The sequence below is a fragment of the Dermacentor andersoni genome, chromosome 7 (assembly GCF_023375885.2).
Source record: "Dermacentor andersoni chromosome 7, qqDerAnde1_hic_scaffold, whole genome shotgun sequence".
In the NCBI taxonomy this organism is placed as follows: Eukaryota; Metazoa; Arthropoda; class Arachnida; order Ixodida; family Ixodidae; genus Dermacentor; species Dermacentor andersoni.
The window spans coordinates 155,413,792-155,557,970 of record NC_092820.1 but is presented as its reverse complement, the minus strand read 5'-3'; the positions used below and the strand labels follow the sequence as shown (position 1 = coordinate 155,557,970).

The following is a 144,179-nucleotide window of genomic DNA, read 5'->3' as shown; positions in this document are numbered from 1 at the left end:
AGTTCCCGCTCAAGTGTTTGTATTATACGACTTGTTGCTGGGCTAGTTAGTGCGTACTTTTTCCGGTTGCAAAGACGCTACATTTAAAGAAACGAGCGGACAGAAGTTACGAGCACGTTCTTTCATTTTGTTTGTTTCTTTATATTTTATCGCATGTTTTCCACCGCAAGGAGTCATGTGTTTGTTCACAAGCGCATTCCAATGTGCGGGGCATATTAGCCATATTAGTTCTTTATCGCACGCCAAACGTGTGGCTTCGATGCCGAATTGCGCCGTGACTGCGCTGAGCATGTTCTGCGCATGCCGCTTATGAATGTGCACTCCCATTTATGAACCTGGGAATTCCACCGGTTAGCTTCATAAGAAACCATATACGTGTTGGTTTTCTTTGATGCTCAGACTTTAACAACTTACAGTGCTGGTGCGGGCTATGTAGATGTCATTAGACTTACCAGAGACTGAGTATACCACACTGTTTCGTACCTTTGCGTAGTTATATGAAATTAAATGTTTTCCTTGGTACTTACTCAGTATTTATCAGAATACGTGCTAATCTAAAAAGCGGTGAGAAAGAGAGAAGAAAGGGCAAATTCAAGGATGTTCGAACGGAAAATCCGATTTGCTACCTGACACTAGGTAATCGGGGAGGGGCAGGGGGATGAGTTAAAGAGATAAGAAAGTAAAGAGAGCGAGAAAGGGAGCAGAGGCTTAAAATCACAGCTGGTCAGATTAGCCGCAGATTATCACAGCACAAGATCACGCGCAGCGTAACGAACACCCTTTCAGGCAACAGCCGCTCGTGCAAATCTGTCTGTTGTCCATAAAAATGCAGCACTGACTACATCGTTCTCAAGTACGATAGCTCATGATATTGGCATTCCAAAAAGGTTTGCATTCACAACGACCTTTTACACAAGCGAACTTGTACAATTACGAGTGATCGTCTTGGTGCAATGTCGCTAGGACAGTCACAAAGAAAGTGTTGAAGGGTCTCCTCACTACCATATATCAAAGCCTACTGTGCAGCAATTACAAGAAGAGTCACCGACAATTTTGATGCGAAAAGCAAAAGATTTCGTAAGGCCACTCCTAGCCGTAGAAGCTAAGGTTAATATAGTCTGGCAGCTGCCATTTGTGAAACGCCTTGGTTGAGCGACATTTTCATATCGATCTGTAAAGGTACTTTGCTCCCTTCCAATATTAACTGCAATGAATATGAGCGCATATGGAAATTGTGAAGATGTACAGTAACTCACCTACTGATTGACTGATTGATTGATTCATGAGGTATAACTATCGCACACAACACTTGTGCTATGAGATACACCACATTGAAGTATTCTAGATAATTTCTGGCGAATTATGGTTCCTTAAAAGCTTCGCTGTATTTTTTCCCAAGGGTGTGCAGCTGCCACAGCACATAATCAAACCTAAAATCTTGGGCATGGCAAAGTAATGCCACAGTCACTTTTTTAACGCGGTCGCTGGTACAAGAAATGGATAGAACGGCATCACTTGATTCATGATGCCGCCTTTCACGACTCTCGTTTGCAATTCTCACATGAAGGCATCGTGGTTGGCACATCTATTGCGGCTGCAAGTTGAGCGTAATTGATTCTTGTTCATATAAGACTGTTCAAATGGTTGAGGAGATTATGAGGAATTGCGAAATTATCCTGCGTGACCTTATCATAAGACTGCACAAGATATGTACTGTCGTCAATTTTCGCGTAAGTAATATTGCAAGCTACATTGAAAAAGCACCAAATCATATTATATTGCCCTGTCTTAAGAATACCTTATCAAATGTTTGCCTTATCTTCTATGTCAGGTGTTATAAAATGTGCGGTTGCGATTCTTCACACAACTGAAATAGTGCTCACACATGGGCTGCGTAGCAATACATACGCTTCATAAATATGCAAGCCATATTAACAAAACACCAAACATTCTAATTAACAGCCAGGCTCATTACCAACGCACAATTTCCGTTCGAAAAAAAGAATTGATCGTCTTTCACGCACTTTGCAACTAAGTTCTGTTCAAAGACACGTGATGCTATTGTTGTGACAGGAATACCATGATTCAAAAGGCATTGACGACACAGACGGATAAGAGACACATTGGGTCTACGAACAAAAGACTCAGAACGCCAGTAATGAACTTGACACAATGGAAAGCGATTGTTCGTGCCCGCGCCGGAGTTCCTTTCAATCGACTTGGCCTGGCGGCTGAAGCGTGCAAGACAGCGCAGACGCACTTCCGGTTGCATTTCTCGTATTTGCTCTCTCCGCTCTCGGACCGGAAGCTGGTTCCCCCAAAAGCGAAAGACGCGGTCGGACGTATTGATTCCTCTCGGGTTCCCCATTGAATTCCATGTGATTATGCTATGTTCGAGGACAGTTGCTCATTCTCCAAAACAGATGTCGGTAACGCTGGAAGGCGACGCTTTCGCGTTGGCTTGCATCTTTACGCCCCCATTCTGGGAGCTCTTTTCCTCCGTAACAATACTTTGCGCCATTTTCTCGCTCGTCTTCTTTTTGTTTCTTTCTTTTCTGTTTTCACGGCTGCAGCGGCTGCATTGTTTCTGGTGTATTATGATACACCATGGCAAGAGTTTACGGCTAGTTTTGTTAGTGCCAAGCGTTTCCTGGTCATTCGGGATGTGGCATTTAAGATCGCACCTTCCAACCTTCAACAGTTTCATTGTGATGCTGAATAATCAGGATCATAACGTGGCCCTGAAACGTAGTCGAGATAGCGAAAAATATCCAAATGGCTCCGGTTAGGAAGAGGGAGGCCACGATGGCGCAAAAGCGGGAGCAGGCCAGACGCTTTTCTTGTCCGCCTTAATACACAGCGCGTGCGCGAGATTTGTACCACAAGCAAGTAACAATGCGTCGGCAGTTGGCGTTTGTGAAGCCAGCATTGACCGCGGATGCTGTATTTGGTGTTCGTTTCAAGAAATGTTGCAGACATGTCTAACGGCTTTCCTTGCATTAAAATTTGCCTTTGCGCTGCACACTGCTTTGCGGCACCAGCTACATGCCTCCTATGGGGACACTTTAGCTTTTAATTCATCAGCACTTCCAAGAGCCATCAGACTATGGAATAATCTACCAGACAGCATCGCCCCTCTGTCTAATCCTGATACATTCCATCACCAACTTATTACACATTTCACTCAAGCCGTCGTTTAGCACGTTTCACATTCATGTTTCAGCTCCATGTTTATTCACGTTTCATGTTCATAGTTCAGTTCATATCTTAAAGTTAAGCATTTTGTTCCCCTTTTTTTTTACATTTGCTATAACACGTTTGATGAATTGCGCACTTATGCATGCGCCATGTACTCTTTATGTTATCGTGTGCTTTCAACTATGTACGATGTTTTTTCTGGTTATTTCTGAATTGCTTAGTCTCCTCTTCTTTACTGTTATTATGTGCACAAATTTCATTTACCATTTATTGTACTTTTTTCTTTTTCATCTGGTTGTTTTTGCACTGTTGGGATTTTTCGCCCCCCTTACGCAATTCCCTACGGGTCTGAAGGGTACGTAAAATAAAATGAAATAAAATAAAAGTGTTTATCACTGTATATATCATGATCATACTAACCAGCACCTGGAATAGCATCTCAGGCGAACAGCCAGGCTAACATCTCCAGGATATCATTAAAGCTTGTTTCTCTGCTCTCTGAAAGAACCGTTAAGCGTCGAATAAAGCGCAAAAGTTTTTATTCATTTCATCCACACTTTGTTAAGAAATTGCAATATAGAACAGTCTGACTATTAAAATTGCGATATCTTAAGAACATTGCCGGCTTGTTTGCACCACAAGCCTCTACTAGCAAAAAAAAAGAAAAAAAAAATACACCAAGATTGCTCTGCCAGACGTACTCTGGCGTCACTACTGCTTCATTTGTTAGAAAGCGCTAGTATAAAATGTGGAAACAAAGAAACGCAATTGCGAAAGCCCCTGACAAGTGCAGTCGCCTGCGAGCACTCGAACTGCAAATATCCTGCGAATGCTTCAGCTGTCTCGTTCGCAGCACCGCGGTGCGAAAGAATGTTCCACGCCGCCGTAAAAAGACCCGGATTGTTTGCACGCTGTTTGCAGTGGAGGGGACTCGGAGAGGCTCCTCCAAGAGCATGACCACCCGACCGTACTGCTGGCGGCGTCGACGGGAGAGGGAGAGATGTCCCTTCACGGATCGCCTCGCAGTTTCATGGTCGCAATTGTCGTCCCCGCATCAGTTGAAAAATGACGTCAATAAGATCGAAATACGACGCCCCAGCGCGCTCAGAAGCAAGAGTGCAGTTAGGGAAAAGGAAATAAAGAAGGGGGTGGGGGGAGGGACTACGAGTAAGTAGGCGAAGGGGAAAGCGCATTGATAGCTCTTTTGAACAAACAGGCTTACTGCCAACTCAATTGCCTGATGTTTTTCGGGGAATGCGAAGCAGAAACAGAAAGCAAGTGAAACCATCGGACATGGCTGTGTCGCGGACTTGCTAGAGAGTAGAAGCTGGACGCAAGAGCAGAAAAAAGAAGAACAACAATAAAACGATAGGAATGCGAATGAGAAATGTGTGGACATAAACCACCCACCCTGGTAGCGCCATTATGCCTCCGTCGTCTTGCCCTCGATTGCAGTCTGTGGAAGGAAATGGTATACACTACCCTCGGCGAACTCCGCAAAAAAAAAAAAAAAAATCCTTTTGCAGAAATTTAGCGTAGCATGCATATGTCGTCCACGCAAGTAATGTGAGATACTCGTCCAGGGTGACTACCCATCGCAAAAATTCAGTAAGACACGTCATAGAAGGTGTGCACGTTCTTCTGAGATTTCTTCAGGTTTTCTGCATAGAGGTAGAAGGAAGGGAGAAGCTAGGGATGTTAACCAAAACAGCGTCTGCTTGGCAACCCTACGCTGAGATATGGAAACAAAAAGATGAGATACAATGGGAGCGGGCGAGGGGGTGTGGGTTGAGCGGCGAAATGAACATGGCAGCGAATGCGTGCAGGTGTGTAAGTGGCGCGAGTACAAATGCTTTCGCACAGGCCAGCCAAGTCCAAGAAGCGCAACATTCTTTCACTGCCTGGTCAGCCGCAGTGCTATGGGGCCGCTGTTCCAGCAGCGCACTGCGCAAGCGGCAGGCGATCGTCTAGTCACCGCAATGCGCTCGAGAGTGAATGTATTTGCGAATTGTGTTGACGAAAGTGGCAAGAATTGTGGCCGACGTTTTCTTTTCAACCACACGCAGCGTCGCTGAGCATTGTCAGCCATTTGAATTAGCCTCGCCTAAGGCTACCCGAAAGCAACTCCTAACCACAGCCGACACAGAAGCCCTGTGTCATACCGGTGATGTCCTGGCGGACGTCGGATTTGCGGCGAAGTGCTTAGGTCGCACACTCCGCTGTTTCCAATATTTTAGGTATTCCACTCTGCAATCTAAGACGTCCTGTGGGCTTCTGGTCATTGCTCAATATTCAAGTAATGTCTAGTATTTCATGGAACAGCCTGTTCAAAAGTCTACGATTTAGAAAATAAAGCAAAAAAAGATCTTGGACTCTTATTTTTTTAGTATGAATAAAAATAATGTCTCTAAGAAAGCACGGCGTTTTCAAGACGTGTATAGTAATCAAAAGAGTGACTAAGTTCATTCTTCTAAGGACCTGTCAAGTGTAAAACATGCATTTAGCGGTAAGTCATGTCGCCCGTATTAGAAAAACAACACTGTCTGTTGTCTCAGAGATCTTGTGCACACTTGAATAGAGTTGCAACGTGGGCTGGTTGATGTGGCATTTTGTAAACGGAAATATTCCGGCGCGAGAACAAAGGCGACAGTAAGGCTCTGCTTATATGCCCTTGTTGTGTACAGTTCTTTCGTTAACCTGTGCTTCCACCCCAAGTGATGCCGTGACTTTACAGCCGAATATTAATCATTTACAAAATAATTTTAGCTTTAACTGCAGATAGTCGTAGACTTGGCGCCGTCTTGCCCGCGCTCACTCTTTCATTGAGAGGGCTCTGACGGTGTTCTTCTTGTGCCGTTAGGTAAATAGTAGCGCCGACTCTCCAACCTAATGATGTACAATCCAGCCAGCTTAATTATTAATATCTGCCTTTATGGCAAAAAGCGTTCCACAATGAAAATTTTTTTCTACAGTTGTGCTTGCCTAGCAAAAATACCGAATGAGGATTGTAGAACGCGCACAATGGATGCTTGAAAACCGAAAAGGGGGCACGCATATACAGTTTTTTTTTTCTAGCAGGTTGTTGGCGATTTGTGTTCAACCAGTACAAACAGCCGATGAATATTCTCTCATGATTAATCAAATTATCCACACATTCGATGCACGTACTGAACGCTTCTTGAGGGGTCGTGTAACTTGCCAGATCAGTAGGCATAATGCACGAGCGGTTGACGACGCAGATATTATTTTTACAGTATCACTTCCAACTACATTGTTGGTTGTAACACAAAACGTAGGCATGCATAATATTCTATTGCTTCATTTAAGAACATAATGAAGTCAGTCGTGGATATAACCTAATTCTTTTTGCTAGATTTAATACTTTTCATATCATTCACCGCTGACTGCAGTGTGATGCTGGGAATAATATAGTGGGGACGCCGCTTAGATCATTAACGAAGTGGGAAAATGAGAGGAATTAGAATAGAGCTATAGCTATATGAGGGCGAAGGTTCTGAATTTTTTAAGTGATGTACTAAAGCCGATGCAGCGGTCACCTGCGTCACTCATTCTGCTTGTCTCATTATCACTAAAGGAAATGCAATATCCTCATATGACATCGTCCTGTGGCGCAATGGAAGAATCGTGTGCATGTCTAAGTTCTTCACTGCGACAAACAAATTAAGCAGTTTCTCTAAGTAACAATTTGTGCATCTCGATATCATTGATCCTGAAGGTTCAGAAACCAACTTCCGACACTTCGAAGCAAGGCTCTTTGCGATGGAAGTTGGTCGTCAGCGCATAGCTCCGTTATGGAACTCCCTCGCACTTTCCCACAAGTTCGGTCGAAACTGATGTCTACCCTTTCAAAACCCCGCTGCCGCTTACTGCGCCCTTGCACGCTGGCGATGCCGTCAACTCACCGCTGCAACCGTTACTGCTCGAAAGAAGTGCTGCATCTGCGCAACATCAGCAACCAGAGCTATAGGAAGCGACCAGGATCATCCCAGGAGGACCCTCAGACCCAAAGCCAGCAAAGCGCCGGCATTCATAGAATCGCGGAAGCGCACGTGAAGCACCATCGAGTGAGGGAGAGCTCCCAACGGAGAGAGCTCAATTACGCGCAACGGAGAAAGGGGCAGCAGACGTTGTGTGGCGGCCTCTGGAGGCGAGTGCTTAATGAGACGAGGTCTCGGAGAACGGCGTCTCAGCGTGTACACCAGTTGAGGCTGCGAACAGTGCGCGGCGATCGACGGTGTGCGGGGAGGAAGTTTCGCGCACTTTACCCAGGAAGAGTCAAGTGCGAGTAGCGTGGTCATCTATCAAGGGCGATGCACCACCACGACCGTTCTCCGATGTGTTGCCGAAACGTCTTTAGACGGAAACGGGAAGCGATCGGAAGCAAAGAAAAAAAACGTGGTTTTCCCCCATTCCTTTGTGCTCGTACTCTTGGCACCGGCAATCTGGTGGCTGACCGGCGATGAGATTAGCAGGCTCGGTGGCGGCAGCTCAAACCACGGGCCTTAACTTAGAACAGTGCGAGCGACAGAAAGAAACGCACGGAGTTCCTACTCACTCCTAATCAAGACATGCCAAAGGAACGCCAACTGCACGGGGTTCACGGTTTTTTTTTTCTTCCGTCCTTCGGATAAGAAAAACCGCACGTCCCGCTAAACCCCCAGTGGACTCATGGAGATAGCCGTTTCTGCATAAATTATCACGTGTTCTCGATTTGATTCAGTCGGGTTTACTTACGAAGTGTACACCGACGACAACGAAGACGATGTCGCGACGATAAGCAAAAACGATGGCAGGCCGACATCCTCACTCACTTTTATACAACACGTAATGCACTGGTTAGGGGCGAGTCTGTGTTATGGCTGCGGTCTCCGTCTTGTACTGCCTCGAGAATGCGATAGCTACACCGCGTAGATTCAACGTCACACAATTGTTTCGCACCACGACCTGCACTATACGGCTATCGCTGTAAAATTTGATGGAAGCATTCCTTTTTTAATTAGATGTTTGTCATTTTATTTTACTATTCGTTTATTTTTTTCTATTCTCACTTTCAGGTGCAGACGTACTCGGCATATCGTTTCAACGAAGAACTTTAAAACTACCCGTGCTTTATATCGTACCTATGCCAACCACCCCGTATAAGTGATAGCTGCGTGCATGTATGTGCCGCTTCTATAGCTTGAGCTTTGCAATGCTGTTTACTGGGCGTCCTCTTCTTCAAGTGTGATCAACTGTCGCGCGTCGCACGCAGTTCATTGTCGATAATCCGCGCCAATTATTTCACCAAGAGTTCTTGTCTTCGATTTTCTATTCTATACACGATTGGTGTTGTCCCGTTATATACCAAGAGAGAGAGAGAAAATGATAAAAGAAAGGTAGGGAGGTTAACCAGGACTGAGCCCGGTTGGCTACCCTACACTGGGGAAAGGGAAAGGGGGACGGAAAGATTAAAAAAAAAAAGGAAAAGAGAAAGCCCACTGGAGATATCAGCCGGTCACTCAGTCTGGATCACAGACGCTGACTCAATCCGGTCGCTTTCAAATATCGCAGCAGCGCTTTTGTGGCCTTTTGTAGCTGTGATATGCGAGGCCATGATCCCAAGATCTTGTTCAAGGTGAACGGCTTTCCATCTAGCTGATGGAGAGCTGTGCAGAGGTCTTGCCTTTCATTTTCATAAGATGGGCAGTAGCACAGTAGGTGTTCGATGGTTTCCTCGACACCGCAGGCATTGCACTCGGCGCTATCAGCCATTCCAATCAGAAATGCATAAGCATTTGTGAATGCGACGCCCAAACGTAAGCGGCACAGCACTGTTTCCTCATTTCGCGGAAGACCTGGTAACAGCCGCAGTTGCATATAGGGATCGAGGGAATGCAAGCGATGGTGAGTGAATTCAGGTGTGCGCCACTTCTCCAATGTCAAAGAGTGCGCTAGCTTGCCCAAGTGTTGGGCTGCGTCGGTCCGCGATAAAGGTATTGAAACAAGGGTTGCTCCCTCGTGAGCTTTTCTAGCAGCTTCGTCAGCGAGGTCGTTGCCGGAGATACCGCAATGACCAGGCAGCCACTGAAACACGACGTCGTGTCCTTTCGCGATCATGTGATGGTGCATTTCTCGTATCTCCGACACGAGTTGTTCACATGACCCGCGACGAAGAGATGCCAGAAGACATTGTAAGGCCGCCTTCGAATCGCAGAATATAGCCCACCTATTAGCCGGTTGGTTATTAATATAATCAACGGCACCTCGGAGGGCAACAAGCTCCGCACTAGTCGATGTTGTCAAGTGCGAAATCTTGTATTGGATGCTTAGTGAATGGGATGGCATAACCACTGCGCTGGTGGAGCTGGTCTGAGTGGAAGAGCCATCCGTATATATATGTACTCGATCAAAGTAGAAGGTGTGCAAACAATCCAGAGCTGCTTGCTTCAAGGCCAAGGTAGGCAGGTCGGTCTTCTTTCTTATCCCTGGAATCGTAAGACGCACTTGAGGTTGTTTTAAACACCACAAAGCTGAGGTTGAACGTGCAGAGGGTGTGAAACCCGATGGTAAGGAGGCACGATGGATGTTGACCTTGTTGGAGAAGGACGCCTGTGGTCGTCGTTCTGGCAGGCACGCAAGAAAGCTTGACTGCATCAGTGAAACATGACGAACATGGGCTCTAAGCGTTTCGGTGCTAATGTAAGTTGTGATCGGATGGTCTTGAGCGATTATAATGGTTCCAGCTGTCGAGGCGCTGCGCGGAAGGCCTAGGCAAACACGTAGTGCCTGTGCCTGCACGCTCTGAAGTTCTCGAAGATTTGACTTGCATGTTTTAGCAAGCACGGGGGAGCTATAGCGTAGGAATCCGATGAACAGTGCTCGATATAACTGTAGCATGGAGCCCACTGACGATCCCCATGTTTTGCCGGCGATGAACTTGAAGACGTGAACAATAGATGTGAGCTTCTTCTTTAAGTGGGCAACATGAGGGCTCCAAGTGAGGTCCCGGTCTACAATGACACCCAAAAACCGGTGATTTCTCTTGTAGGAGATAGGCTGACCATTGATGCATACTGGATAAGGAGTCATCGTTTTTCGCGTAAAAGCGACTAACGCACATTTTTCTGTTGAGATGGTAAGGCCTTGTGTGTGAAGGTAGTCTGATGCCTGTGTTGCTGCTTTCTGTAGTCGTGCGCGAACCTGCAGGCGAGTGACCGCTGATGTCCAGATGCAGATGTCGTCGGCGTAGATTGAAACACTCACTGTTTCCGGTAGGGATTCGGCCAGCCCAAGAAGCGCGAGGTTGAAAAGAATAGGGCTTAGAACACCGCCTTGGGGAACGCCTCGGCATGTGTAGTGGTCGGTAGTCGGACCATCTTCCGTTCGTACGAACAAGGACCTTTGTGTCAAGTAGTTACTGACCCATCGATAGACTCGCCCTCCTAGTTCAATTGTCAGAAGTGCGTCTAGAATGGTTTGATGGCAAACGTTGTCGTAAGCGCCTTTCACGTCAAGAAAGAGCGCTACTGATAATCGCTTCCGAGATTTTTGTTGTTCCACAGATGATACTAGATCGATGACACTGTCAATCGATGAACGACCGCGTCGAAATCCCGCCATAGAGTCAGGGTAAATTTTATGATGTTCAAGGTACCATTCGAGACGCATGAGGATCATACGTTCCATAAGCTTCCCGACGCAGCTGGCAAGAGCTATATGCCACGATACGCAGCAAGAAAAGGGAGGGAAACAAAATAATATATTGCCATCGGTGCAATATATTAGAATTCCACTTGTTGCTGGGTGCATTTCTGCGGTACGTTGGCGAAATTATTCACTGCTGCCCAGACGAGGACCAACGAAGGAACGACACGGACTGGTAAAATGTTCCAGCGCTCTTCAACTCAATTCAATCATATTGAGACATTCAAATTTCAATGCCAATTGAAAGGTTCAACTGACGCAAACATTAAGCTCAATTGATTGCATGCGCAATTTTGTATCTCTCCCTTCGTAATTCTCTTTGTTGTGCTATGTCTTACGATCTGCGGCACCTTTTATCACATTTTCATAACCGTTGCTTCAAGTGTCTCGTAGATTCAGCGCAGGTGGTGTGAGAATATGTTACTTTCAGGAAGGAACAGCTCATGTTTTTTGCTACAGTGGACATTTGCTACCAACTAATTTGCATCGCATCTGTGCCTTATTGCGGACGGAAGAACCAAAGGAAAGCTCGCGGGAAACCCGTGTCCATAAAGAGATAGCCATTTTATTTTCCCATTCCAGTATGTCTTAGTCATACGACCGTTGCATTACTGGCGCCGTTCTCGGGTTCCGCTACGAGCTCTCACTTTCGCTGGTTTATGGCCTGCGCCTCCAAGTGAACACTTGGTTCTGGTAGGCCAAAAACGCCTACGCAGTTATTACCACCTGCGCGTCCTGCTTTACGAGATAAATTTTCCTCCGTCCTTTCGTATTTCGGTGAGTAAAAGGACAAGCGCTTAACGACGTGATCAACTGGCGGTGAAGTCAAATGAGGAGCAGGAGCGACCCATCATTTCTCAATTACGACCGAGGTTCCCATAGCGTTAAAGCCTGGCTGACTACCCCGCTGTAATAACGCCTGCGAAACGCCCCTCGCTTTCCGCTCTCTACGTCACTGCGAGGAACTTGGCCCGTAGCTTGGGTCATACGGATTCCCCGCTAATGCGAATTTCAGCGATTTATGGGCAACGTAAACGCGCGGCTGAGAGAGGGGGATGCGTGGTGTTGTCTCGGTTAAAAGTAAGGAGATGGCAGGAAATATACGACATCGACTCTGCGTTGTGTTGTACCATGGTAAACGAAGAGGCGTTATATGCGTACTATGTCCACGGAATAAAATGCACACTGAAAAAACGGTCGTTAACTCAGAGCGATAATTCCGGTTACCGGGAAGTTCCAAATAGTTCCAAGCATATATATATATATATATATATCAAAATTCTATTTACAGTGGGCTGAGTGTGCACACGTGAAGTTAGCGTGACTCACATTTACGGCTTTGACGACCACGGTTCAGGACTTCTGGGAGCGTTTACGGCACAACTGAAAGCCAGTTGTAATGTCTACGTTGAGTGTATCTGTTTGTTCTTTCGTTGTATTTTATTGTGAGCATAGGTATGGTCGTACTTCGCAACGGCTCATAGATGTATATGTACGTTATGCTGAGGCGGATAATTACTATATTGATCTGATCAAGTGCGTGCGTGTAATATTAAATCCTCTCTTCATTCTTTGATTAAAGGATCTCTTCCTGTATATACCATGAGCACGCAACGTATTCTATGCGTAATAAAAATAAACGCAATTCTGAGTTGCTGGCGGCCTCATGGAGATACCAGCAGCTCTGATTCTCTGGCATGAAGTCAAAAGAAAACTCTAAATGAAGAGTGTATATACAACGTTAACAAAATGGCAGCCCGAAAAGTTAACATGCGATCATTTCGTAATCTTTGGCCTCACTAAACCAGTATTGAATAAATCACGACACTTACGTAAATCCCGACGCGGTTCACGGCTCTTAATCACAACACGGCTATTCGAACATGTGTGAGTTAAGAATTTTGGTCGGTTCTAATCTATTACTTTAAGGCCGAACTAAGATGTCTGCCCTTCAAAGGGACGCTAACGTTTCCGAGTTCCTGACGTGTAAGGGAGAAGAAAGTGACGAAATCGACAAGTACGCAAGGAAATTAAAGACGCGGAAAGAAAATAGAGCCCCAACTTGTTTTCATAAGCAGCCATGCAAAATAAGATCTAATTCGCAGTGGTTCTGAGTAAGGGCTTGCGCCGTTCCATTCATTTATCGCTGCTGTCTTGGTGATATTTTGTGCTTCGGCTTACCAAATTTAAAACCTTATATGGAGGTGCCGAAATGCTCCATTATGCACGCAATCATAAAGTGTAAAGGATGCGTGTAAAGTGTAAATGTAAAGTGTAAAGTGTAACATAAAGTGTAAATGCCGCGCAATTATTGCTGCGAACAAGTGACAAAGCGTTTTTCATCGTTTCTAGTTACGACCAAACAGCCTATTTGTGCCACAGACACTCTGAAGAAGGAATCATAACACCTTTACACACATTGTCTACAGTCTATCCGTGAACGTATTTCTTTTTCTAGCAACTGAAAAACATCCTGGCTTTAAATTTCAGCACTGAACACCAGCTTCAAAGGCATCACGAATCATACGATGACGGGACTTCAAAACTGAGTCACGCACGAGTAAAAAACTACGCAGTTGCCGTTTGTATCATTCCTCGCTGTTTTGCGGCTCGCGAGATGCCAAAAAGCTTTGATCTAGTTACAATTTTGCCAATGACGCAATGAAAAGAGACAGAAAAGAATAAGAAAAGCAAAGCGAACAGACCAATCATCGTTCATGTGGGAAAAGTCACGAAGAAAGAGGAAGCCGGACAGTGGTTATTCAATGAAAGCTCGAAATAGTCGCACAAAGGGAACACCAGGTAACCCTCTCTGATCTGTAACTCCCTCGCGGGGATGGTTCTGCAATGAGAAATGCCCTACGGCGGCAATAATATTGCTCCCTAGAAGCAACGGGCACGCTCCTTTTGTGTGCACACGCCCCTTGTTTGCTCTCGGCTGTTACTCATCCGAGCACGCAGATTCATTGTGCCACGCCGATCGTGGCACAACCCCTTTGTAACGTGCCTGACGAGTGGACCGAACTAGGAATCAGAGACACTGTGGGAGCCCCACAGCCTCCTAAAAGGAAACCGAGAGGGACCGAGGGAGGAAGACTCTACGATAGCATAGCAGGAACGTGCCGAAAGAGACCAGTGAGCACCGGGACGGAAAATGGGTTGCCGAAGATGATAACAGTGAAATGTGAGGGCTTCTCACTAGCGCTGTGTCGTGGTATTGCCGGAATCCTCTTGATCGAGAAGTGTGCCGCGATGTCTTTGGACAATGAAAAGTTTCAACGATTGGTCTGATCAGACATTAATGGCACTATTGTCGTTCGTTAGTTCACCCCTTGAAGCTATTGCGAAATCGACTGGAGAAGATATTAGCATCTTGGCGATTGTAGTTGTAAAGGCAGCACGTTGCTACGCTCGTACAAATGCCGAAAATGACAGACAAGCGCTGAAAGTGTAGTGCTTGTGCTTATAGATTTTTGTGTTCGTTCGTGTGTCTAGACCTGCACGGTCTTATAGAACAACGAATTAAGCAGCTTCTGCAACCAAACCTTGACGAAGGAAATCGTTTATGTTGTAATCAATTTGTTCTAGCAAAACAGGTGAGTTACACACTTAATGAATCCTTGTATGCAGGAAATAGCCTGCTTCTATTTCCGTGCAGGAGTTCGCCAAAGTTGGCTAAGAATAATATTTCCTAAGGCTGCAGAAAAAAAGAGTAGCAATTGAGTGAGCCTAAAGTGCCCAACCTGCCTAGCGAACACGGAAATTCGAAAGGCTAGAAACATATGTCACAGCACCCACCACTACCTGCGCATAAATATTTTGCCGCATCGGGACCACTCATATCAGAAAAAGCGTATGAAATCAGGTACAAATATCACGCAGCTATAAGATTTTGCAGGACAATCCTTCATTGCTTATAGTTTTGTCGCGCTCAACCCTATTCAAGGTCCATGTTTGTTTCAAGAAATGACAAAATGTGAAACTAACTCGATTATTTTCTGCAATAATTAATGCTTTGAGCTTGAACAATGATATCATAAACCACCTCTCACTTTCCTGTATTCGCATGGGCAAAATAACAACCGCCTCACGCCTCCTTTGATGATATAACGTGAAAAACAGGGCTTAACGAAACTGCTCAGCTGACGCGTAGGGTCAACTGCTCACTATCAGCGTCTAGTGCTGTACACTTCACAGGTAATTCGGAGGAAATTTTTCTTTTTATCGTTACTTCTTGAGAAAACCCTCGCTAAATTGTGTAGAGGAACTCAGCTTGGTCAGAGTGGTTGTTATTCATTTCTCACGTGTCATTGGGTTTGATACCTTCTTCGGGCTATGTTCCCAAGCTCGGGCCCTACGAGTTTTAACAATGCGTACTGCGAGCACGAACAAGCGCCAGTCATCGGATGCAAAAGACCTTGTCACACGTATTAGCTAACAATAAATAGGAGGTGTGATTCCGGCTCAAAAACGGAAGCCTAATTTGTTTTTGTACCAAGGCAGACTTTGTACCAAGGCAGTTTTTAGAATTGGTCTGTCAGTACAGAATATCCGAACTGAGCTTTTGAAAGCACGACAGAGTTTACTGCCGATTTATTGCGACAGGATATGTGATATACTGCAACACTAGTCGCCGTGCGGAGTTGCTCGTATAGGTCGAAAACGGTTAAATATCTTGCCCGTAGTACGGGCTTGCACCTTTCGTAGAGGCTCACTACGCACAAGCGCTTCCTTTCGTTGATCTCCGGCTCGCTGAGCAGGCCGGACGTTTGCACGCAGGGCGCAACTCCTTCCGCGATATTATCGCTAAAATCCTTGAGACCGATTTACATAAGACGATCGGCAGCAGAGATCCTTTCGGGTTCCACGAAACAGCTTGATTCGGAGTCACCAAAGACAAAGCAACAAACGAAAGAGCCGCACATGGATTTCGTTTATTTGTACAGTGTTGCCAGCATGAGTAGCAGTATCTGGAGTTGCCAATATCTTTGTGGTATTGTTGAGGTCTGTGTCTGCAGGCGCAGTAAAGGCTCTAAAGGTGTGATTAAACACCAATGTCTTGTTGTCGATGCTGTTGTTATTAAGTAAATATGAATTGTAAATCTTGTTTTTTTGCAGTTCTATTGGGGGAAGCATTAGTCAAGAAATATTTCTTCTTCACTGAAGCCTTATGATGGCTCGCCTTGTGCGAGTACCATCAATATAATTTACAAACGTGAGCTAGACTCTAGAAGTGTGCTTTATTATCGTGCGAGAAGCATAATACGCAAAAATGTTGGACATGATATCTCCCGCAAACAGCTCCTACGTTGCTTTCTACTTCAAAGGCCTCGTGCATTTTTTCCGTTGATTTAAAGAGAAGTTCTGCTGATGAGCGCTGCCATTTGCTTAGCTGCGTGTAAAATATAGGTTCCCCTGTCCCAGAAAACCTACCGTTCGACTGAATGCAGTTTTATCGTTTCTTTCTGCAGACTCGCGTACAAAGAGCTACTACATGCAATCCGTGACAAACCCTTTTTCCATTTGGTTAATACGCTATAAAGAAGAACCACCCCGTGCAGGCTCAGATCTGCATATATATGAAACCAAAACACTTCAGAAGGCAGATGAGGAAGAAGAGACCTAACGCATTCGGAAAAGGAAGGCTTCGTCGCATTCTAAAACAAAGAGCTGTGAAATTACCCCGACTATATTTTGGGGTTTGTTCTTAGGCCTATGCAAGGAGAACGGTTTTGATTTTCGATGTCTTAGGTGAACCACCAGAACAATCTGCGCTCTTCCATTTATGCAGAGCCGCACTCTCGTTCGAGGCGGGGTCCCCGTCAGTCTATTTGCATAGTTGAGAGGTCCGGACCAGTTTCATTCTGAATAGAGCTCAAGCTTAAATTGGTATTAGGAAAACTCCGCGTAAAGAAGAAAAATGCGAGGAGGAACTAAATGCTCGAAGACTTTATAAGTGTTCCCGCTGTTTGCGATCGTTTATTTATTTGTTATATCAAGTGGTAAGAACGGTAGACGTATATGTATATATGCTGCATCTTAACATGTCGGTGCACATTTGCTGTTTATACTATACGAAGAGCTTAACTCTGGAGTTTTTGTTCGAAAGAGCCACGTGACCGGTCAATAAATAGACTATACGGTGGTTCACGAATGACTGTGGAAGAAGTGTAATGAGAAGGCAATATAGAATAGGGAGTGACGGTTGTAATGAAAAGCAAATACGGATGTACTTGGGTCTGGGAGATGGGAGACGTTGATTTCGCAGTGATACTGCCCCCTCCTAGATAGAAGAGAAAAAGAGACTAAGATATTTTCGCGTTCGTTTTATTTGTATCATGGATGCTTATTAGGAACGATTCTCGGAACACCAATAGCATGTGAACCAATCATGACCATCAAGTCAGAAAAGATACTTAAATTTTATCTTCGTCTACAACTTTTCTTGCACAGATTTGTCACTTGCCGTGCTTCGATATAGTGAAAGTAATAATAATATATAAAATGAATAAGGCGAATCAAAAGCAGAATAAATGGTACGGTAAGAAGGGTTCCTTACAAACAAAATTTGAGATCTCTCAGGTAAGGGAGAAAACGTTGAAGGTAGATGGAGGTGAGGGTAAATGGCGTTGAAGGTGCACGCTATACCACACTTGAAAGCATGAAAGAAAAAGAAAACGGAAAGAATAATATATGAATAAACACCTTCAATTGCAAATAACAATAACAAAAAGCCCCAGAAACAAAAAAGAAAGCTTCATCTAAAAGCAATTTTTTTTTCTGTGCCCCTCCCCCCCCAAGAAAAAAAAAAAAACGACCGTATAATAATGTGATCACGCCTGCGTTACATCTGTGCTCTGCGGTCGGAAGACACAAAGCTGCCAGACACGCCATGCCATCTACATCACGGTATGTGTGATAGCATTAGGAGACCGAGCAATTCCCGCGCGACGCGATCAATTTCAAAAAAAAGAAAGAATATGGTTGCAGCGATGGAAAGGTGCTTCTGGGGTTCGGCGCAGACGGTAAATCTCCCACACCATTGCTATTGGTGGTCGGCACGCCAAGGCGGCTCGATGATCGTTCAGGCGCTGTTATGAAAGAGACCACAGCTTTTGAGAAAGATGGCTAAATGCACGGCGTTTGAAGATGAGGTCACACTTTATCGTTAAGTGCCGTGATTTTAGTGTTGTGGCTGCGAGCACCGACCCCACCAACTTCTTTCGCTTACTTTTTTCTGCGTTGCTGTCGTTTGCCGAAAGATGTAAGAAGTCCCGCGAAGTACAATACTACAAAAGAAGAAAAGCTAGCTCTGCGACTCTTGTGAGGCCATGCTGGTGTGTTCCAGATACGCCATTAGCAGCAGTAAGGGTTTGTGTCGCTTAAACTGTTCGCGAGTTGTTTTCAGTGACATTACCACTCACAATTTTTATAGTCCCTTTCTCATTCGAACGGTCCACAGCGCTACGTGTGACAAATGTTGTCGCGAAGAGATTATAAAACGCGTTCAGTATGACTTAGCTCACTACAGTTCACATGGGCGATCGCTAGCGATGTTTCAGCTCGCGTTGGTCATACACCATCGTCAAAACAAGCCATCTTGGACGGCTGATATCCGAAGCTATCGCAGCAGGAAACGATGAAAGCACTGCTGTTCATCTTGTATAGATTTCTAGGATCGGGCAGCATGTCTCTGCTACCTATGGATACTTTCCAATGATATTTCTAGCTTAAGCGCCCCCGTTCCCAAGTGTACACCAGATTATCTTAACGAGAACCATTACCTTACAGCTAATTGATTTTATCGTGCGCACATTTCAACAAAAGCAATCATTGTATTATTGAGAGCACGCTTCTTTCATTTTAATTTCATTTTTCATTTCACTTATTCAAATAAATTCTTCAACAATCTAAATTTTTAGAAGAAAATTAGCTCGCTCGTTCTCCAGCTCTAATTCTCGATGGCGTATGGTATTTTCTACGGATTGAAAATTTACGAGTAATAGGTGATGCATACATGCCAGTGATATTGCAACACCGGCAGGGGAAGTGGCGTCACCTCGTCGTTTCCAAAGAACCACTGGAAGGAAAAGTAATGACAAGTAAACGCAATAAGCCTTTCCGGCTGTTTCTACGCCTTATAAATCGAATTAGCCAAAGCCGTTCCGTCTCATTAAGCAATCCCTGTTGCGAGGGCAAAAAGTGTCGCCTTATGCAGTTTCCGCTCATCCGCTGGTTCAGGTCGCCAACGACGCGTGCTTCGAAGACATTAAACCGTCCCTAATTCCGTGCAGTACTGCAACAAGCCCACCACGTCGAGGCGCCAACTAGGGCGTAGGACAAAGCTGTGCTGAAGTTTCAGAGCACCGACACTGCGTATTGTCTGCAGTGTAGTGTGCAGTGCTCTCTGTGCAACTTATTGGAGTAACGCCGCCAGTTTTGCGGCGTTGTCTGCGTGCCGATTTCGCCTGCAGCAAACGTACGCCTGTTTACAATGCGGTCGTATTTCCTTCTGGGACAGCTAGTTTATGCTTAAGTAAATGCTGCGCAGACTACTCGTCGGTTAATCAGTCTCCCTTATTGTTCGCTGTTCCCGGAGCATTGTTCCTTTTACGAGTGTTCTACTGAATATTGGCGGTGTCCAATAACTAGTGGAGATAACGTCAGCGGTATACTTCTGGCATCCCCATAACTGCAACAGTACGGCGTTTTCGAGTTCGTCTGTTCGTGCTATACACACTAACAAAATTCGCTTTCGCATGCGACGTTTTTCGTCACCCCGTAGATACACTTAGCCGCACAGTGGGTTCCGGCATCATATAGCACTATCATAAAAAAAAAAAAAACTGCCTCAAAGAAGGACTCGCTTCCTTATTGCTTCTCGCTTAAGTTCGTGCTGATAGTGCCACCGCCGCGCAGAGTGTCGTCCACCGTCGAGCCATCAACGTCTCAGCTGGCTCGAAACCCTGCGTTTCACTGCGTTGCATCCTATCTCGAGGAGGCAGCGCACGCTGCAAGGGTTGTTCCCCGCCCGATCAGCGGCGAATCACTGACGAGCTCTGTGCGCTTTCGGGAACCACCGGGAGAGTGAGGCGATGAATAGCTTGCCGTGTGCTGAGCAAGCGCATATACGATACACCCTCCCTTAATGTGCGGTGGACGCTGTGCGTAACAAGAGTTAATGAGGTGAAAGCATCCTGGGCAAGCATCCTCTCCTAACCCTCTGCGGGTCCCGTACACTCGAATAAAGGGGTAAAATGTGCCCCGTGGGCGACCCGAGAAACAACCCTTCATTCGGCCAGCTGCAGTAAAGAAGTATTATGTAACCGGAAAGGAAAAAAAAAAAGGGGGGGGTGAATCACCTTTTGTTGCCGTCCTGCGCGAAGAACGAAAAAAAAAAAAGAAAGAAAAAGAAATGAAGGGGAGGAAGGAGCTTCACTTAGCGCGATGAGAATCACTGTGGACTCCTTGCCAAGATGCAATTACGGGCGGTCTTTCTTTCGCTAAGTGAATCAAAAGGCAATAAGTGATTCTTCCTGAAGAATAAGGGGAAGCCCCCCTTCCTTTACACGCAAATTGCGAGACATCAAGCAATATCAAAATATAATATGCATAAGAGAAAGGAAAGCTAGGCTTCTTGCGGATTATGGGAGAAGTTGGAGCACTAAAAAAAAAAAGACATGGGAAAAATTGATGCTTGGTTTAGAAGTGGATTGGAAGCGCTTGTGCAGTTTTGGGCCATCAAATGACGCGCGTAACGACATCAGACACTTGAAAATTACGTATTCCTTGTCAGCATGGTTTATGAATTATTATTTTTTGAATATAGATTTTCCGTAAAATCAACATTTTTCACTCTGGGGCCAAATGACAGCTACTCAAGACATTTGGAATAGCACGCTAGGAATGTAACACTACAAAAACATAATGAAAATCAGAGTGTGTGAGCATGCTTAAATTCGTAGCGTCAACGTTATGCGCTGACGACGAGCGCAAAAGTTCGCCGAGCGCGCTATACATAACGCCTCTAAGCGACGCCCGACACGATCGCCATCTTCGCTGTTCCTCAGCCGTCGGTCATCACGCGCGCATTCATGGCCTGGCGTGCTCGTGCAGTAGACGCGGCGACTCATCGCTACTCAGTTCGTCACCGATTAGTTTACGCATACCCTTATTTGTCATAGGCGCCTGCATATGACTTCATAAACGCTTGGCTCGCCGATCTAAAGCATGTTACAGGTTAAATGTACCCCTCTGTTTACACAATGTACGACATCCTTAACGCGGCTATAAAAATTGAACCTGACTTCAATTGATTCGTTTCTCCTGAACAATTAGTGCCGGGGCGCGCAAATAAGTAGGGATTCATTCACAATGGCAAAGCCTTTAGCGCAATTCAAAAAGAGAGAGACGTGACAGAGACAAAGGACAGCGCTGCCCTGTCACAATATTGTCCTGTGTCTCTGTTACGTCCTTGTCTTCTTGAAGGCTTTGCCATTATGAGTAAACCGTACAAACTAGCCCGAGAATCAGCCTTGTTGATGTAAGGGTTCTTTTTTCTCCTACATTGTCGGCGCCTGGGACACTCATAAAGCATGCAACACCTTGGTCCGGCCCTTCCGTTTTCGACTCATCGCTTCTTTGAAATCGTCGAGCGCCATCTCGCTACTGTATGAACTCCGCGCCACATATTCAACGTCGATTTGCGCCGACCCCAAATTATATATTTGCGTGCTTCCCGGTGCTTCCACGAAGAAGACGCCGCATGCAAAGAGCCCTTGCCGCGTCCCGTCTCCCATAATGTACAGTATCGCCCTGCGTTTCAAACGCCTTTGTCGGGTCCGTCGGCCGCGCACACAGATTCGATCGATCGATACCACTCAACGACAATGACGTGGAGCAGCGGTTAAACGTGGCTCATCCCCCTCTGGACCTTTCAACCGACGACGGTCGCATTGAATAGGAACGAGGGGCGAGCGAGACGGGCTTTCAGATATTGGACGCAAATTATAGGGGACCCGGAAACCGCGACGGTATACACACGCCGAGGGCTTTGCAAGCCGAAATTTATGCGCAGAGCAAGTGTGCTCCTATTGTAGGTGCAACACCGATTAGGTCGTAACTGCTGATGGTAACGACGATGCTTATGAGTTAGGATCGGTGGGATAATGAAGCGTACCTCATGCACCTCGTGGGTGCAGGAGGCGAGAATCACTGTGACACGTAATTGGGGAGTAATTGATATTTATAAAAGGCACAATAAGCGGGAGTTTCGACGGGGACGATCGAAGGAGAACAAGTCCCCGTGAATAATTGGGCTTATTCTTCGTTCCTGCCTTATAAATATCTGCGAACTTGCCCAACAACGTACATTACTAAGTAACTAATTGCAGGAACGATCATTTGATTTTCTCCTGCGCACTACCTTCCCAATTTTCCTTTTTAGAAAAAGTTCTAGCAATGGCTAAGACTATCGCTAAACAAATTTTTCTGCTGCCTGTCTAAAAGAAAAGGGGTTAGATTTTACTATAACGGTTGTTTTGGCTTAGTTATCACTATGAGAGCTAAACTAAAAAACAGAGTTAATAAATTTATGGAGTGCACACGTCATTCGACTCTCAAAGGTGTGAGTCTCAATAAACACTCCAAGTGCACCAAATTTGCTTCAACCGAGCACTAAAACATTGCCTGCATCCAGCGTTGTATCATTTTTTATTTGCGAGTTCTGCAATGCAGCTCTGCAGTGCAATGTCTGCCAGCACTGCGCTCAACGAGGCCGACGCGGCACGGTCGCAACGCTGTTTATCCCGTTTCATCGATGCGCGCAAACTTTTCCCTTCAGCCATGCGAGTCGAAGACGCGTACTGCAGCGCAAGATCACGAAGGAAGGGAGTGGAGGTAGGAGGCAGTAGATCGCTCACGAAGTGCTTCTCGAAGCAGAAGGGTGATAGCAGTTTTTAAGGCCCTACCGGCGTCGGACGGCCGCTATTGGGGCATCCTGGTGAGCGCGAACCGAAACGTCCCGCCCCCTGAAAGAGTCGACGCAAGCGTTACTATTTTTCTGGTGTTCCTTTCCCTGTTATTTATTTAAAATTCCCAATTCTTACCGAGCAACAAAATGTTAGGCTCGGAACATAAAGGTGAAAGAACATGTACTGAGTGCTCGCGCAGTTTCGTTGTCCTGTAGTGGCAGTTATACTACGCGAGCCTTTTTGTGCTTATAGGCTGAGCAAGGTGGAAGGTGGGACGGTTTCACCTTTATAGTTCCAGAGGAACATGAAAATAAAGAAAAAAAGATTGCCGATCATTTTGTACATGACTGCTACCGATTTGCGAAATCCAATTGCACTTGCTCGTGCACTTAGTACATCTTTTCAGTCCAGAACCAACGGCCTGACTGCTAGTCTGCGCCGAAATTAGATTCTGATAGGCTCTTTCTGTACACCCTACTTTCTTTTAATAAGACACCATCTCTCACACCAGCTTTGTTATTGAAACACATGCTGTAATTCGTGTTCGTTCGGACTTCATCTGTCTGCGTGTTTGCTTGCGTGCGTCTTCGTAGGTGTGTTCGTGTGTTTGTGGCTACGTACTTTTCCTCGTGCGTGCGTGTGTGTATCCGCATGCGTATTTCTGAGCGCGCGCGTATGCTTATGCTTGCGAGCCCGTGTGATCGCGTCTTTGTGTATGAGTGCGCAAGCACGCGCCTTTATCAACCGTTGTCATGAGAATAAACACTTCGGAGTCCTACAGCTTGGCAATGTTATAGTCTACATCTTGAGTTTAGGTAGAATAGAGTAGCATATAGTTCTGATATAAATTTCGCAATCATATCCTTAAGCTGCTCGATGATTATGTGCGTGCGTGCGTGCGTGCGTGTGCGTGCGTGCGCGCGTGCGTGTGCGTGCGTGTGCGTGTGCGTGCGCGCGCGCGCAAATAGAAGCGGCGAGGCCTTTTTCATTAAGAAATTGCAGTAGTGGTTTACCAAACCTATAATCAATGAACCAACACCTACATGCATGGTTGTTCAGGTGTTTTTCTTTTCTTTCGATCTTGCTACGTAACTAAACTTCAATATTCAGCCACTAAGTTCATCTAGTATATTGTCACGTGGTCGTGACGTCAAAGAACACAGTAGCAAAACTGTGTAAGGCAAAAACTAGCTTTTATTGGGCGAACCTGTGCCCACAAAACAGGCTACACTTAAAGCACAACGAGAGCGGCGAACACAGTCGGCGATCGTCGTAAGTCTGATCAGCGGGTCAAGTGCGTCGGCTTTTATACAGCAGTCATCGAATGTGCCAGACTAATCGTTGGGACCCGCATGCCTTCCACAAAGTTCTACAACATTCGAGTCACGCGATGAAATCAGATAACACAAGGTTCGGCGACAACAGACAGCGGATAGAAGCATCGATAACTTTCCAGAAACTTCGGATACATGCAGACGCGTCCCGCGCTGCGCGATAACATTTGTTAGGCGGCGAAACGTGGTCGCCCGTTAAATATAAGTACACGTGTCAATATGCTGTGTTGTGTTGTGTTGGGTTTAATGGCGCATAAGCAAGGCAGGCTATCATGCGCCAAACACAAGGTAAAATTTCTTTTAAAAAGTTGGGTCACCTCAGCGACGATTCCTGTCTGAGCAAGGACTCCGAGGATCCCAACAAACTAAAGACCACAGTCTTCTCAAATATTGAGAAAGTGGATGAGGTGTATCATAATCTGACGCAGTGGGTACGATCATTTATATTTTTTGAAGAATAGCGGCTTCTATTAAAAAGCCAATAACATGTGTAATTTCGACAAGTGCATCTTCGCCTAATATGAATGCTGGGTGAAAAGGAATTTGTTCATTGTAAAAGACAGTATTTTTTCTCAGTGTTTCGAGTTGCACGCATGATAATAAGATGTGGTTTACGGTAAGCTTATTTCCGCATGTTTCAGAGCCATGCTTGTCTTGTCTAATATATGTTTCGTGTTAAGTTTCATATAGCTGGTCTAACATGTTATATGAACACGTTCTTGAATTGGACGCGGTGAAAAGTGATTAGAGTGGCGTCAAATGAAAGGTATTTTCTCCAACGGCCATCGTATTGATCCGTTTATGCACACATTTCCCGTTCGGAAGCGTTTCTATTTCTTTATAATAAAATGTACCGCAGCCAAAAAATTTCAGTGATATTCAATTCGTTAAATTCACATAAGTTGCATATTCTGTTTTACTAAACGTCAGGAGCATACAGCATGGACAAAGCGTAACATCAATACCATCGTCTTGAGCTTCCTGTAGTTCTATCTTGAATCTACACATTAGCCATATATGAGAGTTTGCAACATTACCTAGCCCACTAAAGGTGTTCAGGTGAGCCCAATCGCTTAGAATGAGATAGTCCTGAAGGGGAGCACAGAATGTTTACAATCGCAAAAGCTAAATTTCCACGCAGCCCAATTCCAAAGAACACGTGATAACATGAATATCAATCTGTCATTGATCCAATCCGCATGACAAGCGGTGCGTGCTACAACGCGTCTTTTATATAAACATATCCCTGTATAAGACCTCACATGCGTTGTCGAAACTGTCGTGTTGTTCAAGGCTGTCTGCTTTCCACAGACGCAAAACGCACGGAAACTTATCTTATTAGGACACCGAGCCAATCTGCGACCATTGATAGCACGTGATCCGAAATTTAAACGTGGTAGCTCTTTTCAGAAAGTTGTAGATATCGAGCTAAGTGCTTCTTAATTTGGGCATGGCAGACTGCCCATCTTTTATTCCACTCGGAAAACGGTATCCCAAATGACACCTCCGCCCGAACACCCGTCCACAGGTCACGCGAAGCCGTAAGGTCATCCCGGGGTCCAGCTGCGTCCGCTGTCATGGGCTTTACGCCCACATGTTGTAGTTAGGTGCAGTGGGGCAAAATACACAATGGTCGGTTAGGCAAGCTAAAAGGCAATTTTCAACAAGCTCGTCATGCCGAGAACATACTCAGCCCTTGAACATTACGTGTTGTGGACCAATCCCGTCGCGTGAAACAAAATTCTGGTGGAAACAGACCGATAGCGGCATGGCAATTTTACCAATGCCAGCATTTCTCGGGAAGGCAACGGTAATCTAGCATGTCTTTAGCACATTAATCTCATTGTATCATTTCACATGGGTAATACATGGCCGTATATATTAACATTTTAGTCAATCATTTTCATGCGGACCCTCATGAGAGCGACAATCAACCAACTGATGGCATTCAAAGCCTTATTTTAACAGGATATCAGGTTTACGCTTAGCATTTCCTTTGTGAGCACAGAATCTGACAGAAAGGCCAACAGACTGTCCTGCGGAGATTTCTGCTTTAGCAATACGTGCACGTTTCTAGATACGATCAAACTTTCTTGGGTTCTGACAAAAAAAAAAATGTATGTTCAGTTTTTCGTTTAGAAAATGACATCGGTATGAATGGGAAAAAATAGGGGCCTTAAGTCCACTCCAATATGCTGTCTCCTTTCTTGCACGTTCGCCATACTCAAGATGACGTCGACAAAATGCACGCAACTTTCGAAGCATCGCAAATCGCATCGTAGCTAGCTACGGTTTATTGGGCAGACCCACAGTAAACACGACCCTCGCGACTCCACTGCACAGCCTTTTTTTTTTGTTCTTGTGTATGGTGCAGCGAAATCACCGTGCACGCGACAAACACGCTCTTCTTCTATTAGCACGTGCAGGCGTGCGCCGCGGGGGAGTTGGCTGTCGCTTCGCGATTGTATTTCCTGATTGAATGCGGGCTGAACACGCTTTCTCTCGGCGCGGCTGTTCAGTTTCGCACGAGTGCACAAGCGCATCACAGTACGCAAACCGTATTCCTACAGTCCATATCATCGCGAGCACATTGTACTCACGTCAATAACAGAGTTGCGCTGACCCCACTTGAGACATGTTTACGTATCAGAAGCAAAATATACATTTTTATTTCAATGCACTAGGGTTAGGTCGGAAACTCACCTGCACTTCTCAGGATCGAAGCATAACCTCGAGCGGGCCGGTTTCCGTTTATTGCTTCGTCAGAGGTCCAAGTGGCGCTTCAACCACATTAGCACCCAGATTGCGCGGTCATGAACGGTGTATGTTAACAAATGAGTGGAATATTGAACGTATAAGTACAATATCTTTTTACATTCTAGCTAAAAATAATTATTCGTTGCAGCGGGAAGCACTTGAAGACCTTGATTACAGTTTATGTTGTCCGATGGAGCACTCATGAGCCATGGACGCCGATGAAAAAAGAAACTCTCCCACCGAACACTTCACTTCCAGTTTCAGAGGTTCATCGACCGCAAAAAAACTTTATGCAATGTCCGAAATCGCCTTCGTGCAGAATATCTAACGAAACTTTGGCCGTTGGCAGCTTCTTATCACCACTCTCTATGACTCCATTGGGTGCTGAAATGCACGTGGTGTTTTCCCTGTCTCGGTCGCTCAAAGAAGTTTCCCCACTTTTGTTTGTTGGATCGTTTAATCGCCTAATTTCTCTCGTTCTATCAAATGGGCTCACCTGGGCTTAATAAATTAAGGAGATCCAGCGTCACGTTCGCATAAAAATAATTTCGGTCGCCTCAGCTCTCGAGATTCATTACTACAGAATTTCACGACACCAAAAGAAATATATATATATATATATATATATATATATATATATATATATATATATATATATATATATATATATATATATATATATATATATATATATATAAGAAACAGGAAAATAGGAGCCACGGCTCTTGATCACTGCGGACCCGTTCAGTAAGTTACTTTAATGGAATAGCAATGGGGTGACAATAATGGCGGCCGATAGCGGAAAGAGTGACGTTTAACTAACCTGAAAAATATTCAGCAATGGTTTTACATGGATCATTTGCAATCATGTGCGTGACTCTTCGTTCTCTGCAAGGGTCTCCTTTGCTTGGTTTTTCGTACCGGCACTGCATAAATTGTGACTATATTTTCGTAGCGCATCTATTAATGAACTTTCGAGTGCTTCAGATACAGCGCATGCCGACTCTGTATATTGTGGAGCAGCTTGTAGAAGTTTTGTGAATGAATGTTTATGTCTGATGGCGCAAGGGCCAAGTATGGCCAAAGAGCGCCATGTCTTTGGTAATGTGTTTGCAGTGTAATTATGATTACTGTGAGGTTGGTGTGACGTGGCTGGTACAGGAGTGGCTGGTATAGGAGGTATAGGAGTTTATTTTCGACGATTGGAATGTCCAGTCCTTCGCTGGCCTATTGTGCCAGGTGCACATCAGTCATAATAAACAACAAGACTACTTGTTCGCTGCTTTACACTGGAACGATGGAGCAAAGAGAAAGAGTGCACCTTCAAATGTCCTGCATGCATGTCTGCAGTCATTTAGCAAGATACTGCAGGTTTTTTGTCCGATAGTTCAACACTGCTTTCGTCACTTACGCCCTTCATTGTCACAATCCGCTTCTTAATTCGCTCCAGTCCTCTCGTCACTGACAACCGAATAGCTCAATTCCTTATTCCATCTCAACTCGTTTTGTTTGCCGATGCACATTAACGCTAGCAAGAGTTCAGCATTTAAGCGTAGACTTTTATGCCGGCATAGTTAGTGCTTGTGAAAATAAATTAACAGTAGCACTGACACTAATAGCAATGCGTAGCGTTGCTCTTGAACTGCTCGGAAGTGTGTTGGAACTATACGAGGGCGCGGCATTCTGATGTGATTCAACACGCAAGGCGACTGCTGCTGGGCAAAGGAAACATCACCCTGTCAACTACCACGCGTGTCACAACGCTGGCGTAGTGAGCAGCACCGCCAGCGACATTGTTGACGTCGCATCTCGAAGGTGCACAGGATGAGCCCGACGGGAAGCCGTCGGCGTCAGTAAGCGCCCAGGGAAATATTAAATGATTTTATAGCTCGACGTTTAGTGCCCGTTCCCCTCAGACCATGCGCATGCACAGAACAGGTCAGCAGGAACACCATAATGTGCTTATAGTGTGCGTGCCCGCAGCCATCATGCCAGCAGGCTGCGGAAGGTGTAACGGCCTCGTGGTTTCTCCACTGAGCCGACTCGTAGTACGTTAACATTGCGTCGTCATATTCGGCAGCCAAACAAACTCCGCGTCTCTAGAAATCCAGCATCTGCATAATTGCTATCCCAATAAAACCTACCAAGTTGATTCGAATATCGGCACGTGCACACAGACGACATAAAACGCTGTTTTTCACGCGTCGCAAGTTAGATGCAACCTACATCTTAACATGGATGGACCAGATGTGCGCGATCAATGGCTCGTACATCTTCAGGCACTCTACATTCTGTGCGTGCTACGCAATAGTAAACGTTTATCCAGAATTAGCTTCGCGACCATAATGACAGTCTGCGGCATGCACAAAACGCAGGTGTAGTTAGCTACGTGTTGTCACAGACTTTCCGATGCAAAGTGCATACATATCTTCTTTTTATCGCTCTATAGCTTTCTTAACTCGCAAAACTGACGAAAGTAATCATCCATTACCTATGCCTTGTCCTTACAAGCACCCCCGTCTCGACCCATGATATCTGTTTCAGAGTTAGCGACCCAGGCAATGCACCAGCGCCTGTTCCGCAGTCTGTTTGACAGCCGAACTTAACACGTCGTGACAGCCGACATGTTAGTTTCATCTCCGAGTGCCGCTACGATCCATGACTCATACCAAAACATACATTTCCCCCGAAGCGAGACTCCATCGATGTGTCACGCGGAATTCTTTGAGCCTCACAAGAGACCAGCTCGCCTCTCTAATTAGCGTCACAGGAGCGGAAGTGAACGGGAACGAAACTCTTTGTACTTGATTTGACGAAGACGTAAACACGGAACTAAATCCCCCTCCGCAGATGTTCGGCCCATTCATTCTTCCATCCCTAGCCCTGTTTCATCTACGTACGGAGCACGGTTACCCCGCCTGCGAAATACTAAGTTCCACGTCGCACTTAACGAAGCAGCGATGAATTGCGCTTACATTGATTACGTCAAGCACGCTTGCGATATTCGTCCCCACGTCTGACTCGATAGTCGGGAAGGAAAATGAGTTGCCTGCACATTGGCTTCCCCAATTTTCTCATGCGTCAAGTGAGACGAAGCGCTGTTGTTTCTATTGTCTGATTGAGATTGCTTATATATATATATATATATATATATATATATATATATATATATATGAGATTTTAGTACTTTTGCCTTTTAACGGCGCTTACGAATGTTTCATATAGTTTTATGCTACTTTCTTTGTTTTCCAGTGCTCGGGATGTTTGCACGTAGTATTGACCCACGCGTCACAATAGAGGTGGACCGGGGATGAATGTGCATAAAAGGAGCGCTGATATATTGCACAACATCGCTCTTAAGAGGGATGTTGTGCCTGCAACAAGGACACATCACAAACAGTGGGGAGTCTACATGCAAATCAGTGCGTACGTGTAGTCTCCATAACAAACAGGAGCATTGAATGCCTTAGCTAATACATCAAAAAATATGTTCGAGAGAAGGACTTGACCGACTAGTTTCAAAAGCCTTGTTCGGTTCTTGTCATCTTGGCTACTCGAAAGAAGTGGCGAAGCAGTAACATCCTACATTGTATATAATTATCTGTGTTTTGGTTCTATGTTCAGCAACTGTTCAATTTTGGTTTCATTTCGTTATAATGAAGAGAGGGCAATTGTTTATGCCAAAGGAATTCTCTCCCCATTATGTTTCCCTAATCCCCAGCCTCAGTGGACTGTAGCCAGCCATCACAGTGAAGACCTACAACGTCACAATACTGACGGAACTTAGAACGAGATAACGAAAAGTAAATTAATATATCCCGAAGCACCGAGTCACGTTATTCGGCATTGAGGTGCGCTGACCGAAAAAAAAAAAATCTCACGTTTACAAAATAAGGACGAAGGCGTTTGGCTAACAGAATGAAATAACTGTGACAAAAATATATGAAGTCACCCATTTGCGCACATCTCTGAAAATGCTTTGCTGCTGCTAAGCTTTTAAACGTCCCACGTTCGGCGCCCACCTTGCTACCTTCCTGAATTCCTTCAGTCCATATATTGTGTGATTAATAATTATCACATTACGTGCAATTGTGTACTGGGCTGCTTGTCCTTACGTCCTCCAATTCCGCCATGTTGTCCAATCTATTAAGGGGGTCACCTTGAGCTAATTAGAGAGGTCTGCTCTAGGTCAATCCATGCTGAGAAGATAGCAAATTCGACAATATTGTGGAATTTTTCAATGTGCAGAATGGTAGCCCTTGTCAGGGAGCTGTACGCAAAAACACGCCTGCGACAATGGCTCATGAATTAAGATGCGTTGCGGTCCTGAGTGTTACAAATAGGGAATGGTCAACAAATACTGACACCAAGGACAATATAGGAGAAATTACTTTAGCTTAATAAATGAAATAAAGAAACGATAGATTAATGGAAGTTAAAGTGGATGAAAAAACAACTTGGAAGTTGCAAGTTATTTTTTCATCCACTTTAATTTCCATTAATTTATTGTTTCTTTATTTCATTTTTTAGTCACAAGTAATTTCCCCTATGTTGTTCCTGGTGTCAGTGTTTGTGGCTTCTTATGATAACACTATTAAAAATCGGGCCCCTTAGTTAGCCCGCTTTCTTCTCGTTTAAATAGGGAGTGGGGGTTACAGATAAACGGTTCCATGGACAAGCGCCCGTCACATATCGATATGGCAATATAATGTCTGTGAGCACATAGACAGGAGTGTGGCAGCCCCCCCCCCCTTAGATCCTTTTTTCCGACGCTGTGCCTGACCCTAATTGCGTTTTTCCCAGGCGACGCTTCCAGACTCCATGGCGCAGTCTGATGGATTGCCCGGCTCGGGATCATGACAGCCACCGGCGCCTGCAGCAATAGGACCCTGAGTTCGCACAATTGCTCTGGAAGGAACCACGCCATATCGCTCTCTCGCTGGTGCGAGCGTCGTTTCCCTTGACGGCTTTCTGTTTGGCGAGTGTTAGCAGCCTGTTGCGAGGGCGTTTTGTTGTTGCTCATTTAGAAACTACATGAGCTGGTAACTAAGCCTACGCGATCCCGTAAGTTCTGGTAAAGAGGAGCCAAAGATGAATACGAAATGAGTTTAGACCTGTAAAATATTCTGTAGAAAAGCTATATTCATTTACCTGGAGGGAAAGAGTCGATTCACAGCGGCCAACATGAACGCCATACTCCTTAATTACACTTGAGACCTAAGCGTCATTTCATCAGTGACGCTTAGTCATTTCGTCATTTCACAGATTCAAAGTGCTTCGGCCCAGTTATACAATCAATCTAGGTGGTCCCTTCGGTTTATTTAGGGTATATCGTACACTTGTTATGCCACCAAACACTTGAGTAGGCGCTGTCAAAGCTTATGACGTCAGTATGAGCAAGTGAGAGTACTTCAGGGCGACGTTTTAACTAGTCCTTCATTTTTGTACTTTAGTGCCAGAAAAATTCTCCTCGCAAGTAGAGTGTTACACCTGGCATGTGGACACTCCGAAGTCTTGTGGAAAAGAAGACGCCTACTCGAAAGGCGTGTACGTTGATCGTCACCGTTGGTAGGGGCTACCTCATTCTCGGTGAAGATTCCTTGAGGAAGCGGAGATGCCGATCTCCTATAGATAGTTTGCACAGACGTCATCGCGGCCGCCATTATTAGGTACGAGCAAGTCGAGAAGGAAAGTAATCAAGAAACGTGACAGCATCATGGCACGATGAGCCCGTGTTGCCTCAAACGACAAAGCGATAACAGTGAGAAACCGGTGAAAAACAGTCACCGCCCAAAGCTTAACAATCTGCGCGTGTAAATACGGTACACTGACGTCATCATGGCCGCCATGTTTGGGTACTAGCGCAGTGAGAGCTGCGCCCTTGATGTCACATGAAAATAATCTATACTCAGTTTCAGACATCAGGCGCGACGCTGTGGACGATAGAAATACTTTTTGCAGTCGCTGCGTCCGCGCTTAGAAAGAGTTCGTTGTTCATTATCGCAGTTGGGCGAAACGGTTCTTTGTATAGGCTCAGTATTGAATGAAGAAAATGTTCATTCTTAGAAACAAGCAAACTGTGGTACACGGCTATCGAGTGGTTTTTTTAGATCAATTTGTTTTTAATTGTATTTCTTACCGGGTTATTTTTTTTTGGCCGCCCGTCGCGGCAGGTACACATGTCCGCTCGCGCGAGCGAACGCCGCTTGCGTGCAGCGAAGCATGGATGGAACGCGCGGAGGGATACATTTTCGTCACAGAACTCCTTGCGTAGCTTCCACAGCGTTGCACCTGATGTCTAAAACGGAGTGTATATGAGCCTAAAGCAGCAGCCTCGCGCGGAGATTTTTTCAGCAATGCAAAGCATGACAAAGCTCAATGGTGCCTTAACATTTTTTAGTGCTGGAAAAAGAAGAACCATCTAATGGTTAGCAGTCATACAATTTGACGGGATACGTTATCTCTATATTAATATTTTTGACGTTTTGTAAGTTTCAGCTAGTGCAGAGAAGCAGCGCCGTAATCTTCGCTGCGTTGCCTACTGAAAAAAAAAGTAGACTGAACCGTATCATTTGTAAGTGGCGAAACTCCTTTTGATAAAGCGTCCTTCAGAGTTAGAAAAGGGAGTTACTTGAAAGTACTCTAGTTCGATCGCGTGTCATTCATGCCGTTGAGAGCGTTCCTGGGTGAACTGGTGTCAGGGTCGCATGTTTGCATCGGTTCTATGGCCAGCACATGCGCAGTATCGCCGAAAAACTACTCTCTATGTCATAGAGTTTCTCACTATATTACCTAGAGGGAAATCTGGCGCTGCTGCGCTGTGGTATGCATGGGAATGCCGGTATATTGTGGATTCGGATTGGCATCGTTCTCGTAGAGACAGGACACCTTGAAGACGCGCTTGGCAAGTACCGTTCCGTCTGTCACAATGATTCATTTTCTACTAGAACAGCACATAAAAAGCTGTTTTAGCTTTATTATTACGCGAAAATATGTTTTGTTTAACTATGAGAACTTGTTATTGTGTGTACGACTACATGTTACGTAAGAAGTATCAACGGGCCGCTAAAGTTGGAGGACAGACGACAAGGTTCGCGCTCGCTTTGAAACAGTTGGTCGTCTGTTCTTGCTTTTCTTCGCTTGGTCATGCATCGTGGGTGAGTAAAGATGTAATATGCGTGAATGGAAGCATTTTATGAAGATTTTACTTTGAGAACGCGTTATTTGCGTAGCCATATCCACGTTTTAGACGAAGCCTCTTACAACACCAGCCAACGCGAGCCTCGCAGACACATATACCGTCATTCCCATGACGGCACGGTGCCCCCTTAAGAAACTCCCATAGACGGTGGCGCCAGATTACCCTCTAGGTGTTATAGTCAGAAACTCTATGCTCTATGTACCCGCGAAGTGGAGACCGCGGTCCCGCGAAAAAAAAGTAAGGACAGCTTCAACATTGCCGACACAGTGTACACGTGCACAGGGTCTCGAATTCGTTGAAACGTCTGACGGCGAAAGTTGACGCCCGCGTTGTGTTTTCACCTTCGCGTCGCCTTTGCAGCCTGTGTAAAAGAAGGTGAATGCCGAGTCGAGCGGTCCTGGAGCATGCGGCACGAAACAAGTTACGCTTTTTGTTCTGAGCAGCAGGGAGTGGTGTACGAAGTCATCATCATAACCATCATCATCATCATTAGCCTGATTACGCCCATTGCAGGGCAAAAGCCTCTCCCACACTTCTCCGACTACCCCAGTCATGTGCTTATTGTGGCCATGTTGTCCCTGCAAACTCCTTAATCTCATCCGCGCACCTAACTTTCTGCCACCCCGTGCTACGCTTCCCTTCCCTTGGAATCCAGTCCGTAACCCTTAATGACCATCGGTTATCTTCCCTCCTCATTACATGATGTCCTGCCCATGCCCATCTCTTTTTCTTGAATTCAACTCAGATGTAACACACTCGCGTTTATTCCCTCACCCAATCTGCTCTTTTCTTATCCCTTAACGTTACGCCCATCAGTCTTCTTTCCATAGCTCGTTTACCAAGTACCCCTGTCTAGATATCGGTCGCATATCGGGCAAACAGGGCGGTCGTCAATAGGGACCAGCTCGTACAGTACGCATGCTCCGTCAAGTCCGGTCAACCAGCCTTGCCCTGCAGCTCTTGTGCATGCGGGCCCGTATTCCAACTGGTGGCGCACTTCATTTTCGCACCATAACCTACGCACGCCGGGATATTTTCGAGGCCTACGCTATTTTCTGTTTGTGAGGCAAACGTGTGTTAAGAAGCCACCTGTTTTAACTCTCCCAAAGAGCTCGCCTACTAGCAAAAATAATTTTATCTTTGGGTGTCTTCTTTTCATCCCGCATTTTTTTTTTCATTTTTGTTTATTCAGAAATTGATTTTATTCAGTAGCTTACATTTTAGCAGCGCTCATTTTCTTTCTTTTCCCATTCCATTTTCGTTTAATCTCCGTCAACCTTATCCTTGCTTTTCGTCTCCGTCTTTACTGCCCCTTGCACGTCCTTTGCCTAAATTCTCCTCGGTTTGTAGCTTCACCCGTTTCAGCCGTCCGTCAAGATTCGCAACGGCGCAACGGGCCACTAACATTCCTTCTCTTTCTTCTGTTCCATTTTTTCCGGTTCCTCTGACCAAACCTTCGCTCCCTTTCTGTCGTGCCGTTCTCTCTCTTCTCGGCCTCCATGCCCGCCCTCCTGAGTGTAAATATGTCTGGCGTCGCGCAAAATAAACATTCACCTGTAAGTTAGCGTTATGCTTGTCTCGAATTCTTGTCCCTTCTATATCATATTTCTTATTATAGAAATATGTGCAAACTCGCCTAACAGGCAACATTTCTTCATAATGGCGCGTCTACTCTCATTGCAGATTCTTTCTGCGGGTTCGAATTTACGCCTACTATGCCACTTGGTCTTAAAAATCATCTAGCATGACAAGAAAAAAAAAACGCTAGAAAGAAGTTCCCGGGAAAGATACCTAAGAATATATTGAAGCGGGCAGCATGACCCATTCTACACGGTGCGATCTGTCTTTATACAGAAAAATAATATACGGCGCAGTCATACCTAATGACTTGGATTGTACTAGCAACAAAATTTAGAGCCGCTACAGACGTTCAGCTAGAAACGGCATTGCCGGTAAGTGCCACAGATAATTGCACCATAATGTTATGCAGTATGTTGAAATTCACTACCCGCAGCACCATTTAAAAGATGCACATGTAAGGGCGTATATGATACACCCCCACGCATCTGTGATCCCGCCTACCGAGAATGCACACGGCAAATGCACAATGATGCTTTATTGCGCAGGGCGCGTCAGCCACTTGAAAACAATCTCCGTGTGAACGATTCAACAAAATAGAAACATATAAATCAGGGTAACAGCCTTCGCAATTTAAAGAAGAATATGCAGCACATAGGCAATAAGTATGTGCTGCATAAGAAACAATAAACAGTAAAATTGAACAACAAACAATAAAATCGCCAAAACTTTCCACTTGCAGCTGCCGTCACCGGCAAAAACTTAAAATGATTATTGCCGGGTGTGTAACATATATGCTCACGAATGGCCAGTGCAACTAACGTGAAAACTAATGCTGGTATGCCTTTCTGCTTGACATATACACGCGTCTATAAGAACTGGAAAATGATGCATCAATGCCTATAGCTCTGAAAAGAGGTTAACCAATGTTTTGCGAGGTGCAGCCAATGACAGCACTTTAAGGGTGAATCAGGCCCGGGATAGCCAATTGCCTCGCCTAGCGTTACCATTAACGGGCATTCACCAGGAAGCCAAGACCGCCGCTTCATGTCTGACGCAGTGGCTTTGCTAGAACTGCCATTGCACAGGCAACGGTGGGCCTTGCAGGCCCAACACTTGCCGTTCCAAAACCAACATTGGCCCTATTTGGCCCCATGTCATGTGCTAGCTGCGTACAGGTCAAACATTGCGCTTGTAAATAATCGCTGAAGTGCCTTGCTTGGAGCCCACATTCACACTAAAACATTCGGACACAAAGCAACCACGGCTGCTTCAAAAGGCTTTGAAAGAGCCTGAGTGAAAGGGGCGTCTGAAAAAGTCATTGCCATCAAAAAGGTCCGCCTGGAATTTTAATGGCACTCGAGCAGCTTAATGGCGGCCTCCGAAATTTGCGCTTCAGTGAAGCGTTCGCAGCGCCGAGCCGCTGACGACCACTGTGGAAGCTGCAAGGGCGGCCTCCAGGAAGGCGCTCTCCGCTGTGATGACGTCCGAGGGCAGCGGCACCTTGAGGCGAGTGAGGAGCCTCCTCGCAAACGCTTGGCAGTTCTGCGTCAGGAGATGGTACTCGCCCACACTCGAAAGCGCCGCCACGGCTTCCGCTGCTTCTTGCCTGCTTATGACGAAGCTCCCCAAGACTTTCTGGATAGCAAGAACAAGAAAATGCAATGATTCAATAGAACGTTCGTATTTCTTGTAATAACATACGCTACTGGCGTCATACAGCACGCAACGTTTAGTGAAAGAAAATACTTTCATTATTTCATCCTATGTGATCTAATCCTTCATTACGTCTGAAATACAATTATGTGCGCCTTGATATAATATATGGACCGACACGACGCGCCATTGTATAATAGTACTCGATCTACAGACAATTGCGAATGTCGGCAGAATCGCTTGTACAAACCATAGGGAACGTCGTCGGAGCAGCTGGGCCAACAAGTATGGCAGCATGTCCATCCCCATATAGTTAATACATCAGTAAGCATATCTGTGCGTACCCAACGAGTAATATCGTCCGTCACGTAAAGGAAACCCGTACACGGAGATGTGTATAGAAACACAGAAGAAACGTTGACGGTCGCGAATTTCGAACATATGAACCCACGCTCTGTAGGCCAGTGTCTTAGCTACTGTGCTGAACATTCACACTTGTGGATGGTGAATATATATGAACCGTATCAACGTGTTGTGCAGGTATTAGAAAAACTGGCAGTTCGATCCGAGACGCGAAGTACCGATCGCGATCGCAAGTTAGTAGATAGCGGTACGAAGCTACGATACTCGTTTGATTCGGCGTGTAAGCTTGTAAACATTCACTTACTAACTAAATTAACCATGATAGAATGCGCAAGCGTGACGCAACGAGGACGTAGAAAGAACCTGACACATGGAGACAGCACTGTCTTTGTGTGTCTGCGTTTTTACGAACGTCCGTGTTCTTTCGCACCTACGCATTATATCATGGATATAAAGCTACTAGACCGTCAATGTGTTTCAACTAAATTAACCAGCACGGTGTCATGCGCGCACAGCTAAACAAGAGAACACATCGCTCGATGACAGTGGAACTTGTCTTTGAAAACACTGGAGTTAGGAATTGCGCCAGCCGCCGCGAGGCAATTGACATCCGTCTACATGTAGCTTCACCTCGTACGAAACGTCGGAAGCACATTGCATACGAAGCCATCGGCACTACGCGCACTCTGCAAACATCTCGAGCAGTCGGTCCGCTTGGTGCCGGTATGTCAGAAATGACTGCGAGTATAGTGGAATGAACAAAAAAATATTTTCAAAATGTGTGCCCAGAGAATGAGCTTGATCAATAAGTGTGTTTCGCGTGTATATATTAATGGTAGAGGATGAGTTTCGCGGGCGTTTATTTTGTTTTCCCTGTTCCAGGCTTTTCTTTCTTCTGTATATGAATTCCTCCTAGAGATGTATTTTTGCCCGCTTTACCTTTTGGCACGGCAGCACGTTCTACCTTCGGACCATTTTTTTTAAAGCCTATTACATTTTCTGTAGTTCGAGAGTCGCAAATGTGACTCCAAACCTCATTTTTATTTTTGCGAGCTTCCTCAGGATCGTGTTTCCACCAGGGAATACGCCGTTTAGATCGCGATCTATTCGTTTCAAGCAGACGCGTTCCCATATCCTATATGGTCACCACGTGTATGTGCCAGGCCATGACAACGACGCTGAAGTGACGCGCGGGTAGAAAAAAGGAGACAATGACGGCGCGTTAACTGCTCTTATAATGTGCTTTTATACATCTTCCAACGAGATCAAGCAGTCCTTCAAGAGGATCTTAACCACATCCAACAATGATATGAACACTGGCTCATGATCCTTAAGCCTAGAAATTGGAAGCTCCTTTCCATTACCCTTCGTCACAAGATTCATGCCTTTCAATACAAATCACTAACGAGTCCGTGGTATCCGTATCGTCTTTCAAATAGTTACGCATAAAGTTAATAAATGATCTAACATGCAATGAACGTATTACTAACGTAATATCATCAGCTAAGAAAACATTGATTTCTTAAACGTCATCTTCGCATCGCCCCACATCACGTGAAATTGTTTGCTTACAAGTCACTGATTGAGCCTAAACTAGAATTAGCATCCGTCATATTGAACGCGTATCATCGTAACCTCATAAATGATCTAGGTGGTGCGACGAAATGAGGCAATTTGTAGGTGAGAGTTGGAATTTCAGATCGCAGGCAGAGGCGTTCGTGCTGCACTGGACATAAAATAGATTATGATGATGATGACCTAGAAGCACATCGTGGTACAAGGTTCATACATTCTTATAATTGTAATGACGTCTTTGTTTCAGCTCTCAAAACTAAATCTGCCTTATCGCCTCCCTCAGTTCGCCATCGCACAGCCACCCACCCTATCACTTTACCACGAGTTCTATTGCTCATCACTCAAGAATGCACCTTACACCTTCTGACCGCACCAACCACAACCTTCACGTTTTTCGTCCGCGTGCTCGAATATTTACTTTTCCAGCTTCCTTCTTCCCACGTGAAGCTAAAAAATAGGAACGGTCATTTCCAACATATCGTTGATATCACCTGTGCATCATCAATCGTAGAAAATTTGAATAACCTTTTCTGCATATAAACACATGTAGCTTTGTTGTCCATGATTTTTTAGCTGATTCCATCCCTTGTGTAACACGCCCTTGTGGGGTCTTTAAGGACATAAAATGAAATGAAATGAATTGAAATGCATCCCAATGTATGTATCGTCTATAACGCAAGCGTTTCTCACCATTTCTGAGGCCTCATTGTTGAGTTCCTCCAAGGTCTGGAGTGATGTTGTGGCTACGATGCGGCCGGTGATACGATGCGGCCCTGCTTCAACGACTTCGTAGAGTGCCCCAGGAGGTGCGTAGCGTAAGGCTATGGCCCAGTGCTTGAAGCTGTCCTCCTGGTGGCGAACACTTGATGTTAATTTCGTCAGGGCCGCAGCACCGGCCGCCACCATCTTCTTGTCGAGGTCTGTAGTAATGAGGTACACCTTTGTATGGCCTGCAGCACCTAGAGGTGAGTCGGAAGAGACAAGGAGAAGTAACAAAACTAATTAATATACTGCCTCTAATCTACAGCTACTCTTTTGAGAGGCTGCCCGGTCTCGCCAAGAAGCACTTTTTTGAAATATTGAACGTTAACTAAGAATTAGTGCGAGCAATAAATCTAGTTTTTGAGCTCGCACTTTCCTGACACAAACTCATTGCATCCGAAGGTGCGTTATCAGGCACGGAGAGGAATAGGCGGAACTTTTTGTAATTTATCGTGCTGGCATTGCGAACAACATTAAGATTCTGGTGCCAAAGCTTCACTGAGATATGAAAAACACTGCTGGGGTCTACTAAAAACTGTGTAACCGTCCACCTACATTCGCGGGGGGCGCCATCAGTATTCGCTGTCGTATTGTTAGCTGTTTACAGCTGTTATAGCTGTTAGCGTTCGATACAATTTGTATATATCGCACAGAAAGACTTGTCAAGCACTTTGTTGAGCAAAATGAGCAGGTCGACATAAATTGAAAACTAGGATCTGCTCTTTTGTTCTGCTCACGTGGATAGACGTGTGGAAGCTTTTTAAACACCTTAAACTTGCATCAAACACTTCACAGCAACATACCTCTGATTTTGCAAGTTCAGAAACTCACCAAAGAATGTTTCCGCCTTTTTTTAACGATTTTTGTCTTCAAACACATTTATCATGGCACAGTCTCCCAGGCTTCCTCTTTTGCAGGTCTTAAATTAGTCTGACTAAAAAAATGATCGTTGGCGTGAGTAGAACTACAGAATTTTCCCAGCAAGGCTACTCGCTCTGTCAACGATTCACTCCAGAGTGCTTTCCCTACTCCGGTAATTGGCTTATTGATTTTGCTATTCCCGATAGCGGCCCGAAGTGATAGCTGCTACACAAAGGAATTTTGTCCCCATCTTGTCCGCCTTGCAGTGTCCTGTTCATTTTAACGGTGTTTATTTCTGTACGACATTGCCCTCTCATAAGCTCAATGTGGTTTCACGCTTAATTATAAGTCTCTGGATACTCCATATTACTTACAGTATTAAGCTTCTAATAGTTGGCTTAGTTACTTTCATACTATAAGTGGTTCCCACTTCCCGCCCCAAACTTTTATCGGCGTTTGTAATACCTGCACCCACATGACATCTAGCAGTTCATGGAGATCATGACTGCGGTAGAAAGTGCATTCAGTTAGGTCTGTATGGTATCGGTCTGATGTACTAAATGATCATTATTCTTTTTTAATAATTAGGCCGCTGTTGCTCTATCTTACGTCGCAATATTTCCAAAAGCTTGGTGTGTGGCGGCGCTACAATCGCGGATAAGGGTGTGTGCTGTTAGACAGCGACCATTAACCAGCATCGGTCAAGTTCTTCGAACACCACCCGTCACTCTCTCATGGAAATCATGCTGCACAGGTGCACGCCGAGCACTCTTTCTACAGACAGGCTGGCTATCCCACCCTCGTGTGCCGCACATGGAGCTTTTGTCTCCCCCTACGACTGCTGCAATCTTGATTAACATATGCAAAATGTTTTAGCAGCATGAGTGGGAAGGTAGACGGTTGTGCGCTTTTGACTCGGTGTCAGTATGTAGTATACAGCGGGTTCGATCACTTCTTTCATTGTTTTTCACAATGTCATGCGACAGGCAAAATGTTCAAGAGGCTCGGTAAGCGCTTTTCAAAACAAGAAATAGTGGAAGTTCTCATATTTGATGTGCCTGTAGTGAGTTATCGCGCGGAGTCAACATTTTGTACGCTTGAAAAAACTCGCCATATAATTGGAAATTCCTAATCTTCAGTGATTCTGAAGTTGCAATTAATTTGGTCCAAGCAAGTGTTCAATCTACAGGGTAAAGTGGCCTATGGAAGGGGTACTGTTACTAACACTCCATTTTTCTAAATCCGCGTCAACTTCGGCCAACTCTCGCACCCAACGGCAACATTAACATAGCGGCGATAGAAAACGAGGAGGGGCCAACAGCACTGGCAAATAATTGCAACACCACAGCGTTCCCGGTCTAAGTAGGCGCGTCCAGATAGAGCTACAGGGAACCTTCAACGTCATGGCTGGCTGGCTACAATAAATTACGGTGGCTATAGTTCTTCTGGCGCCGCGTCATCAGATTGGCGACATCGCACGACCGAGTCCAGCCATGCCACTGTCATAGCTGCGATTCGTCTAAGACGAGTCTGACAGGACATAACGCGTACACACGGGCGTACCCCGGATGGAAGGCCTATGGGTATTCTACGTTGACAACCTGCCTAGAGGTTCATCCAGCTGTTAGAGGATGTGGTTCATGCAGCTGTTCACGCTGTCAGAGAATTATGGCTAGCAAAGTAAGTGGCTGAAAGGGTTCTGACAAACCAAACGTCGTCTGCTATCGGATGGCTTTCGGGCTGTTTTATTACGGATGCGCCGAAAATCACCGTCTGCTATCTACTTACCAATGCCTTTTCTATTAAGTGATCACTACTTTTCGGAATCGCGGGCATAACATTATTGAGACAATGCAGTTTTCCTTGAATATTGCTTTTATTGAAGTATAAGAGCTCCCTGGCCGTCTATCGTCTTCATCGAAAATGCCGCTCTCATTTTTTTTTTTTATCAACGTTAGCAGCGACGACAATAGTGGTGTTCTCCTCTGGCAACTTTCTTTCAGCACTTCAGCGATTTCGTCTGAAAACGTTGTTGATGTTACCTGCCATAAGGTTTATTGACATGAGGGATGAAGCTGCTGGCAATTCGAATGAACCTGCTGGTATTTTGAATAATTTTCTGGTGCGCGACCTATTTGCGCTTGCGCTGGGACGGAATACCGAGGCGCTAGAATAAAATATTGATGTGAAGGCATCGAATGGCTAATTGAGTAAAAAGTTGGCGTCTAGCGCCTGTAATAGCGAAAAGGTGCAAAATTGGAATTGGCTGCGACGACACGTCACGAGGGCGCCTGGACGGAGCAGAGCGTACAGAAGGGTACACCTGCTACGGCGCTATTAGCCGTGAGAATTTGGAGTGGCGCCCTCCGCCAGTGACGTCATCGCCAGGACAACGCTCGCTCCGGCTCGCTCGGCTGTCGCGCGCGCTTGTTACCTCGTGTATGGAGGAGGAGGAAAAAACTTTCTCGTGTATGCTTTGCATATGGGTGGTTCGAGCCGAATTTGTTAAAGGATATGTCGGCTTCTTCCTTCTGCCATGCCAAGGCGCGTGAGTGGAGAAAAAATTTAGTGGAGAAAATGCTTATATGTTCCGTGTCTGTCCGTAAATATTTCGTAAAAAGAATGTCTGCCAATTCAACACGCGAGGTTGTGTATAATGCTTCGCTATACACCTAACATTTCCTCAGTACTTATATTCGTAATTGTATATTCGTATTGCATTCAGTATATTCGTAATTGGTGTCAACATGCTATCCATTTTAGAAAGACACTGCCCGCGAAGCTGTCATCATGATTGTTATTATTCTGGCGAGTTGTTCTAGTAAAATGTCGCCACTTTATTAATGGGTAAAAGAAAGTGTTCAGCGCGCATTTCCTATGAAAAAGTTTGCTGGTATTTTCATCACCCTCAGAAACAGTCCTCCATAAAACGAATCGCTTATGGCTGCTAACACGACGGCGCGTCATGTAGAATATTTACATGCTTAATCCACATATAACATAGTAGCAATCACCAGAAAGAAAAGTTTCGTGGTTAAGATCGCGATCCAATCAATCGCAAGCGATGAAATGATTCATGGTGTCTCTCAGTAGCCTTTATCGACTATATGGGATACCCCTCACGCAACGGCAACCGACTGTCGTTATGGCGAGGCACGCATTGTTCAGGAAACCCATCAGCTCAGTAAAACACCGAATTTAAAACATGAAGCAGTTTTTTCAGTGCCAATTTCAGGGACGCTCATTACTTTTCGAAGCGAGATCGTGATGCCTTTGAATATGCACCTATAAAGCGAGATATAAGAAGGAAGAAGAAGCACGTGCTTGCTGCGGTAAAGCTGGGGAAACTATTGAGCATGTTTTGTTAGAATGTGAAGACGTTTGCCCAGTGGTGGATTTAGGCACCACTGGCCTCCTTGAAGCCCTTGGGCCCAGCGAGAGCAGTGGAAAAGTAAGCATGTCCGCAATAGAAATTAGTAAGACGCGATTAGAGGATTGGTGGAAGAAAAGTAGGGAAACGACAAAAGACGGAGACGTACAAAAGCACAGTTCGCAATAGGGGATCAGAAATTTGGTTTTGGGAGGTCATAGTTCTTTTTTTTTCTTTTATTGTTTAACCCAGGTAGGACATTAGGCAGCATAATAACAAGAGCTTGGTGGCGCAACCCACCGCCCTGTTCGAAAGGGGACGTTCATAACATCCATCCATTCAGCCAGTTCGATCTCGGGGCCAGGTGGTGTTGCGTGAAGGGAGCGGGCATCGCATCGATGCCACGTCGCTGTCGCTCTCGGAAGCGAGGGCACCTTTCGTATGTCGTCTCTCTCTCATCGCACAATGTTTGAAGCCGAGACCAAAGTCAACGTACGCTTGCGAGCGCGCGCAAGCTCGCGTCTACGCGCCTTACGCCTGCCGCGTCTCGCGAGGAAAGGTGGTTAGCATCCACACATAGGCGTGCCAGCGCGCCCTCACCGAGCTCATTCACAGAGGCACCATGGACGCACTAGAAGACGCCACTTCATGCTTCGTTATTGAGAGTGCTTCAAAGTGCCTATATATATATATATATCTATAAAAGTAATTGTTCTAATTTTAGTGCTGACAGATAAGCGCAAAAAGAAAAGATTAAGCACTTTCTTGCATGATCTAAATCTGCTTCGCTGAGAGTTGAATGTACCGCGCCGTAGTTGCGTACCTGGGCGCGACGACGCGATGCAGCTCAAGCTCACAATCACCGAGAGCAGTTGTTCAACGAGATCGCGCCGCCTTTCGACTCGTAGGGACGGTGCCGCACTGTCCGCGCATGCGTGGGAGCGCGGTAGCGAGCTTGCGCGTGTCCGCAAGCGCACGTGTTTTCTGGGCTTAACATGTGCGCGCGCCTGTCGACATTGCTGGCCACTCGGTCTCTGGTCTTGCAGTACATAAGTAGCACGAGGTGTTGGCACCGCAGGCTGCTGCTGCTTGCTGGCTCGGGCAGCAAGTACGTACCACGGTGGTACATTACGCGGAGCGCAAAACCCAAGAGAGAGAGAGAGAGAGAAAGCACTTTATTTGCACCCGTCAGAGAGTATGGGTGATCGGGTTGAGAAGCAGCACACCCTTCCACCGTCTAAATCCCCCCAGACGTCGGCCGGAATCAGTTGGCTTCCGGCGGCGGCCTCGGCTGGAGCGATTACTTGTTTTCGGGCTTGTCCTTCCCGACTATGGAGGGAGGATTCCCATGACTCTTTGCTCCCATGTAGACTGTTTAGCGCTGGGCAAGCCCGGAGCATGTGGCTTAGGGTCGCTATGCCTTCATAGTTTTTGCATTTGGAAGATTGCACCTGAGGATGCCATTTGTGTAGGATGTACGGGTTTGGGAAGGTACCCGTCTGCAGTTATCGCCAGAAAATTTCTTCCCTCTTTGTGAGAGATCAGTGGAGGAAGGAGGGGCAGGGAGGGTTCTCCTGCCTATTCTATAGTGTTCTAGAATTTCTTTCTACGTGGTTAAGTCTCGCTTTTTGGACAACGAGTAGTCTACCTGCGCTGGCGCACCCGGTGTGCGAGTCCTCGAGCGAACTTATTGGCGATGTCGTTCCCTGTGAGTCTTCTATGGGCGGGCGCTCATATTACTCTAATTAGGTCGTTGGGTACGTTCTCCTTTCCTGCTTGCACAATTTTGCGGGCCTCTTTAGACACCTTACTGGTGTCATATGCTTTGATTGCCGTTTTATATTCGGTGATAACGGTGAATCAGCGACAATCGGTGATTGCGGTGATAAAGTTTGTGATTGCCAGGGAAATCGCCGCCATCTCTGCCTCCTCTGATGAAGAGTGTCTCACGCTACAGCTCGAGATTAGCTCGGCTTTGTCGCTTACTACTACTGCAGCATAGTGCCCTTCTCGATACTTTGCCGCATCGGTGTACACTACCCCTTCTTTTTGGAGGAGGGAGCTTGGAGTCTTTGGACTCTGCTTCCCCTGCGTTCCATGTTGTGTATCGGGTGCATGTCTTTAGGAATGGGGGTATTCTTAATCTGTTGGCAATTTCTCTGGGAATGGCGGTTATCCCATATCGCGAAATAGTTAAAGAAATAGCAATAGTTAAACTTTCGATGTGAAGATGGCACACAATTTAGGTGATTGCCAGATGTTTAGGTTGGATCGTGCAAGGCAGCCAGATGGAGAAAAAAGCTAAAAGTGTTAGCGGCAGTAATACTCTTCGCTTCAGTTGAGGACGTAGTTAGCGCGAACGAAAGTTGAGTAGCTGACTTCTTATTTTTTAACATTCAAATTATGTTTAATAGATGTTCAAGAAAAAAATAACGAGACGCGAATTTAGCGACTAACACATTACAGCATTTTTCGACGTGCCAATTAAACGCCAACAGGAGTGAGTGGTTCTGAAATTGAGATTGAGAGTGGTCAATTCGTTTGCTTATGTTTTCCGAAATGTTTTCTAGGAGCATAGTGGATATTTTTTGTGGTTTTTGGTATTTCCCTCCCTAGGGACTGTTATTTAGCTGGAATTGTGATAAAAACTCTTTAGACATTGAGGCGCACGAAAATTCTTCTTCAACATACGCGAAAAGACTTACTGAAATTCTGTACCCAACCTGTTTGCTAGGTGTAAAGGAAAATGAAGATCGCTTCGAGGAGCCTAGCCTGCGAATATCAAGAACTCAGGGTGAACTGGTACTTATAGAAGGATGTCTCAATATTTGCCATCATCTTTATTTATTTGGTGCATGTATATTTCCATTTCAGAGCGTTACAAGAGAAACCCTAATGTTTGGCGGAATTAACCAATTTTTTAAACCGCTTTAGTGTAATATACAAAGAAATTAGTACGTTTTTAAAGAATATATCACATGTAGATTCACAACCTACGAGCTCCGCTGCCGTCATCTGACGCCATATGCGCCGCTCATAGCGCGACAGAACAACAGCGACAGCAATGAAGCGTGCCATTATCCCCAACGCCCGAACAACGTAATTCGCGATGGAATATAATTGGAGGCTTAATTAAAGGGCGAATTACTTCATGCACTCTATGAGCATAGCGCCGCGCTGGTGCTGCTTGAACGGAGTTCTAAAAGTAGGCTGCCGAGACACGCTGCGCTGCGGCAGCTGACGAAACTGCTCGGGACGTATTCTGCAACGATCGCTTTCGGCTATAGTAGCTAACAGTTTTATAGCTGAGCAAGTAAACCACCACAGAGATAGCACACAAGGACAAGGGCAGATCTGCAGACGTCCATGTTCGCTGTGCGGTGGTGTGTTCGCTAAGTTATAAAACTGTTTGCAAGTATACACCAACTCTAGCAACAACAAGTTTTTCCCGGTTATAATATTGCTTTGGCCACATTACAGCCGTTAGGGACGCGCATTGGCTGGTTGAGCAAAAACGTATGAGCTGATTGGCTTTTTGAGGCCTACGTCACGCGAAAGCTGTCACCGAAGCGATCCTCACCGAATATGTCCCCTGCAGTTGTGGTGCCAACACAGCTCCTTCGCAGCTACCATGCACTTCCGAACAGCGGCTTGACGGTCCTAGGCAGCATAGCCATTGAAGGTGCATGAAATGGGAGTGGACGAAAAACATTACCATTTGCGAGTTCCTAATGAAAATATTCGTTTTATGCCCGACACTTCCGCTCCCTTCCGCTCGTGTCTGCTATTTGGGCGCAGTTGCACGGCAGGAACGCTGGTGAAAGCTTGCCGTGCTCACAAAAGTCATGAGGGCAGCAGAAGGCCTAACACTGACATGTCCCCGCAAGATAACCACCTGAGCAGACCGTGAAGGTGGGACCAATTCGCTTCCCAATTTTCTTCAACAAAGCCTAACGTGCATCTGTCGCATCTCTGGAGACCTCTTAACCCAACAAACATTGGTAGATCATGCACCACGGTGATTGTAAGAGTTCTAGCTCAGGGGAAGGCCGGGCTGGAACTCGTCTCTATTACCATTTTACTTGCAATTGCAATAAAGCACTTGTATATTCGGGCTTACCGGCCTGGGTCATGATGTTGCGGGCCCAGGACTGCTGGTGCTGCAGGCGGCCGGGGTGACGTGCGGGCCTAGGGCACACGGGGAGGTGGGCGCCGCGCTGCTTCGGGCCAACCAGGCGGACGGTGATGGCGGTTGTCGGGCGCGTGGCGGACTGCGCGTGCGAAGGGCAACTTTCACGTCGGTTGTTCCTGCACGAGGCTCCTACCCACTACGGGGACTGGTCAATAATTAGATGCATTATTCAAATATATGATACATAATAAGTTTCTTAATATCTATGGACTTTGCGCTGTACAACGTAGAATTTTCTGCTAAAATAAATTCAGTGAAGGCAGATCGAATGAATAACAGTTAATACAAAAATACACAAAAAGAAAACGACAGGATTTAGCAGGGTATTAGGTCGTATTGTGTAGGGGATTCTTGTATAGCGGAGTGTGGTATCCTGTTTCGTTATTCACTTTCGATCTCGAGCGGTTATGACGGCTAACGGAACTCCGCGCTCTTTGCTTTTAGTTTACCCTTCTGTGTTTTACCCAAAGACTAAAGATATAATAGGAGGGAGCATGCCGCAACGTGATTGAATCCGTTGTCTTGATAAAAACGTCAGGGTGCGCTGTAGGCATTAGTACTCCAGGTAGTTTTTTTTTTTTTTTCGAGACACACAGGAATGATTTGAAGCTCTTCAAATAAAGAAAAACATGGCGACCACCGCGGCGCCATCGCCTAATGGCACGCTCAAGTTTCTCGATTGCGGCATCGAATAGCGCTGTTGCGCTATGAGTGTCCGTTCGGTGAGCCGCATGAGAGAGAATGCCCCTCAAGCGTGTCGGAAGTCAAAGGCGAATGCTGCAGACCTCTCCGAAAGGTGCGCGCCATTGGTACACTGCTCACTGCTTTTGCGGCAAGTGTGCGCTGAGGTTCGTGTTGCAGTAAATTGCATAGAAATGGCCGTTGTCATTTCAGTGGCTAAGCACGCATATCCTTCACCTATAAAGGGACGCTCCAAACTGTTTTGTAAGCTGGTCAGTTCTCGTGTGACTGATAAAGCAGTAGGAGTGCTCTTTTCTCTTTCGCTTGCCGATGCATGTCATATTTTACCCGCCGTGGTTGCTCATGTGGCTATGGTGTTTGGCCGCTAAGCATGAGATCGCGGGATCCAATCCCAACCACGGGGGACGCATTTCGACGGGGGCCAAATGCGAAACCACCCGTGTACCTTGATTAGGTGCACCCTAAAGGACTCAGTGTGGCCACAATTATTCTGGAGCCTCCATTGTGGCTTTCCTCATAATGAGATCGTGGTTTTGGCACGTAAATTCCCATATTTTTTTATAAGATCTTATGCGTCCGATGACCTACCGCTTGCTCGTGTACGCAGAATATATTCAAGCAGGCAGCAGGACCCACGTCTACACGGTGCGATGTGCGCTTTATGGAGAAAAATATGGCACGCAGTAATACAATATGACTTCCATTGTACTAGCAACAAAATTTACATTAGCTGCAGACGTTCAGCTAGCAACAGCATTGCGGGTAAGTGACACAGATGGTGTCACCATAAAGGTATGCAGTATTTTGACATTGACTTCCCGCTACACTATTTAAAACATCCACATGTAAGGTCATATATATATTTTTAAGACTACACCTCCATGAATCTCTGATTGCGCCTACCGAGAATGCACACGGCAAGTGCTGAATGATGCTTTATTGCGCAGGGCGCGTCAGCCACTTGAAAACAATTTCCGTGTGAACGATTGAACACAATAGAAACAATTAAATCAAGGTAACAGCCTTGAATCTTCAAGAATATGCAAGAATATGCAGCATACAAGCGATAGGTATTTGCTGCATAAGAAACCATAAAAAAAAAATCGAACAAAAAACAATAAGATCGCCAAAGTTTTCTAGTTGCAGTTGCCGTCATCGGCAAAAATTCAAATGATTATTGCCTGGTGTGCAAGATATATGCTCACGAATGGCCAGTGAAATTACGTGAAAACTAATGCTGATATGCGGTTCTGCCTAAAATATAGACGTGTCCATCAGAACTGCAAAAAAAAAAGGCATTTATGCCTGTCGCTCTGAACAGACGTTAATCAATGCTTATTGAGGTAAAGCCAATGACAGCACTTTAAGGGCAAATCAGGCCCGGGATAGCCAGTGGCGTCGCCTACCTTAGCCATTAACGGGCATTCACCGGGAAGGCTGGACAGCCGCTTCATGTCTGGCGCAGTGGCTTTGCTAGAACTGCCATTGCAGAGGCAACGGTGGACCTTGCAGGTCCAAAACTTGCCGTCTCAAAACCAATATTCGCACTATTTGGCCTCATGTCATGTGCTACCTGCGTGCATGTCAAACATTCCGCTTGTGAATAATCGCTGGTGTGCCTGACTTGGAGCCCCCATTCCTACCAAAACATTGGGACACAAAGCAACCACGGGTGCTTCAAAAGGATTTGAAAGAACCAGAGTGAAAGGGACGTCTGAGAAAGTCATTGCCATAAAAATGGTCCGCCTGGATATTTATTGGCACACGGGCACATGATTTTAAGCCGCACATGTTGCGGGTGGTCTGTTAAAGATGGGCGCCTATGGGACGAACCATAGGGCCGATGCGGCGGCGCTCATGATGGTGCCTCGGACGGCGGCCTCCAATACTGCGTTCTCTGCGGTGACAAATTCCTTCGGCAGAGGCAACTTCAGCTGAAGGAGGAGCTTTCTTATAAATTCTTGGCAGTTCATTGATAGGATCTGGTATTGTCCCAAATCAGCCAGGTGTTCAACTGCCTTGTTTACGGCTTCCTTGGTAAGTGGGTAGCTGCCGATACTTCTCTGGAAAGCAAGAACGAGAAAATGCGTGATTCAGAAAAACGCTCACATTTCTTGAAATAACACACGCTACTGCCCTCATGCAGCACGCAGCATTTGAAGAAAGAAAATGCTTTGATTATTTCATCCTGTGTGATCTAATACTACAGTACGTCTGAAGTATGATTAGCTTCGCCTTGATACATTATACGGACCGACACGACGCGCCATTGTATATTAGTACGAGATCTACACACAATTGCGAATGTCGCCAGAATTGCATGTCGTCGTCGGAGCAGCTGGGCCAATAAAGTATGGCAGCGTGTCCATCCCCATATATTTAATATATCAGTAAGTATTTCTGTGCGTACCCAGCTAGTAATATCGCCCGTCACGTGAGGCAAACGATACGGAGAAGTTTTGCTCAGGATACTATCGCTTTTTTTTTAAAAACCCACCCCTTATGTAATGCCCCTACGGTGGACTTTTCGGGTGGTAAACTTAACTGAACTGAATTTATAAAACACACGGAAGAAATTCGCAAGGAAAAACGTTGACGGTGGCGAGTTTCGAGCATACGAACACGCGCTCTGTAGGCCAGTGTCTTAGATACTGTGTTGAACATTCACACCTGTGCATGGTGAATATATATGAACCATATCAAGGTGTTGTACAGGTGTCTGAAAATTTCGCAGCTCGGCCGAAAAGGTGAAGCACCGATGGCAATTACAAATTAGTATATAGCTGTACGAAGTGAGGGTATTGCCTTAGTTAGTACTCGTTGGGCTTGTAAACCTTCGTTACAATCCAAACTAACAATGATCGAACGCGTAAGCGTGAATCAACGACGACGTAAAAAGAAACACAGACACGCTGACAGCGCTTTCTTTGTGCGTCTGCTTTTTTACGTACGCCCTTGTTCTGTCCCGCTTACACATTATATCATGGATTTAAACCAACTAGCCCGTCAACGTGTTTTAACTAAACTAACCAGCACGGTGTCATGCACACAAAGCTAAACAAGAAAACACATCGCTCGATGACAGTGTAAACTATCTACGAAAACGCTCGAGTTAGGAATCGCGCCAGCAGCCGCGAGGCAATTGACATCCGTCCACACGTAGCTTCACCGCGTACGAAACGTAGGAAGCACAGTGCATACGAAGCCATCGGCACTACGCGCACTCTGCAAACATCTCGGGCAGTCGCTCCGCTTGGTGCCGGTATGTCAGAACTGACTCCGAGTATAGTGCAATGAACCAAAAGGTCTTTTCAAAATGTGTGCCCAGAGAATGAGCTTGGTCAATAAGTGTGTTTCGCGTGTATATATTAATGGTAGAGGATGAGTTTCGCGGGCGTTTATTATGTTTTCCGTGTTCCAGGCTTTTCTTTCGTCTGTACATGAATTAATACTGGAGATTTATTTTTCCCCGCTTTCTCTTTTGGCATGGCGGCACGTTCTTCTGCTTTCCTAGTATTTTTGTTTTTTTTTAGGCTTGTCTAGTTTTCGGTAGTTCGAGAGCGATAAACATGATTCCAAGCCTTATTTTTATTTTTACGAGCTTCCTCAGTATCGTGTTTCCTCCAGGGAATACGCCGTTTAGAGCGCGATCTACTCGTTTCAGGGAAACGCATTCCCATTTCCTATATGGTCACCGCCATGATAACGACGCTGAAGTGACGCGCGGGTAGAAAAAACGAGACAATGATGCGCGTTAACTGCTCTTATAAAGTGCTTGTATACATCTTCCAACAAGATCAAGAAGCCCTTCGAGAGGGTCGTAACCACATCCAACAATGATATGAAGACTGGCTCATGATCTTTAACCCTAGCAATTGGAAGCTCCTTTCCATTACCAGTCGTCACAAGATCCATGCCTTTAAATACAAATCAATAACGAGTCCGTGGAATCCGTATCGTCTTTGAAATAGTTAGGCATAAAATTAATAAATGATCTAACATGGAATGAACGTATTACTAACGTAACATCATTAGCTAACAAAACACTGGGATTTCAAAAAGGTCATCTTCGCGTCGCCCCACATCACGTGCAATTGCTTGCTTACAAGCCACTCGTTGGGCTTAAACTAGAATTAGCATCCGTCATATGGAACCAATATCATGTTAATCTCATAAATGATCTAGGTGGTGTGACGAAATGAGGCAATTTGCAGGTAACAGCTGAAATCGGTCGGCGCGGGACAGGGGTAATTTGAGATCGCAGGCAGAGGCCTTCGTGCTGCATTGGACATCGAAGTGGTTATGATGATGTTCACCTAAAAGCACTCCAAAATGGTGCTACAAGGTTCATACATTCTTATTATTCTAATCACGTCTTCGTTTCAGCTCTGAAAACTAAATCTGCCTTATGGCCTCTCTCAGTTCGCCGTCGCATAACCACCCTATCACTTTACCACAAGTTCTATTACTCATCACTCAATAACGCACCTTACATCATTCCACCATCGTACATTTCTGACCACACCAACCACAACCTTCAAGCTTTTCGTCCGCGTGCTCGAATATTTACTTATTCAGCTTCGTTCTTCCCACGTGAAGCTAAAGATTGCAACGGCCATTCCCAACATATCGTTGATATCACCTGTGCATCATCAATCGTAGCACATTCGAACAACTTTCTTGTACATAAACACACGTAGCTTTGTTCTTCATGTTTTTTTATTTGATTCCATCCCTTGTTTACACGCCCTCGTGGGGTCTTTAAGGACATAAAATGCAATGGAATGAATTGAAATGCATCCCAATGTATGTATCGTCTATAACGCAAGCATTTCTCACCACTTCTGATGACTCGTTGTTTATCTCTTCGAACGTCTGAAAGCTCCTCATCGCGATCACGCGTCCCGTCACCGGGTGCGGGCCGGCTTCGTGCACTTCATAGAGCGGCCCTGGGGGAGGGTATCTAAATGCGACGGCCCAGTGTGTGAAACTTCGTCGTTGGTTAGCTACCATCGAAGTAGCCCGCCTGAGGACCGACGCCCCTAATGCCGTTTTCGTGGCCTGTAGGTCCGACGTCACCAAGTAGACCTCCGTGAGTCCAGCACCTGGAGGATAGTCGGAAGAGAGAAGGAGAAGTAACAAAACACCAATATAGTACTGCCTCAAATCTTCAGCTACTCTGTTGAGAGGCTGCCCAGTCTCACCCTGAAGCAATTTTTCCAGATATTGAACTTTAACTAAGCTAATTGTTAGTGCAAGCAATGAAATCTAGTTTTTGGGCTCCCACTTTCTTGACACAAAGTCATTGCATGCGAAGGTGCGTTATCAGGTACGGAGACGAATAGGCGGAATATATTGTAATTTATCGCGCTGGCATCGCGAACAACATCAAGAGGAAGATAAGAAATACTCCAAATTTTCTTCGTGCAGAACTCTCACTGAAGAATGACAAACACTGCTGGGGACTACTAAAACTATGTAACTGTCCACCGACATTCGCGGGCGCCATCAGTATTCGCTGTCGTCTTGTTAGCCGTTTATCCAGAATGCACATGTACGTTCGAGACAATATGTATATATCGCACAGAAAGACTTGTCAACTAGTAGCGTTTTCTTGAGTAAAATGAGCAGGCAGACATAAATTGAAAACTCGCATCTGCTCTTTTGTTGTGCTCACGCAAATAGATGTGTGGAAGCTTTTTAAACATCTTAAACTTGCATCAAACACTTCACAGAAACATACCTGTCATTTTGCAAGTTGAGAAACTCACCAAAGAATGTTTCCGCCTGTTTTAAACAATTTTTCCCTCCAAACACTTTTATCATGCCCTAGTCTCCCAGGCTTCCTGTTTTGCAGGTCCTAAATTAGTCTGACTAAAAGAAAATGATCTGAGGCGTCAGTAGAACTACATAAGTTTCACAGCAAGGCTACTCGCTGTCTACGGTCCACTCCGGAGTGCCTTCCCTACTCTGTTAATTGGCCTATTGATTTTGCTATTCCCGATGGCGCCCCGATGTGATACCTGCTACACAAAGCAATTTCGTCCACATCTTTTCCGCCTTGCAGTGTCTTGTTAATTTTAATGGTGTTTATTTCTGTACTACGTTGCCTTCGCATAAGCTCAATGTGGTTTCACGCATAATTGTAAGTTTCTACATACTCTATATTACTTAAGAGTATCACGCTTCTTATAGTTTGCTTTATTACCTTCTTTCATAGTATAAGTGGTTCCCACTTTACGCTCCACAGAGAGAGCACGGAGCACCACCACAGAGAGAGCACACAAGGACAAGGACAAATCTGCAGACGTGCATGTTCACTCTGCGGTCGTGTGTTCGCTAAGTTATAAAACTGTTTGCTAGTATAAACCAACTCGAGCAACGACAAGTTCTTCCTGGCTATAGTATTGCTTTGGCCACAGTATTGTCGTTAGGCACGCGCATTGGCTGGTTGATTAAAATCCCATGAGCTGATTGGCCTTTTGAGGCCTACGTCACGCGAAAGCTATCGCCGAAGCGATCCTCACCGAATATGTCCCCTGCAGTTGTAGTGCCAACACAGCGCCTTCGCAGCTACCAGGCACTTCCGAACAGCGACTTGATGGTCATAGCCACCATAGCCATTGAGGGTGCAGGAAATGGGAGTGGACGAAAAACATTGCCATTTGCAAGTTCCTAATGAAACGATTCGTTTTATGCCTGACACTCCCTCTCCCTTCGGCTCGGGTTTGGTATTTGCGCGCAGTTGCACGGCAGGAACGCTGGTGATAGCTAGCCGTGCTCACAAAAGTCATGAGGGCAGCAGAAGGCCTAACACTGACACGTCTCCGCCGAACAGCCACCTGAGCAGACCGTGAAGGTGGGACCACTTCGCTGCGCACTAGTCGTCAACAAAGTCTAATGTGCATCTGTCACATCTCTGGAGACCTCTTAACCCAACAAACACTGGTAGATCATGCACCACGGTGATTGTAAGAGTTCTAGCTTAGGGGAAGGCCGGGCTGGAATTCGTCTCTATTACCCTTTTACTTGCAATTGCAATAAAGCACGTGTACATTCGTGCTTACCGGCGTGGGCCATGATGTTGCGGGCCCAGGACTGCTGTTGCTGCAGGCGGCCGGGGTGACGTGCGAGCCTAGGGCACACGGGGAGGTTGGCGCCGCGCTGCTTAGGGCCAACCAGGCGGACCGTGATGGCGGTTGTAGGGCGCGTGGCGGACTGCGCGTGCGAAGGGCAACTTCGACGTCGGTTGTTCCAGCACGTGGCTCCTACCAACTACGGGGACTGGTCAAGAATTAGATGCATTATTCAAATATATTATGCATAATAATTTCTTAATATCTATGCACTTTGCGCTGTAAAACGTAGAATTTTCAGTTAAAATAAATTCAGTGAAGGCAGATCGAATGAATAACAGGTAATACAAAAATACACAAAAAGAAAATAACAGGATTTAGCAGGGTATTCGGTCGTATTGTGTAGGGGATTGTTGGATAGCGGAGTGTGGTATCCTCTTTGGGTATTCACTTTCCATTTCGAGCGGTTATGACGGCTAGCGGAACTCCGCGCTCTTTGCTTTTAGTTTACCCTGCTGTGTTTTACCCAAAGACTAACGATATAACAGGAGGGAGCATGTCGGAACGTGATTCAATCCGTTGTCTTGATAAAAACGTCAGGGTGCGCTGTAGGCATTAGTACTCCCGGTAGATTTTTTTTTTCGAGACACATTGGAATGATTTGAAGCTCGTCAAATAAAAAGAAACATGGCGACCACCGCGGCGCCATCGCCTAATGGCACGCTCAAGTTTCTCGATTGCGGCATCGAATAGCGCTGTTGCGCTATGAGTGTCCGTTCGGTGAGCCACATGAGAGAGAATGCCCCTCAAGCGTGTCGGAGGTCAAAGGCAAATGCTGCAGGCCTCTCCGAAAGGTGTGCGCCATTGGTACACTGCTCACTGCTTTTGCGGCAAGTGTGCGCTGTGGTTCGTGTTGCAGTAAATTGCATAGAAATGGCCGTTGTCATTTCAGTGGCTAAGCACGCATATCCTTCACCTATAAAGGGACGCTCCAAACTGTTTTGTAAGCTGGTCAGTTCTCGTGTGACTAATAAAGCAGTAGGAGTGCTCTTTTCTCTTTCGCTTGCCGATGCATGTTATGTTTTACCCGCCGTGGTTTCTTAGTGGCTATGGTGTTTGGCCGCTAAGCATGAGATCGCGGGATCCCATCCCGACCACGGCGGACGCATTTCGACGGGGGCCAAATGCGAAACCACCCGTGTACCTTGATTAGGTGCACCCTAAAGGACTCAGTGTGGCCACAATTATTCTGGAGCCTCCATTGTGGCTTTCCTGATAATGAGATCGTGGTTTTGGCACGTAAATTCCCATATTTTTTTATAAGATCTTATGCGTCCGATGACCTACCGCTTGCTCGTGTACGCAGAATATATTCAAGCAGGCAGCAGGACCCACGTTTACACGGTGCGGTGTGCGCTTTATGCAGAAAAATATGGCACGCAGTAAACTACCCCTAAATGTTTCCCATGGGCTTGCCAACATGCTATACCTACTTACCACATCATTTCCGAATGCAGATATTGCTCTATTCAGTGAGTTCAACTACGCAGGAATAGACTGGCATAATTGTCACTCACAACAAATAAGCGTAGAATGAAGAGATTTTCTCGATGTTTCTCTGATATCTAACCTTAATGAACTAGCAACCAGCCCAATACGCATCGTAGACGACTCCAACACCATTTTAGGCTTAATACTGAACACGCCTTGCGATAGCTTATCATCCTTTACGTAATTAGAGCCCATTAGCGACCGCAAACTTATTCAAGCAGATTTTCCCCTCCACGTCAACCGCCATGAAATACGAATGAAAACAATCACTTTGCGTGACAAAGGTAATGACGACGCCATTATTCACAAACTGAGCAAATTTTCTCCCATTCTTCGAAGGCAGTTTTAACCAGAGATCGGTTAGCGTCAACTGCTTTATATTTAAGAATAAAATACAGGACCTTCCACAAAGATTTATCACAACAAAAACATTACCTGAAAATCGTTCCATTCCTTGGTTTTCGAAGAGTCTAAAAAAAACTCGATAATAAAGAGAAGTGGTTTTATTGCGCTGCTACGCTAAAGAGAAACCTCGAGCCGTAGGAAAAATACTACTCAGCCAAAAAGGAATACTTGAGTACGGTCACCGACACAAAAGAATCTTTAATAGCGACCTGGGGCGCATGTTATGCGATAACGCCATGATATCTTGGCGCATCATCAACCTTGCACCAACATCCTCAACCGCTTTGGCTAATGCTTCGCATCAACCACTCTCCGACAGAGAATGCGCTGACATGATCAATATCGCATTTTCTACAGTTCTCACAAAGAAGTGCAACCCGCCTTAATGGATACCACCTAATAATAATACGTCAGCGATCAATCATCATAAACATCAACAGCCTGTTTTATGTCTACTGCAGGACGAAGGCCTCTCCCTGCTATCTCCAACTACCCCTGTCCTGCGCCAATCGATTCCAACTAACGCCCGCGAATTTCCTAATTTCATCGCTCCACCTAGTCTTCTGTCATCCTCGATTGCGTTTCCCTTCTCTTGGTAGCCATTCTGTAACCCTAATGGTCAAACGGTTATCTAACCAGAGAACGGTTACCTAAACTGAACCTGAGCATCCCAACCGCCCTCTTTCGGTTTCTTAACGTTTTCCTTAGCAATCTTCGTTCCATCGCTTCTTGCATGGTCCGCTTAAATGGTTCTCAAATTTCTTTTTCCGTCTCCAAGTACCTGCTTCATATGTCAGCACGAGTAAAATGTGCGGATTGTACACATTCCTTTTCAATGATAATGGTAAGCTTCTAGTCAGGAGCTGGTAATGTTGGCCGTATGCGATTGATCCTATTTTTATTCTGTGAATCTCCTTCTCATGATCAAGGTGCCCTGTGATTATTTCACCTAGGTAAAAGTACTCCTCCCAGACTCTAGAGGCCGATTGGCGATCCTGAACTCTTGTTCCATTGCTAGGCTATTTATCATTATCGTTGGTTCTGCATATTAATCATCAATCCCACTCTTACACCTTCTCTGTTAAAGGGACACTAAAGGTTAAATTTAAGTCAACGTGGACTGTTGAAATACTATCCCAGAAACGTCTAAACGCTTGTTTCATGCGAAGAAGAGACTTGCTTGAATATAAAATGCGTTCGGAAGCGTCCGCGTACCTCTAGCGCAGTTCAAGTCGTCCACCATTCGATCGAGGAGTGGTCACGTGATAGTCTCATAGTGACGTTGCGCCGTTGGTGAGTAGGTAGAACGGTGCTCGCTGACGGCGCTTCGGCTTTTCTTCGCAAAACGCAAACGCGCGGCCAGAAACAGAGCCAAGACTGAGCCGACAGCAGCGTCAAAACAGAACTACGGTGGCTAGCGCAGGGGAAAGCGCGCGACTATAAGCTGGTTGTTTATTTTATGACGCCAACTTTGACGCTCGTTGCAATGAACGACCCTGACAACGACACATTGCCTCACGATGCTGGGCTCGACTTCAGTGAATTAAGCACTCATGAACGTGACCTGCTGCTGAGGGCTTGCGCTGCCGGCATCGTTGCGCACTACTATGGCGGCAACTGTATGTCATGGCTGTACATATTCGCACATTTGTAAGTTTTGCTTCGTGAAAACCAAATGCCGCACTCACCACCCTGCCTTCCACCTGCAGTTGTTCTAGCGCTTCGGAGAATGCAGACAAGACCGACGGAACAGTGCTTCGGGAAAGCATTGCTTTGAAAGGCACTCCACACGACTTCAGTATGTCGGCGTTGAACTCGTAATCCTCTGAACGAAAGTGCAGCGAGCACACTATGCGATTTTTCGGCTCATTGCAAACGCGCTGCGGCAGAGGTACGGCACTTCACCACTTTGATGAGAGAGGTTCACTCGTTGGCACACAGTGATAAGTAACGTTGGATTCGCCGCTGCAGCTCCCCTTGGCCAAGTTACGCGGACCGTTCGCGCATCCCACGACATCACATGGACGTGGCATTCTCGCTATTTGTTCCAAATGCAAGTTTCGCGAGCCAGCAGAACCAGCGCAGCACGACGCGATAACGAAACAACTGAAACACCAAAGCGCGCGCAGCGCAGAGTCTAGCGAAAACAAAACCTTTCGACCACCCATGCTATTGAAGGTTAATGTCAAAATGTTATTTTTTCTTAGAATCGAAGTAGACACGTAGCATGTTCTTCCCTCTTATAACCTAATGAAATGATTTTTTTAATACGAGTAGTTGAGTACTAGTGACAAATTATGATGAGGAGTGCCTTCGTCATCGGGCCATAATACCGGAATGTCGCTGGGGAATCTCACATCGTGTCATGCATTCACCTCAATTTCTCGGTTACTAAAGCTCTGTTCGTGATTATATTGACGCCTTCGACGTTCTAGAGCATTGCTTTATCACTTTATAGTACCCTTTAGTGTCCCTTTAAGGCCCTCAATCATTTGCTGTAACTTGTCTGCATTGTCGCTAAATAGAACTATGTCATCGGCAAACCGAAGGTTGCTGAGATATTCGCCGTCGATCTTTACTCCTAAGCCTTCCCAGTTTAATAGCCTGAATATTTCTTCCAAGCACGCAGTGATTAGCACTGGAGAGATTGTGTCTCCCTATCTGACCCCTTTTTTTTATAGGTATCTTCTTACATATCTTGTGTAGAATTAAGGTAGCTGTAGAAACACATTATATATTTTCCAAGGTATTTAGGTAGGCGTTCTGTACTCCTTGAATACGTAATGCCGCTATGACTCTTGGTATCTCTACTGAATCAAATACCTTTTCGTAATCTATGAGAGCCATATAGAGAGGCTTATTATTCTCTGCGGATTCCTCGATAACCTTATTAATTACATGGATGAATTGTAGAGTATGCCTTCCTGAAGCCAGCCGGTTCCCTTGGTTGACTTAAGTCCCGTGTTACCCTTGTTCTATTGGATATTATTTTGGCAAATATTTATATAAAACTGGCAGTAAGCTAACAGGCCTATTTTTTTACAATTATTTAACGTCACCTTTTTTTCAAGAGGCATCTCGTCCCTAATGCCGCACTGTACTTTAAATTGTTCTTTTTACAGTAACTTACCACAGGCGCCTCATTCCTAAAGACTGGCAAACGGGGAACGTCGTTGAGCTTTACAACTCAGGTGACAAAAATTAACACTGTTATCTACCGTACCATATCTCTAACTAGGCTCCCTTTCAATGTTATGGAACATGTTATATACTCTCACACTATGGACTTCTTAAACCCTAAAAATTTCTTCCATCCGCCCCAGCACGGGTTCCGCAAGAGGTATTGGTATTCATGCGAAACACAACTAGCCACATTTCTAAATTGTTTGCTTGCTGACTTTGACACTAACGTTCACCTTGACGCTATTTTGCTGGACTACGATAAGGCATTTGATGAAGTTCCACATCAACGTTCAATAAACAACCCTCTCGGTTAAACCTATACTCTAACGTACTACAGTGAATCAAAGCCTTCTTAAGAAGCCGCTCTCAATCAGTCATCATAAATAACCAGTCCTCCAATCCTCTTCCTTTGACATCAGGCGTCCCACAACGATCCGCTCTCGTCCCACTTTTGTTTCCTATAATTAATAACGATCTCCCATTGCATGCATCTTGCCAAATCAGAATGTTTGCTGACGACTGCGTTATATACTGCCGAGTAATAAACACTGCGGATCAAGAAGCCCTCCAACCGGATATTAGCCACATCCAACAATGGTGAGAAGACTGACTCAAGATGCTTAACCCTAGCAAGTTCAAGTTTCTTGCATAACCCGTCGACAGAAGTTTCATGCCTTTCTATACAATATCGCAAACGGGATCGTACAATCCGTATCGTCTTTCAAATTGTTAGGCATAAAAGTATTAAATGATATACCGCAGAATTAACACATAAACAACGTGATATCGTCAGCTAGCAATACACTGCCATTTCGTAAACTCATCTTCGCCTCGCCCCAAATCCCTTACACTTGCTTGCTTACAAGGCACTCGTTCAACCTAAACTAGAAAATGCACTCGCCATATAGAACCAGCATCTTGTTAGCCTCATAAACGACCTAGAAGCAGACAAAAATCGTGCTACAAGCTTCATACATTCTTCTTATTCGTATGACGTCAGTGTTTCAGCTCTGTAAACTAAATCTGCCTTAACGCCTCTCTCAGTTTGCCGTCAAATAGCCACCCTAATACTTTGCCACAAGTTCTATTGCTTATCACTCAATCATGCACCTTACACCATGCCAGTGTCGTACACTTCAGACCGCACCAACCAGAACTGTCAAGTTTTTCGTCTGCGTGCTCGAATTGTTACTTTTTCAGCTTCCTTGTTCCCACGTGCAGCTAAAGATTGGAACGGCCATGCCCAACATGTCATAGAGATCACCTGTGCATCATAATTCGTTGAAAATTTCAATAACGTATTTTGTATATAAACACATGTGGCATTATTAATGTTTTTTTAGCTGAATGCACCCCATATGTAATAAGCCCTCGGGGGGGTCTTCACGGAAAGAAAATGGAATGAAATGAAATGCATCTTAACGTGTGTATCGTCTATAACACAAGCATATCTCACCATGCTCGTGCAGGTGGCTCTCAATTCTTCCATTGTTTGGTAAGTAGTGCTCGCCACAATCCGGCCAGAGGCCGGATGCGGGCCGGCATCAACCACCTGTAGTAATTGTCCTGGTGTCTCCGGCCCATGTCGGAACGCTAGGCCCCAATGACGGTACGCTTCAGTCTGATGTGGTATGGGGCTCGTAAGCCACCCCATCAGGGTGGCCGCAGAGCCCACCACTGAGCCTTGTAGCCGGGACGTCACTACAAACACCTCCGTCAGGTTGTCCGCTGCGGCAGGAGCAACAGTAAATTTAATGTGTTGTCTCAAATCTAGACTTACTCTTTCGAAAGCGTCACTGGCTACCCGGTCTCGCCCTGAAGCACTTTTTCAAATAATAAACGTTAACTACGAGTTACTTCAAACAATAAAATCTAGTTTTTGAGCACACACTTTCCTGACACAAAGTCATTGCATCCGAACGTGCATTATCAGGTTCGGAGATGAATAGGCGGAACATTTTGTAACTTATTGCGCTGGCATTGCTAACAGCATTAACATAAAGATAAGAAACATTCCTAATTTTATTCGAGCCAAGATTTCACTGAAGAATGACAAACACCGCTGGTAACTACTGAAAACGTTCTAACTGTCCATCTACAGTCGCAGGCGATATCAGTATTCGCTGTCGTCTATTTAGCGACTTATCCACAATGCACGCGTACGTTCGAGACAATTTGTATATATCGCACAGAACGACTTGTCAAATAATAGCGTTTTCTTGCTCAAAATCAGCAAACAGACATAAACTGAAATATAGAATCTGCTGTGTTGTTGCGTTCACGCAGTTAGACGTGTGGAAGCTTTCTAAACATATTAAACTTGAATCAAAAATTTTATAACTACATACTTGTCACTTTGCGAGCTCACAAACTCACCAAAGATAGTTTCCACATTCTTTAAACGATTTATAGTCTTAAACAGAGCCACAGCTTCCGCAGTCATTAAATACATACTCCGTCCAACTCGACGTCACCAGCATATGCGTTCTCTCGGTAAAAGGCAGCAAGCCGTTAACCTTTCGAAGCGTTGCATTCGTCGATCTTGCGGTTGCGTGCCTGCAGAACTTTTATAGGACCAACCATGTCATGTAGTCCGTTCAGGAGATAGTCACATTTACCTCATCAACGTAGGCAATCAGTATCTGCACTGTCTTCACGCAACACCTGACCTTCCAGGTGGCCTGCTCTTGGTGATACAATACTCCACTGCGCGCTGGGATCTACGACAACCTGCGGAAGGCCATTACCACGCGCGAAGGGATCCCTCTGCCTGCCCTTACTTGCCTGATAGATCGTAGTTCCAGGGGCTCGCAGTACTCGTCTCCTGCTACGCACCCTGTACAACGCTAGCTGACTGATTTATCTCACCGTGACGCTTGAAGGACAACACCGTGACGACCACCTCAGCGCCCTGTTCCCCATAGGCAGCGCTCCACAGCTACGAGGCGCCTGACTCACACTACTACAAAGAACCATGACGCAAATAAAAGCGCCGCGGCAACACCCTGTCGCCGAATGCAAAGTTTATTGCATGTTAGGGATTCACCACAACTTGTCACATCACCGTCAGCATGCTTCCGTTTGGTACACGGCGGAGACAGAACCCCCGTAAAATGGACAAGGCAGCAGTGATCTTCGCCCTTTCGGTTGAGATAGCAATTATATGGATAATCTAGGCGTACTTTTCCCGTCGCTGTCGCCATCGCTCCGTGTAAACTCCGAGGCCGATAACACCGTCGCCGTTCGAATGAAATGACGCGAGGGGAGCCGTCAATAGTGGCTCTACCTTGAGCGCAGGAGAGAGAAAAGCGGAGAGCCAACGCGCAGTGTTCCGTCCTGCGAAAGGCCGGGGAGGCGGGGGGGGGGGGGGGAAGGTGGGAGGGTTAGCGGTAGCGCAGCGCGTCGCCGCCAACTTAGTCATTGGAAAAAAATTATTTCTAGTGACTCTACCGCCAACTGCGTATATCGCGACCGTGCACAAGCGGAACTGACGATCGTGCGGCACAATCCGCGCGCAGTAGGGAGGCTAGCAGGGGAAAGAAAGTGGGCCGTCTGCCGCTGCGCATCAAACACCAGTGCGTGGGAAATTTAGGGAAGCCTAGTCCGGAGTGTCTGCTGTGCATGGTATCGCTGAGCAGACCCTTTCTTGAGAGAGATCTGCGATGGGGACAGAGTACGCCGGCTGCTTCCACTCGCCTCTTAATGCAAAGATGCCGTGCACCACTAGACCGCTGTGCACTTTCTAGCCTCGACCTTCCCAGAATCTTCGCCAACCCATTTGCATCAAAAAAAGAAAATGTGACTTCAACAGTTTAGCGAGAACATACGGGGCCTTCTGTGGTCGAATAAAAGACGAAGAACATTTACCTGATGGAAAAACGACAGACGTCCGTTCTCTTAGAGTGCATCAAGAAGACTCGTTTATTTTTGACTAGAAGGTACGGGAAATAAGAGAGAAGAGAGAGAAAGGAAAAGTCGCCATACACTGTGCCAAATAGGCTTTCTTGCACTCCGCACGTGCAAGCAGCCCACTCCAAACTTGAAAGACGTCATCGCACCGTCGGTTGCTGTTCGTAGAAAACGCCCGCCAATAATTTGTACGCAGTTTGAGGGGTGTCAAGTGTCCAGCGCTTCTGCCACAGTGACCTCAACAGTGCCGTTTTAGGTGGGGCAGTCCTCCTCGCCACATCGTCGGCGGCCCCCAGTGCGGGGATTCTTTGGCGTCTCCCCCGGATGAGCAAACTATTATCGAGCTCATTGCTCCCCAATCTCTTAAGGGATACAGCAGCTGTATCGGTCGGTTCACCTCTGTTCCCTCACTTAATAACAATTTGCGGGACCACACCCTGCCGTCTCTATCCTTAAATGTTTCCTTAATTCTGGCGGTCTTGCACATGTGGCGTTTCAAGCGGTCTTCCCTCAGAAGCAGCAAAGCTCGATGTCGTTGGTCGGTGCATATGTGTCGATCTAAGCTCCAATAAGTACTCTTTCCGCCACCGTCTCCAGAAACCATCGACCACGACAGTCTGGTACTTCCAGCGTCGTGAGAGATGCATTCCACCGCCAGGAATTTCGTCCGGCAGCAGATGTTGAGGAAGGGTTGTCAACTTTCTTCCAACAAGAAGGTGCGCCGGTGACAGTGGCTCTGGCTCTTGAGCATCATCATATATGAAAGTCAAAGGGCGTGAGTTGATCACCGCTTCCATCTCATAAAGAACGGTGGTCAGTTTTTCGAAACTCAAGCTGCTCCGACCTAATACCTTTCGCAATGCTATTTTCACAGATCGCACCATCTGCTCCCAGAATCCGCCCCACTAAGCTGCCCGTTCAACAATAAACTTCCATCTGATCTGGTTTCCGGCGAAGTATGACTGCAATTCCTCGAGTTGCAAAAGCGCGAATATGGCCATAGATCCCAGGCTGCGTGTTTGAATGTGAGCGCGTTGTCCGAATACATCGTCGAGCAGCTTCCACGATGTGCCACAAGCATTTAATGGCCAAGAGGAAGGCTGTAGCCGACAGGTCGCTGACGAGCTCAAGGTGGACGGCACGTGTCACAGCACAGGTCAAAATAGCGATGTAGCATCTTTTGTTGTCGCGTGACTGTTGACGATGAAGGGCCCTGCAAAATCGATGCCCACGATGCCGAACGTGTTTCTTTTTGATATTCTGTCAGCTGGAAGTGGTGCTACTGGTTGCGTAGCTGGAGGGCAACTTTCTGACAGACGAGGCACTGCTTTATAACTTTCTTTACGGCCTGACGTCCTCTGATAATTCAACACGATTCTCGCAGCTGTGCTAGAGTCTCGCGTACGCCCGTGTGCAGCATTCTCAAGTGTTCCTTCCGTATGAGCAGTCACGCGAGGGGGTGATTGCGAGGGAGAACGACGGGATGCTAAGTCTCTTCGTTGTTATCACTGAATTGCAAGCGTGCACCAACTGGCATGAGGCTCTCTTTGTCGAAGTACGGGTTAAAAGGTAAAACAAAGGAACTCTTGTACAGAGGTCTTCGATTATTCAGGTTTGAAAGGTAATCGCTGGACGCATCTCTTAAAGTTTTAGCCAACCAGTATCTTTCGACGCGGATCACTTCTTCAGCTCCTAATGGGACGATTGTCTTTCCTTCTTTGTTGTGGCAGTTGTCGACAAAGTGGCGGACCTACGCGGTTACTCGCACGACTCTGCTGAATGAACTATAATTCTAGACATTGAAAATTGCCATGGATGACGAGGATACTATGGGCATCACCGTCACCTTTCGCTCTTTCATTTGGCACTCCCCAACGTTCGAGCTCGGCTCCTTATTGTTGACCAATGCGTGTCATCCTCCTGAAGCCAACGGGGTCCTCTCCAACACAACTTGCTTTCCCGCAGGGCTGATGGGAGAATGCCTCGGGTGATTAGGTCAGCGGGGCTGTCTGAACTTAGGCAGTGTTTGCAATCCTTGAGATCTGTGAGAGCTTGTAATCCTGAGACTCGATTTGCTACAAAAGGCTTCCATCTGGCAGCGTTTCCCTTGATCCAGTACATAGCTACGGAAGAGTCAGTTCAGAGGGTAGTAGCAACGTTCTTCAGATCCAACGTCTTGGTTACGTAATGGCATAGCGGCGCGCCAACAAGGGCTCCCATCAGCTCCAATCGTGGTTGCGAGAGGCATATCAAAGGGGTCAGTCTTGATTTGGCCATGACCAAGCTTACATTTATTAGTCCGAACGGAGACTTGGTCACGATATATGCGACAACACCAGAGGCCTTCGGGCTTGCGTCACAGAAAATGTGTGCCACTTTCTCCGTATCATCACTTCTTAGGCCTGCCGCTATCTGTCTTGGAACGGATACTCCAATGCATGAAAGCTCCTTACACCAGCAGTCGCACTCAGGCTGCAATGTTTCAGGCAAAGGATCGTCCCAACCAATTTCCAACTCTCACAACTTCTGGGACATTAACTTTACGCATAATGTTGTGGGAGCAATAAGTCCAAAAGGGTCGAAAACTCTTGCCGAGGCCTGCAGCACAAATCTTGTTGTCTGCGCTTGCGGAGAGGAGGTTGATGAGTGAAGTTAGGTTGTATTCTAAGTGGTCAGTCTGAGCATTCCAACCAACTCCCAATACCTTTGTAGCTGCAAAATATCCATCATCAGCGTTCATTCGTTCCACATTGCCATTCTCCACGAAGTTTACGAGATCACGTTCGTTCAATATCCACTTGTGTAGCCGCATCCCTGCTGGAGACAATATAAATTTTTATTCCTGGCACAAGACTTTACCCTTGTCAAGGCTGTCAACCCCAGTTACAAGGTCGTCCACGTAAAAATGCTTGCGCTGGATACCGCAGTCTCAGCATACTGTTCCGGCAGGCCTTCAAGATGATGTTGCAACGTTGCAGACAGGAGAAATGGGCTCGACGTGACACCGAACGGCACTCGAGTAGTCCAACAGGTCACCACAGCTGGAAGTTCTTCCCCTTTCTTTGGGGTCATAGCGTACCAGAGGAACTACACAGCGTTCCAATCGCCCTCTGATAGGGAGATTTGGAGAAAGGCCTTTTCAATATCCGCAACGATGGCAATGTTGTAAGTGCGGAAATTGATCAGCAGATCAATGAGCTCTGGGTGTAGGTTAGGGCCACTTTCCAAAACATTGTTCAGTGAGAGGCAATTTTTGGCACTTAATGATGCATCGAATACTACCCTCAGTTTCGTCGCCTGGCTTTTGTGATGAACAATTGCTTCATGTGGCATATAGTACGCCGGACCTTCCGACGTGTCGTAATTCTTGCTGGCTGGCTCTGCATAGCCCTTTTCTATGTAATCTCTTATGGAGGCGTCGTACTCCCCAATAAACGAATCTCCTTTCACGAGGCGCATTGTATGTGCTCTAAGACGCCTTGCTGCGCACTCGTAGTTGTCGCAAAGCTCGTCAACCATCGAATTCCAAGGGAACGACAACTTATAGCTGCCATTCTAAATGTTAATGGTTTCTTTATAGTGCTGAAGGAAGGCGTCCTGGTGACGAACTGGCTCATGTTCCTCGATACCGATGTGCTCGAGCTCCCAGAAAGACTTTATCTGGGCTGACATTTCCTTGTCAATTTGTTAACTCCCTTCTATACGCATCACGCCAGCAGCCGAGAAGCAGACTCCTGTTGACTTCATTGTGCCGGCCTGGCCCTGGACTGTCCATCAGAATACAGTCTCCACTGACATCAATTTGGAGCTGAGACGTAGGCTTAGTGGATCCCGCGATGATTTCCCAGTAATGATGAGCGCCTATCAAAAGGTCAATATTTTCGATGCGTGGTCAGTGAGACTCCAGCAGCAATGGAGCGTACGATTCCTCCAAGCGCCACAAAACGGTAATCGCGATTAAATAGATTAGGAGTCCTAAATAAAGGATGGCTTACTAAATGAACTTAAAGATGACAGCGCTGTGCTGCTCCTTATTGAACCCAGTTTTAACTATGCGCTGCCGAGAAATGTTGCGGTGAGGCAGCTCACGGAACCACTGGGGACGTATTCTGCAACGATCAATTTCGGCTATAGTGTTACTTCTGCGATGACATCGCCGTTAGGCGGGCGCTTATTGACTGGTTGAGCATAATCGGATAAGCTGATTCGCTTGTTGAGGCCTACGCCACGCGAAGGGTGTCGCCGAAGCGATAGTCGCAGAATATGTCCCCTGCAGTTGTATTGCCAACCCAGCGCCTTGGCAGCTACCATGCACTTCCGAACAGCGGCTTGATGGTCATAGGCAGCATAGCTATTGAGGATGCAGGAAATATGACTAGATGAAAAGCATTGCCATTTGCGAGTTCCTAATCAAAGGATTCGTTTTTTGCCTGACACTTCCTCTCCCTTCGGCTCGTGCCTGGTATTTGCGCGCAGCTGCACGGCAGGAACGCTGGTGATAGCTTGCCGTGCTCACAAAGGTCATGAGGGCAGCAGAAGGCCTAACACTGACATGTCCCCGCAGGACAGCCAATTGAGCAGACCGTGAAGGTGGGACCACTTCGCTTCGCACTTTTCTTCAACAAAGTCTAATGTGCATCTGTCACATCTCCAGAGACCTCTTAACCCAACAAACACTGGTCGACCATGCGCCCCGGCAATTGTAAGAGTTCTAGCTCAGGGGAAGGGCGGATGAAAACGTCTCTATTACCGTTTTACTTGCAATTGCAATAAAGCACTGCGCCATGATATTACGGGTCGTGCGCCATGTTGTTACGGGTCGTGCGCTGATGGTTTTGCCGCGGGCGGGGCGCCACGGGGCCTAGGTTCTTGCGCTGTTTTGCCGGGCGGGGGGGAGGAGGCGGTTGTCGACAGCTCGTCTAGGCCCCGGAAGACTGGCCTAGAAGACGGAGGTGCTGGTCTCCATGCTGCCGCGTGCCGGCCTTGGAGTGTTCCTGCGGCACGGGAGCAGCAGCAGCAGCTGGTCGCAGTGCTCCACACCTGGCTGATTTTACGGCGTTGTGGGCGCGTTCGGCGCCGCGCGTGTCGAGAACTGCGCGTGCGAACGGTAACTTCGACGCCTGTTGTTCCAGCACGTGGCTCCTACCCACTACGGGGACTGGTCAGGAATTAGATGAATTATTCAAATATATGATACATGATAAATTTCTTAATATCTTATCAAAGTAATCAGACGTTGTCCATAAGAGGGAAAAGAAGCATCCGTGAACGATCCGAGGCAAATGCATCCGTAGAACACCAGCAACAGAAGCGGAACTTCAGGTGACATAGTTATGGTGGTGCTGCCGTGTCCACTGCTGGTGAATGAAGCCGGCATCCCTTTTAAAGGTGTCGGTCGGGTGAGTTGAGTTGGGTTGAGTGGTTGTAGGTTACTGGGGGGATTAGCCTTGCAGTTGTTGCCGGCAATTGCTCCACCGTAGCGGCACTTAAGGGGACAGGGTAGGTCCTATTCTAGCCATGCATTTTAGGCTATGTTCGTGACCCTTTTTCACGTGATCTGCTGGGGTTAGAACATTATTCTTGGTGGCATTGTAATCAGTAATGTTAGGTAGTGTAACTGAACCAGGGTTATTTCTTTTTAAAGATTATATTTTTTTTCATTTTTTTACTGGACCCACCAAATTTATAGAGCCAAAATCTGCAGTAAACAGCCTGTAAACAAAAATCCCCTTCAAGAATATTTATAATCCTGGTTCAGTAGACTTTCTGTAATGTTTGCTCAATACCTGGAAAATGTTATCGCCCTAGCGCTTGTAGTTTCTGAAAAAAAGGGTCAAATGCTGCAAAATTTGGTGTTTTGAAATAATTGGCTTTGAAGTGGAAGAAATAGCTTTATTGCAATATAGAACTATAGAAACAAATTCTGGCGCATTTTTTCAATAGCCACCAGCCTGGTAGTCCCCTCCATCGCCAACACTTTTCTGTGCTAGCTGCCTTGTTTTCCGGACCTCCTTAGTTACCAGTCGTGTAGCCCTCTCTGCAAAGTACACTCGCCGCCGGTCAACTTCGCGCAACCACTGGACTGTGAACCGTCCTGGAGAAACTCCGAATGACCTCAAAATGTCGGCTCGAGCAATGCTGCGGTCATTAAAAGTTAGCACAGCATCCATTGTCGCTATTTTCAGCCTCTTGAGGCCAAGAAAGACATTCTTCGGAGCGTGCTCCCATACAACCTTGTTGAACGCCTCATTCGCATTCCGAGTTTTTTCATGGTGACATTTCTGCAGAAGCTCAGGCTTTGAGAGCTGCTGAAACACCGGCGTTCTGCTTTGAGCGTTCCGCCGAGCGCGAAAGCTTCGGTGCAGACGCTCACGTGGTGGCTGCGGCGCCCACTCCTGGATTGTGTTGCGGAGAATCGGCGTCATTGGAGGTCGACTTATGCCGGTTTCCGTGGAAGAGACGTTTTTTAAAGCACGTCTTTGGCTTCGTCATTGCATTACCGCTAAATAACCCGCACCAAAGTATAAATAAATTCAATTGTCCGCGAAAACACGCCAAAACACGAGCAAAACGCCGCGCATTGAGAGTAATCCAGCTGAGTCTTAGCATTCGTATGGCTAGGTGAAATATGCTAGCTAGGTTTTCACTGTTACCGGATGAGTCACAGCCATTCCGCTAAACGTCACAAAAAATAGGCGGCGAAAAAAAATTTTTTTTTCAGTTTAGGAGAGGCAAAGATCCCGAGCATGTGTCAAAGGGGGCGCGGCTGGATGCTGCCTAGGTTTCGAAAAATGTTGATTTTCAGATAAATATTTCGCGTACGCTCTAATGAAACACTGGGCCATGTTAAGAAAATAGAGATTTTAAATTACACAAAAACAAAAAATTTTTTTCGGAAAATTTGCCTACCCTGTTCCCCTAAAATACATAAATCATATAAATCAGACCCAGAGCACACAACTACACATAGTCACTCCTAAGGTCACGATGTGGAGGCCAAATCCGCGTCCTGCAGGTAATTTAAAAGAACGCGAGAGACCTCCTTCCTATCTAACTGGTTGTGGCGGGGGAAAACAATGTCCTGAAGAGAACTGTGAAGAATTCCTGTCTTCTTGAGGGACCCGAATAACACTCCTTTCCGCGTTATACAGAATACAGCACATAAGGTAATGTTAATTCTATGTCACCGCACACACCACACGTTGAACATAATGGAGACAACGCCAGGCCAGTTTTATACATCCACGCAGCGGTGCGAGCAGAGCCCGTGCGAATGCGGAGCAGTAAAGTGAAGTTTTTATTCTTTTCACATTAACAACATTTTGCTCATTCAAGGCCTCTAGGAGCTCTGCCTCTGTCAGCTGAAGCAAGTCATCATCTGGGCCAACGCCGCGTGTAGTGTTCATAGTGCGGTGCGGAGTCATTGTCACATGAAAGTCCCCAAAAGACACTAGATTGGGTAACTTTTCGTATTCTTTCACATCACGGAGCTCCCAAAGGAGATCTCCACTTGCCATCCTTGATGCCTTGCAACCTGGCCAAGAGCATCAGTTAAAGACTTCGAACCTAGAAATGGGGAGATTGTGCGTACTTGTTTATCTGACTTTTCCGAATGAATCACGTGAAATCTTGGGAAGTTGGGTCTTTGTCGTCCAAAAAACTGAGATACATCTTCGGTGCGCCCTCTTTTCTGAGGGTGATCTTGGAGGGGCGGGAAGGAGCTTGCCATCGAATCATTTAATTTTCGGCAATAACGCCAGCCACCCACCGTGGAGCCCTACAAGGGGACGCTACAGGAACTGTAAATCTGGTCCTGCAAACGCCATTTGTGTGTAATTACTATAACTGAATATTAAATAACCTAGGTTGGCTATTCACACAAGGTTAACCCTTGCTGCCTGGAAAAATTGGAAGTAAACTGAAGCTAGGAGAAGACAGGAAAGATGAAAAGTAAGAGAAAGACGAAGGCTGGAGGGAGAGAGAGACAAGAAAAGGCAACTACCGATTTCCCCCGGTGGGTCAGTACGGGGGTGCCGTCTACGTGAAGCAGAGGCCAAAGAGGTGTATTGCCTCCACCGAGGGGCCTTAAAGGTCCGAAAACCCGGCATCGGCTCAACCCCCAGGATCCCCCTTTCCTCGAACCCGGCTAAGCCGCGCACGGCTACACGCGGGAGGCTCCAACCCTCGTGTGCTCGGGTACGTGGTGTCGCAATACACCAAACGCCTGCTTGTGCAGACGCCCCTACAGGGTGCATTCCTGCCCAGCCTGACGACTGCGCCGTCGGGTCCATCATCACTCCCTTCGATTAATCACAGCTGCGATGAAGTTGGGGCTGCCTACGTCAAGACCAGCATCACCGCTGCCCGTGACATGCCCGCACGGATCTATCAAACCATCGCTGCTACATGGATCGCCCCATCAGTCGACATCACCATATTCATCAAGTATAAGACCACAGCAACCGTCAACGACACGTCGTGGACATGGTGGCTGTGCTACAGGAAAGAACACGAATCCCCTCTTCCTGACAGTGCAGGTTGGTAAGCAGCATAGCCTCTCTTCAAAGAAAACTATTGATTACTTCTTAGTGCAGTTACCAAGCCCACAGTGTCTGCGTGCTATCGCCACTGATTGTGTTCACTCCATCTGCTCCTTTCTACTGTTGTTATCCGGTGACATCGAATTAACGCCGGTCCCCATTCTAACGTCGTTCTCGCCGAACTGAAGAAAATTTCCGCTGGCTATACCTCGGCTCATCACCGAGGTTGGCGAACTAAAAAGCCAGCTTCTAACGACAGAGAAAACCATTTCCGATCTGAACGAGAGAACGACCGAACTCGAGAATCACTGCCAAACCCTTATATAGCTTACATCAGACCTTGATTCCATCTAAACTAACGCCACTTCGACAGCCTGCTTAGTCTCTGCAGTTGTAATATGCTTAGATGACGCCGAAAATCGATCGCAACGTAATAATCTGTTATTTTATGGTCTTGAAAACACTAATAAGACTGAAACAAGTACCGAAGCTGAAGATATAATCATTGTCTCTGCCGGGATCACCATAATGTAATTACCGACCCTAAAGAAATCGAACGCGCACATTGTCTCGGACACCATTCTGATAACCGTCGCCGCCAAAGAATGGCTAGATTCAGGTTCCATAAAACTAAAGGCAGTATATTTTTTGATGCCCCGAAACTAACAAATACATCTTATAGCGTCGGTGAAGACTTCTCTCCTGTTGTCAAATCCGCGCGCAGTCATCTTGTAGCATTCGCCAAATACAAAGGTCTTAAGCTTTCACTTCACTACAAGACACTACACATCGGCAAAAAACGCTTTGTGTGCGATGACTCATCGCAGACAGTTAAAGAAATATCACAGCGATCGTCTTCCCCTTAATTAGCCAATACCCGTCCCTTTACGTCAGCAAGCAGCCCTCTTTCGTTTTCATGTAACATTTACTAATATTCGCAATTCTATCACCAAACGAGAACTTCTGTCTAGCATAGTCCCGTTGTCATCTAGAAGCAATATGCTGATACAAACCCGAAAGTGGTCTACCAACGATATAGCTGAAGCTGAAATTGTTGCCGGTTTGCCAATTTTTTTTCCAGTTATCGAACCAATCACACATGTTAATGAGGGGGCGGCGTCTTGATGGCTGCTGGCCCAGGATTATCATATTCAACAATAAGCATCACATACTACTTGGAGCTAATGTGGCTTCTGTGCATTACTTCACCACACTCCTTTCTAATCAGCTTATGCCATAGTCCTTTGCAAACTATCCCTAAATTTTTCCCATGGGCTTGCCAACATGCTATACCTACTTACCACATCATTTCCGAATGCAGATATTGCTCTATTCAGTGAGTTCAACTACGCAGGAATAGACTGGCATAATTGTCACTCACAACAAATAAGCGTAGAATGAAGAGAGTTTTTCGATTTTTGTCTGATATCTAACCTTAATGAACTAGTAACCAGCCCAACACGCATCGTAGACGACTCCGGCAACATTTTAGACTTGATACTGAACACGCATTGCGACATTTTATCATCGTTTACCCAATTAGAGCCCATTGGTGACCGCAAACTTATTCAAGCAGACTATCCCTTCCAGGCGAACCGGAATGAAATACGAAAGAAAACAATTACTTTGCGCGACAAAGGTAATGACGACGCCATTAATGACAAACTGAGAAACTTTTCTCCCACTCTTCGAAGGCAGTTTTAACCAGAGATCGATTAGCGACAATTGCTTGATATTTAGGAATAAAATACAGGACCTTCCACAAAGATTTATCCCCAGAATAACATTTCCTGAAAATCGTTCTATTTCTTGGTTTTCGAAGAGATAAAAAAAAAAAAGCTCGACAATAAAGAGAAGTGGTTTTATTACGCTGCTACACTAAAAGGAAACTTCGAGCCGAAGGACGAATACTACTTAGCCAAGAAAGAATACTTGAGTACGATCACCGATGCAAAGAATCTAATAGCGAACTGGGGCGCATGTTATGCGATAACGCCAAGATATCTTGGCGCATCATCAAGCTTGCACCAACATCCTCAACCGCTTTGGCTAACGCATCGGATCACCCAGTCTCCGACAGTAAATGCGCTGACAGGATCAATATCGCATTTTCTACAGTTCTCACAGAAGCAACGCGCCTTAATGGATACCACCTACTAATAATACGTCACCGATGAATGATCATAAACATCAACAGCAGCCTGTTTTATGTCGACTGCAGGACGAAGGCCTCTCCCTGCGATCTCCAACTACCCCTGTCCTGCGCCAATCAATTCCAACTAACGCCCGCGAATTTCCAAATTTCATCGCTCCACCTAGTCTTCTGTCGTCCTCGATTGCCTTTCCCTTCTCTTGGTATCCATTCTGTAACCCAAATGGTCAAACGGTTATCAAACCGAGAACGGTTACCTAAACTGAACCTGAGCATCCCAACCGCCCTCTTTCTGTTTCTTAACGTTTTTTTGCCTTAGCAATCTTCGTTCCATCGCTCTTTGCACGGTCCTCAACTTGTTCTCAAACTTCTTTTTCAGTCTCCAAGTACCTGCTTCATATGTCAGCACGGGTAAAATGTGCGGATTGTACACATTCCTTTTCAATCATAATGGTAAGCTTCCAGTCAGGTGCTGGCAATGTCGGCCATATGCGATAGATCCTATTTTTATTCTGTGGATTTCCTTCTCATGATCAAGGTTCCCTGTGATTAATTGACCTAGGTAAACGCATGCCTCCCAGGCTCTAGAGGCCGATTAGCGATCCTGAACTCTTGTTCCATTGCTACGCTATTTATCATTATCGTTGTCTTCTGCATATTAATCATCAATCCCACTCTTACACCTTCTCTGTTAAAGGGACACTAAAGGTTAAATTTAAGTCAACGTGCACTGTTGAAATACCATCCCAGAAACGTCTTAACGCTTGTTTCATGCGAAGAAGAGACTTACTTGAATAGAAAATGCGTTCGGAAGCGTCCGCGTACCTCTAGCGCAGTTCAAGTCGTCCACCCTTCGATCAAGGAGTGGTAACGTGATAGTCTCATAGTGACGTTGGGCCGTCGGTGAGTAGAACGGTGCTCGCAAACGGCGCTACGGCTTTTCTTCGCAAAACGCAAATGCGCGGCCAGAAACAGAGCCAAGACTGCGCCGACAGCAGCGTCAAAACAGAACTATGGTGGCTAGCGGAAGGGAAAGCGCGCGTTTATAAGCTGGTTGTTTATTTTATGACGCCAACTTTGACGCTCGTTGCAATGAACGACCCTGACAACGACACATTGGCTCGCGATGCTGGGCTCGACTTCAGCGAATTAAGCACTGATGAACGTGACCTGCTGCTGAGGGCTTGCGCTGCCGGCATCGTTGCGCACTACTATGGGGGCAACTGTATGTCATGGCTGTACATATTCGCACATTTGTAAGTTTTGCTTCGTGAAAAGCAAATGCCGCACTCACCGCCCTGTCTTCGACCTGTAGTTGTTCTAGCGCTTCGGAGAATGCAGACAAGACCCACGGAACAGCGCTACGGGAAAGCATTGCTTTGAAAGGCACTCCACACGACTTCAGTAAGTCGGCGTTGAACTCGTAATCCTCTGGACGAAAGTGCAGCGCGCACGCAACACGATTTTTCAGCTCTTCGCCAACGTGCTGCGGCAGAGGTACGGCACTTCACCACTTTGATGAGAGAGGTTCACTCGTTGGCACACAGTGATAAGTAACGTTGGATTCGCCGCTGCAACTCCCCTTGGCCAAGTTACGCGGACCGTTCCCGCATCCCACGACATCACATGGACGTGGCATTCTCGCTGTTTGTTCCAAATGCAAGTTTCTCGAGCCAGCAGAACCAGCGCAGCACGACGCGATAACGAAACAACTGAAACACCAAAGCGCGCGCAGCGCAGAGTCTAGCGAAAACAAAACCTTTCGACCTACCAATACTATTGAAGGTTAACGTCAAAATGTTATTTTTTCTTAGAATCGAAGTAGCATGTTCTTCCCTCTTATAACCTAATGAAATTATCTTTTTAATACGAGTAGTTGGGTACTAGTGACATAAATTATGATGAGTAGTGCCTTCATCATCGGGCTAGTACCGGAATGTCGCTGGGGGATCTCACATCGTGTCATGCATTTACCTCAATTTCTTGGTTACTAAAGCTCTGTTCGTGATTATATTGACGCCTTCGACGTTCTAGAGCATTGCTTTATCACTTTATCGTACCCTTTAGTGTCCCTTTAATGCCCTCAATCATTTGCTGTAACTTGTCTGCATTGTCGCTAAATAGAACTATGTCATCGGCAAACCGAAGGTTGCTGCGATATTCGCCGTCGATCTTTACTCCAAAGCCTTCCCAGTTTAATAGCCTGAATATTTCTTCCAAGCACGCAGTGATTAGCACTGGAGAGATTGTGTCTCCCTATCTGACCCCTTTTTTTTATAGGTATCTTCTTACATATCTTGTGTAGAATTAAGGTAGCTGTAGAAACACAGTATATATTTTCCAAGGTATTTAGGTAGGCGTTCTGTACTCCTTGAATACGTAATGCCGCTATGACTCTTGGTATCTCTACTGAATCAAATACCTTTTCGTAATCTATGATAGCCATATAGAGAGGCTTATTATTCTCTGCGGATTCCTCGATAACCTGATTAATTACATGGATGAATTGTAGAGTATGCCTTCCTGAAGCCAGCCGGTTCCCTTGGTTGACTTAAGTCCCGTGTTGCCCTTGTTCTATTGGATATTATTTTGGCAAATATTTATATAAAACTGGGAGTAAGCTAACAGGCCTATTTTTGTACAATTATTTAACGTCACCTTTTTTTCAAGAGGCATCTCGTCCCTAATGCCGCACTGTACTTTAAATTGTTCTTTTTACAGTAACTTACCACAGGCGCCTCATTCCTAAAGACTGGCAAACGGGGAAGGTCGTTGAGCTTTACAACTCAGGTGACAAAAATTAACACTGTTATCTACCGTACCATATCTCTAACTAGGGTCCCTTTCAATGTTATGGAACATGTTATATACTCTCACACTATGGACTTCTTAAACCCTAAAAATTTCTTCCATCCGCCCCAACACGGGTTCCGCAAGAGGTATTCATGCGAAACACAACTAGCCACATTTCTCAATTGTTTGCTTGCTGACTTTGACACTAACGTTCACCTTGACGCTATTTTGCTGGACTACGATAAGGCATTTGATGAAGTTCCACATCAACGTTCAATAAACAACCCTCTCGGTTAAACCTATACTCTAACGTACTACAGTGAATCAAAGCCTTCTTAAGAAGCCGCTCTCAATTAGTCATCATAAATAACCAGTCCTCCAATCCTCTTCCTTTGACATCAGGCGTCCCACAACGATCCGCTCTCGTCCCACTTTTGTTTCCTATATTTATTAACGATCTCCCATTTCATGCATCTTGCCAAATCAGAATGTTTGCTGACGACTGCGTTATATACTGCCGAGTAATAAACACTGCGGATCAAGAAGCCCTCCAACCGGATATTACCCACATCCAACAATGGTGAGAAGACTGACTCAAGATGCTTAATCCTAGCAAGTTCAAGTTTCTTGCATAACCCGTCGACAGAAGTTTCACGCCTTTCTATACAATATCGCAAACGGGATCGTACAATCCGTATCGTCTTTCAAATTGTTAGGCATAAAAGTATTAAATGATATAACGCAGAATTAACACATAAACAACGTGATATCATCAGCTAGCAATACACTGCCATTTCGTAAACTCATCTTCGCCTCGCCCCAAATCCCTTACACTTGCTTGCTTACAAGGCACTCGTTCAACCTAAACTAGAAAATGCACTCGCCATATAGAACCAGCATCTTGTTAGCCTCATAAACGACCTAGAAGCAGACAAAAATCGTGCTACAAGCTTCATACATTCTTCTTATTCGTATGACGTCAGTGTTTCAGCGCTGTAAACTAAATCTGCCTTAACGCCTCTCTCAGTTTGCCGTCGCATAACTACCTTATTACTTTGTCACAAGTTCTATTGCTTATCACTTAATCATGCACCTTACACCATGCCAGTATCGTACACTTCAGACCGCACCAACCAGAACTGTCAAGTTTTTCGTCTGCGTGCTCGAATTGTTACTTTTTCAGCTTCCTTGTTCCCACGTGCAGCTAAAGATTGGAACGGCCATGCCCAACATGTCATAGAGATCACCTCTGCATCATAATTCGTTGAAAATTTCAATAACGTATTTTGTATATAAACACATGTGGCATTATTAATGTTTTTTTAGCTGAATGCACCCCATATGTAATAAGCCCTCGGGGGGTCTTCACGGAAAGAAAATGGAATGAAATGAAATGCATCTTAACGTGTGTATCGTCTATAGCTCAAGCATATCTCACCATGCTCGTGCAGGTGGCTCTCAATTCTTCCATTGTTTGGGAAGTAGTGCTCGCCACAATCCGGCCAGAGGCCGGATGCGGGCCGGCATCAACCACCTGTAGTAATTGTCCTGGTGTCTCCGGCCCATGTCGGAACGCTAGGCCCCAATGACGGTACGCTTCAGTCTGATGTGGTATGGGGCTCGTAAGCCACCCCATCAGGGTGGCCGCAGAGCCCACCACTGAGCCTTGTAGCCGGGACGTCACTACAAACACCTCCGTCAGGTTGTCCGCTGCGGCAGGAGCAACAGTAAATTTAATGTGTTGTCTCAAATCTAGACTTACTCTTTCGAAAGCGTCACTGGCTACCCGGTCTCGCCCTGAAGCACTTTTTCAAATAATAAACGTTAACTACGAGTTACTTCAAACAATAAAATCTAGTTTTTGAGCACACACTTTCCTGACACAAAGTCATTGCATCCGAACGTGCATTATCAGGTTCGGAGATGAATAGGCGGAACATTTTGTAACTTATTGCGCTGGCATTGCTAACAGCATTAACATAAAGATAAGAAACATTCCTAATTTTATTCGAGCCAAGATTTCACTGAAGAATGACAAACACCGCTGGTAACTACTGAAAACGTTCTAACTGTCCATCTACAGTCGCAGGCGATATCAGTATTCGCTGTCGTCTATTTAGCGACTTATCCACAATGCACGCGTACGTTCGAGACAATTTGTATATATCGCACAGAACGACTTGTCAAATAATAGCGTTTTCTTGCTCAAAATCAGCAAACAGACATATACTGAAATATAGAATCTGCTGTTTTGTTGCGTTCACGCAGTTAGACGTGTGGAAGCTTTCTAAACATATTAAACTTGAATCAAAAATTTTATAACTACATACTTGTCACTTTGCGAGCTCACAAACTCACCAAAGATAGTTTCCACATTCTTTAAACGATTTATACTCTTAAACAGAGCCATAGCTTCCGCAGTCATTAAATAAATACTCCGTCCAACTCGACGTCACCAGCATATGAGTTCTCTCGATAAAAGGCAGCAAGCCGTTAACCTTTCGAAGCGTTGCGTTCGTCGATCTTGCGGTTGCGTGCCTGCAGAACTTTTATAGGACCAACCATGTCATGTAGTCCTTTCAGGAGATAGTCACTTTTACCTGAGCAACGTAGGCAATCAGTATCTGCACTGTCTTCACGCAACACCTGACCTTCCAGGTGGCCTGCTCTTGGTGATCCAATATTCCACTGCGCGCTGGCATCTACGACAACCTGCGGAAGGCCATTACCACGCGCGAAGGGATCCCTCTGCCTGCCTGTACTTGTCTGATAGATCGTAGTTCCAGGGGCTCGCAGTACTCGTCTCCTGCTACGCACCCTGTACAACGCTAGCTGACTGATTTATCTCACCGTGACGCTTGAAGGACAACACCGTGACGACCACCTCAGCGCCCTGTTCCCCATAGGCAGCGCTCCACATCTACGAGGCGCCTGACTCACACTACTAAAAAGAACCATGACGCAAATAAAAGCGCCGCGGCAACACCCTGTCGCCGAATGCAAAGTTTATTGCATGTTAGGGATTCACCACAACTTGTCACATCGCCGTCAGCATGCTTCCGTTTGGTACACGGCGGAGACAGAACCCCCGTAAAATGGACAAGGCAGCAGTGACCTTCGCCCTTTTGGTTGAGATAGCAATTATATGGATAATCTAGGCGTACTTTTGCCGTCACTGTCGCCATCGCTCCGTGTAGACTCCGAGGCCGACAACACCGTCGCAGTTCGAATGAAACGACGCGAGGGGAGCCGACAACAGTGGCTCTACCTTGAGCGCAGGAGAGAGGAAAGCGGAGAGCCAACGCGCAGTTCCTTCCTGCGAAAGGCCGGAGGGGGGGGGGGGAGGGGGGAGGGATAGCGGTGGCGCTGCCCGTCGCCGCCAACTTAGAGTCACTGGAAAAAAATTTTTCCCAGTGACTCTACCGCCAACTGCGTATATCGCGACCGGGCACAAGCGGAACCGACGATCGTGCGGCACAATCCGCGCGCAATTGGGGGCGAGCTCCACCACTGGAAAAGTTAGCGCCACCGTCGGCGTGACGTGGCATGAGGGATCACGTGGACACAGCGGCCGCGTCGGCTGCTTCGGAAGCGAGCTGAAAACGAATGTTTAAAGTCCGACTTGCGCCGCGGTTTCGATTAAGTGGCGAGGCTTTATCGCTTTGGGTGTCTGCTTGACAACATATGAAAGTACTATAATAGGTAGTGGCTGCCTTTGGAGGCGTGCAGCATTAGACTACTGCTCGGTGCCGCAGTGCCGGACGTACGCAACGGAGCCCGGTGTCAGCCTTATTCACACGTAGCTGCAGCGCAAGGAGCTGCGTGAAGCTTGGCTGGCGAAACTTATAACCGGCAGACAGCCATCGGCTAAAACTCATGTATGCAGCAGGCACAGACGCGAGGAACATTTCTGCTACGGCGCCGGGACTGCGCGATGTTCGGTGAGTAGCAGAAAACGCGCACTGAGACGCTCGCCCACGACCGCTGCCCGGCTAATGTCATGACGGTTTGGTCTATGAACTTGTTGATATTATAGATACTGGCAAGTTAACTGGAACGGAAAGGGAGCGGTAAGACGCACATTAAAGAAAGGCACGGCATATGGTCATGTTTGTGTTATGAATTAATGCACATGGATTACGAAAAACAAGCAGAGGGAAATCGGACGCTGAGAAGACCGATAAACATACAGGGCGACGCAACTTGAGAAATAGTATTCAAATGTCCAAGAACTTAAAAGACAAAAAAAAAAAAAAGATTGAATCGTCGCGATGGCACATCATAGTAGCCGTAGCTAGGCGTCGAAGTCTCTATAACGGAATTATTTTTCAACAGTTCTGATAGCGTCCACGCAACAATGGCTGCTAGTGTACTGTCAAATGCTCATATGCTGCGGCCTAAAGCTCACGGCATGGTGCGAAAACGCGCTCACAGCGAAAGCAAAACATGCGCGGACATGCATGCAGACGTGCAGTCGGTCGCTGCGAAACCGTGCGATATTCGCTGGATTGAGGCTCCATTCTGTTATGCCTCATTTGGTTATACAGACAGCCCACTATAAGAACGTATTTCACATAGTTCACTCTCAGTGTTTGCCAACCTGTCACGCAAGAAGCCGGTTCGGCAGACTCCATCGTGGTGACCGCGCGCAGTGGCGTTCACTGTATACGTATTCGGTAAAGAGATAGCATCTGTAAACGATTATGTGCTTTCAGTTTGCCCAAGAATATTATATCGACAGTCAAAAACTTCCCTCGTTTTGAGAGTACCCACATAAATGTCCAGGAGGGCTGCCGCGTGGAGGGCTGCCGCGTGGTGATCCCTCGTACTACGCAAGGGAGGCGCTTCCGACAGATGGCGACTCCGTAACCCCTCGCTGCCAATAGGGAGCCTAGCAGGGGAAAGTAAGTGGGCCGTACGTCTGCCGCTGCGCATCAGACACCAGTGCGTGGGAAATTTAGGGAGGCCTACTCCGGCGTCTGCTGTGCATGGTATCGCTGAGCAGACCCTTTCTTGAGAGAGATCTGCGATGGGGACAAAGTACGCCGACTGCTTCCACTCGCCTCTCAATGCAAAGATGCCGTGCACCACTAGACCGCTGTGCACCTCCTAGCCTCGACCTTCCCAGAATCTTCGCCGTCCCATTTGCCTAAAAAAAAAAGAAAATGTCACTTCAAGAGTTTAGCGCGAACATACGGTGCCTTCTGTGGTCGAATAAAAGACGAAGAACTTTTACCTGATGGAAAAACGACAGACATCCGTTCTCTTAGCGTGCATCAAGAAGACTCGTTTATTTTTTACTAGAAGGTACGGGAAAGGGGAGAGAGTGGAGAGAAAGGGAAGGTCGCCATACACTGTGCCGAATAGGCTTTCTTGCACCCCGCACGTGCAAGCAACCCACTCCAAACTTGAAAGACGCCATCGCACCGTCGGTTGCTGTTCGAAGAAAGCGCCCGCCAATAATTTGCACGCAGTTTGAGGGATGTCAAGTGTCCAGCGCTTCTGCCACAGTGACCTCAATAGTGCCGCTTCAGGTGGGGCAGTCCTCCTCGCCACATCATCGGCGGCCCCCAGTGCGGGGATTCTTTGGCTCAAGAATGGGGGATATACAACGATCTCCCCAGGATAAGCAAACTATTATCGAGCTCATTGCTCCCCAATCTCTAAGGGATACAGCAGCTGTATCGGTCAGTTCACCTCTGTTCCTTCACTTAATAACAATTTGCGGGACCACGCCCTGCCGTCTCTATCCTTAAATGTTTCCTTAATTCTGGCGGTCTTGCACATGTGGCGTTTCAAGCGGTGTTCCCTCAGGAGCAGCAAAGCTCGATGTCGTTGGTCGGCACATATGTGTCGATCTAAGATCCAATAAGTACTCTTTCCGCCACCGTCGCCAGAAACCATCGACCACGACAGTCCCGTACTTCCAGCGACGTGAGAGATGCATTCCACCGCCAGGAATTTCGTCCGGCAGCAGATGTTGAGGAAGGGTTGTCAACTTTCTTCCGACAAGAAGGTGCGCCGGTGACAGTGGCTCTGGCTGTTGAGCATCATCATATATGAAAGTCAAAGGGCGTGAGTTGATCACCGTCTCCATCTCATAAAGAACAGTGGTCAGTTGTTCGAAACTCAAGCTGCTCCGACCTAACACCTTTCGCAACGCTATTTTCACAGATCGCACCATCTACTTCAAGAATCCGCCCCACTAAGCTGCCCTTTCAACAATAAACTTCCATCGAATCTGGTTTCCGGTGAAGTATGACTGCAATTCCTCGAGTTGCAAGATCGCGAACATGGCCTTTAGATCCCAGGCTGCATGTTTGAATGTGAGCGCGTTGTCCGTATACACCGTCGAGGAGGTTCCACGGCGTGCCACAAAGCGTTTAAAGGCCAAGAGGAAGGCTGTAGCCGACAGGTCGCTGACGAGCTCAAGGTGGACGGCTAGTGTCACAGCACAGGTCAAAATAGCGATGTAGCATCTTTTGTTGTCGCGTGACTGTTGACGATGAAGGGCCCTGCAAAATCGATGCCCACGATGCCGAACGTGTTTCCTTTTGATATTCTGTCAGCTGGAAGTGGTGCTACTGGTTGCGTAGCTGGAGGGCAACTTTCTGACAGACGAGGCACTGCTTTATAACTTTCTTTACGGCCTGACGTCCTCTGATAATTCAACACGATTCTCGCAGCTGTGCTAGAGTCTCGCGTACGCCCGTGTGCAGCATTCTCAAGTGTTCCTTCCGTATGAGCAGTCACGCGAGGGGGTGATTGCGAGGGAGAACGACGGGATGCTAAGTCTCTTCGTTGTTATCACTGAATTGCAAGCGTGCACGAACTGGCATGAGGCTCTCTTTGTCGAAGTACGGGTTAAAAGGTAAAACAAAGGAACTCTTGTACAGAGGTCTTCGATTATTCAGGTTTGAAAGGTCATCGCTGGACGCATCTCTTAGTTTTAGCCAACCAGTATCTTTCGACGCGGATCACTTCTTCAGCTCCTAATGGGACGATTGTCTTTCCTTCTTTGTTGTGGCAGTTGTCGACAAAGTGGCGGACCTACGCGGTTACTCGCACGACTCTGCTGAATGAACTATAATTCTCAACATTGAGAATCGCCATGGATGACGAGGATACTATGGGCATCACCGTCACCTTTCGCTCTTTCATTTGGCACTCCCCAACGTTCGAGCTCGGCTCCTTATTGTTGGCCAATGCGTGTCATCCTCCTGAAGCCAACGGGGTCCTCTCCAACACAACTCGCTTTCCCGCAGGGCTGATGGGAGAATGCCTCGGGTGATTAGGTCAGCGGGGCTGTCTGAACTTAGGCAGTGTTTGCAATCCTTGAGATCTGTGAGAGCTTGTAATCCTGAGACTAGATTTGCTAAAAAAGGCTTCCATCTGGCAGCGTTTCCCTTGATCCAGTACATAGCTACGGAAGAGTCAGTTCAGAGGGTAGTAGCAACGTTCTTCAGATCCAAGGTCTTGGTTACGTAATGGCATAGCGGCGCGCCAACAAGGGCTCCCATCAACTCCAATCGGGGTTGCGAGAGGCATTTCAAAGGGGTCAGTCTTTATTTGGCCATGACCAAGCTTACATTTATTAGTCCGAACGGAGACTTGGTCACGATATATGCGACAACAGCAGAGGCCTTCGGGCTTGCGTCACAGAAAATGTGTGCCACTTTCTCCGTATCATCACTTCTTAGGCCTGCCGCTATCTGTCTTGGAACGGATACTCCAATGCATGAAAGCTCCTTACACCAGCAGTCGCACTCAGGCTGCAATGTTTCAGGCAAAGGACCGTCCCAACCAATTTCCAAATCTCACAACTTCTGGGACATTAACTTTACGCATAATGTTGTGGGAGCAATAAGTCCAAAAGGGTCGAAAACTCTTGCCGAGGCCTGCAGCACAAATCTTGTTGTCTGCGCTTGCGGAGAGGAGGTTGATGAGTGAAGTTAGGTTGTATTCTAAGTGGTCAGTCTGAGCATTCCAACCAACTCCCAATACCTTTGTAGCTGCAAAATATCCATCATCAGCGTTCATTCGTTCCACATTGCCATTCTCCACGAAGTTTACGAGATCACGTTCGTTCAATATCCACTTGTGTAGCCGCATCCCTGCTGGAGACAATATAAATTTTTATTCCTGGCACAAGACTTTACCCTTGTCAAGGCTGTCAACCCCAGTTACAAGGTCGTCCACGTAAAAATGCTTGCGCTGGATACCGCAGTCTCAGCATACTGTTCCGGCAGGCCTTCAAGATGATGTTGCAACGTTGCAGACAGGAGAAATGGGCTCGACGTGACACCGAACGGCACTCGAGTAGTCCAACAGGTCACCACAGCTGGAAGTTCTTCCCCTTTCTTTGGGGTCATAGCGTACCAGAGGAACTACACAGCGTTCCAATCGCCCTCTGATAGGGAGATTTGGAGAAAGGCCTTTTCAATATCCGCAACGATGGCAATGTTGTAAGTGCGGAAATTGATCAGCAGATCAATGAGCTCTGGGTTTAGGTTAGGGCCACTTTCCAAAACATTGTTCAGTGAGAGGCAATTTTTGGCACTTAATGATGCATCGAATACTACCCTCAGTTTCGTCGCCTGGCTTTTGTGATGAACATTTGCTTCATGTGGCATATAGTACGCCGGACCTTCCGACGTGTCGTAATTCTTGCTGGCTGGCTCTGCATAGCCCTTTTCTATGTAATCTCTTATGGAGGCGTCGTACTCCCTAATAAACGAATCTCCTTTCACGAGGCGCATTGTATGTGCTCTAAGACGCCTTGCTGCGCACTCGTAGTTGTCGCTAAGCTCGTCAACCATCGAATTCCAAGGGAACGACAACTTATAGCTGCCATTCTAAATGTTAATGGTTTCTTTATAGTGCTGAAGGAAGGCGTCCTGCTGACGAACTGCTCATGTTCCTCGATACCGATGTGCTCGAGCTCCCAGAAAGACTTTATCTGGGCTGACATTTCCTTGTCAATTTGTTAACTCCCTTCTATACGCATCACGCCAGCAGCCGAGAAGCAGACTCCTGTTGACTTCATTGTGCCGGCCTGGCCCTGGACTGTCCATCAGAATACAGTCTCCACTGCCATCAATTTGGAGCTGAGACGTAGGCTTAGTGGATCCCGCGATGATTTCCCAGTAATGATGAGCGCCTATCAAAAGGTCAATATTTTCGATGCGTGGTCAGTGAGACTCCAGCAGCAATGGAGCGTACGATGCCTCCAAGCGCCACAAAACGGTAATCGCGATTAAATAGATTTGGAGTCCTAAATAAAGGATGGCTTACTAAATGAACTTAAAGATGACAGCGCTGTGCTGCTCCTTATTCAACCCAGTTTTAACTATGCGCTGCCGAGAAATGTTGCGGTGAGGCAGCTCACGGAACCACTGGGGACGTATTCTGCAACGATCAATTTCGGCTATAGTGTCACTTCTGCGATGACATCGCCGTTAAGCGGGCGCTTATTGACTGGTTGAGCATAATCGGATAAGCTGATTCGCTTGTTGAGGCCTACGCCACGCGAAGGGTGTCGCCGAAGCGATAGTCGCAGAATATGTCCCCTGCAGTTGTATTGCCAACCCAGCGCCTTGGCAGCTACCATGCACTTCCGAACAGCGGCTTGATGGTCATAGGCAGCATAGCTATTGAGGATGCAGGAAATGTGACTAGATGAAAAGCATTGCCATTTGCGAGTTCCTAATCAAAGGATTCGTTTTTTGCCTGATACTTCCTCTCCCTTCGGCTCGTGCCTGGTATTTGCGCGCAGTTGCACGGCAGGAACGCTGGTGATAGCTTGCCTTGCTCACAAAGGTCATGAGGGCAGCAGAAGGCCTAACACTGACATGTCCCCGCAGGACAGCCAATTGAGCAGACCGTGAAGGTGGGACCACTTCGCTTCGCACTTTTCTTCAACAAAGTCTAATGTGCATCTGTCACATCTCCAGAGACCTCTTAACCCAACAAAGACTGGTCGACCATTCGCCACGGCAATTGTAAGAGTTCTAGCTCAGGGGAAGGGCGGATGAAAACGTCTCTATTACCCTTTTACTTGCAATTGCAAAAAAGCACTTGCATATTCGGGCTTACCGGCATGCGCCATGTTGTTCCGGGTCGTGCGCTGGTGGTTTTGCCGCGGGCGGGCGGCACGGGGCCAAGGTTCTCGGGCTGCTTTCCCGGGAGGAGGCAGTTGTCGACAACACGTCTAGGCCCCGGAAGACTGGCCTAGACGACCGAGGTGCTCGTCGCCATGCTGTCGCGTGCCGGCCTTGGAGTGTTCCTGCGGCACGGCAGCAGCAGCAGCAGCTGGTCACAGTGATCCACACCTGGCTGATTTTACGGCGTTGTGGGCGCGTTCGGCGCCGCGCGTGAGAACGGTAACTTCGACGTCTGTTGTTCCAGCACGTGGCTCCTACCCACTACGGGGACTGGTCAGGAATTAGATGGATTATTCAAATATATGATACATGATAAATTTCTTAATATCTTATTAAAGTAATCAGACGTTGTCCATAAGGGGGAAAAGAAGCATCCGTGAGCGATCCGAGGCAAATGCATCCGTAGAACACCAGCAACAGAAGCGGAACTTCAGGTGAAATAGTTATGGTGGTGCTGCCGTGTCCACTGCTGGTGAATGAAGCCGACATCCCTTTTGAAGGTGTCGGTCGGGTGAGTTGAGTTGAGTTGAGTGGTTGTAGGCTACTGGTGGGATTAGCCTTGCAGTTGTTGCCGGCAATTGCTCCACCGTAGCGGCACTTAAGGGGACAGGGTAGGTCCTATTCTAGCCATGCATTTTAGGCTATGTTGGTTACCCTTTTTCTCGTTATCTGCTGGGGTTAGAATATTATTCTTCGTGGCATTGTAATCAGCAATGTTAGGTAGTGTAACTGAACCAGGGTTATTTCTTTTTAAAGATTAGATTTTTTTTCGTTTTTTTACTGGACCCACCAAATTTTAGAGCCAAAATCTGCAGTAAACAGCCTGTAAACAAAAATCCCATTCAAGAATATTTATAATCCTGGTTCAATAGACTTTCTGTAATGTTTGCTCAATACCTGGAAAATGTTATCGCCCTAGCGCTTGTAGTTTCTGAAAAAAAGGGTCAAATGCAGCAAAATTTGGTGTTTTGAGATAATTGGCTTTGAAGTGGAAGAAAGAGCTGTATTGCAATATAGAACTATGGAAACAAATTCTAGCGCATTTTTTCAATAGCCACCAGCCTGGTAGTCCCCTCCATCGTCAACACTTTTCTGTGCTAGCTGCCTTGTTTTCCGGACCTCCTTAGTTACCAGTCGTGTAGCCAGCCCTCTCCGCAATGTACAGTCGCCGCCGGTCAACTTCGCGCAACCACTGGACTGTGAACCGTCCTGGAGAAACTCCGAATGACCTCAAAATGTCGGCTCGAGCAGTGCTGCGGTCATTAAAAGTTAGCACAGCATCCATTGTCGCTATTTTCTGCCTCTTGAGGCCAAGAAAGACATTCTTCGGAGCGTGCTCCCATACAACCTTGTTGAACGCCTCATTCGCGTTCCGAGTTTTTCCATGGTGACATTTCTGCAGAAGCTCAGGCTTTGAGAGCTGCTGAAACACCGGCGTTCTGCTTTGAGCGTTCCGCCGAGGGCGAAAGCTTCGGTGCAGACGCTCACGTGGTGGCTGCGGCGACCACTCCTGGATTGTGTTGGGGAGAATTGGCGTCATTGGAGGTCGACTTATGCCGGTTTCCGTGGAAGAGAAGTTTTCTTAAAGCACGTCTTTGGCTTCGTCATTGCATTACCGCTAAATAACCCGCACCAAAGTATAAATAAATTCGATTGTCCGCGAAAACACGCCAAAGCACGACCAAAACGCCGCGCATATCGAGTAATCCAGCTGCGTCATAGCATTCGTTTGGCTAAGTGAAATATGCTAGCCAGGTTTTCAGTGTGGCCGGATGAGTGACAGCCATTCATTCCGCCAAACGTAACAAAAAACAGGCGGTGAAAAAAATTTTTATTTTCAGTTTAGGAGAGGCAAAGATCCCGAGCATGTGTCAAAGGGGGCGCGGCTGGATGCTGCCTAGGTTTCGAAAAATGTTGATTTTCAGGTAAATATTTCGCGTACGCGCAAATGAAATACTGGGCCATGTTAAGGAAAGAATAGAGATTTTAAATTACACAAAAACAAAAAATCGATTTGCCTACCCTGCAAAAAAAAATTTGCCTACCCTGTTCTCTTAAAATACATAAATCATATAAATCAGACCCAGAGCACACAACTACACATAGTCATTCCTAAGGTCACCATGTGGAGGCCAAATCCGCGTCCTGCAGGTAATTTAAAAGAACGCGAGAGACCTCCTTCCTATCTAACTGGTTCTGGCGCGGGAAAACAATGTCCTGAAGAGAACTGAAGAATTCCTGTCTTCTTGAGGGACCCGAATAACACTCCTTTCCGCGTTATACAGAATACAGCACGTAAGGTAATGTTAATTCTATGTCACCGCACACACCACACGTTGAACATAATGGAGACAACGCCAGGCCAGTTTTATACATCCACGCAGCGGTGCGAGCAGAGCCCGTGCGAATGCGGAGCAGTAAAGTGAATTCTTTATTCTTTTCACATTAACAACATTTTGCTCATTGAAGCCCTCTAGGAGCTCTGCCTCTGTCAGCTGAAGCAAGTCATCTTCTGAGACAACGCCGCGTGTAGTGTTCATAGTGAGGTGCGGAGTCACTGTCACTTGAAAGTCCCCAAAAGACACTAGATTGGATAACTTTTCGTGTTGTTTCACATCACGGAGCTCCAAAAGGAGATCTCCACTTGCCATCCTTGATGCCTTGTAACCTGGACCAAGAGCATCAGTTAAAATCTTCGAAACTAGAAATGTGGAGATTGTGCGTACTTGTTTATCTGACTTTTCCGAATGAATCAAGTGAAATCTTGGGAAGTTGGGTCTTTGTCGTCCAAAAAACTGAAATACATCTTCGGTGCGCCCTCTTTCCTGAGGGCGATCTTGGAGGGGCGGGAAGGAGCTTGCCATAGAATCATTTAATTTTCGGCAATAACGCCAGCCACCCACCGTGGAGCCCTACAAGGGGACGCTACAGGAACTGTATATCTGGTCCTGCAAACGCCAGCTGTACGTAATTACTATAACCGTATATGAAATAACCTAGGTTGGCTATTCACACAAGGTTAACCCTTGCTGCCTGGAAAAATTGGAAGTAAACTGAAGCTAGGAGAAGACAGGAAAGATGAAAAGTAAGAGAAAGACGAAGGCTGGAGGGAGAGAGAGACAGGAAAAGGCAACAACCGATTTCCCCCGGGTGGGTCAGTACAGGGGTGCCGTCTACGTGAAGCAGAGGCCAAAGAGGTGTGTTTCCTCCGCCGAGGGGCCTTAAAGGTCCGAAAACCCGGCATCGGCTCAACCCCCAGGATCCCACTTTCCCCGAACCCGGCTAAGCCGCGCACGGCTACACGCGGGAGGATCCAACCCTCGTGTGCTCGGGTACGTGGTGTCGCAATACACGAAACGCCTGCTTGTGCAGACGCCCCTGCAGGGTGCATTCCTGCCCAGCCTGACGACTGCGCCGTCGGGTCCATCATCACTCCCTTCGATTAATCCCAGCTGCGATGAAGTTGGGGCTGCCTACGTCAAGACCAGCATCACCGCTGCCCGTGACATGCCCGCACGGATCTATCAAACCATCGCTGCTACATGGATCGCCCCATCAGTCGACATCACCATATTCATCAAGTATAAGACCACAGCAACCGTCAACGACACGTCGTGGACATGGTGGCTGTGCTACAGGAAAGAACACGAATCCCCTCTTCCTGACAGTGCAGGTTGGTAAGCAGCATAGCCTCTCTTCAAAGAAAACTATTGATTACTTCTTAGTGCAGTTACCAAGCCCACAGTGTCTGAGTGCTATCGCCACTGATTGTGTTCACTCCATCTGCTCCTTTCTACTGTTGTTATCCGGTGACATCGAACCTAACGCCGGTCCCCATTCTAACGTCGTTCTCGCCGAACTGAAGAAAATTTCCGCTGGCTATACCTCGGCTCATCACCGAGGTTGGCGAACTAAAAAGCCAGCTTCTAACGACAGAGAAAACCATTTCCGATCTGAACGAGAGAACGACCGAACTCGAGAATCACTGCCAAACCCTTATATAGCTTACATCAGACCTTGATTCCATCCAAACTAACGCCACCCAGACGGCCTGCTTAGTCTCTGCTTTTGTAATATGTTTAGACGACGCCGATAACCGATCGCGATGTAATAATCTGGTATTTTATGGTCTTCAAGAAACTAATAACAATGAAACATATACCGAAGCTGAAGATATAATCATTGTCACTGCCAGGATTACCATAACATAACTATCGACCCTGAAGAAATCGAACGCGCACATTGTCTCGGACACCATTCTGATAACCGTCGCCGCCAAAGAATAGCTAGATTCAGCTTCCACAAAACTAAAGGCACTATATATTCTCATGCCTCGAAACTAACAAATACATCTTATAGTGTCGGTGAAGACTTCCCTTGTTTGTCCAGTCCGCGCGCAGTCATCTTGTAGCATTCGCCAAATACAAAGGTGTTAAGCTTTCACTTCACTACAAGACACTACACAACGGCAAAAAACGCTTTGTGTGCAATGACTCATCGCAGACAGTTAAAGAAATATCACAGCGATCGTCTTCCCCTTAATTAGACAATACCCGTCCCTTTACATCAGCAAGCAGCCCTCTTTCGTTTTCATGTAACATTTACTAATATTCGCAATTCTATCACCAAACGAGAACTTCTGTCTAGATATAGTCCCGTTGTCATCTAGAAGCAATATGCTGATACAAACCCAAAACTGGTCTACCAACAATATAGCTGAAGCTGAAATTGTTGCCGGTTTGCCAAATTTTTTTCCAGTTATCGAACCAATCACACATGTTAATATGGGGGCGGCGTCTTGATGGCTGCTGGCCCAGGATTATCATATTCACCAATAAGCATCACATACTACTTGGAGCTAATGTGGCTTCTGTGCATTACTTCACCACACTCCTTTCTAATCAGCTTATGCCATAGTCCTTTGCAAACTACCCCTAAATTTTTCCCATGGGCTTGCCAACATGCTATACCTACTTACCACATCATTTCCGAATGCAGATATTGCTCTATTCAGTGAGTTCAACTACGCAGGAATAGACTGGCATAATTGTCACTCACAAGAAATAAGCGTAGAATGAAGAGATTTTCTCGATGTTTCTCTGATATCTAACCTTAATGAACTAGCAACCAGCCCAATACGCATCGTAGACGACTCCAGCAACATTTTAGACTTAATACTGAACACGCCTTGCGATAGCTTAGCATCCTTTACGTAATTAGAGCCCATTAGCGACCGCAAACTTATTCAAGCAGATTTTCCCCTCCACGCCAACCGCCATGAAATACGAATGAAAACAATCACTTTGCGTGACAAAGGTAATGACGACGCCATTAATCACAAACTGAGCAAATTTTCTCCCAATCTTCGAAGGCAGTTTTAACCAGAGATCGGTTAGCGTCAACTGCTTTATATTTAAGAATAAAGTACAGGACCTTCCACAAAGATTTATCCCAACAAAAACATTACCTGAAAATCGTTCTATTCCTTGGTTTTCGAAGAGACTAAAAAAAACTCGACAATAAAGAGAAGTGGTTTTATTGCGCTGCTACGCTAAAGAGAAACCTCGAGCCGTAGGAAAAATACTACTCAGCCAAAAAGGAATACTTGAGTACGGTCACCGACGCAAAAGAATCTTTAATAGCGACCTGGGGCGCATGTTATGCGATAACGCCATGATATCTTGGCGCATCATCAACCTTGCACCAACATCCTCAACCGCTTTGGCTAATGCTTCGCATCAACCAGTCTCCGACAGAGAATGCGCTGACATGATCAATATCGCATTTTCTACAGTTCTCACAAAGAAGTGCAATAATGGATACCACCTAATAATAATACGTCAGCGATCAATCATCATAAACATCAACAGCCTGTTTTATGTCTACTGCATGACGAAGGCCTCTCCCTGCTATCTCCAACTACCCCTGTCCTGCGCCAATCGATTCCAACTAACGCCCGCGAATTTCCTAATTTCATCGCTCCACCTAGTCTTCTGTCATCCTCGATTGCGTTTCCCTTCTCTTGGTAGCCATTCTGTAACCCTAATGGTCAAACGGTTATCTAACCGGAGAATGGTTACCTAAACTGAACCTGAGCATCCCAACCGCACGCTTTCTGTTTCTTAACGTTTTCCTTAGCAATCTTCGTTCCATCGCTCCTTGCACGGTCCGCTTAACTGGTTCTCAAATTTCTTTTTCCGTCTCCAAGTACCTGCTTCATATGTCAGCACGAGTAAAATGTACGAATTGTACACATTCCTTTTCAATGATAATGGTAAGCTTCTAGTCAGGAGCTGGCAATGTTGGCCGTATGCGATTGATCCTATTTTTATTCTGTGAATTTCCGTCTCATGATCAAGGTGCCCTGTGATTATTTCACCTATGTAAAAGTACTCCTCCCAGACTCTAGAGGCCGATTGGCGATCCTGAACTCTTGTTCCATTGCTAGGCTATTTATCATTATCGTTGTCTTCTGCATATTAACCATCAATCCCACTCTTACACCTTCTCTGTTAAAGGGACACTAAAGGTTAAATTTAAGTCAACGTGGACTGTTGAAATACCATCCCAGAAACGTCTAAACGCTTGTTTCATGCGAAGAAGAGACTTGCTTGAATATAAAATGCATTCGGAAGCGTCCGCGTACCTCTAGCGCAGTTCAAATCGTCCACCCTTCGATGAAGGAGTGGTCACGTGATAGTCTCATAGTGACGTTGCGCCGTTGGTGAGTAGAACGGTGCTCGCTGACGGCGCTTCGCCTTTTCTTCGCAAAACGCAAACGCGCGGCCAGAAACAGAGCCAAGACTGAGCCGACAGCAGCGTCAAAACAGAACTACGGTGGCTAGCGCAAGGGAAAGCGCGCGACTATAAGCTGGTTGTTTATTTTATGACGCCAACTTTGACGCTCGTTGCAATGAACGACCCTGACAACGACACATTGGCTCGCGATGCTGGGCTCGACTTCAGCGAATTAAGCACTGATGAACGTGACCTGCTGCTGAGGGCTTGCGCTGCCGGCATCGTTGCGCACTACTATGGCGGCAACTGTATGTCATGGCTGTACATATTCGCACATTTGTAAGTTTTGCTTCGTGAAAACCAAATGCCGCACTCACCGCCCTGCCTTCGACCTGCAGTTGTTCTAGCGCTTCGGAGAATGCAGACAAGACCCACGGAACAGCGCTACGGGAAAGCATTGCTTTGAAAGGCACTCCACACGACTTCAGTATGTCGGCGTTGAACTCGTAATCCTCTGGACGAAAGTGCAGCGAGCACACTATGCGATATTTCGGCTCATTGCAAACGCGCTGCGGCAGAGGTACGGCACTTCACCACTTTGATGAGAGAGGTTCGCTCGTTGGAACACAGTGATAAGTAACGTTGGAATTGCCGCTGCAACTCCCCTTGGCCAAGTTACGCGGACCGTTCGCGCATCCCACGACATCACATGGACGTGGCATTCTCGCTGGTTGTTCCAAATGCAAGTCTCGCGAGCCAGCAGAACCAGCGCAGCACGACGCGATAACGAAACAACTGAAACACCAAAGCGCGCGCAGCGCGGAGTCTAGCGAAAACAAAACCTTTCGACCACCCATACTATTGAAGGTTAACGTCAAAATGTTATTTTTTCTTAGAATCGAAGTAGACAAGTAGCATGTTCTTCCCTCTTGTAACCTAATGAAATGATCTTTTTAATACGAGTAGTTGAGTACTAGTGACATAAATTATGATGAGGAGTGCCTTCGTCATCGGGCCATACTACCGGAATGTCGCTGGGGGATCTCACATCGTGTCATGCATTTACCTCAATTTCTCGGTTACTAAAGCTCTGTTCGTGATCATATTGACCCCTTCGACGTTCTAGATTATTGCTTTATCACTTTATAGTACCCTTTAGTGTCCCTTTAAGGTCCTCAATCATTTGCTGTAGCTTGCCTGCATTGTCGCTAAATAGAACTATGTCATCGGCAAACCGAAGGTTGCTGAGATATTCGCCGTCGATCTTTACTCCTAAGCCTTCCCAGTTTAATAGCCTGAATATTTCTTCCAAGCACGCAGTGATTAGCACTGGAGAGATTGTCTCCCTATCTGACCCCTTTTTTATAGGTGTCTTCTTACACTTCTTGTGTAGAATTAAGGTAGCTGTAGAACCACAGTATATATTTTCCAAGGTGTTTAGGCAGCCGTTCTGTACTCCTTGAATACGTAATGCCGCTATGACTCTTGGTATCTCTACTGAATCGAAGCCGACATCCACCACCTGCTGTGGGTTTGCCCTGCACTCAAACCGACGAGGCTCCGGCACCTCGCAGCAGCGGGACTCTCGCCGCATAATCTGAGCCATTACACTGCTTGGACGCAGGGACCGCATTATCGGTCCCTCTTGGATTTCATTAAGTCAGCAAATCTTTTTTCATTCATTTAATCATCCTTATTCACCCCCATCACATACCCTTGTATGCCCTGAGGCATTTATCCTCGCATCAAAAAAAAAAAAAAAATGCCTTTTCCTAATCTATGAGAGCCATATAGAGAGGCTTATTATGGACTGCGGTTTTCTCGATAACCTGATTAATTACATGGATGAATTGTAGAGTATGCCTTCCTGAAGCCAGCCGGTTCCCTTGGTTGACTAAAGTCCCGTGTTGCCCTTGTTCTAATGGATATTATTTTGGTAAATATTTATATAATTGGGAGTAAGCTAACGGGTCTATAATTTTTCAATTATTTAACGCCACCATTTCTTCAAGAGGCATCTCGTCCCTAATGCCGCACTGTACTTTAAGTTGTTCTTTTTACAGTAACTTACCACAGGCGCCTCATTCCTAAAGACTGGCAAACGGGGAGGGTCGTTGCGCTTTACAAATCAGGTGACAAAAATTCAACTGTTATCTACCGTACCATATCTCTAACTAGGGTCCCTTACAATATCATGGAACATGTTATATACTCTCACGCTATGGACTTCTTAAACCCTAAAAATTCCTTCCATCCGCCCCAGCATGGGTTCCGCTAGAGGCATTCATGCGAAACACAACTAGACACGTTTCTCAATTATTTGCTTGCGGACTTTGACACTAACGTTCACCTTGACGCTATTTCGCTGGACTACGATAAGGCAGTTGATAAAGTTCCACATCAACGTTTAATAAACAACCCTCTCGGTTAAACCTATACTCTAACGTACTACAGTGAATCAAAGCCTTCTTTAGAAGCCGCTCTCAATCAGTCATCATAAATAACCAGTCCTCCAATTCTCTTCCTTTAAGATCAGGCGTCCCACAACGATCCGCTCTCGTCCCACTTTTGTTTCTTATATTTATTAACGATCTCCAGTTGCACGCATCTTGCCAAATCAGAATGTTTGCTGACGACTGCGTTATATACTGCCGAGTAATAAACACTGCGGATCAAGAAGCCCTCCAACCGGATCTTAGCCACATCCAACAATGGTGAGAAGACTGACTCAAGATGCTTAACCCTAGCAAGTTCGAGTTTCTTGCATTACCCGTCGACACAAGTTTCATGACTTTCTATGCAATATCGCAAACGAGATCGTACAATTCGTATCGTCTTTCAAATTGTTAGGCATAAAAGTAATAAATGATATAACGTGGAATTAACACATAACCAACGTGATATCATCAGCTAGCAATACACTGCCATTTCGTAAACTCATCTTCGCCTCACCCCTAATCCCTTAAACTTGCTTGCTTACAAGGCACTCGTTCAATCTAAACTAGAAAATGCACTCGCCATAAAGAACCAGCATCGTGTTAGCCTCATAAATGACCTAGAAGCAGACAAAAATCGTGCTACAAGCTTCATGCATTCTTCTTATTCGTATGACGTCAGTGTTTCAGCTCTGTAAACTAAATCTGCCTTAACGCCTCTCTCAGTTTGCCGTCAAATAGCCACCCTAATACTTTGCCACAAGTTCTATTGCTTATCACTCAATCATGCACCTTACACCATGCCAGCATCAGACACTTCAGACCGCCCCAACCACAACTGTCAAGTTTTTCGTCCGCGTGCTCGAATTGTTACTTTTTCAGCTTCCTTGTTCCCACGTGCAGCTAAAGATTAGAGCGGCCATGCCCAACATGTCATAGAGATTATCTGTGCATTATAATTCGTTGAAAATTTTGATAACGTATTTTGTATATAAACACATGTGGCATTATTAATGTTTTTTTTTAGCTGATTGCACCCCATATGTAATACGCCCTCGGGGGGTCTTCACGGAAAGAAGATGGAATAAAATGAAATGCATCTTAATGTGTGTATCGTCTATAACAAGCATTTCTCACCATCGTTGTGCCATTTGCCAGCAGTTCCACTTCTGACTGCCAGCTCATCGTGCCGACCAGACGGCCGCTGACCGGATGGCGGCCGCCTTCCACCACCTGGATAAGGGCTCCTGGTGCGGGTGGCCAATGTGCGAAGCCGGCTCCCCAGTGTTCGTAGGCGTGTTCGGTGTTCGGAATGCTTGACGTTGCCATTGCGACCAGGGAGGCGGCGGCACCAACTGTTCCCCTCAGCTTGGTACGCAGGATATAAACCCTCATGGAGCCGTCTGCATTTCCCTGGTTACCTGAGTCGGAGGAGAAATCAAGGTACCGAAATTTAATAATGTACTGTCTCAAATCTAGGCTTCAACTTTCGAGAGTGTCAGTGGCTATGCGGTCTCGCCCTGAAGCACTTTTTCAAATAATAATCGTTCACTACGATTTACTTCAAACCATAAAATCTAGTTGCTGAGCAAACACTTTCCTGACACATACTCATTGCATCCGAAGGAGCATTATCAGCTTCGGAGACGAATAGGCGGAACAATTTGTAACCTATTGCGCTGGCATTGCTGACAGCATTAACATAGAGATAAGAAACACTCCGAATTTTATTCGCGCCAAGATTTTACTGAAGAATGACAAACACCGCTGAGGATTACTGAAAACGTTGTAACTGTCCATCTACAGTCGCAGGCGTTATCAGTATTTGCTGTTGTCTTGCTAGCTACTTATCCACAATGCACGCGTACGTTCAAGACAACTTGTATATATCGCAAAGAACAACTTGTCAAATAGCAGCGTTTTCTTGCTCAAAATCAGCAAGCAGACATAAACTGAAATATAGAATCTGCTGTTTTGTTGTGTTCACGCAGTTAGACGTGTGGAAGCTTTCTAAACATATTAAACCTGAATCAAAAACTTTATAGGTATATACCTGTCACTTTGCGAGTTCACAAACTCACCAAAGATAGTTTCCACATTCTTTAAACGATTTATAGTCTTAAACAGAGCCACAGCTTCCGCAGTCATTAAATACATACTCCGTCCAACTCGACGTCACCAGCATATGCGTTCTCTCGGTAAAAGGCAGCAAGCCGTTAACCTTTCGAAGCGTTGCATTCGTCGATCTTGCGGTTGCGTGCCTGCAGAACTTTTATAGGACCAACCATGTCATGTAGTCCTTTCAGGAGATAGTCACATTTACCTCATCAACGTAGGCAATCAGTATCTGCACTGTCTTCACGCAACACCTGACCTTCCAGGTGGCCTGCTCTTGGTGATACAATACTCCACTGCGCGCTGGCATCTACGACAACCTGCGGAAGGCCATTACCACGCGCGAAGGGATCCCTCTGCCTGCCTGTACTTGTCTGATAGATCGTAGTTCCAGGGGCTCGCAGTACTCGTTTCCTGCTACGCACCCTGTACATGACCTTCCAGGTGGCCTGCTCTTGGTGATACAATACTCCACTGCGCGCTGGCATCTACGACAACCTGCGGAAGGCCATTACCACGCGCGAAGGGATCCCTCTGCCTGCCTGTACTTGTCTGATAGATCGTAGTTCCAGGGGCTCGCAGTACTCGTCTCCTGCTACGCACCCTGTACAACGCTAGCTGACTGATTCACCTCACCGTGACGACCACCTAAGCGCCCAGTTCCCCATAGGCAGCGCTCCACATCTACGAGGCGCCTGACTCACAGCCCTACAACACTACTACAAAAAACCATGACGCAAATAAAAGCGCCGCGGCAACACCCTGTCACCGAATGCAAAGTTTATTGCATGTTAGAGATTCACCACAACTTGTCACATCGCCCTCAGCATGCTTCCGTTTGGTACACGGCGGAGACAGCACCCCCGTAAAATGGACAAGGCAGCAGTGATCTTCGCCCTTTCGGTTGAGATAGCAATTATATGGATAATCTAGGCGTACTTTTCCCGTCGCTGTCGCCATCGCTCCGTGTAAACTCCGAGGCCGATAACACCGTCGCCGTTCGAATGAAACGACGCGAGGGGAGCCGTCAATAGTGGCTCTACCTTGAGCGCAGGAGAGAGGAAAGCGGAGAGCCAACGCGCAGTGTTCCGTCCTGCGAAAGGCCGGGGAGGGGGGGGGGAAGGTGGGAGGGTTAGCGGTAGCGCTGCGCGTCGCCGCCAACTTAGTCACTGGAAAAAAATTATTTCTAGTGACTCTACCGCCAACTGCGTATATCGCGACCGTGCACAAGCGGAACTGACGATCGTGCGGCACAATCCGCGCGCAGTAGGGAGGCTAGCAGGGGAAAGAAAGTGGGCCGTCTGCCGCTGCGCATCAAACACCAGTGCGTGGGAAATTTAGGGAAGCCTACTCCGGAGTGTCTGCGGTGCATGGTATCGCTGAGCAGACCCTTTCTTGAGAGAGATCTGCGATGGGGACAGAGTACGCCGGCTGCTTCCACTCGCCTCTTAATGCAAAGATGCCGTGCACCACTAGACCGCTGTGCACTTTCTAGCCTCGACCTTCCCAGAATCTTCGCCATCCCATTTGCATCAAAAAAAGAAAATGTGACTTCAACAGTTTAGCGAGAACATAAGGGGCCTTCTGTGGTCGAATAAAAGACGAAGAACTTTTACCTGATGGAAAAACGACAGACGTCCGTTCTCTTAGAGTGCATCAAGAAGACTCGTTTATTTTTGACTAGAAGGTACGGGAAATAAGAGAGAGTAGAGAGAAAGGAAAAGTCGCCATACACTGTGCCAAATAGGCTTTCTTGCACCCCGCACGTGCAAGCAGCCCACTCCAAACTTGAAAGACGTCATCGCACCGCGGTTGCTGTTCGTAGAAAACGCCCGCCAATAATTTGCACGCAGTTTGAGGGGTGTCAAGTGTCCAGCGCTTCTGCCACAGTGACCTCAACAGTGCCGTTTTAGGTGGGGCAGTCCTCCTCGCCACATCGTCGGCGGCCCCCAGTGCGGGGATTCTTTGGCGTCTCCCCCGGATGAGCAAACTATTATCGAGCTCATTGCTCCCCAATCTCTAAGGGATACAGCAGCTGTATCGGTCGGTTCACCTCTGTTCCCTCACTTAATAACAATTTGCGGGACCACACCCTGCCGTCTCTATCCTTAAATGTTTCCTTAATTCTGGCGGTCTTGCACATGTGGCGTTTCAAGCGGTCTTCCCTCAGAAGCAGCAAAGCTCGATGTCGTTGGTCGGTGCATATGTGTCGATCTAAGCTCCAATAAGTACTCTTTCCGCCACCGTCTCCAGAAACCATCCACCACGACAGTCCGGTACTTCCAGCGTCGTGAGAGATGCATTCCACCGCCAGGAATTTCGTCCGGCAGCAGATGTTGAGGAAGGGTTGTCAACTTTCTTCCGACAAGAAGGTGCGCCGGTGACAGTGGCTCTGGCTCTTGAGCATCATCATATATGAAAGTCAAAGGGCGTGAGTTGATCACCGCCTCCATCTCATAAAGAACGGTGGTCAGTTTTTCGAAACTCAAGCTGCTCCGACCTAATACCTTTCGCAATGCTATTTTCACAGATCGCACCATCTGCTCCCAGAATCCGCCCCACTAAGCTGCCCGTTCAACAATAAACTTCCATCTGATCTGGTTTCCGGCGAAGTATGACTGCAATTCCTCGAGTTGCAAAAGCGCGAATATGGCCTTTAGATCCCAGCCTGCGTGTTTGAATGTGAGCGCGTTGTCCGAATACATCGTCGAGCAGCTTCCACGATGTGCCACAAGCGTTTAATGGCCAAGAGGAAGGCTGTAGCCGACAGGTCGCTGACGAGCTCAAGGTGGACGGCACGTGTCACAGCACAGGTCAAAATAGCGATGTAGCATTTTTTGTTGTCGCGTGACTGTTGACGATGAAGGGCCCTGCAAAATCGATGCCCACGAAGCCGAACGGGTTTCCTTTTGATATTCTGTCAGCTGGAAGTGGTGCTACTGGTTGCGTAGCTGGAGGGCGACTTTGTGACAGACGAGGCACTGCTTTATAACTTTCTTTACGGCCTGACGTCCTCTGATAATTCAACACGATTCTCGCAGCTATGCTACAGTCTCGCGTACGCCCGTGTGCAGCATTCTCAAGTATTGCTTCCGTATGAGCAGTCACGTGAGGGGGTGATTGCGAGGGAGAACGATGGGATGCTAAGTCTCTTCGTTGTTATCACTGAATTGCAAGCGTCCACCAACTGGCATGAGGCTCTCTTTGTCGAAGTACGGGTTAAGAGGTAAAACAAAGAAGCTCTTGTGCAGAGGTCTTCGATTATTCAGGTTTGAAAGGTCATCGCTGGATGCATCTCTTTAAGTTTTAGCGAACCAGTATCTTTCGACGCGGATCACTTCTTCAGCTCCTAATGGGACGATTGTCTTTCCTTCTTTGTTGCGGCAGTTGTCGACAAAGTGGCGGACCCACGCGGTTACTCGCACGACTCTGCTAAATGAAGTATAATTCTCAACATTAAGAATAGCCATGGATGACGAGGATACTATGGGCATCACCGTCACCTTTCGCTCCTTCATTTGGCACTCCCCAACCTTCGAGCTCGGCTCCTTACTGTTGGCCAATGCGTGTCATCCTCCTGAAGCCCACGGGGTCCTCTCCAACACAACTCGCTTTCCCGCAGGGCTGATGGGAGAATGCCTCGGGTGATTAGGTCAGCGGGGTTGTCTGAACCTGGGCAGTGTTTGCAATCCTTGAGATCTGTCAGAGCTTGTAATCCTGAGACTCGATTTGCTACGAAAAGCTTCCATCTGGCAGCATTTCCCTTGATCCAGCACGTAGCTACGGAAGAATCAGTTCAGAAGGTAGTAACAACGTTCTTCAGATCCAAGGTGTTGGTCACGTAATGGCATAGCGGCGCGCCAACAAGGGCTCCCATCAGCTCCAATCGGGGTTTCGAGAGGCATTTCAAAGGAGTCAGTCTTGATTTGGCCATGACCAAGCTTACATTTATTAGTCCGAACGGAGACTTGGTCACGATATATGCGACAACACCAGAGGCCTTCGGGCTTGCGTCACAGAAAATGTGTGCCACTTTCTCTGTATCATCATTTCTTAGGCCTGCCGCTATCAGTCTTGAAACGGATACTCCAATGCATGAAAGCTCCTTACACCCGCTGTCGCACTCAGGCTGCAATGTTTCAGGCAAAGGATCGTCCCAACCAATTCCCAACTCCCACAACTTCTGGGACATTAACTTTACGCGTAATGTTGTGGGAGCAATAAATCCAAAAGGCTCGAAAACTCTTGCCGAGGCCTGCAGCACCAATCTCTTGTTGTCGGCGCTTGCGGAGAGGAAGTCGATGAGTGAAGTTAGGTTGTATTCTAAGTGATCAGTCTGAGCATTCCAACCAACTCCCAATACCTTTGTAGCTGCAGCATATCCATCATCAGCGTTCGTTCGTTCCACATTGCCATTCTCCACGAAGTTTACGAGATCACGTTCGTTCAATATCCACTTGTGTAGCCGCATCCCTGCTGGAGACAATATATATTTTTATTCCTGGCACAAGACTTTACCCTTGTCAAGGCTGTCAACCCCAGTTACAAGGTCGTCCACGTAAAAATGCTTGCGCTGGATACCGAAGTCTCAGCATACTGTTCCGGCAGGCCTTCAAGATGATGTTGCAACGTTGCAGACAAGAGAAATGGGCTCGACGTGACACCGAACGGCACTCGAGTAGTCCAACAGGTCACCACAGCTGGAAGTTCTTCCCCTTTCTTTGGGGTCATAGCGTACCAGAGGAACTACACAGCGTTCCAATCGCCCTCTGATAGGGAGATTTGGAGAAAGGCCTTTTCAATATCCGCAACGATGGCAATGTTGTAAGTGCGGAAATTGATCAGCAGATCAATGAGCTCTGGGTGTAGGTTAGGGCCACTTTCCAAAACATTGTTCAGTGCGAGGCAATTTTTGGCACTTAATGATGCATCGAATACTACCCTCAGTTTCGTCGCCTGGCTTTTGTGATGAACAATTGCTTCATGTGGCATATAGTACGCCGGACCTTCCGACGTGTCGTAATTCTTGCTGGCTGGCTCTGCATAGCCCTTTGCTATGTAATCTCTTATGGAGGCGTCGTACTCCCTAATAAACGAATCTCCTTTCACGAGGCGCATTGTACGTGCTCTAAGACGCCTTGCTGCGCACTCGTAGTTGTCGCTAAACTCGTCAACCATCGAATTCCAAGGGAACGACAACTTATAGCTGCCATTCTAAAAGTTAATGGTTTCTTTATAGTGCTGAAGGAAGGCGTCCTGGTGACGAACTGGCTCATGTTCCTCGATACCGATGTGCTCGAGCTCCCAGAAAGACTTTATCTGGGCTGACATTTCCTTGTCAATTTGTTAACTCCCTTCTATACGCATCACGCCAGCAGCCGAGAAGCAGACTCCTGTTCACTTCATTGTGCCGGCCTGGCCCTGGACTGTCCATCAGAATACAGTCTCCACTGCCATCAATTTGGAGCTGAGACGTACGCTTAGTGGATCCCGCGATGATTTCCCAGTAATGATGAGCGCCTATCAAAAGGTCAATATTTTCGATGCGTGGTCAGCAAGACTCCAGCAGCAATGGAGCGTACGATTCCTCCAAGCGCCACAAAACAGTAATCGCGATTAAATACATTAGGAGTCCTAAATAAAGGATGGCTTACTAAATGAACTTAAAAATGACAGCGCTGTGCTGCTCCTTATTGAACCGAGTTTTAACTATACGCTGCCGAGAAATGTTGCGGTGGGGCAGCTCACGGAACCACTGGGGTCGTATTCTGCAACGATCAATTTCGGCTATAGTGCCGCTTCTGCGATGACATCGCCGTTAGGCGCGCGCTTATTGACTGGTTAGGCATAATCGGATAAGCTGATTCGCTTGTTGAGGCCTACGCCACGCGAAGGGTGTCGCCGAAGCGATAGTCGCAGAATATGTTCCCTGCAGTTGTATTGCCAACACAGCGCCTTGGCAGCTACCATGCACTTCCGAACAGCGGCTTGATGGTCATAGGCAGCATAGCCATTGAGGATGCAGGAAATAGGACTAGATGAAAAGCATTGCAATTTGCGAGTTCCTAATGAAAGGATTCGTTTTTTGCCTGATACTTCCTCTCCCTTCGGCTCGTGCCTCGTATTTGCGCGCAGTTGCACGGCAGGAACGCTGGTGATAGCTTGCCGTGCTCACAAAGGTCATGAGGGCAGCAGAAGGCCTAACACTGACATGTCCCCGCAGGACAGCCAATTGAGCAGACCGTGAAGGTGGGACCACTTCGCTTCGCACTTTTCTTCAACAAAGTCTAATGTGCATCTGTCACATCTCCAGAGACCTCTTAACCCAACAAACACTGGTCGACCATGCGCCCCGGCAAATGTAAGAGTTCTAGCTCAGGGGAAGGGCGGATGAAAACGTCTCTATTGCCGTTTTACTTGCAATTGCAATAAAGCACTTGCATATTCGGGCTTACCGGCATGCGCCATGTTGTTACGGGTCGTGCGCTGATGGTTTTGCCGCGGGCGGGGCGGCACGGGGCCTAGGTTCTTGCGCTGTTTTGCCGGGCGGGGGGGAGGAGGCGGTTGTCGACAGCTCGTCTAGGCCCCGGAAGACTGGCCTAGAAGACGGAGGTGCTGGTCTCCATGCTGCCGCGTGCCGGCCTTGGAGTGTTCCTGCGGCACGGGAGCAGCAGCAGCAGCTGGTCGCAGTGCTCCACACCTGGCTGATTTTACGGCGTTGTGGGCGCGTTCGGCGCCGCGCGTGTCGAGGACTGCGCCTGCGAACGGTAACTTCGACGTCTGTTGTTCCAGCACGTGGCTCCTACCCACTACGGGGACTGGTCAGGAATTAGATGAATTATTCAAATATACGATACATGATAAATTTCTTAATATCTTATCAAAGTAATCAGACGTTGTCCATAAGAGGGAAAAGAAGCATCCGTGAGCGATCCGAGGCAAATGCATCCGTAGAACACCAGCAACAGAAGCGGAACTTCAGGTGACATAGTTATGGTGGTGCTGCCGTGTCCACTGCTGGTGAATGAAGCCGGCATCCCTTTTAAAGGTGTCGGTCGGGTGAGTTGAGTAGGGTTGAGTGGTTGTAGGTTACTGGGGGGATTAGCCTTGCAGTTGTTGCCGGCAATTGCTCCACCGTAGCGGCACTTAAGGGGACAGGGTAGGTCCTATTCTAGCCATGCATTTTAGGCTATGTTCGTGACCCTTTTTCACGTGATCTGCTGGGGTTAGAACATTATTCTTGGTGGCATTGTAATCAGTAATGTTAGGTAGTGTAACTGAACCAGGGTTATTTCTTTTTAAAGATTATATTTTTTTTCATTTTTTTACTGGACCCACCAAATTTATAGAGCCAAAATCTGCAGTAAACAGCCTGTAAACAAAAATCCCCTTCAAGAATATTTATAATCCTGGTTCAGTAGACTTTCTGTAATGTTTGCTCAATACCTGGAAAATGTTATCGCCCTAGCGCTTGTAGTTTCTGAAAAAAAGGGTCAAATGCAGCAAAATTTGGTGTTTTGAAATAATTGGCTTTGAAGTGGAAGAAAGAGCTTTATTGCAATATAGAACTATAGAAACAAATTCTGGCGCATTTTTTCAATAGCCACCAGCCTGGTAGTCCCCTCCATCGCCAACACTTTTCTGTGCTAGCTGCCTTGTTTTCCGGACCTCCTTAGTTACCAGTCGTGTAGCCCTCTCTGCAAAGTACAGTCGCCGCCGGTCAACTTCGCGCAACCACTGGACTGCGAACCGTCCTGGAGAAACTCCGAATGACCTCAAAATGTCGGCTCGAGCAGTGCTGCGGTCATTAAAAGTTAGCACAGCATCCATTGTCGCTATTTTCAGCCTCTTGAGGCCAAGAAAGACATTCTTCGGAGCGTGCTCCCATACAACCTTGTTGAACGCCTCATTCGCGTTCCGAGTTTTTCCATGGTGACATTTCTGCAGAAGCTCAGGCTTTGAGAGCTGCTGAAACACCGGCGTTCTGCTTTGAGTGTTCCGCCGAGCGCGAAAGCTTCGGTGCAGACGCTCACGTGGTGGCTGCGGCGCCCACTCCTGGATTGTGTTGCGGAGAATTGGCGTCATTGGAGGTCGACTTATGCCGGTTTCCGTGAAAGAGACGTTTTCTTAAAGCACGTCTTTGGCTTCGTCATTGCATTACCGCTAAATAACCCGCACCAAAGTATAAATAAATTCGATTGTCCGCGAAAACACGCCAAAGCACGACCAAAACGCCGCGCATATCGAGTAATCCAGCTGCGTCATAGCATTCGTTTGGCTAAGTGAAATATGCTAGCTAGGTTTTCACTGTTGCCGGATGAGTGACAGCCATTCCGCCAAACGTAACAAAAAACAGGCGGTGAAAAAAAATTTTTTTTTCAGTTTAGGAGAGGCAAAGATCCCGAGCATGTGTCAAAGGGGGCGCGGCTGGATGCTGCCTAGGTTTCGAAAAATGTTGATTTTGAGGTAAATATTTCGCGTACGCGCAAATGAACCACTGGGCCATGTTGAGGAAAGAATATAGATTTTAAATTACACAAAAACAAAAAATCGATTTGCCTACCCTGCAAAAAAAATTTGCCTACCCTGTTCTCTTAAAATACATAAATCATATAAATCAGACCCAGAGCACACAACTACACATAGTCATTCCTAAGGTCACCATGTGGAGGCCAAATCCGCGTCCTGCAGGTAATTTAAAAGAACGCGAGAGACCTCCTTCCTATCTAACTGGTTCTGGTGCGGAAAAACAATGTCCTGAAGAGAACTGTGAGGAATTCCTGTCTTCTTGAGGGACCCGAATAACACTCCTTTCCGCGTTATACAGAATACAGCACATAAGGTAATGTTAATTCTATGTCACCGCACACACCACACGTTGAACATAATGGAGACAACGCCAGGCCAGTTTTATACATCCACGCAGCGGTGCGAGCAGAGCCCGTGCGAATGCGGAGCAGTAAAGTGAATTCTTTATTCTTTTCACATTAACAACATTTTGCTCATTGAAGCCCTCTAGGAGCTCTGCCTCTGTCAGCTGAAGCAAGTCATCTTCTGAGACAACGCCGCGTGTAGTGTTCATAGTGAGGTGCGGAGTCACTGTCACTTGAAAGTCCCCAAAAGACACTAGATTGGGTAACTTTTCGTATTGTTTCACATCACGGAGCTCCAAAAGGAGATCTCCACTTGCCATCCTTGATGCCTTGTAACCTGGACCAAGAGCATCAGTTAAAATCTTCGAAACTAGAAATGTGGAGATTGTGCGTACTTGTTTATCTGACTTTTCCGAATGAATCAAGTGAAATCTTGGGAAGTTGGGTCTTTGTCGTCCAAAAAACTGAAATACATCTTCGGTGCGCCCTCTTTCCTGAGGGCGATCTTGGAGGGGCGGGAAGGAGCTTGCCATAGAATCATTTAATTTTCGGCAATAACGCCAGCCACCCACCGTGGAGCCCTACAAGGGGACGCTACAGGAACTGTAAATCTGGTCCTGCAAACGCCAGCTGTACGTAATTACTATAACCGTATATGAAGTAACCTAGGTTGGCTATTCACACAAGGTTAACCCTTGCTGCCTGGAAAAATTGGAAGTAAACTGAAGCTAGGAGAAGACAGGAAAGATGAAAAGTAAGAGAAAGACGAAGGCTGGAGGGAGAGAGAGACAGGAAAAGGCAACAACCGATTTCCCCCGGGTGGGTCAGTACAGGGGTGCCGTCTACGTGAAGCAGAGGCCAAAGAGGTGTGTTGCCTCCGCCGAGGGGCCTTAAAGGTCCGAAAACCCGGCATCGGCTCAACCCCCAGGATCCCACTTTCCCCGAACCCGGCTAAGCCGCGCACGGCTACACGCGGGAGGATCCAACCCTCGTGGGCTCGGGTGCGTGGTGTCGCAATACACCAAACGCCTGCTTGTGCAGACGCCCCTGCAGGGTGCATTCCTGCCCAGCCTGACGACTGCGCCGTCGGGTCCATCATCACTCCCTTCGATTAATCCCAGCTGCGATGAAGTTGGGGCTCCCTACGTCAAGACCAGCATCACCGCTGCCCGTGACATGCCCGCACGAATCTATCAAACCATCGCTGCTACATGGATCGCCCCATCAGTCGACATCACCATATTCATCAAGTATAAGACCACAGCAACCGTCAACGACACGTCGTGGACATGGTGGCTGTGCTACAGGAAAGAACACGAATCCCCTCTTCCTGACAGTGCAGGTTGGTAAGCAGCATAGCCTCTCTTCAAAGAAAACTATTGATTACTTCTTAGTGCAGTTACCAAGCCCACAGTGTCTGAGTGCTATCGCCACTGATTGTGTTCACTCCATCTGCTCCTTTCTACTGTTGTTATCCGGTGACATCGAACCTAACGCCGGTCCCCATTCTAACGTCGTTCTCGCCGAACTGAAGAAAATTTCCGCTGGCTATACCTCGGCTCATCACCGAGGTTGGCGAACTAAAAAGCCAGCTTCTAACGACAGAGAAAACCATTTCCGATCTGAACGAGAGAACGACCGAACTCGAGAATCACTGCCAAACCCTTATATAGCTTACATCAGACCTTGATTCCATCCAAACTAACGCCACCCAGACGGCCTGCTTAGTCTCTGCTTTTGTAATATGTTTAGACGACGCCGATAACCGATCGCGATGTAATAATCTGGTATTTTATGGTCTTCAAGAAACTAATAACAATGAAACATATACCGAAGCTGAAGATATAATCATTGTCACTGCCAGGATTACCATAACATAACTATCGACCCTGACGAAATCGAACGCGCACATTGTCTCGGACACCATTCTGATAACCGTCGCCGCCAAAGAATAGCTAGATTCAGCTTCCACAAAACTAAAGGCACTATATATTCTCATGCCTCGAAACTAACAAATACATCTTATAGTGTCGGTGAAGACTTCCCTTGTTTGTCCAGTCCGCGCGCAGTCATCTTGTAGCATTCGCCAAATACAAAGGTGTTAAGCTTTCACTTCACTACAAGACACTACACATCGGCAAAAAAAACGCTTTGTGTGCGATGACTCATCGCAGACAGTTAAAGAAATATCACAGCGATCGTCTTCCCCTTAATTAGACAATACCCGTCCCTTTACGTCAGCAAGCAGCCCTCTTTCGTTTTCATGTAACATTTACTAATATTCGCAATTCTATCACCGAACGAGAACTTCTGTCTAGCATAGTCCCGTTGTCATCTAGAAGCAATATGCTGATACAAACCAAAAACTGGTCTACCAACAATATAGCTGAAGCTGAAATTGTTGCCGGTTTGCCAAATTTTTTTCCAGTTATCGAACCAATCACACATGTTAATGAGGGGGCGGCGTCTTGATGGCTGCTGGCCCAGGATTATCATATTCACCAATAAGCATCACATACTACTTGGAGCTAATGTGGCTTCTGTGCATTACTTCACCACACTCCTTTCTAATCAGCTTATGCCATAGTCCTTTGCAAACTACCCCTAAATTTTTCCCATGGGCTTGCCAACATGCTATACCTACTTACCATATCATTTCCGAATGCAGATATTGCTCTATTCAGTGAGTTCAACTACGCAGGAATAGACTGGCATAATTGTCACTCACAAGAAATAAGCGTAGAATGAAGAGATTTTCTCGATGTTTATCTGATATCTAACCTAATGAACTAGCAACCAGCCCAATACGCATCGTAGACGACTTCAGCAACATTTTAGACTTAATACTGAACACGCCTTGCGATAGCTTATCATCCTTTACGTAATTAGAGCCCATTTGCGACCGCAAACTTATTCAAGCAGATTTTCCCCTCCACGCCAACCGCCATGAAATACGAATGAAAACCATCACTTTGCGTGACAAAGGCAATGACGACGCCATTAATCACAAACTGAGCAAATTTTCTCCCAATCTTCGCAGGCAGTTTTAACCAGAGATCGGTTAGCGTCAACTGCTTTATATTTAAGAATAAAATACAGGACCTTCCACAAAGATTTATCCCAACAAAAACATTACCTGAAAATCGTTCTATTCCTTGGTTTTCGAAGAGACTAAAAAAAACTCGACAATAAAGAGAAGTGGTTTTATTGCGCTGCTACGCTAAAGAGAAACCTCGAGCCGTAGGAAAAATACTACTCAGCCAAAAAGGAATACTTGAGTACGGTCACCGACGCAAAAGAGTCTTTAATAGCGACCTGAGGCGCATGTTATGCGATAACGCCATGATATCTTGGCGCATCATCAACCTTGCACCAACATCCTCAACCGCTTTGGCTAATGCTTCGCATCAACCAGTCTCCGACAGAGAATGCGCTGACATGATCAATATCGCATTTTCCACAGTTCTCACAAAGCAGTGCAACCCGCCTTAACGGATACCACCTAATAATAATACGTCAGCGATCAATCATCATAAACATCAACAGCCTGTTTTATGTCTACTGCATGACGAAGGCCTCTCCCTGCTATCTCCAACTACCCCTGTCCTGCGCCAATCGATTCCAACTAACGCCCGCGAATTTCGTAATTTCATCGCTCCACCTAGTCTTCTGTCATCCTCGATTGCGTTTCCCTTCTCTTGGTAGCCATTCTGTAACCCTAATGGTCAAACGGTTATCTAACCGGAGAACGGTTACCTAAACTGAACCTGAGCATCCCAACCGCCCTCTTTCTGCTTCTTAACGTTTTCCTTAGCAATCTTCGTTCCATCGCTCCTTGCACGGTCCGCTTAACTGGTTCTCAAATTTCTTTTTCCGTCTCCAAGTACCTGCTTCATATGTCAGCACGAGTAAAATGTACGGATTGTACACATTCCTTTTCAATGATAATGGTAAGCTTCTAGTCAGGAGCTGGCAATGTTGGCCGTATGCGATTGATCCTATTTTTATTCTGTGAATTTCCTTCTCATGATCAAGGTGCCCTGTGATAATTTCACCTAGGTAAAAGTACTCCTCCCAGACTCTAGAGGCCGATTGGCGATCCTGAACTCTTGTTCCATTGCTACGCTATTTATCATTATCGTTGTCTTCTGCATATTAATCATCAATCCCACTCTTACACCTTCTCTGTTAAAGGGACACTAAAGGTTAAATTTAAGTCAACGTGGACTGTTGAAATACCATCCCAGAAACGTCTAAACGCTTGTTTCATGCGAAGAAGAGACTTGCTTGAATATAAAATGCGTTCGAAAGCGTCCGCGTACCTCTAGCGCAGTTCAAATAGTCCACCCTTCGATGAAGGAGTGGTCACGTGATAGTCTCATAGTGACGTTGCGCCGTTGGTGAGTAGAACGGTGCTCGCTGACGGCGCTTCGGCTTTTCTTCGCAAAACGCAAACGCGCGGCCAGAAACAGAGCCAAGACTGAGCCGACAGCAGCGTCAAAACAGAACTACGGTGGCTAGCGCAAGGGAAAGCGCGCGACTATAAGCTGGTTGTTTATTTTATGACGCCAACTTTAACGCTCGTTGCAATGAACGACCCGGACAACGACACATTGGCTCGCGATGCTGGGCTCGACTTCAGCGAATTAAGCACTGATGAACGTGACCTGCTGCTGAGGGCTTGCGCTGCCGGCATCGTTGCGCACTACTATGGCGGCAACTGTACGTCATGGCTGTACATATTCGCACATTTGTAAGTTTTGCTTCGTGAAAACCAAATGCCGCACTCACCGCTCTGTCTTCGACCTGCAGTTGTTCTAGCGCTTCGGAGAATGCAGACGAGACCCACGGAACAGCGCTACGGGAAAGCATTGCTTTGAAAGGCACTCCACACGACTTCAGTAAGTCGTTGAACTCGTAATCCTCTGGACGAAAGTGCAGCGCGCACGCAACGCGATATTTCGGCTCATTGCCAACGCGCTGCGGCAGAGGTACGGCACTTCACCACTTTGATCAGAGAGGTTCACTCGTTGGCACACAGTGATAAGTAACGTTGGATTCGCCGCTGCAACTCCCCTTGGCCAAGTTACGCGGACCGTTCGCGCATCCCACGACATCACATGGACGTGGCATTCTCGCTGGTTGTTCCAAATGCAAGTTTCTCGAGCCAGCAGAACCAGCGCAGCACGACGCGATAACGAAACAACTGAAACACCAAAGCGCGCGCAGCGCAGAGTCTAGCGAAAACAAAACCTTTCGACCACCCATGCTATTGAAGGTTAATGTCAAAATGTTATTTTTTCTTAGAATCGAAGTAGACACGTAGCATGTTCTTCCCTCTTATAACCTAATGAAATGATTTTTTTAATACGAGTAGTTGAGTACTAGTGACATAAATTATGATGAGGAGTGCCTTCGTCATCGGGCCATAGTACCGGAATGTCGCTGGGGGATCTCACATCGTGTCATGCATTCACCTCAATTTCTCGGTTACTAAAGCTCTGTTCGTGATTATATTGACGCCTTCGACGTTCTAGAGCATTGCTTTATCACTTCATAGTACCCTTTAGTGTCCCTTTAAGGTCCTCAATCATTTCCTGTAACTTGTCTGCATTGTCGCTAAATAGAACTATGTCATCGGCAAACCGAAGCTTGCTGAGATATTCGCCGTCGATCTTTACTCCTAAGCCTTCCCAGTTTAATAGCCTGAATATTTCTTCCAAGCAAGCAGTGATTAGCACTGGAGAGATTGTGTCTCCCTATCTGATTCCTTTTTTTATGGGTATCTTCTTACATTTCTTCTGTAGAATTAAGGTAGCTGTAGAACCACAGTATATATTTTCTAAGGTATTTAGGTAGGCGTTCTGTACTCCTTGAATACGTAATGCCGCTATGACTCTTGGTATCTCTACTGAATCAAATACCTTTTCCTAATCTATGAGAGCCATATAGAGAGGTTTATTATGCTCTGCGCATTTCTCGATAACCTGAATAATTACATGGATGAATCGTAGAGTATGCCTTCCTGAAGCCAGCCGGTTCCCTTGGTTGACTTAAGTCCCGTGTTGCCCTTGTTCTATTGGATATTATTTTGGTAAATGTTTATATAAAACTGGGAGTAAGCTAACGGGCCTATAATTTCTCAATTATTTAACGTCACTTTTTCTTCAAGAGGCATCTCGTCCCTAATGCCGCACTGTACTTTAAATTGTTCTTTTTACAATAACTTTCCACAGGCCTCATTCGTAAAGACTGACAAACTGGGAAGGTCGTTGCGCTTTACAAATCAGGCGACAAAAATTCTACTGTTATCTTCCGTACCATATCTCTAACTAGAGTCCCTTTCAATATCATGGAACATGTTATATAGTCTCACACTATGGACTTCTTAAACCCTAAAAATTTCTTCCATCCGCCTCAGCACGGGTTCCGCAAGAGGCATTCATGCGAAACACAACTAGCCACGTTTCTCAATGATTTGCTTGCTGACTTTGACACTAACGTTCACCTTGACGCTATTTTGCTGGACTACGATAAGGCATTTGATAAAGTTCCACATCAACGTTTAATAAACAACCCTCTCGGTTAAACCTATACTCTAACGTACTACAGTGAATCAAAGCCTTCTGAAGAAGCCGCTCTCAATCAGTCATCATAAATTACCATTCCTCCAATCCTCTTTCTTTAACATCAGGCGTCCCACAACTTATATTTATTAACGATCTCCCATTGCACGCATCTTGCCAAATCAGAATGTTTGCTGACGACTGCGTTATATACTGCCGAGTAATAAGCACTGCGGATCAAGAAGCCCTCCAACCGGATATTAGCCACATCCAACAATGGTGAGAAGACTGACTCAAGATGCTTAACCCTACCTAGCAACTTCAAGCTTCTTCCATTACCCGTCGACACAAGTTTCATGCCTTTCGATACAATATCGCAAACGAGATCGTACAATCCGTATCGTCTTTCAAATTGTTAGGCATAAAAGTATTCAATGATATAACGTGGAATTAACACATAACCAATGTGATATCATCAGCTAGCAATACACTGCCATTTCGTAAACTTATCTGCGCCTCGCCCCAAATCCCTTAAACTTGCTTGCTTACAATGCACTCGTTCAAGCTAAACTAGAAAATGCACTCGCCATATAGAACCAGCATCGTGTTAGGCTCATAAATTACCTAAAAGTACAAAAATCGTGCTACAAGCTTCATACATTCTTCTTATTCGTATGACGTCAGTGTTTCAGCTCTGAAAACTAAATCTGCCTTAACGCCTCTCTCAGTTTGCCGTCAAATAGCCACCCTAATACTTTGCCACAAGTTCTATTGCTCATCACTCAATCATGCACCTTACACCATGCCAGTATCGTACACTTCAGACCGCACCAACCAGAACTGTCAAGTTTTTCGTCTGCGTGCTCGAATTGTTACTTTTTCAGCTTCCTTGTTCCCACGTGCAGCTAAAGATTGGAACGGCCCTGCTCAACATGTCATAGAGATCACCTGTGCATCATAATTCGTTGAAAATTTCAATAACGTATTTTGTATATAAACACATGTGGCATTATTAATGTTTTTTTAGCTGAATGCACCCCATATGTAATAAGCCCTCGGGGGGTCTTCACGGAAAGAAAATGGAATGAAATGAAATGCATCTTAACGTGTGTATCGTCTATAACACAAGCATATCTCACCATGCTCGTGCAGGTGGCTCTCAATTCTTCCATTGTTTGGTAAGTAGTGCTCGCCACAATCCGGCCAGAGGCCGGATGCGGGCCGGCATCAACCACCTGTAGTAATTGTCCTGGTGTCTCCGGCCCATGTCGGAACGCTAGGCCCCAATGACGGTAAGCTTCAGTCTGATGTGGTATGGGGCTCGTAAGCCACCCCATCAGGGTGGCCGCAGAGCCCACCACTGAGCCTTGTAGCCGGGACGTCACTACAAACACCTCCGTCAGGTTGTCCGCTGCGGCAGGAGCAACAGTAAATTTAATGTGTTGTCTCAAATCTAGACTTACTCTTTCGAAAGCGTCACTGGCTACCCGGTCTCGCCCTGAAGCACTTTTTCAAATAATAAACGTTAACTACGAGTTACTTCAAACAATAAAATCTAGTTTTTGAGCACACACTTTCCTGACACAAAGTCATTGCATCCGAACGTGCATTATCAGGTTCGGAGATGAATAGGCGGAACATTTTGTAACTTATTGCGCTGGCATTGCTAACAGCATTAACATAAAGAAAAGAAACATTCCTAATTTTATTCGAGCCAAGATTTCACTGAAGAATGACAAACACCGCTGGTAACTACTGAAAACGTTCTAACTGTCCATCTACAGTCGCAGGCGATATCAGTATTCGCTGTCGTCTATTTAGCGACTTATCCACAATGCACGCGTACGTTCGAGACAATTTGTATATATCGCACAGAACGACTTGTCAAATAATAGCGTTTTCTTGCTCAAAATCAGCAAACAGACATAAACTGAAATATAGAATCTGCTGTTTTGTTGTGTTCACGCAGTTAGACGTGTGGAAGCTTTCTAAACATATTAAACTTGAATCAAAAATTTTATAACTACATACTTGTCACTTTGCGAGCTCACAAACTCACCAAAGATAGTTTCCACATTCTTTAAACGATTTATACTCTTAAACAGAGCCATAGCTTCCGCAGTCATTAAATAAATACTCCGTCCAACTCGACGTCACCAGCATATGAGTTCTCTCGATAAAAGGCAGCAAGCCGTTAACCTTTCGAAGCGTTGCGTTCGTCGATCTTGCGGTTGCGTGCCTGCAGAACTTTTATAGGACCAACCATGTCATGTAGTCCATGCAGGAGATAGTCACTTTTACCTCAGCAACGTAGGCAGTCAGTATCTGCACTGTCTTCACGCAACACCTGACCCTCCAGGTGGCCTGCTCTTGGTGATACAATATTCCACTGCGCGCTGGCATCTACGACAACCTGCGGAAGGCCATGACCACGCGCGAAGGGATCCCTCTGCCTGCCTGTACTTGTCTGATAGATCGTAGTTCCAGGGGCTCGCAGTACTCGTCTCCTGCTACGCACCCTGTACAACGCTAGCAGACTGATTTATCTCACCGTGACGCTTGAAGGACAACACCGTGACGACCACCTCAGTGCCCTGTTCCCCATAGGCAGCGCTCCACATCTGCGAGGCGCCTGACTCACAGCCCTACAACACTACTACAAAGAACCATGACGCAAATAAAAGCGCCGCGGCAACACCCTGTCGCCGTATGCAAAGTTTATTGCATGTTAGGGATTCACCACAACTTGTCACATCGCCCTCAGCATGCTTCAGTTTGGTACACGGTGGAGACAGCACCCCCCTAAAATGGACAAGGCAGTAGTGATCTTCGCCCCTTTGGTTGAGATAGCAATTATATGGATAATCTAGGCGTACTGTTGCCGTCGCTGTCACCATCGCTCCGTGTAAACTCCAAGGCCGATAACACCGTCGCCGTTCGAATGAAACGACGCGAGGGGAGCCGTCAGTAGTGGTTCTAGCGTGAGCGCAGGAGAGAGGAAAGCGGAGAGCCAACGCGCAGTCTTCCGTCCTGCGAAAGGCCGGCGGGGGGGGGGGGGGGGAAGGGGGGAGGGATAGCGGTAGCGCAGCGCGTCGCCGCCAACTTAGTCACTGGAAAAAATTTTTTTCCAGTGACTCTACCGCCAGCTGCGTATATCGCGACCGTGCACAAGCGGAACTGACGATCGCGCGGCACAATCCGCGCGCAATAGGGAGGCTAGCAGGGGAACGAAAGTGGGGCGTCAGTCACTGCGCATCAGACACCAGTGCGTGGGAAATTTAGGGAAGCCTACTCCGGCGTCAGCTGTGCATGGTATCGCTGAGCAGACCCTTTCTTGAGAGAGATCTGCGATGGGGACAGAGTACGCCGACTGCTTCCACTCGCCTCGCAATGCAAAGATGCCGTGCACCACTAGACCGCTGTGCACCTTCTAGCCTCGACCTTCCCAGAATCTTCGCCATCCCATTTGCCTCAAAAAAAAAAAAAGAAAATGTGACCAAGAGTTTAGCGAGAACATACGGTGCCTTCTGTGGTCGAATAAAAGACTAAGAACATTTACCTGATGGAAAAACGACAGACGTTCGCTCTCTTAGAGTGCATCAAGAAGACTCGTTTATTTTTGACTAGAAGGTACGGGAAAGGGGAGAGAGTAGAGGGAAAGGGAAAGTCGCCATACACTGTGCCAAATAGGCTTTCTTGCACCCCGCATGTGCAAGCAACCCGCTCCAAACTTGAAAGACGCCATCGCACCGTCGGTTGCTGTTCGTAGAAATCGCCCGCCGATAATCTGCACGCAGCCTGAGGGGTGTCAAGTGCCCAGCGCTTCTGCCACAGTGACCTCAACAGTGCCATTTTAGGTGGGGCAGTCCTCCTTGCCACATGATCGGCGGCCCCAAGTGCGGGGATTCTTTGGCTCAAGAATGGAGGATATACAACAGTCTCCCCCGGATGAGCAAACTATTATCGATCTCATTGCTCCCCAATCTCTAAGGCATACAGCAGCTGTATCGGTCGGTTCACCTCTGTTCGCTAACTTAATAAGAATTTGCGGGACCACACCCTGCCGTTTCTATCCTTAAATGTTTCCTTAATTCTGGCGGTCTTGCACATGTGGCGTTTCAAGCGGTCTTCCCTCAGAAGCAGCAAAGCTCGATGTCGTTGGTCGGCACATATGTGTCGATCTAAGCTCCAATAAGTACTCTTTCCGCCACCGTCGCCAGAAACCATCGACCACGACAGTCCGGTACTTCCAGCGACGTGAGAGATGCATTCCACCGCCAGGAATTTCGTCCGGCAGCAGATGTTGAGGAAGGGTTGTCAACTTTCTTCCGACAAGAAGGTGCGCCGGTGACAGTGGCTCTGGCTGTTGAGCATCATCATATATTAAAGTCAAAGGGCGTGAGTTGATCACCGTCTCCATCTCATAAAGAACGGTGGTCAGTTGTTCGAAACTCAAGCTGCTCCGACCTAACACCGTTCGCAACGCTATTTTCACAGATCGCACCATCTACTTCAAGAATCCGCCCCACTAAGCTGCCCGTTCAACAATAAACTTCCATCTGATCTGGTTTCCGGCGAAGTATGACTGCGATTCCTCGAGTTGCATGAGCGCGAACATGGGCTTTAGATCCCAGGCTGCATGTTTGAATGTGAGCGCGTTGTCCGTATACACCGTCGAGCCGATTCCACGGCGTGCCACAAAGCGTATAAAGGCCAAGAGGAAGGCTGTAGCGGACAGGTCGCTGACGAGTTCAAGGTGCACGGCACGTGTCACAACACAGGTCAAAATAGCGCTGTAGCATCTTTTGTTGTCGCGTGACTGTTGACGAATGAAGGGCCCTGCAAAATCGATGCCTATGATCTCGAACGGGTTTCCTTTTGACATTCTGTCATCTGGAAGTGGTGCTACTGGTTCCGTAGCTTGAGGGCAACTTTCTGACAGACGGGGCACTGCTTTATAACTTTCTTTACGGCCTGACGTCCTCTGATATCAAATTCAATAGGATTCTCGAAGCTGTGCTAGGGTATCGTGTACGCCCGCGTGCAGCATTCTCAAGTGTTTCTTCCGTATGAGCAGTGACGTAAGGGGGGTGCTTGCGAGGGATAACGTTGGGATGCTAAGTCTCTTCATTGTTAACACTGAATTGCAAGCGTCCACCGACTGGCGTGAGGCTCTCTTTGTCGAAATACGGGTTGAAAGGCAAAACAAGGCAGCTCTTTTGCAGCGATCTTCGATTATTCAGGTTTAAAAGGTCGTCGCGGAACGCATCTCCTTGAGCTTTAGCCAACCAGTATCTTTCGACGCCGATCACTTCTTCAGCTCGTAATGGGACGATTGTCTTTTCTTCTTTGTTGTGGCAGTTGTCGACAAAGTGGCGGACCCACGCGGTTACTCGCACGACTCTGCTGAATGAACTATAATTCTCAACATTCAGAATTGCCATGAATGACGAGGATACATACTATGGGCATCACAGTCACCTTTCGCTCTTGTATTTGGGACTCCCCAACCTTCGATCGCCGCGTGTATGTGCCAGGCCATGACAACGACACTGGTATTGGTCTCATGTACTACATGGTATTGGTCTCATGTACTAACCGATCATTATTCATTTTTAATTATTAGGCCGCTGTTACTTTTTCTTGTATCGCCATATTTCCAAAACCTTGGTGCTTGGCGGCGCGACAATCACGGGTGGGAGAGTGTGCTGTTAGACAGCGACCACTAACTTGCATCGGTCAAGTTCTTCGAACGCCACGCGCCTCTTTCGCATGGAAATTATGCTGCACAGGTGCACGCCGAGCACTCTGTCAAACTTCTCGGACAGGTTGGCTATCCCGCCCTCGTGTGCCGCACGTGGATCTTTTGTCTCCCCCTACGACTGCTGCAATCTTGTATAACGTGTGCGAAATGTTTTAGCAGCGTGAGTGGGAAGGTAGGCGGTTATGCGTTTTTGACTCGGTGCCAGTATGTTGCATGTAGCGCGTTCATTTCTTTCATTGTTTTTCACAATGTCGTGCAACAGGCAAAATGTTCAAGAGGCTGGGTAAGCGCTTTTCAAAACACGAAATAGTGGAAGCTCTCATAATAGATGTTCCTGTAGTGAGTTATCGCGTGGAGTCAACATTTTGTAAACTTGACAAAACTCACTGAACAATTGAAAATTCTTAATCCTTTGTGCAGCTGTACACTTTCTATGGTTCAGATGTTGCAAGAAATGTGGCCAAAGAAAGTTTTCAATCAACAGGATAGATAAAGTGGTCTAAGAAAGGGTTGATGTATATATGCCTTAATTTTTCCAAGTCTGCGTCAACGTCGGCCAACTATGGCACTAAACGTAAACATTAAAATAGCGGTGACAGAAAACCAGGAGGGGTCAACAGGACTGGCACAAAATTGCAACGCGACAGCGTTCCTAAGTAGGCGCGTCCAAACAGAGCTACGGGGAACAATCAATTTCATGGCTGGCTGGCTACGATTAATTAGGGTGACTAGTTTTTCCGGCACTGCATCCTCAGACTGGGGACATCGAACGACCGAGTCCAGACATTGCAGTGTCATCGCAGCAATTCGTCTAAAACGACTGACAGGGCTTAACACGAACAGACTCGCATACCGCGGATGTAGTGCTGCCGCACATTCTACATTGACAATCTGTCCCTGTGGCTCATGCAGCTGGACGGCGACTTCTATGTCAACATCATCACTGATACACTGCTACGCATTTACCAGGCTCAGCGGGAGTTGCCACAGGGCTTCTTTGCATAGCTCCAACTCTCGCCTTTTGCACCAAAGCTCTACGAGTATCTGCAGCAAGGTGTAGTCGACTGCTGCGCCACCTCTATTTCTTGGCCTCATCGAGCTGACATTAAAGCACGACAGTTCTCGACAGAGAATGTTCCATCACCGCGGTCAGGTGAATCACTGTCAGATTTCAAGTCATGGTTTCACACATCGGAAAATCCTACTTCCTGCCGCTTCACGCCTCTTAAGGGTGCGAAGTCTGCTCTCATCGGCATGCGGACGCCGCAGGCACAATTTCTGCAGTGCATTAAATACATAATACCTCCAACTCGACGTCACCAGCCTCCAAATTCTCTCGTTAATCAGCAGAGTAGGCAATCAGCATCTGCACTCTCTTCAGGCAAGACCCGACCATACAGATGGCCTGCTCTCGGTTCTCCACATTCCAGTACGCACTGGCATCTGCAGCAACCAGCGGAAGGTCATGACAACACGCTACGCGATCACTCTGGCTGCCTGTAGCTGTCTCATGGATCGTAGTACCAGAGGCTCCTAGTACCCGTCTCTTGCTACGCACCCTGTACAACGGCAGCTCCCGCCTGCACCACCACTGCTGGCTGTTTCAACGCACCGTGAAGCTGCAAACCCGACGACAACCACCTCAGTGTCCTGTTTCGCATATTCAACGCTCCACAAATGCGACGTGCCTGACTCACAGCCCTCTATGGCAACTACTATGGCCCAAAGTGCAGCGCCGCGGCAACACCCTGTTGCCGAATGCAATGTTTATTCCATGTTAGGAATTTACCACAACTGGTCGCAACGCCGTCAACAATCGTCCATTTGGTACAGGGTGAGGACTGCACACCAACAAAATGCACAAGGCAGCAGTGATCTCCGCACTTTCTGTTGCGACAGTCATATTTTACATGACGGTATTGCGACGGAGCTGCAGGCCAGCTTGGCCGACATTTGCAGCAATATTGCACATTCTCCACTGGGAGGAATTCGGAAATATACAGTTCATATGTTCACAGAAGCAATGTCATGCATCTCGTGCAATTTGCTTACCATGGTGAAAAACATTTCTCGGATGTTTTCAATACAACCTGAGAACTCCGTTTGTGTCGGTATAAAGAAATGCCTAGCTAAATCACTTGTTCATAATTCTAATAAAATGTATGGCAGTATACAAAGCTGCAACATATGACCTTGTCGTAATGTAGCAGTGACAGGACACTTCATTTTCAGTATTTATTTACACGATATCAGTAAAGGGAACAGTTCGTTTTCTCGGATATGAAGTTGGGTTTGAGGTGCGGCCTTGTAATCGACTTGGCAACTTAACATCGGCGTGCCAAATGCATGGACATAGAAACATCGGTTCATCACCATCATTATCATCATCATCATCATCATCATCATCATCCACGTTACGCTCACTGCAGTCCAAAGGCCTCTCCCATGCTTCTCCAACTACCCCGGTCATGTACTAATTGTGGCCATGTTGCCCCTGCGAACTTCTTAATTTCATCCACCCACCTAACTTTCTGCCGCCCCATGCTACCCTTCCCTCCCCTTGGAATCCAGTCCATACACTTAATGACCATCGGTTACCTTCCCTCCTCATTACATGTCCTGCCCATGCCCGTTTCTATTTCTTGATTTCAACTAAGATGTCATTAACTCGCGTTTGTTCCCTCACCCAATCTGCTCTTTTCTTATCCCTTAACGTTACACCCATCATTCTTCTTTCCATAGCTCGTTGCGTCGTCCTCAATTTAAGTAGAACCCTTTTCGTAAGCCTCCAGGTTTCCGCCCCGTACGTCAGTACTGGCAAGACACAGCTGTTATACACTTTTCTCTTGAGGAATAATGGCAACCTGCTGTTCATGATCTGAGAATGCCTGCCAAACGCACCCCAGCTCATTCTTATTCTTCTGATTATTTCAGTCTCATGATCCGGATCCGCGGTCACTACCTGCCCTAAGTAGATGTATTCCCTTACCACTTCCAGTGACTCGCTACCTATCGTAAACTGCGGTTCTCTTCCGAGACTGTTAAACATTACTTTAGTTTTCTGCAGATTAATTTTTAGACCCACCCTTCTGCTTTGCCTTTTCAGGTCAGTGAGCATGCATTGCAATTGGTCCCCTGAGTTACTAAGCAAGGCAATATCACCAGCGAATCGCAAGTTACTAAGGTTTTCTCCATTAACTCTTATCCCCAATTCTTCCCAATCCAGGTCTTTGAATACCTCCTGTAAACATGCTGTGAATAGCATTGGAGAGACCGTATCTCCCAGCCTGACGCCTTTCTTTATTGGGATTTGGTTGCTATCTTTATGGAGGACTACAATGGCTGTGGATCCGCTATAGATATCTTTCAGTGTTTTTACATAGGGCTCGTCTACACCCTGATTCCGTAATGCTTCCATGACAGCTGAGGTTTCGACTGAATCAAACGCTTTCTCGAAATCAATGAAAGCCATATGTGAGGGTTGTTCATATTCCGCACATTTCTGTAAGTATATCATTTGCCACAGTGAAATTCCAATCAGCTTCAGCAAATACCTGGGCTAAGAATACGCTGTGTCTACCAACTACTGATTTAACGAATCACAAATTGCATTTTTGAGCACCTCATGGGGTGGTGGCGACTGGTGGGTTTAGCGCAAACGCGGGCATTGTCAGTGCTCTTTTAGTATTCTTTGGTGAGGTTGGCTCGCTCAGTCTTTCCTTTCACGTCCTAATAAGATAGGACATGTTATGCCTACCTTTATTGTATGCCAGTAGGTGGTCCACACAACCAGCCAGATATAGGTTCTCGATGCTGTGTCATGCCATCTGTCTCGGTGTTTTAATTGGTGCGCTCTAGACGTTGTTTATTAGAATGAAAATTAGCCTGACCGTGGAAATACTTATACGCTACTTGACTCGCAGAATTCCGTCACGTGCTTTTCATACAAGTATGAACATCGTGCTTTCCTCCTACATTGTCGACCCCCTTACTTTCCGGACCGACTACATGTGATGCGCCTTATTTTTTGCTGACAACTCGAAGTAAATGCTAAAGCTGCACTGCGTCCTGCTTGCCGCTGCCCGGCGTTTGTCGGCAGTCCACTCTGTGCTCAAACTCCGAAAGTTTCGAGCAGGGCTCCGTTAGAGAGGATGCAATAATGAGGTGGGCTTCGTGGCTGTGCCACAGAGAAGAATACTCATCCACTCTTCCTGTCGATGCACTTGTTTGTAACGATCATTGTTTCATTCCTACCCAACCTGACGAAAGCACGGTCGGGTCCGTCATCACTCCCTCCGAATAATCCCAGCTGCGATGAAGTTGGGGCTCCCCACGTCAAGACCAACGTCTCCGCTGCCCGTGACATGCCGCTACGGATCTATGAAACCATCGCTGCTACATGGATCGTCCCCTCAGTCGGCATCACCATATTCATCAAGTATAAAATCACAGCAACCGTCAACGATACTTCATTGGCTTGGTAGCTGTGCCACAGAAACGAACACTAATCCACTCTTCCTGACAATGCAGGCTCGTAGACAGTATAGCCTCTTTTGAAAGAAAACTACTAATTACTTCTTCGTGCAGTTACCAAGCCCTCAGTGTCTGAGTGCTATCGCTACTGATTTCATTCACGCCATCTGCTCCCTTCTACTGTTGTTATCCGGTGACATTGAATCTCCCCCCGGTCCCCATTCTAACGCCATTTCAACTAACTGAAGAAAATTTATGCCGGCTAAAACTCGGCTATTCACCGAGGTTGGCGAACTAAAAAGCCTGCTTCTAACGACAGACAAAACGATTTCCGATCTGAATGAGAGAATGACCGAACTCGAAAATCACTACCAAACCCTTATAATATTTAGAACAGACCTTCATTCCATCCAAACTAACGCCACTACGACAGCCTGCTTAGTCTGTGCATTTGTAGTAAGTTTAGACGACGTTGAAAATTGATTGCGACGCAATAATCTAATATTTCATAGCCTTGAAGGCACTCATAAGACTGAAACAGTTGAAGATTTAATTATTCGTCATTGCCGGGATCTAATTAAGATAACTATTGACCCTAAAGAAATCGAACGCGCACATAGTCTGGGACGCCATTCTGATAATCATCGCCACCAAAGAAAAGCTAGATTCACGTTCCACAAAACTAAATGCATTATACTTTCTAATGCCCGGAAACTCGAACACACAGCATCGTTGAAGACTTCTCTCGTCCTGTCCAATCCACGTGGAGTCATCTTGTAGGAATCGCCAAATCCAAAAACGTAAAATTTTCATTTCACTACAAGACAATCCACATCGGCAAAAAAGAATGTTTCGTGTACAATGACTCATCGCAGACAGAGAAATATCATAGCGGTCGTCTTTTCCTTAATTAGCCAATACCCGTCCCGTTACGTCAGCAAGCAACCCTCTTTGATTCTCTGTAACATTCAGCAATATTCGCAGTTTCATGCCCAAACCGAGAACTTCTGTCTAGCATACTCACGTTGTCATCTAGCAGCAATATGCTGACACAAACCGATAATTGGCCTAGCAACGATATCGCTGACGATGAAGTTGTTGGCGATGTGCCAAATTTTTTCATTTATCGAAACGATCGCACATTTTCACGAGGTGGCGCCGTATTGATTTTGCTACTGGTCCAGGATTATCTTGTTCACCAATAAGCGTCACATTCGACTTGGAGATAGTGTGGCTTCTGTGCAATCGGCGTACGTTATGTGACTCCGCATAGTACGCCTAAAATTTTCCTATACGCTTTCTAAGATGCTATACCAACTTACTATATCATTTCCAAACGCAGATATTCTTCTCTTCGGTGATTTCAACTACCCAGGAATACATTGGTAGAATAAATCTCACTCACAACTAATAGGCGTAGAATGAAGTGATTTTCTCAATGTTTGTCTGAAATTTAACCTTAATGAATTGGTAACCAGCCCAACACGCATCCAAGGCAACTCCAGCAGCATTTTAGGCTTAATACTGAGCACGCGTCACGACAATTTACCATCCTTTTCGTAATTACAGCCTGTTAGCGACCATAAAGTTATTCAAGCAAATTCTCCGTTCCGCGCGGAGCACCATGAAACACGAAAGCAAGCAATCACTTTGCATGACAAAGGTAATAAATAACGACGCCATTAATCATGAACTGAACAACTTTTCTCCCACTCATCGAAGCCATCTTTAACCAGGATTCGGTTATCGGCAACTGGTTGATATTTAAGAATAAAATGCAGGACCTTACACAAGCTTTTCATGAAAATTCTTCTAAACCTCGGTTTTCCAAGACACAAAAAATGCAAGAAAATAAATGGAAGCCGTTTTATCGCGCTGCAAAGCTAAAAGTAAACCTCGAGGCGTAGGAAAACCACAACTCAGCCGAAAAACAATACTTGAGTGCGATCACCGACGCAACACACACTATGAATAACCCGAAGAAATTTTGGTGCATCATCAACCCTGCACCAACGCCTTCAATCGCTTTCGCTAATACATCCGATGAACCAGTCTTCGACATAGACTGCACTAACATCTTCAATACCGCATTTTCAAAAGTTTTCACTGAAGAGCGCAACCCGCCTTCATGAATACCACCTACTAATACCACGTACCGATTGATGCGATAACATTTTCTCCAAGCGGCATCTCGTCCTTAATTGAGAAAATGAAACTCTCCTTGTTAGGCGGCATCGACAAAATCAGCTCAAAATTACTAAAAAAAATACGAAATGTAATACTGTAATACTACACTGTGCATTAAATTGTTATTTTCACAGTCTCTTTCCACATGTCTCATTCCTAAAGAGTGGGAAACGGGGAAGGTCGTTCCGCTTTACAAATAATGTGATAAAAATTCACCTCTGAACTACCGTACCATAACATTAACTAGCGTCCCTTGCAAAATCATGGAACACGTCATGTACTCTCACACTATGGACTTAGATGCTAACAATTTCTTCGATCTGCCCCAGCATGCGTTCCGCAAGGGGTATTCATGCGAAACACAACTAGCCATGTGTGTAAATGATTTACTTGTGACTTGGACACTAACCTTCACATTGACGTTATCTTTCTCGATTACGCTGAAGTATTTGATAAATTTCCCATCAACGGCTAATACAACAACTCTCTGAGTTGTTGTATTACCTACACTCTAACGTAATAAAGTGGATCAAAGGGTTCTTAACTAGTCACTCTCAATTAGTAATCATAACTAGTCCTCCAATCCTCTTCCTTTAACATCAGAAGTCCCACAATGCTCTGCTCTCATCCTTCTTTTGTTTCTTAAATATATTAACGACTTCCGCATGCATGCATCTTGCCAAATTTGAATGTTTGCAGACGAGGGTGTTATAAACCGCCGAGTACTTAACACTACGGAGTAAGAAGCCCTCCAACAGGATTTTAGCCACATCCAACAATGATGTGAAGGCTGGCTCATGATCCTTAACCCTAGCAAATGAAAGCTTCTTTGCATTACCCGTCGATACCCTTCAATACAAAATCGCTAATGAGCCCGTAGAATGCGTATAGTCTTTCAAATACTTAGACACCACACTATGTAATGTTGAAACATGAAATGAACACATAACTAGCGTGATATCAGCTAACAAAACGCTGGGATTTCTTAAACATCTTCGCCTCGTCCCTAATTACGTGAAATTGCTTGCTTAGAAGCCACTCGTCCGGCCTAAACTACAAGATGAACTCGCAATATGGAACCCCCATCATGTTAACCTCACAAATGATCTAGAGGCAGGGAAAAATTGTGCTACAAGTTCATGCGTTCTTCTTCGTATGACGTCAGTATTTCAGCTCTGTAAACTAAATGTGCATTAACGCCTCTCTCAATTCGCCGTCGTAAAGCCACCATATTACGTTCCCACACTCATCACTCAATCATGCACCTTACATCATTCCACCATCGTACATTTCAGACGGCACCAACCACAACCTTTAAGTTTTTCGACTGCGTGCCCGAATTTCAACTTTTCCAGCTTCCCTCGTCCCACGTGCAGCTATAGATTCGAACGGCCATCCCCAACACATGCTAGAGATCACCTGTGCATCATTATTCGATGAAAATTTCAATAACGTATGTTGTATATAAACACATGTGGCAATTTTATTCATGCTTTCTTTAGCTGATTCCACCCCTTATGTTATACGTCCTCGTATGGCCTTTAAGGAAAGAAAATTAAATGAAATGCATCCAAATGTGTGTATTGTCTATAACACAAGCGTTTCTCACCGTGGTATTATCACCAGCATTCAGCTCCTCCTGCGTGAGGAAAGAGGCCGCTCGGACGATCCGTCCGGTGGGCGGATGAGGTCCAGCTTCTACGAGGAGGTACAGGAGCCCTTGGCGAGGGGGGTGGCGTAGCGGAATGCTACGCCCCAATGTTCGAAGGAGTGCTCCTGATGGCCAACGCTGATGGTGAGCCAGGTCAGCGGAGAGGCCGCCGCACTGAACTTATTTCTTTTTAGCTTTGAGGTGACAAGGTAGACATCAGTCTCCGGGGTGGCAGTGGCAACTGAGTCAGAAGAGACATCGAGAAGTAGCCAAATTTAATAATGTACTGCCTCAAACCTAGAGTTACTCTTTCGAGAGCGCCACTGGCTACTTGGTCTCACCCTCAAGCACTTTTTGAAATAATGAACGTTATTTAAGACTTAGTGAAAACAATAAAATCTATTTTTTGAGCAAGCACTTTTCCTACCGAAAGTCATTGCATCCCAAGGTGCATTATCTGATTAGCAGACGAATAGGCGGTACATATTGTAATTTATTGCTCTAACATTCCGAACAGCATTAACATAAAGATAAGAAACACTCCAAATTTTCTTCGTACCAAGGTTTCACTGAAGAATGACAAACACTGCTGTGGACTAGTGAAAACTTTGTAACTGTCCATCTACATTCGCCGGCGCCACCAGTAGTTGTCGTCTCGTTAGCTATTTATCAACGATGCACGCATACGTTCGACACAATTTTTATATATCGCACAAAAAGACTTGTCAAATAGCAGCGTTTTCTTGCTGAAAATGAGCAGGCAGACAAATTGAAAAATAGGATCTGCTCTTTTGTTGTGCCCCCGCAGTTAGACGTGTGGAAGCTTTTTAAACATCTTAAACTTGCATCAAAATCTTTATAGTAATATACCTGTCACTTTGAAAGTTCACAAACTCACAGAAGAAAGTTTCAGCAATTTTTCTTCATAAATACAGGCACGGCTTCCGCAGTCGTTAAATACATACTCCGTCCAACTCGACCTCGCCAGCGTCTGTGTTCTCTCGGTAAGTGGCAGCAACCCGGTAACCTTTCAAAGCGTTGCGTTCGTCTATCTGCCGGATACGTGCCTGCAGAACTTCTATAGGAGCAACCATGTCATGCAGTCCTTTCAGGCGATTGCTACTTTTACCTCAGCAACGTGGGCAATCAGGATCTGCGCTATCTTCACGCAACACGTGACCTTCCAGGTGGCCTGCTCTCGGTGATACCAAATCCCACTGTGCTCTGGCATCTGCGACAACATGCTGAAGGCCATTACTACACGCTACGAGATCCTTCTGCCTGCCTGCAGTTGTCTCATAGATGGTAGTTCGATAGGGTCGTACTACTCGTTTGCTGCTACGCACCCTGTACAACGGGAGGTTTCTCGCCTGTACCACAGCTGGTGGCTGATTCATCCCACCGTGACGCTTAAATCCCGTCGACAACCACCTCAGCGCCCTGTGTGCCTATAGTCAGCGCTACTACAAACTAACATGGAGCAAAGAAATGTGCCGCGGCTACATCCGGTCGCCTAATGCAAAGTTTATTTCGTGTTAGGGATTCACCACAACTGGTCAGAGCGCCCTCAACACGCTTCCGTTTGATACACCGCGGAGACTGCACCCCAGTAAAATAGACAAGGCCGCAGTGATCTTCGCCCTTTCGGTTGAAATAGCAATTGTGTGGAATGTCCAGGCGTACTTTTCCCATCGGTGTCGCCATCACCGTGTTGTTCAGTGTAAACTCCAAGGCCGATAACCCCCTTTGTGTATCAGTACTTTATCATACCACCTTCTTCCAGTCTTCTGGTTTTCCAGCTCCTAAATGTGTGACTAAAAATTAATCTGAGGCCTTAGTAGAACTAAAGAATTTCCAGAGAAATGTTGTTTGCTCCGTCAACGATCCACTCCACAGTGCTTTCTTTACTCTGGTGTTTGGCCTATTCTTTTTTACTATGCCTGATTCCACCAGCAAATCATAGCCTGCTACACTAAGGAGTTCTGTCTCCATCCTGTCCGTCTTGCCGTTTCCTGCTAATTTTAACAGCATTTATTTATATACGACATTTCCCTCTCATAAAGGTGGTTTCGCTCTTAATCCTAACTTTCTGGTTGCTTCATATTACTTACCTAATCAGGTTCCTATATTGTTCTCTTCATTAACTTCTTCATTACAATACGTTTTCAATAGATTAAGCGCCAAAAGTGACGGCACACAAGAAGAAATACAGACAGGAAGCGCCTTGTCCTGTCTGTATTTCTTCTTGTGTGCCGTCACTTTTCGCGCTTAATCTATTGAAAGCTATGCACCAACTAGCCCCACAACGTGTTTTACAATACGTGCTTTCCTCTTTCGACTCCGAATTTTTAGCCGCATTTGTCTTACTTCTAACCCGCATGACATCTACCAGTTTTGTGGACTTCACGACTGCTGTAGAACATGCGTTCATTTAGTTCTGCATGATTTCGGCCACATCTTCTAAATTATCTCTATTTTTAATTATTTGGCCACTGTTGCTTTCTCTTGCGTCGGCATGTTTCCAGAAGCTTGGAGTTACATGTGGGGTGGCGCGCGACAATCGCAGGCAGGGATTTGTGCTGTTAAACACGGACCATTAACTAGCCTGCTACGCATATACCAGGCTCAGCGGGAGTTGCAAGATGGCTTTGTTGCTAGCTCTAACTATCACCTCCTGTACTAAAGCTCTACGAGGATCCGCAGTGAGTTGTAATCGACCGCTGCACCACCGCTAGTTCTCCGCCTCGTCCAGCCAGATTTCCATCGTGAGATTTATCGTTAGGTGAATCACTGTCCTGTTTCAAGTCCTGGCTTCGCTCATCGGCTGAAATTAGCCGTACCGCCGTATCTCTGTCAAGCCCTGACTCCAACCTATACACTTCCCTAATCGAGTGTGCTGGCTCCTGAACTCAATGACCTTGCACCGCGACAATTCGCAAAGTGATCGGAAGGCGGAACGCAAGCGTTCTTGTGTACTTTACGGTATCCGGTATTCCTTCCATGGACCGGCATATATTAACAATTTTTACACTGGCGTACCACTTGTTCTATAGCATTATCGATGCCTGGCCACCACACTATTGGACGTGCCACTACTCTTATTTGAGTATTTCCGAATATTGCTCGTGCAAAAGAGCTAGAACCTCTCTTTGCAAATTTTCAGGTACTGCAACACTGCTGGTCCCAATAATGCAGACATTGTCAACTGCAACAACACTTTTTAGCCAACCATGCCAGATCATTTTTCGAATACTTGTTAGGAGCCTGTCACTGTCTGTTGCACGTTCGATATCTTTGGCCGTCAGCGGGAAGACAGTGAGAGTAGAAAAGTAAGACGAAAATGTCAGCCAGCTCTTCTGCGTCAGATAACACCAGGCGGCAGAACGCATCGGCATGAGCAATCGCAGCCCCTGGCTTCAGCGAGATTATGTAATAGCCAAGAAGGTCAACCATCTATGCACTCTCTCTGCAGCAACAGTGCTTCCCTGCATCTTTCGGTCGAACAGTACAGTCCGTGGCTGATGGTCATTCACTACCCTAAAAGTTCTTCCATACAGGTATTTATGAAATTTTTTACCCCAAAGACGATACTCAGGGCTTCTTTTTCAATGTGGCCGTAGTTGTGCTTTGTCGCGTGAGAGACCATGACACAAATGCTATTGGCCTCTCAAGGCCATTCTCCTTATTCGACAGTACTGCAACGACGCCATAATCCGGGGCATTCAATGTCTTGCGAACATCATAAAACTCAAGAACACTTTCATCAGTCAGCAGCGTCTTCCACTTATTGAATGCATTGTCACATTGTAGTGACCCGTGCCATTACGTCTGTTTGCGCAGAGTCTCAGTCCCAACGCCACTGCCAAATATTGCAGGAATTTGAAATAAAATTTACCAAGCCCAATAAGGCTTTCAGTTGCGTCACACTGACGCGTTCCGTTTTTAATGGCCAGTATGTTATCCACAGTAGGATGCAGCTCGTGACTTTTCGGCATTTTCCTGTATACCGCACTTACTTAGGCGTATGAGCACTTGCTCGACTCTTTCTCGAAAACGCTTGTAGTTCTCGCAAGACATGTCGTCCACGTAGCAGGTTGTTCCCGGTAAGCCGTCCCGGGTTCTTATTCATTGCAGCTTAGAGTACGGCAGGCGCGCACACGTCGCCATAAGGCAGGCGCTGGAACATGAAAAAGGCCAGGTGCGTGTTCACTGTCAGCAATTATTGTGCTAGCTCGTGCAATTCAAGGTCTAGTACGCCTTTGAGAGGTCCATGACCTAGAAGATGGTTCCGCCTTGCAAAGTCGTGACAATATCCTCTGGTAAGGTGAGATAGTAGTGGTCAACTTCTACTGCCGGATGACAGTGACACGATATTCACCACAAAAACGTAGCCCTTTGTATTTCTTAGGCACGATAACAAGTGGCGTCGCCCAAGCACCGCGCCTTACTCTGCACACGGCTCCTGCCTTTTCCATGTTCAGAAATTCCTGCTCAACCTGCCCACGCAAAGCATAGGGCACTGCCCGCGCCTTACAAAAGACTGGCGTAAATATTTCTTTGAGCTTGCTTAACTACATTGGTTTTATTCATCTTAGGTCAAGTGGCCTTTTTTTCCGGCATTTCTAACAAGTATTGGTAATGAATGGACAACTTACAGACTCATGATGTCCCGCACCGCGATGACACGACGCTTTAGTTCCATGCGGCGCCGTTTTTTCAGCCTTCGCGAATGCATTGCTCCTGGCGTTCTTGCCAACACTTGCTTGTTGACGCCGTCCTGTGGCCGGTCTTCGTCAGCGAAGGGGGGAGACGCCCGCAGCGAGAACTTCGCTTCTCATCCTGACCATTTGCTAAGTGTCTTCCGACGCGCCTTTCATAGGCACGGCGCTCGTGCAGGTGCGTTCCTAGGTCAGTTCAGCATCAGGCGTGGCTAACGGCAGCGTCAGACGTCAGTCGGCAGCGTATAGCATCTGTTCGAAGACCGGCGATTAGCCGGTCCCGCAGAGCTTCCTCTAGAAACGCACCGAACGCGCGCGTTCCTGCCACTTTCTTGAGACGCACGATAAGTCCATCACGCCTTCATGCTTCTCTCGTTTTCGTCGCTGGAAGCGATACCTTTTCTTCACCACGGTACTTCGGGGAATATAGTGCTTTTTCAGTGCGCCAACGCTGTCCTCGAATGTCACCTTGGTGGACGTCTTTGGAAGAAGCAAGCTCCTGAGCGTTCCGTAAACTTTTTCGCCGATTGCAGTCAAGGACACCAGTAATTTCTCCTACAATGTCGTTGTTAGCGATGAAGCACTGCAGTCGATCGAGGAAGACTTCGATGCCCCCAGTGTCGGTGTCAAACTCCGGCAACTTGCCAAGTGTAGCACTCGAAGTACCCTTCTTCAATACATCTTGCAGCATCCCATCCGCGTTGCAGTTTGTTGCGACAAACGCCGAGACGCACTTGCTTGTGTAACGTCCTCATTCAGTCTGGCCCACAGGCCGCGTCGCAGCAACGAAGAAAACTCTCGCCTCACATCGCACATGCGCAGAACAAACAATCAAGACCACCAATCACTGTCGTGGCGCAATCTCGCGCCGCGTTCGATGCAGCGCTCCAGCGCGTAACACAGCAGGCCTATGTTGCGGAAAATCTGACCATCGGCGGCTTCGCGCGTCTTAAGACCGCGGAGACTGCTCTTGTCGGCACGGGGACGCCACAGGCACAATTTCTTTAGTGCATTAAATACTTATTACGTCCAATCCCCAGCGTCCGAGTTCTCTCGGTAAGCAGCAGCGAGCCGATACCCACTCAAAGCGTTGCGTTCGTCGCTCATGCGGGGACCTAGGTGCCTGCAGAGCTTTTATAGGAGCAACCATCTCATGCAGTAATTTTAGCCGCATAGCTGCGCTTACGTGAGCAACGTAGACAATCATCATCAGCGCTGTTTTCACATAAGACCCGATCTTCCAGGTGGCCGGCTCTCAGTGCTCGAAATCCCATTACGCACTGGCAACTACGACAACCTGAGGAAGGCCATGAATTTACGCTATGGACTCCCTCGGGTTGCCTGCAGTAAGCGAGCGAGTGAGTGAGTGAGTGAGTGAGTGAGTGAGTGAGTGAGTGAGTGAGTGAGTGAGTGAGTGAGTGAGTGAGTGAGTGAGTGAGTGAGTTACTCAATCCACGTGAACGTCGAACGGACAAGTGTACAATAAAGTGTGTAATGTGTAGAGAACAGATGAAATAGCATTCTAGAATGTGAAGGAGATCACGTGTCAGCAGAAACGGTGAGAACAAAGTTGTACTGCGGACAAAGAAAAGAGTGTCGTGTCAGGAGAAATAGGTCGTTGTGTGATTCAAGAGCATGATTTGCCAATGAGAAGGCGATGCGGGCGGGACGCGAAAGCGATAGCGCGCTTCACTCTTAAAGGAGAAGCTTGGGCGTCTTCGAAGTTTTTTCCTGTGTCCTGACCGCGGTGTGGTCTCGCCGCGTATGCGAGCCCTACTGGGTTCAGCCCGATTAGCGTTTCAAGGAGTTCACTTGCTGCCGTTCCAATAACACGTTTGTGCGATGGGAGGTACCCGGTGCTTCGCAGTAGAAACTCCACAATTACAAGTTAATACCACGGCTACTACGGGCGAGAAAACGATGGCAACTGCATGCAGGGTTTCGATAGCTGTCGTGCAATTCAATAAAGCATGCGAAGTTGTTTATCCTTGTGTTTAAGAATACATCTTCTTCCGAGCAGCAGTCTTTGCGATTGCAACATTACACCGGAAATCGGTACTCAAAGGGAAATCGCACAAATAACTTGAGTAATGTTTTTTTTAGGAAATGAATTGTACATAAAGAAGGCAGTATCATTATGTGTGATTATCAAAGACGGCCAAACATTGCTCGGAGTGCTGCCACTCGTATTGCAATGACACACTCCAAAGACGTTAACGTGCTGGCTTGCATGCGGCAAATGCTTAAGGTCCTTATATTCTGCTAGCTTGGGCATGCGCTCTTGGTGGAAAAGTTCGTACATCGCATTGCTGTGCTAGGGTTTTCTGTTAGAACCCTGCGGCCATCGGACAACTTCCCATATATATATATACTTACACACACTCAGAATAACACGCAACACGCTGACCGGGGTTCCCAGTAGCGCGTAGCGTCCCAATCATAAGGCGGCATATTCTCCAGCATCAGCCCATGATAGGGGCCTAGAATGGCCATACGTAAAACTGGTAGTAAAATGCTAAGGTCGATTTTGTTTTTCATTGATATAATAGCATATATGCAATAATAATACATATAAACAAAAAAATTTGTGTTAGAGTAATGAGAGCAGCCCTATCACAGCATGCACGTGCTCTAACCATGGGCGGACGCCGCAGTAGATGGGATAGCAACCCCTAGCGAATTGGTCGCGTCTTCCAGTTGTGCACAGGCTGTTGCACAGAAGTAGCTGTATTCTAAGACCTCAAGGGAGACAACTTTTCATGGTGGAACAAATTTCAACACCGCTATGCGGACCTTGCTAGCTTGTGCCGATCGGGTCCTCGCACGTAGTAGCCGGGCTACTACCTATCGGAGCGGGATTTCTGCAATGGGCAACTCGCATCGCGTGCACCTGTCTGCATGTGCTGAGTTTCAAGACGCCAGCCGAAAAGCTACTATCGAACGCTAAATATACGGAAGCAAAGAGGGCCCGGATATGCGCTAGGTCCACCATGTTAGCCCACATCTGTGGAAAGAATGTGCCGCTGCGCGTACGGCCCACGCTGCTGCTCATCGTCGGAGGTTCTCAAAGGAGGGGCTGCGAGGAATGGAACCGAGAATAAACTACAACGCCGACAAAACTGTGCAGTTCAAAGCATGAGGAGGATACACACAACGTGCCCGCCGTGAGCTAGCAACCGCCTATGTTCAGATTGAGCCTTTCGATAAGATACCTTTTTTTACGACTGGCCAATCACCTTTCTGGGACAGCCGCGTTTCGCATTTTTCAACATGGCGCCGATCAGCAAACGGCTGTTAGCGCAGGTCGAGGCTCTTCAAGCCCACAGTTTTCAGGCGCTGGTCATGGAGCATCGGCCTCTGTCGCACTTCTTTAATTAGTAATTCATCGCTGCACAGCGAAGAAGCTTCCGCACTTAGCATCATCACTAGGCACGGCCAGTGTACACAACGCAATGCACAGACCGGAAAACCGCACTGCACTCAGGGACACCGCGCGCGTTCGGCGCGAACCCGGGAAAACGCGAACGGCGTCGGCAGCAGCAGCAGCAAGGGAACAGCGTTGCAACGCCGGATGGCTGGGATGGCGGTCACGCAGAGGCTTCCAAAGCTAGTATCATCACCAGCCACGGGCACGCACAGCCCAATAAGACCGTCAAACGGCATAGACACGCAAAGAACAACGGTGCTACGTCGGATTGCTGGGATGGCGGGCACCGGATGAAAACGCGGAATCTGGGGAGGCCGGAAGCTCCGTGGCCGGAAGATGCAAACTGAAACTGCTTCGTGCATTGGCGGCGTCGTAACAGTCGTATCTGTGCCTGTCGTAAAAGTAGCGGGTACTCCAACATTTACGCCCAGGCTGGTTGCGATTGTTGCGTGCTTTCCGCTCAATGCAACAGTAGTGTGAACAAACTAGTTGCGCTTTTTGCGTATACGCTTATGATCCGTGCGAACGATCTCTACGTAGCGCACGTAGTCTGAACGTGGCATAACGCGCTATAGGAACGCGATCTCGACACAAAGGGAAAACGCCCACGAGACCCTGTAGTTCTAACCCGCGCGTGTCGTGGTCATCGTCTATTTTCTCTCCATGTATGTCTCTAGACGTCAATAGAAGCGTGTTTACTTATCTGGCAAGTGCCAAATGCTAATCATTCTTCCCATAAGGCTACGACCCTTACTTTGTGTAACATTCTAACTTGTCGCTACCAAGCTATCACAATAATTGTTTCGTTTTATTAGCAAAATTGGTTTTTAAATAAGAAAGCCGCCATTCAACCTGAAAGGTGAAGCGTCGGTTGCGATAGCAAATTAATGAACAGCTATGGAAGTAAGCATAGTAGATTTATCGACCGTATATAAAGGCATAATGACTAAAATAACGGGCATGATGTCACGCACGCACAAAGCAAGCATCAACGAATCTCACTCGATGATCGCGGAAACTCGCCTTGAAAACGCGGGAGCGAGTAAGCGCGGCAGTAGCAGTGAGCGAATCGGCCTTCGTGCTGTGGCTCGCATCAACGCGAACTAAACCGCAAAAACAGAGTGCGCGGCGGCCTCGGTACTCGTCTATGATGATAGGTTTCTCGAGTACGAGTTACTGAACTGGGAGCGACCCTCTTTCCAGGTAAGGCGAAACCGTTCTTTTTTTCCAAAAAGGAAACTTAAATTAGTTACCCGCGTTAGACCACGCAATGAGCTTAAGTGATTCACGGTTCGAAACAAGAGAAAGACAAGACAAACAACGCAAGTCTTATTTACTCGAGTGGGGATGCATTTACACTAGTAGCGGCGTGGCGGGCAGTGGCAAACGAGGGACGCGGATGCAGGATAAAGCAAACCCTGGGATACCGATTCTAAGGCCTAAGTCCAAGGCCAAGGCTGTTGGAGGCCAAGGCCATCGAAATGCCACACCTACAGCTGAGCGGCGCCCGCATCGGTTGCTTGGCTCGCGATTCTTCCCGGCTGCCTCTCACCATTGTCGCCACAGACGCCTGGTCGCCTCCAGGCTTCCTCCGCTCTCCGCATGGCGGCTCAGCATCAGGACCGGAACTACGATCAGGATCAGCCCTGACGGCAGCAGGTGCAGCCGAAACAGCCGAACCCTACGCCCGGCGGATCTCTCCAGGAACAGCCTGGGTCGTTCTCGTTCTGTCAAGGCTCTCGGGTTCGGGTCTGGGCCCCCACGACACCAACCTCGACACCGGCGATCTGCGAGCCCTGTTCTCAAATGATCTCCCCGCGTTCAAATCTGTCCTTCTCTCTCCTGGTTTCTCTTCCCGCTGGTTTCTTGCCGCCCCTGATTGGGCGATGTTTCTTCGTCGTCCTCTGGCAGCTCGTGCCACGTACCGCCCGCCAACATCATCTTCTTTGTCGGCCGCTCGAAGGTGTTTCGAGCTGCCGCTCTTCCGCAGTGTTTTGTCACCGGGCTTTTCAACCGTCTTCGGCTGACGCTTTCCACTCACTCATTACAAAGAGTCCTCGCCCCTCCCTCACGATAATTCTTTATAAAAAGAAACTCTGTAGATAGCGAGGGGTACAGTGAAAGAAAAATCAATGGGCAACTTGGAAGAAGCGATACCTGCATAAGAAGCACAGACAGGGAAAAAACCTAAGGTATACCACTGGGGCTTGTAGTCTACTAAAAAAACCTGTACCCACATTCTCCAGGCCTTTTGTGTGCTCTACTTTAAAAAAATAGTCTAGTAGTAAAGGATACTACTATTTAGGTGTTGAGCGTGTGACAGATACATCAAAGTTTCGTCATCAGTCTCAATTATATATAGGATCCCATAAATATATTAAATTTATTGACCGCCCACACTACTGCCAGGCATTGGCTCTCAATGGCGGAGTACCGAGTTTCACATGGGACCACCTCTCTTCTGGCATAGCAAATTCGGTGCAGAACGCCGTCGTACTCTTACATGAGAACGGCTCGTATACCTTTGTCGGAAGCGTCGGAAAGTAGCAACCGCTCTTGGTTGAAGTCCCGCGCCTTGACGATAGATTTGGAAGCCTGTGCACTTTTGATAGCTACAAGTACTATTTCACGTTCCGGGGCCCTCCTCTATTGTTCAGGCTGGGAAACGGGTTATCCGTTTTCTCTTCCTTAGTCACAATGAACATCGGCGCTCGCACTATCTATAAGGGTTTGCGTTCCTCGTAACGTATGACTTCCTGCTATTTTCAAGGTGCAACCAATAGTCGAAATCGAAATAGTCGAAAACAAAGAGTGCATTGCAGTGCATCAACAATGCATTATGTTTTGTTGGGAGGAGGAGGAATGCACGCTCCCCAACCTTCAACTGTCTGTGACAAGTGTTTCGGTCGTAATATTTCTTTCGTGATGCTTGTGCATTGGCAGCGTCTTCATGCGCTAGATGTAGGGCTTGTTGCAATCGTTCCCTAAGGTTCAGTACATATCCGTAAATGGTTTTGGTTTCCTCATCGAGTTCATCTTTTGTCCATAGCTCATTAAGGTTTGCGCAGTGGTCCTCTTGCCTGATAACCACATAACAGTTTGGAAGGTAAGAACCCGACACTTGTCTGCGGCACCTTTGTATATGATAAGAGAAGAGGCACGGGATACCGGTCCCACAGCTTCGGCTGCTCTTGACGCAGCTTGTGGAGCATCTGCTTTAGTATGCCGTTAAACCATCCAACCAAACCGTCACCCATTGGGTGGTAGGGAGTAGAGCGGAGGTGTTTAATTTCAAGCAGTTCATCTACTTGCTTCATTAATATGGGTGTTAAACAGGAAGCGTTATCGCACAGGATTTCTCGTGGAAAGCCAATCCTAGAGAACATTTCCCGTAAACCTTCCCCTACTGTAGCTGAATCAATAGCCGGCAGCTCAGCCTCAGGGTACCACGTGGCGAGGTCTAGCAATGTTAGGATATACTCGCTCCCTTTGCTAAAGTCGGAGACACAGTGCAGCTTATGTCCACAGCTGCTCACTCAAACGGGGTGTCGATAAGCGACGAGCGACCAAGTAGAGTTTTGCAGACTTTCCATTTGGAAAAATTTCTCCGAGAGGAGTCGTGAGATCGAACGTATTTTTTTTTAGTTATGGTTGAACGCTGGCCCATAAGAATGCACTAAGTACTTCCTCAGTAGTTTTCTTAACGCCCCCATGGCTGGACAATAGGTTCTCTTGCACCAGACTAAAATTTGGGTGCGCAGCTTCTTTCGGACTAGCGCTTGTTGCACCGTCTTCCAGGGACAAAACTGGTAATCGCGATACAATATTTCTTTATCCATATAAAACGACTGTGCCGTTGACCGCGCGCCAGGAAACGTTTCGGCAATCTTCTTCCTGCAGACTTCTAAACTGGCATCATGTTCTTGTTCTTTCCGAAACACGTACCTTGATACTTGGAATAAGTCTGAGTGGTTCGTGCGCTTCTGCGTCACAACTTTGGATCCCACCACGGCTGTGTTGAGGTGATTCTGCTTGGTTATGTAAGCCACATGGGTACTAGCAATACGCGAACAGGGTTCTTGTTTACACATGCTGCTTGCGTCCGCAATCTTCCGCCGCCAAGGCATATGCTTGGCGGTGGAAGTGGAAAATCCTTTATTCCTTGGCGTCAAGAGTATGTGATCTATTTGGTTAAATGAAACTGGTCAATAAACCGACACCTGCTACCTGAAGGTATCCATGTTGCCGGATTCGAGACTCTTATTATGTAATCGATGAGAAGAAAGGAAACCAGGGGCGGAATATATATGTCATAATATATGGTACGCGGGAGTGCGAAACATAAACATACGAAGACAGTGCGCCGTGCGGGGGCGAAGAAGACAGCGAATATTGGCAAATACCCGCAAGAGAGTCATCATCATCATCGACGCCGACTTGGGAGCATCGGCAGTGGCGCCTCAAAAAGCGTGGCGCGAGAGTGTGGCCCGTGGCCCGTGTCGTGAGCAGTGCGCGAGGTTCGGCGGTCGACGGAAAACAGCTTCCTCGCTGGGCGTCTGGCCCATAGGAGCTATCGCCGCCCGCGCCAATACGCCACACCGGAGGCAACGCTGTCGCCCGCTGGGGTATTACCTCGCCCCGCTCTTCTGCTGGGCAACTGGCCCAGGAGGGCTGGCGGTCCTGAACCGGGCGGTCGAGCGTTCGGGTGAGCGGCCACAGGGCTACCCCGCCAGCTGTGGACGCGACCCGGTGACTGCGGCCGGCTACCTGAGCCCCGCGAGGCGGTCCGACCCGGCCGTCCAACCCGGCTGTCCGACCCAGCCGACCGTTCCGGCCGTCCGACCAAGCTGTCCGACCCGGCCGTCCTACACGGCTGTCCGATCCGCCGGCCGACATTGCTGTCCGACCCCGCTGGCCAGCATCGGTTTCACGAGGTCTCACACACGGCGACACACGCTTCCGCCAGAACTGTAGGCCAATCATAATCCACCGATCCATAGATATAGTGCATGTCGTCTATGAGACACTTTGGGAAACTGTCACGTGTGTGTCGTTATCGGTGTTGTGTACGTCAATACAAGTCTGATGTGTGTTTGTGCTTTCGCGTGCTGCCGCTCCCTTTTTCTGGAGTGATCCGGCCCCAATAACATCACAATATATTCATCATATAATAAGAAGCCGACACAGAATGACACCTTAGAATTGTTTTTGACGGATCTCTAGTGTGGAGGCCGCATATCGTATATACAAATGACCGCCTACAATGGGAATTTTGTGCAAAGTGAGCAATCGAAGATCACTTATGCGAAGAAAGTGACTTTTGATGGTATACAAAATGTACGTTTGTCTGGTATGTATTCGTCCACCATACAAGCTTCGGCCACTAGTTTTGTTAGAAGGAGAGGCACTACGACTGCTCTTGGGACTTCCAAAATACTTTAGTAATGCCGTATTACACCTGGAAGATAAAAACTACCCATTTATGCCGATTTGACCTACTGAGCGGTCTTACTCTTTTAAGACTATGTGAATCACAATTCTCCGATCCGGAATTATTTTTCCCGTTCATTGGCACATGTTTTACAGACGACAGGTTATATTTATGCAAACCTTACCGGAGGCACTATATGTACAAATTAACGATATGCTTTTCACCAATACGCAATCGGATTTCCCGGAATTATGGTTCGACTACATTTTCCCAAACCACGCGGCATCTTAATCTACGTATTACAGCACCATATAAGCACTCCAGCCAGAAACACTATCATTGCGAAAGACAGTGCGCAAAAAAAAATGGCATACTGAAATATCCCATCCTGCATTCGGCGGGATGGTTTTTAGCGTTGCCTGATTTTGTTCCTATTTTCTTGGCTGGGTTTGAAGGTCTAATTCTAGCTCTATGTAAATTATACCAAAGTAGGACAACAGGCGCTATTGTTACTGACTCACAATTTGTGTGCCATTTCCTCACCGCTACTAGTGAATCACCCATGCTATAACTCTTTCACTTCTTATTTCAGGCTCATCTGCAGTATACTCATTTGATTTGGGTGCCCGGTTATACAGGCTTGTTTATTAATGAAACAGCCGATTCACTGGCAAAAACAACACTTTTTGGCCCAGTCCTTCTTGTTCTACCAGCGAGAGCACCCATCACGGAGGCTAGATTTCGGTTGCGATCCATTATGAAAGCCTTATCGAACCCAGCTTTGACTTCTTTTCCACATTATAA

General features: G+C 46.7%; 2 protein-coding genes across 3 annotated transcripts; both read right to left on the bottom strand.

The window, feature by feature from the left end:
- Nucleotides 1–36,262: 36,262 nt before the first annotated feature.
- Nucleotides 36,263–64,023, bottom strand: LOC129380249 (uncharacterized). The gene is made up of 7 exons (XM_072289541.1): nucleotides 63,957–64,023; nucleotides 62,897–63,168; nucleotides 56,293–56,443; nucleotides 54,065–54,330; nucleotides 48,452–48,602; nucleotides 40,029–40,297; nucleotides 36,263–37,382 (listed from the first exon to the last, which is right to left on the bottom strand). Exons 1-7 carry the CDS (start codon nucleotides 64,021–64,023, stop codon nucleotides 37,140–37,142), a joined length of 1,419 nt encoding a protein of 472 aa, XP_072145642.1. The 3' UTR covers nucleotides 36,263–37,139.
- A 6,140-nt stretch (nucleotides 64,024–70,163) lies between these two features.
- LOC129385316 (uncharacterized) lies at nucleotides 70,164–135,301 on the bottom strand. Of its 2 annotated transcripts, XM_072289129.1 has the most exons (7): nucleotides 134,455–135,301; nucleotides 129,758–130,040; nucleotides 116,864–117,135; nucleotides 99,308–99,591; nucleotides 88,930–89,119; nucleotides 80,273–80,544; nucleotides 70,164–70,343 (listed from the first exon to the last, which is right to left on the bottom strand). In XM_072289129.1, the coding sequence occupies exons 5-7, from the start codon at nucleotides 88,940–88,942 to the stop codon at nucleotides 70,269–70,271; spliced, it is 360 nt and encodes a 119-aa protein (XP_072145230.1). In that variant the 5' UTR covers nucleotides 88,943–89,119; nucleotides 99,308–99,591; nucleotides 116,864–117,135; nucleotides 129,758–130,040; nucleotides 134,455–135,301; the 3' UTR covers nucleotides 70,164–70,268. The 2 variants fall into 2 exon arrangements, with proteins under 2 accessions (XP_072145230.1, XP_072145231.1); XM_072289130.1 differs by lacking the exons at nucleotides 88,930–89,119; nucleotides 99,308–99,591; nucleotides 116,864–117,135; nucleotides 129,758–130,040; nucleotides 134,455–135,301 and adding an exon at nucleotides 106,741–107,189.
- Between the last annotated feature and the right edge of the window lie 8,878 nt (nucleotides 135,302–144,179).

Excerpts from the sequence above, each read along its gene's own strand:
- LOC129385316 (XM_072289129.1), bottom strand. Across the intron at positions 70,344-80,272 it reads GAGCCACCTGCACGAGCATG|GAACACTCCAAGGCCGGCAC; the intron begins GTGAGATATGCT and ends CCCGTGCCGCAG.
- LOC129380249 (XM_072289541.1), bottom strand. The coding sequence starts at position 64,023 with ATGGTTGGTCCTATAAAAGTTCTGCAGGCACGCAACCGCAAGATCGAC. Across the intron at positions 63,169-63,956 it reads CGAATGCAACGCTTCGAAAG|CGGACAACCTGACGGAGGTG; the intron begins GTTAACGGCTTG and ends CTCCTGCCGCAG. Across the intron at positions 54,331-56,292 it reads CAACATCATGGCCCACGCCG|GTGCTGGACTCACGGAGGTC; the intron begins GTAAGCACGAAT and ends ACTATCCTCCAG.